Source organism: Neopsephotus bourkii, unplaced genomic scaffold (genome assembly GCF_033783945.1).
Source record: "Neopsephotus bourkii isolate Nb327-2 ecotype Australia unplaced genomic scaffold, CSIRO-AGI_Nbou_v1 NB_595, whole genome shotgun sequence".
Lineage (NCBI taxonomy): Eukaryota > Metazoa > Chordata > Aves > Psittaciformes > Psittacidae > Neopsephotus > Neopsephotus bourkii.
The window spans coordinates 1,811,099-1,954,942 of NW_026901096.1; the positions used below are offsets into that span (position 1 = coordinate 1,811,099).

Here is a 143,844-nt window from a genome sequence, read left to right on the forward strand (position 1 = left end):
AGATTTCTGCAGAAATACATGTTTGTAACAAGATTTAGATATCTGCAGCCCTTCAGGGACAACTAGATATCACTTGATTTTCTTTTAACTTATTTACATTCCCTCTAAAACAATCTGACAGGAATGTTAACTCAGGTCTGTGGTGCTGGCTCTTAGCTTTTCAGTGGGCTGATGTTTTGACTTTATTGAGCAGAGGATGCTGTGCATACACATGCAGTGCTTGTCTAGCAGAGTTATGGTGATTAGATGTGTAGAACTATGCAGAGCTATAAAGGAAAAACCCTTGCGTGGTAAAAGCTTACCTCACCAGAAAGCCTTGTACAGAAATACTCTTTGTCATAAAAAAACCCCCCCCCCAAAAAAAAAAAAAAATCCCAAAAAACCAGCTTTAACTACTCTAGTAATGCTGTGTGGACTGCACACGGCAGATGCAGGGACAGGCCTTCTGAGAGCTAGTTAGGACCACTGGAGGTGGTCCTCAGAGACAAAGTTTGATTGCTCAGGGTCATATTCAGCAATCTTCCTTGGTTGCAACATTTCCCTTGGTTTTTTCTCAGGATAGCCATAGTGGGAATTCAAGCTGCAGGACTGAGGCTCACTGCAAACAAGCTGTGCTCATAGAAATTCACAGTGAGCTCTAAGACCTTTCTATACAACAGGTCAACCTATATGTGATACATTTAAATCAGACCATTTTTCTTAAAGAAAGACAGCTATGTTTACTTTATTACAATAGATTTTTCTCCTTGCCACACTGGTCAAATAAAATAAGGCAGCCATTAAACTGAAAAATGACAAGAAGCTTATTCAGCTTCCATAACATTTAGTATGTATTATACTTGTCTTACTGATAATCCCAAGGTGACTTGCAAAGTGACAGGCAGTCTGGCCTTCTGTACAACCCTATACAATTTAGTCATCCCAGAGATTCATGAAGGCTGAACTTCTAAGTTTAGCACAAAAGAGAAGCAAACTGCAGTAATGTTAATCACCTGGATTCTGTGGTCTGAGGTATGATCTCCTCCCCATGGAGGCATCATGTTGTTTCCTGAAGAACTTACTGGTTTAGTTTAAATGGTTTTGTGTATTTTGTTCTTTTAATTCAGGATGTTCTAGTGCATCTGTCACAAAGACGCTGAATATTTTATTAGCTGCTGAAAATGCTGTTTCTGTGCTGTCAAGCCTGGTTAGATACTTCATGTTAGAAGGTTTAAGACTTGCTGCATTTACAAGTAGGCTGGTCAAGCTGAAGAAAACAGAGAAATGGACTCAGGGGCACCTCCAAGCCAGTTGTTCCTTGTTCCCCCACTTTTTACTAGTTCTAAGGCTTCTGAAGGAAAAGATGTCTACAGTAAAAGCTTCTGTCTGCTACCTTCTGGTAATTACAGGCCACTAAGATTAAATACCTGTTAACACAAATGAAAAATGCTCCTTCAGGTGAAGCTTGCTTTACTGTAAACTGCGTTCCAAGAACACTCAATCATTTCTGAGTTTTGAAGTCAGAAAATACTTGTAAAGCCAGAATCTATGTGTGTTATGCACCTCCTACTCATCTGACAGGGCAGGAACCAGGCAAGATCCCTGGAATGTGGAATACAAGAATATTCCTCACATTTACATTTATAGCATTAATTCTCTTGCAGTCTGTTCTGTACAAGTGTTCTTCAAACACTGTATTTCCTTTCTCTGGTAACCAATTGTGGGGTTTGTATCAGCCAGCTTCCCTGCTGGCACCCATGAGGTCTCACGGACTCATGTACGGAACAATCCCTGCTGTACCAGTGTGCTGACCTTGGAAATCTTAAAGTCCCTTCTAATCCTGTCCCTGCAATTACCTGTACATTTTTAAATATAGACTCAATAACTTGTGTCATTAACCTCTCCAGATAAAGTATCTTCCCATTATTCCTCTTTTTATGTAGCCATGAGTCATGAGAGGGGTTTTTTACCAGTAACATCATGGAAGTTCATCCTGCAATGGAGAAATAGCACCCAGATCTTCTTTCAGAGACTCCATTCAAGTAGTGTCTTCACTGAGATAAAGTGAGTAAGTTCACAGAGTAAAGCTCTGTGTGAACTTATTAAAACTCTTAACAGATTTTGTCTGAAGGCATTTATCAAATACCCTGTATTGTTCTGGTTTCATCATTATTTATCACTCTACTAATACTTATCTTGGTGCAGGTTTTATCAGCACAACCTTATGTGGTTTTCCAGAACACACATAAAAATGTTGAATTGCTTCTGATGTACAATCATTTCCTGTAGAAACTTGCTGGGAATTTACTGAGTCAGTAAAGATCTGCATTAAAAGCTTCTTACTTGGCAATATACATACTTTAACACATCCTTCTTGGTGCTATAGAAATATTAAGCACAGCCATTCACCTTACTGTTGCATGACACTGAAGAAAAATAAAACCCCCTACCTCTATGCTGTTCCTTCTATTAGCCACACACCCCCACTTACTAATTTTCTCTGCCAATTTACATGACATAAAACTATCCTTCTATTATTTCTGGTGTTGAGGATTTTACCTGGAGTTAATGTCATGATAACTGCTCAACAGAGTCCCAAAGTGTCATGTTTGCTTTTTTTCGTCATATTGGTGGAACTCAAAAGCAATTTAAGAGAAATACTTATTCCCGTGGGAAGGCTGATCAGCAAAGCAGCTCCCCTTTGCTTTGGGAGTTATCTAGGAACAGACTTGAACCTGCTTACTCAGCAATCTGCCTTTTATGGACGGAAATGAGAAGATGTTGGTTCTTTTGTAGCCATTCTGATTAAAACTTGCATTCATGTATCTCTGTTCCTCCATTTCTGAAACAACTTGAGAGTGAAAATGGCTGCCTGTCCTCACTACAGCGCTAGCAATTTCATACTCTTAAAAAGCAGGACTTAATCGTACTGAAAAGTGCTACTTCTGAAGCAATGGGTGTGGATCCAACTGCTGGAAAACTATTTCAGTGGTACATTAACTTCAGCTACTACCTACACCAAAAAAATTCACAGCTCACTTAACCAGTGAATCCTAGCTCTTCAAAGCTTTTGGACAGATCTATGCCCACCAACAACACAGCCCAAGCTCTAGTACCCTCCTGCAACATGCCATCGTTGAAAAGGATAGAAATAACCAGCTTTATGACCAGCTGTTTCTAAAGCTTTTTAACTGAGATGCTGATTTTTCATACTAAATAGCCATATATATATATTGTGCTGCTGAACCCAAGCTTCCCAAGTCTCTGTCGAGTGCAAGCAGGTTATCCAGCTTTAACAGCGCTTGTATCAGCATTCACTAGCCCTCCCCTCCCCCGGTGATTATTTCCTTGGCCTACAGCAGATGCAACCAGGCTGATACCCGCTTTCACATGCACGCTTGTGACTTGCAAACAGTTTATTTTTCAAATCCCGATGCCTGCCTTGGTTTTCACAGCAGCACTATTTAGGCTGTGAAGTCCTGGAGGCTGATGTTTGAGCTTAGAGGCAGTAGAGAAAAAGCAGCTCGGGCACCAAACCGGACCTTCTCCCTGAAGACCTGCGTGGGATCCAGCCAGCATCCCCAGCGCCGGGAGACGGGCAGCGCCTCAGGACCCTGAGAAGGTGCTAGAAGGAGGCTGATCGCGCTCTTCCCAGGGCTGCTCTCAGCATGCACACCTCTGCCGCCCTCCTGCCCATGGCACCTCCCGGCCATTCCCGCACCCCAGGCCCGGCCCTACCACCCATCTCCGCCCCTCCAAGCTTGCTCCGACCACCCGCGCCCCGCACCGGCTAACGCGGACCCCTCTCATTGGCTATCTCAGTGCGCGAGCGCCGGGGCCGCCAATGGGCGGCAGCCACGGCGGGAAGACGCGCGGCGCGTGGGCGGTGGGACGGGGCGGGCAGGTTCTGGTAGCGGTGGCCCAAGGAGCGGGAGGCAGCCATGGGGGCGCGTGCGGCGGGCTGCTTGTGGTGGGGTAGGAGCCGCGCGCGGCGGGGCCGCTGAGGGGACGGGACGGGACGGGACGGGACGGGACGGGGCGGGGCGGGGGGAGGCCGGAGGGGCGGCGGGTCGCGGCTTCCCTGTCCCGCCTGCTCGGGGCCCGGCGGGGGTGCGGGCCCGTCGCGGCCGGAGGGGGCTGGGCGGCCATTGGTCACGGATGCGGAACCGCCGTGAGTCCGTTTCCCGCTCGTGGAGGAGCGGGGGCTCTGGGCCGTGCGGGTCGCTCTTCGCGGTGGCCGGCAGCGGAGCGGATGACGGCCATTGCCGATTCCGGCCTCTGCACTCCCCGGGGGTGTAGGTTATCAGTGGGCTGCTGAAGCGCCGGGAGATAGTTGAAAGGTTTCGGCAGCAAAAACAGACAAACAAAAGGTGCTTATCTCTCGCCCTAATAGAACTAGACAAGCTTTAGTTTCCATTGAGCGGTGATGTTTACTTGCTTGGCTGCCCTGACGTGGGAGCTAGTGCTGTAAGAGCAGCAAGAAAGCAATGAGTGAAGACAAAAGGAGGAGCCCGTGCGGAATTGTGCTGCTTCTTCCCCTCCCCCTGCTGCTGGGTCTTCTGTGCCAAATAAATCGGTAAACCTGTGAAGCAGTCCCATTCGAGCTCCTCTGCTGAGGAAGGAGTGGATATTTTAAGGGGGAAGTTAACAGAATCATCATCCACGTCCCATAGCAAAAGCTTTTTTCTCTCTCTTCTCCTCCTCCCCTCCCCCCATCTGCATTTTCCTGGCGTAGATGCTTGTAGGAAAATTACCCTTTTATTTCCTAAAGATTAATTAAACCTTTAATATTGCACGGTAGAAAGGAAGATTATGCCACCAGTTCATGAATGGCAAAATAAAAAGTGGTGATATGTGACTTGGTGAATTTCACTTTGTGCTTTCTTTTGTGAGTTCTTTTTAGCAGGTATTTTTAGGTAAGCTAGGACTTCTCTATTTGAAGTGGCAGAAATGTCTGAGGGAAGTCTGTTCAGCTTCTGAATGGATTTTGCTAGAGGTCTCCTTAGGTGATGCTGAAATACGCTGATTTAAATATAATGTTCTCATTCCACCTAAAGAAGGGTTTCTTGTTTGAGAGTGACTGTAACATTCAAGTAGCTTTTTCCATCCTTCTTTTCTTACTCTGCCCCAGTGGCAGCTGCTACTGTAGGTCACCGTAACATGCTGTGACAGCCACAGATTGCCTTGGAAGTCAGTTGATCAGTTCTGATGAAGTGCTGTTTGTACGTAGGCATGCTGAATGAAGACAGCCAGTCTAATGTATAAATGTGGTAATGTAAACCAACTAGGATCACACCAGAAGAAAAAGGTTGGGTTCTAGGGCTAAAAGAAGCATTTAGAAGAGGGAGTAGTGCAGTGGATAGGGTGGTGGGCTGCAGCATGTCAATTCAGTCCAGATCTGTAGTTGGATAACCTGGAAGATGTCAGCTTCTCTCACCTGCAGGATAGAAACTGGCTTTTCTTGAGCAGGACTGATAAAGCATAGGTGATGCTGTGCAATCTGTGTACCATGTGCTGTGAAGTGTCTGCATCATTGAATTGCATCTTCCTCTCACATTCAGTCTTGAGAGAGAATGTGCAGCTTCCTATGCAATTTAGTAACCACTCACAGCAAAGCTAACTACTTTATTATGTAGATCTAATTTAGATGTCTGAACTCTTACTCCCCCCAGTCTTTGGTGGGTTAAGGAAAGTTTTCTGCTGTGTGGATTTTGTTACAGAGATGGTTGTCGTATTTCAATCTCTCTGACTTGGTAGAAGGAAGGATTATGAGGTTTTATATGCCAAGTCTGAAGATAGAAGATCCAGAAGTATGAAGTCTTTCTTCAGAGAAAGCAATTTCCTTGTACCTTTCAATTTTTTAGGGTTCTAAAAGTGCTTGAGTTATTAACCAGAGATTTCGCTGTTGTTCTCCAGTCTGTTGCTAGAGAGATAACTCAGTGGTAGACTAAGATCCTTCCTGATGAGCAAGAATGAAGGATCTCCTTGCACTAGCATCAAGTCAGTCTTCAAATCAGTGTGACTATACTAAAACTAGTTGGGACAGTCCTGAGTTATGTGGTCCTATGAAAGATATGTTTGCCTGCTGTGCAAGAGGTGTGGGCTTAAGAGGTTCTATGAGAAAGAACTGAAAGAAATTGAAGCTAATTGTGGGGATCCCTGTGGAAGTTCTGCTGGTCTCGTAGGGTTAGAGTAGCAGCTTTGACAAACTGTTCTTCAGAGAGTTATACTGGGAGTGGCATAACCCTGGCTAGCTTTAGGTGCAGTTAATGTGTTGCGTGATCCTGTGGAATCCTGATTTAAGTGAGGAGGAGAGGCATATATCTTGCCTTAAATTCCTCTTTTTTTTTTTTTTTTCCCTGGCCCTTGAATCCATTGAGTCTGTTGTGTCCCCTCATTTTTTTTTTATTTTTTTTTCCCTCCCCTGCTGATTTGTAAGGAATGGGGAGATGATTTAGCTGTGGCAACAGGAAAATCATAAATGTTCTGCAGGAATGCTGATTTATTTGCTTTTTGTTCTAGGCACAGTGAGCTGCACGCTATTCCTTGTGGTTAACAGTTTATACTCAGCCAGTGATGATGTGATAGAGCTGACACCAACTAACTTCAACAAGGAGGTCATTCAGAGTGAGAACCTCTGGCTCGTGGAGTTCTATGCCCCATGGTAAGAATTACAGCTACATACTTGCCTGTTCTTATCATGGAGGAGCAGCATAGGAATCTGCTACTGATCAGTGCAGGGTTTCAGTCAGTTGCTGGCAGTACAGTTATCACTTTGATGGCCTCATGCCTAGCAAAATAACTCCAGTTGGAGTTCCTATTTTAAATTCCCTCATGAGGAAAAAAGGCAGGAATTGGTTTCAAGTCGGTAAATAGGGTCTAATAACAAAACCTTCTATGCCATTTTACTACTTCAATTTTTACTGAAGTCAGTGTTAAAAATGACTAATCAAAGTGCAATAGGCAACCAGCAACCTGGCTGGGGTTAAACCACAACAAGGCCCCTCACTTCTGTCTCACACATGCTGATGTGAAAGCACAGAGCTTGAATTCACACTTAGAATTTCCAATTTCCTTTGGAAAATCCTGGGTTTATGCATCTGAATTTAGCACTTCTGTCTCTGTCCTGCTCATGTCCAAAGCATGGAGTCTCTTCCATGTAAATTCTGATGATGTATAGTCTACCTTTGCACAAGTCCTCTGTGCTATTGCCATCCAAAGCTCCACATTCTGGAGAAAGGGGCCTTTCATTGAAGCTGGACTTAGAGGCTTGGGGGAAGCTTGTTGTGACACCTGTAGTGTTGCAGCTTTACAGGCAAAAGAAAGCTTTATTGAACAATAGCAGTCAAGTGTGGAACAGGTATAAATAAAATGGTAGCTCCTCTTTCCCTTACAGACTTGTGATACTGTGACTGTACTCTAGTTGCCAGTCAGCTGTTGCTCTTGTCTGCCAGACACCTCCAGGAAATGTGCCACAAATTCTTGCTGGTGAAGAAGTTACCTCTAGAATATTTTTTTCAGGTCTCATCACCATTTTAGTTTGCAACAAGCAGACTAGTGTGCAAATCTGGATTTTGGTGCTCATGTTTGCCTCTGTGCTAGGAAAGCCAGCTACCTTTTGAGATGTGTGTGCATATGTGCGTTTGCATGCACTTGTATAATACATGTGGAGTACATGTGTTTTCTTCAGAAGTCTGATGATGCGATGTTGTGGCATAGCCTTTTCCCCTCTTCCTGAGAAGATCTTAACTCTCCTAAGTTTGCTGTGAGTGATTGTTTGGTAATTGCAAACCTAACAAGACCATTCTGTATTTTGTGAAATAATTATCAGGTCTGAATGACAATTACTCTGTTTTGTTTCCTAAAAGGTGTGGTCATTGTCAAAGACTAACCCCTGAGTGGAAGAAAGCAGCAACAGCATTAAAGGTAAGTTGTTCAGCCTTTCAAATGTGCTTGTGGCAGGGGATTGAGGAGAGTTTGGCTGTTGGTCTTCTGCCTTGGGGCTTGGTCCCCAAAACTGTATCACTTTAGTCACACTTGTCCAGCCAGGAAAGTGGCCGGTCAGAAGCACTTAAACAGACAGTATTTTTTGTGGGTGTTTTCCTTTTTTTAAAAAAAAAGCCATTGAATTATAGAGGAAGCAGGTAAATTCTGTCCTTGTGAATTCCCTTCACTGTTTTCCAGGGCTGCTTTTAACAGCCAGGGCTGCTTTTAACAGAAGGCATTAGAATCTGGTCATCCCCCCAGATAGCATGTTCCTCGTTTCTTCCTCACTGTTCTGTTGCCTGCCTCTGAAGTACAGGAAAAGCATGTAAAAACAGTGTTCTAAGCTGTTAGTGATGAATATTTCTTTAATTACTGAAAACTTGGTCAGGTAGTGATTTGTTGAACTCTTGCCTATGTTTAATATATTCCCCTTCTTCTAATCACAAGCTAAAAAAATGCCAAACAATTTAAAATCTTGTTTGTCAGGACGAAGAAAGAATGGACATACGGTATTCTGTAGGTTAATGCTTCTGGGGGGGGATTGCACCTCTCTTCTGGTGACTGTTTTTGTACCCTCCTAATAACACACTCTGCACCCCCCCCCAGCATTCACAGAGTATAAAATGTGTTAAATCATTGTAGATGTCTTGTCTTAGTATTTGTTTTTACTTCCACAGGGTGTAGTGAAAGTAGGTGCAGTAGATGCAGACAAACATCAGTCCTTGGGTGGACAGTATGGAGTCAGAGGGTTTCCAACTATCAAGATATTTGGAGCCAACAAAAACAAAGCAGAGGATTATCAGGGTAAATGTGATGCTTATTTGTGTGTTGCATGTCTGAAAACTTTCCGGGATATAGTAATTATGGTAGCTGCCAATGCTGTCTTGTGTGGTGTTTCCTTCCTGTCTAGTGTTTGTAGCAACTGGTACACGGGTGGGTGGGACTAACTTGACCAAACTGTGCATGTCTCATAGTGTGGGCTAACAGTCCCACCTGCAGTTGATGGAGATTGCTAAGCAGTTCTAAAGAATTATTCCTTTCTTCCTGTTTGCTGGGAGCTTGCCACAGTTACCCCACATCAGATAAGGGTGGCAGTTAAAAATTGGAGTGAAGTAACCATATTGTTTGTGTTTGTCAGTGATGTTCCACCAGTAGTACCATATCACTCATAGTCCAGTCCTGCTTTTTGTGAAAAATCCATAGAATGAGAGAGTATTAAGTTTGTTAATGAAGTTGAGGGCCTACCTTAACCTGGCCTTTGATGCTTCAATCGCTCATTTTGCTGCTTTGCAGGTGGCAGGACAAGTGATGCTATTGTTGATGCTGCTTTAAGCGCTCTTCGGTCCCTGGTGAAAGACCGTCTTAGTGGCAGAAGTGGAGGATATAGTTCTGGGAAACAGGTATTTGAGAGAATGTGTATGTCCAACTGGAGACTGTACAGAAGAGCCTGTGTTCATTTCACAGAATAGTTGAAGTTGGAAGGAACCTCTGGAGGCTGTCTAGTCCAGCCCTCCTGCCCAATGCAGGGCCAGCTTGAGCAGATTGCTCAGGGCTGTGTCCCACCAAGTTGTTAGTATCTCCAAAGACTGAGACTCCATGTGGATTGCACTTTTCAGGCAACCTATTCCAGTGTTTAACCACACTCAGAGTAGAAAAGTTTTCTCTTGTATTTAAACTAGATTCTTGTGTTTCAACTTACGCCCTTTTTGTCCTGTGACTGGGTATTGCAGAGAAGAACCTGCCTTTCTTTTATTTACTCCCTTTCACTCAGGTATTTATATACATGGATAGGATCTATGTTAAGTTTTCTTTCTTTCCAGCTGAGCAGTCCCATCTTTCTCAACTTATCATACGTCAGATGCTCAAAGCCCTTAACCAGCTTTGACCCCTGGCTGGACTTACTCCAGTGTGTGTATACTTCTTATACTGGTTATGCTGGGGAGCCCAGAAGTACACCCAGGACTCTTGCGTGTCTCACACAGTGCTGAGCAGAGGAAAAGATCTCCCCAACTCTGCTGGCAACCCCAAGTGTAGCTTGGGGGGCTGTTGCCTTTGCCACAGGGGTCCAGTGCTGGCTCTTATTCAGCTCATCCACCAAGACCCTCGGGTCTCTGTGAAAAGCTACTTTACAGTTAGTCCCCAGTATGAGGTGATTCTTCCCCAGGTGTGTCTCCCTTTGAACTAACCCTGTTAGCCCTTTTCTTCAGCTGGCTGAGGTATCATTTGCCTAGTTCTAGGCTAAGCTGAATGGATGAGGCTTTTCTGAATTTGATTGTGTTCTGAAGTTGGCTTGCTGGATTTCTCCCTAAAGGCAAATTGAAAAGCTTCTGGCTCCTGCTAATGTTTCTAAATCCTGGAGCAAATGCGCTCCAACGTCCTCAGGCTGGGCAGGCAGAAGACTTGGGTGATCTGTGCCCTGTACTGTGTATTGCTCTTACATGTGTTTGTTTTGCCTGGAAACCACAACACAGTGGTGGGGGAGGGGGTTGGAGAGCACTTTGTTCTTGGGCAGCTCAGAGCATGAAGAACCGGGAAAGTGTTCCCTCCTCTTGTTAATCAGTTTGACCTGATTTTAAGAGAAGGATTGCTTACTGTTTCTTGAAAGTGCTGTGGGAGCAGACTGTGTGTATTGTCAGTTCTAAAAATGGAGAAGTTGTGTAACCTATACTGCCTGCTTTGTGTCTCATTCAAATAAAGACCATTTGGTATGACATGACGCACTTATGTGAGGGTCTGTTTGTTTCTTACAGAGCCGAGAGAGCGGAGGTGGTGATAAGAGGGATGTGATTGAGCTGACCGATGACAGCTTCGATAAGAACGTCATAAACAGTGATGATGTGTGGATGGTGGAGTTTTATGCTCCATGGTGTGGGCACTGCAAAAAGTAAATGAGCTTTTTCTTCAACAGTTGAGTTCACATTAATGCTTTGTTTTGTGTGATATCCTTAATTCCCTAAAGGAGAACTTGCATCTCTGGTATGTCAGAAGTGGGGGTTTCTGTAAGATGTTTTAACAAGCATGCGTGGGCTTTGACTGCTCAGGGCACCTTGATGCTGCTCTGGCTGCATCCTGCCTTAGCAGTAAAATGCCCAGTTACCAGTGGAAATAAGATCCAGAAGTTATGTGGGACCTGAGTCTCATTTGGAATAACCCTCCTAGCTGTCACTGTCTGCAGAGGCTTTATTTTTTTTCTGCGTGGTGTATGCTACACGAAACGTGGTGTACTTTGCTAGCTTTCTTAAAGCTTAGAGAACTTTTATCCTTCGTTTTTCAGCCTGGAGCCAGAATGGGCAGCCGCTGCCACTGAGGTGAAGGAACAAACAAAGGGAAAAGTAAAGCTGGCTGCAGTAGATGCAACTGTTAATCAGATGCTGGCAAGCAGATATGGGGTAAGTGTGTTCTGCAGTGGTTACAATTTCTTTCACATCTCTAGTAAGTCAGATTTCCCTGGAATGCATACTGAGCCGTTTCTTAATCTGGTACCATTTAAATGTTTGTGCTAAAAATACTGTTGTGTCACACACTATTTTCCCACAATATTCTTTCCTGAATGTCAGTAAGAATATAAACGAATGGGATGAGATAAATGAATAAATCTGGATGTTGCTGATGAAAATGGCTCTGTATGTCCGTGAAATCTTGTATAGTTTCATCATCTGAAGTGAAAGGTCTCTCAGACTATATGCTGGCTGGGTATCTCCAGAACTTGCACATCTACCTGTACATCTTGGAGCCAGATATTGGAGATCACTGACAATGTTAGCTGCCCCCATCAGCGATGCTGTGAGTCCAAAAGGACCTGATACTTTTTAATTTTTAGTACAGTACAGGATGTTCACAGTATGCTGCTTAGTTTTCCTGTGCACATGACTGGCAGTCAGTGGGAGCACTGAACAAATTTTAGTGGGAATGTAGCAGGGGGAGCTTAAGGTCTACTTGTTGCCATATAGGCACAGTGCTGTCCCCTCCTACCCAAGAAAATGGGGAAACTACTGTCTAATAAAAATGAAGAGTTAAAATAGCCCTCATGGCACTTAAACCTGCAGTGCTTGGTACATCTGAATTGATATGAAACCATTACTGATTCATCAGACCTAAGACTTGAAACAGTGTATCAGTGTATGTTAACCTTGTTTTGAATTATTGCACAACTAGGAAACAATTGTTCAGTTGTAACAGGCTGGGAGACTTGATTCACATAGGTGTTGAATCTCTTCCCTTTTTCTTCACCTGAAATGTGTTGGAGTATCACATAACTTCCACCATAAATTTTCAGATTTATGTGATTCTGATGGTTTCAACTTTTCTTGCAGATTCGTGGATTTCCTACCATTAAAATTTTCCAGAAAGGAGAAGATCCTGTTGATTATGATGGTGGGAGAACCAGATCTGACATCGTTTCTCGTGCTCTGGATCTGTTTTCTGATAATGCACCACCACCTGAGCTCCTGGAGGTACCTCTACATCACTTTCTCAAATTGCTTTTCCATCATATCCTTTGCTGCAGTTTTTACAGGACTATGTTATTGTAAATAGCCTAAACATGTTGCCTGTGCACTCTTTTGCAGCAGACAGTCAAGGATGACAAGTCTGATCATTCAGCTGTTACTTATTTTTCACTGAATTTCTGAACTGAAAGATTATCAGAATTGATAGAGTGAAGACACTAATGGGATGGTATCAGGGTGTCTGAATCCTATTGAGGAATGAGTGAAAAGGTTGGGTTCTGTGCCCCATCTTTTTTTTTTTTACAACAGGAGGGCATGGTTTTGTCATTGGCAAGCCATCCATTAGGAGATGCATAAGAACTGAGCTTGCTTGTTGTCCAGAAAACTCCACTAGTTTCAGCTTGATGTTGGTGGATTTGAAATGGTGATCAGTTGTCCCCAAAGTGGGGTGTATCCAAGACAATCTATTGGGGTGCAGGAAGAAAAAGAAAAGATTTGTACTATTAATATTTTTAACGATGGTGATTGTTTCATCTTTGTTACCCTTTTAAAATGTCAATTTTCTGCATGGCTTATAATGTACATAATGTTAGTACAATAGTACATGCACGTAATTGATGGACATGTATTGGGGCTGTATGCTTAGATTTTTTTTTACTGGCAAAGGTGCACAATCAAAGTTTGGAGGTGTAGATAAATGGGTTGATTCCTTTTTAAGGTAGGTCACGCAAAACTGGTAATTGCCGTTAATGTTGATTAAATGTTCTCATCCTCAGCAGATGCTGCACCCTGCTGGCTCTCCTTATACTAGCAGTATTATGAATGAAACCTGCAGGCATACGTGTAGGTCTGGATGTGCTTTTTCCAAGGACAGTGATTTTTAGCATCTGTGATCTTGCTGTTCTCTCTAAGCCTTATTTGGTAGTGCTTATTTTTGTGTTATGATGTCTTGGCAGAGGACTTTGTGAACTTCTTGTAATTAGTCTTGCATTGGGGGACCGGTGAGGAGTCTTGTAAGCATTCTGGCAAGTTGTTTCAATGCTTATTACCTTGTAGTATGGAGTTGATAGGCTACTGGAGGGAAGTGCAGTCACAGCTTGGGTAACCATGTCGTAATCTGATTGACTTTCTGCTGCTTTCTTCTAGATAATCAGTGAAGATGTTCTGAAGAATACCTGTGATGCTCATCAGCTCTGCATCATTTCTGTCCTGCCTCATATTCTTGACACAGGTAGACATACAAGCAAACAGATTTCTGTGTGAATTTGTCACTTAAAGCATGTAGTTGTGTTTAACTTGTTCAATCCTGTCTAACAGGAGCTTCAGGGAGGAATTCTTACCTGGATGTCATGTTAAAAATGGCTGAAAAATACAAAAAGAAAATGTGGGGGTAAGTCTCATTGTAGACAAGTTGTCTTTGAAAAGATGTGAGCATTTTTTAGATGTAACAGAATCTAATTTGTATGATAGCAGTCTACCTGCAGATAAGAGTTGTTCCTTGTTCAAGATAGTGTATCGTGGTATCTCACAAACTGTGCTGTGGGTGGGGATGAATAAACTCCTGGTTTATTCATACTCCTTGTTGGTTTTCTTTTCATCCTCTCAAATCTACAAATGATATCTAAGCAAGAACGAGATCAGATTAAGAATTTTTTACTTTTGTCCTGAATGCTACAATATTTTTAGGATAGCATTTATCCAGTTTCTTTTAGAGTCTTTTGCTGGTGGGTGAGTCTGCCAGTATGACTGAATCCTCAAAAAATAAAAGTAAATTGCAGTTTATTAACAAGTTTCACGCTCTCAATGAAGCAGGCTATCAGGCTTTGCCTTTTCTCCTCCTCTCAAGCAGAGGTTAGGATCCCTGGGTCTTCTCTAGGTGAGAGTTCTGACACAGACTGCTGTGAAAAGAGGGCAAAATGACTTGAAAGCCTGGGGAAAATGCTGAGACTAGTTGATTCCAGAGGTTCCTCAGGGGACTTGTTCTAAGCATTAGAGGAACTGAAACCTTACCAGCAAGGAACTAATACGGAGTGAAATAATGGTCTTGCAGATCTTGGCCAGAAATCCTCTGCAGTGGGATTTGGGCTGTAAATTTGTCATATTTGGATCTGTGAACCGTTTTAAGCCTTATTATATACTAAAGTATAGCAATTTGTTCAGATCGGTAATGTAGTTCTTTCCCTGGACTGTGTTTTGCTGTTGTTCTGGTCCAGTTTTTAGTGGCTGTGAGCATGGGGCTGGCCTCGAAGTGCTGTCAGGGAGGGGCTTTCTTCTGTTACATGATTCAAGACTGGGATCTTGCTGACTTAGTAACAGCTGACACTGTCAAGGGCAGTTCAGAGCCCAGCTTGAACTCTACAGAGTTGTGGGATATGTATGACTTACATGATTGTAGTGCTCATCCTAATTATTAATTTTCTGTTTTATAATTTCCTGAAGGTGGCTGTGGACAGAAGCGGGTGCTCAGTCAGATCTTGAGAGCTCTTTGGGGATTGGAGGCTTTGGGTACCCAGCAATGGCAGCTATTAATGCTCGGAAGATGAAATTTGCCCTTCTGAAAGGATCATTCAGTGAGCAAGGGATTAATGAGTTTCTCAGGTATGACATCTTTCAGTGACTTAAATCTTTCTCTTTTGTGACTCTTTAAAACAAAATCAGGCTCTCCTGGATCAGGTGAGACTTGCACAGTTAAGAGAATTAAGGCAATACGTATTCACAGGAGTCAGGGAGTTATTTCAGTGGGGATTTCAGCTAATAAAGCAGTCACTGTGTTTTTATGGTGGACAGAATTAAGAAGTTGGCCATTTAGACTTAAATATTTTAGCACAAATATTGAAAACAGTTTGAAAATAGAAGTGAGCTTTGATCTTGAAAAAATCTGGTTCTCTGGTAATCAAAAACATTGGCAGGAATTGGTAATCAATAATGTCTGATTCAAATGGTGGATTCTGATTTAGTAATTGTGAAGTTCCAAGTTTGGGTATCTAAATAGGTGCTGTTGAGGTTCTGTATGTTGCTATTAAGCTTTCTGGTTTGGTCTGGTCCTGTCTTCTCTCTCCCACCTTCCTCATTCCCCTGGCATGTGATAAACTAATTGAGGGACCTGAAGCAATCCATCCAAAAAGTCAGCTCAAGTTCAGTGAAACTGTCTCTTGTGTAGCTTGGCAAGAGCCAGTGCTGCAAAGAACTGAATGGGGAGAGGAAATGGAAATGACAGAAGGTGGCAGCAGCAATTAAATTGAGCAGCTAAGCTTAAACTATTACTTCAGCATGGTCAAAGTGAAGTGGGAATTCTGCTTCAGGGTAAATCACCAGCTGCCATAAGTTATATATGTACATATATAATGTAAGCATTTGAGAGCTTACATTAGCAGTATCCTTGCTCAGAGAATGGCAGAGGACAGTCAGAATTACAAAAGCAAATACAACAGTCTCTCCTCACCTTGCCATAAGAAGCACATTAATTGAACCCTTTTCCTGCTGGTTTAATAGATACATTGCTATATTCTCGTACCTGTGTAAGTGATCAGACTGTTTTCTTAATGCCAAAAAGGGAAAGGGACCATTCTTGGAACATCAAGTAAAAATTAGGATTTAGGCGCAAAGAAAGTAATACCGATCACTTTGTGCTAATGCATGCAAGAAACACCTGCCTTTTTCAGACATGGCAAATGTCTCTTAGTGTGTAAAATCCATCTTAGTGAAGCCTCTCCTGGTGAGAGTGGATGGTGCTTTCAGGACACAACAGCCAACTTAACAGCTTGTATTACATTAGGTGATTGGTTTGGTATTGTCTTACTGCAGAGCAGTTCTTGCTAGAATAATCTCTCACTTGAAACTTCAGCTCAGCTGTGCTGCCTAGAGAAAGCAGTACAATCACATTGGGGGTAGCTGGCTGTTAATTCAGCTTCCTGCGTGCAGCTTTTGTAATCTAATAGGCATTCTCATTCACCAAAAGTGAAGAAGTTGGCACTTAAGAAGTGCATAAAAATTGTAGGTCCCACCTAGGGAGGAATGCATGTTCAGTCTTATTTGCCTCTGAAAGAGTGCAAAGGGATTAGCTGTTTGGGATGTTAACATTTAGGCTTTTTGAGGAAGCCTAATTAGCAAGTGCAAGATGGAGTATCTTGAAGCTGGTTACCTCCTCCCCACTGTAACCTGTGGACACTTAGTCTCTGCTTACAAACGTCACTAAAAAGATGATTATAAAAGAGTTCCAGTAACAGTTGCAGGTGACTTCCAACACTAGAAGGCTCTTGGAGTTGCCTTAAGTGATAAACAACACACTGTTAAAGGGGCTGTGTGTGTCCACGGTTGTGAGACTGCTGAAATGTGAAATAATATAATTCACGTTGTTTGTCTCTTTGAATCCAATTGCAAATTTGCAGTGCTGCTTTAAAGGCTCTATAATTTTCTGCTTCTCAGATGGAAAAGTTTTTGCTTCCAGACAGTTTAGATTTGCTTCCAGAGATCGGATCTTGAAGTTGACTTCCTTTTATCTGAAACAGGCACTGTTCCAGGTGGATGGAACTGAAGAAACTTCTTCAACTTGTTTTGTTGTTTGTTGTTTTTTTTCCTCAGGGAACTATCTGTTGGTCGTGGCTCTACAGCACCAGTAGCTGGTGGAGCTTTCCCTAAAATTCATTCAGTTGAACCTTGGGATGGCAAAGATGGTGAGGTAAGGGGTGCTTAATTTCTAAAAGTGCTAATGATTTGCTAGGCTCAGAAGTGATTAGGTAAAATAACTAAGAACTGGCAATGTGAAAATTGTTCTTCAAAGATTGTGGTAAGTTGTATTGATGGTTTCCCATTATCTAAATCCTGCCACTAGACCAAACACCACATTCATCACCTGACGCTGTGGACAGATACTCCTGTCTAGCTGTTGGGATGTGGTCTGAAAGTTGAATCCCTTGAGCCTGAAATGTGTTACTACTTGTGCTGAATAACGGAGGTGATAGTGTATGCATTCAAAGTAATGAGTGTTTCAGAGCCTTTCATTCTGCAGTATGTTGACCTTATTGTTAGTCTTAATGTCAGACAGTTTGTAAGGGAAAGCCCATGTAATATATAGAACAGGGATTAAGTAGGTTCTTAAGGTTCAACATTGCTGTAAAAACTTAAGTTACTGCAATTCTTTTATCTATTTCAGATGGAATTAAAGTGCAGAATACAGTAGTATTAGTACATCTGTGTTTGCCTTTATCTGGAGTATTTTTATTAGTAGAAAACAACCTCCTAGTCTAAACTCTGATCACTTGTCCTGTGCTTAATACACTGTGAGTTTTTATGAATGACAGAGATGACAGGAGGGAGCTTTACTCTCGGTATGAAGTAAGCATCTTTCAGAATCAGCGATGTCCTGTGTTAAGTGCTTCTAAACCCATGCTCAAAACCTTCCCTTTTCCACAGCTTCCAGTTGAAGATGATATTGATCTCAGTGATGTGGATCTGGATGACTGGGATAAAGATGAGCTGTGAGATCTTCCGGAAACTTCTTTTCTTGGGCAAGCTTGTGCAGCAGTTTGCAACCTGGTTCACAATCAGATGGATATTCCAGTGGCCTTTTTATGGAGAACTAGCACATGCCACACTGTGCTATGTGATGCACTGCAGCAGTGAACTGTACGCATCTCAAGAAAACATTGCAGAAATTCTATGAATTGTCATAACCAGTAAACTTGATTGTATTCTGTGTAACAAATATTTTGAGGACAACATGGATATTTCTTTGGAACATCTTGGGGTTTGTTCTGTTGATAGTGTGCTGTTTGAGTGTTGCTGGAGGCTGTTAGTGTAACCAATTTTAAACGTGATGTTTTTTTTCATGGAGGTGGAACCTGGTCAGCTTCTGTTTCAATTAAAGAATAAAACAAAATATTTTTGACACACAGTGTTAGTCTTGTATAGAGTAACAGAGGTGCACATGATAAAAGCTATCCTATTTTGGATGACTCTTGAAAAATGAGCTATAGACTATAGAGGCTAGGGCAGAGGGGAGTCCTTAAACCACCCCTTGCTGTGAATGATCTTGACAGTTTGGCCGAAGGCCTGCTTAGATGGACAATCCTAGTTTAAATGCTCTTTAGTCTTCCTCTTCTTTCTCAGGGGCTTTCTCTTTGTGCCAGACTTGGTGAGGTCTTTAACACAATGGAAGCAGGGTGGCTGCTGCAGTGGGAGATGCAGGGAGCTGTTGGCCTTTCCTCAGGATTGGAGGTGAAGCTGATCTCCATTTTAGGGCATAAGCTAACATTTTAGGGCAAGGTGCTAACAAAACCACCATAGTGCTCTCTCCAGCAAGTTGGGTAATGGTAGTACTCTTCACTTCCCATCTGACATTGCTCTGATTTGAAATCACTATTTCCTTGGAAGGGGAATCGGGACTGAGCATGGCAATGGTTGCTGCTACTTTTTAAATACAAATACCATTATATTTTGTTGCTCTCCATGTCTTGTGTCTAGTGAAGTGACCCTCATATGATCAGTTCAGAATTATGGAATTGTTCCTGAGTAAGGAATGAAAGAACTGAAAGTTTACCCTCCTTTCAAGGAAATAATTTAATGTGGATATTTATTGTGTAGTGTCTGTAAGAGATGGCCCTGAAAGGAGAGCTCCCTCCTGATGAAAGGCAGTGTAAGACTCACCAGCGGCCAACAGTAATTTTCTGGATTCGGTGCAGGAAATGTGCTCAACTCTAAGCCATCCCAGCACATGAGTTCTAACTAAAAGGTCCTGGCAAAAACTAAACTGAGGAGTACTTGGGACTAGAAGTCATTCTACAGTAAGTTCCACACCAATTCTGAGGATCTTTTTTCTTAAGCTTTTATTTTTGAAAAAATTAAACTTTGAGGTTTGCTCTGATGCTTTTTAGGTTTTCTGTTTTTTTGTGGGTTTTTAAGTTTGCTTTCTTAGAAGATCAGCACTGTATACACCTGGTAGATCCATTAGCCACCACACTTTTTAAATTGCTTTATTTCAAGTCCAGTAGATATTCCATCTTTGTAACTTACCAAAAATAATAAATACTACTAGAGTACCTCCTGCCTCTGAAATATGTTTTTGTAAAACTATGAGATATTCATATTGAAGTCACTGTAGAAATTACTGCAAAAGGTGGGAAGATCTTATGCAATTATCCTGTTACAGCATCTATGTTTGAATTTCAGTAGCTAAAGATTGTTTTACAGCAACATTAGGGTTGAAAATTAATAGGTGAAGCTTGAGCCATTTTTCTTCAGCTGCTGTCAAGAAGACTGAGGTCCACTTTAAAGTAGACATAAGGATAGTATTCTTGGTTACTCAGTTGTAAACCAGGGATGTCCATGCCAGGCTGCAAAAGGAAGCAATGTGATTTAGCCGCGGAAACAAGCTTGCACAGTTCCAAGCTACAATGGTTTGCTTTTATGCCCCTTTCCACAGGTGGAATGGAGTTTTACATTTGCTGTGCTAAAAGTGGGGAATTTGACACTGAGAATCTGGCAGTTGTTTGGTGGTTTTCGGCTGCCTAATGAAGGTTAGCATTGAGAAGTCAGGCTTGGTTGACAGCTTTATGAGCATGTGTAGTAGCACTGTTGTGTGCTTCAGCTCCAGAGCAACCCAGTTCTTTCTCCTCCCCTTCCTGCACTGAATTCTGCACTTGCTGGTTTTAGACTGTTCTAATGCCCAGTGGTTTATCCTGAATTGACTGTACAGTCAAGTTATGGAAAGGGAGAAAGTGAGTGCTGCTGAAGGTTTAAACTGAGGTATTTGGTCAATGACAGCCTTTTTCAGGGGATAGAGGTGTCACAGCCCCAGCACTTGGTTCTGGATTAATTTTCTTGCTTTGTGTTGACCTGAACGTAATTAAGATCTATTTCAGTCCAGTGGCTATAAACATCAGATGCTTCAACAGAAAATGTAAGCACTCTATGCATTTCTGTTGTAATCTGAGCCTGTTACCCTAATCTAATCTGTAACCATCAGGGATTAGAGCTGCATCCAGCAGCACTGCAGGGTGTGTGGAGATACGTGCCCTAGCACCCGGGCAACCAAAATATTAATCTAGCTAAACTGGTGCAAGCTACAGCATGTGCACTTGAAGTCCAAATACATACGTCCATTATACTTGCTGCTGCAACTTCATCCAGGTGTTTAAAGACCACATTCAGGACATCCCTCAGCCGTTTTACAGACTTCCTGTTTGGCTGCAGCAGCATTGCTTGGAAATTCACAGGGAGGCCATACCTTGGAACACATCAACATACGTGATTATCTCTTGGGCAGAGGCACGCCTTTCTGCTCCTTCCCTTCTGCCTCCTTGGCCTCCTGGCATGCTAGCTGATGCTGCACTGCAGAAACAACCTCAGTGGTGGTGTGTTGCCTCTTTACTCAAAAGCATTTCCTTTTTGATGCCAAAACTCAACTAAACAGTGTCTTTCTGGTTTCCACTTCCTTGAAAGTGCCCCCACAAAACTGTTTTTCATCAACTTTGAATGTCACTTTTTTTGTGGTCATCTCTGTTGTCTCCTATGAGCCCCTGGCACAAGTTGTGTAAGGGATGTTCCCTCCCACAAAGACCTACCCCAGGAAGAGAGCTGTAAGTTTTGACTTCTACAGGAATCTGCCAGCACTGGGTGTTTCCCTACTTACCTCAGGACAGATTCAACAAAAACCCTCAAGGCTTTCACATGGATCCAGGCTACAAATGCTTCGCTGAAGTTCACTTTCAGCCAGCGCAGCAATGGGCCCTATGAGAACAGAAACAACAGCGTTGTGATCCCCTTGCTCTGTGAATCAACTTCATACCTAATCCCGCTTCAGCCATCATGGGCTGCTGAGAATATTATCAGGCAGCTTGTTAGTGGTTTCCAGCTTATCAGAACCTTGGGTGACCTCAGGAAAAGCATGCTATCTGTCCTATGCCTCAGTCATATGGGCTAAATGGAGCTCCCAGGAGTCTGCTGGAACCATAAAGCCATTTCTGAGTGAGGTGCTTAGGCATGCCAGTAGCAAAGGATGTCATTACGTGGCCCACCAAGTTGATGTGCTACTTACATACTGTTGTTTCTTATCAGAAGCTAATTTCATCAGCTCTTCCTTTTCACATTTCAGTTCCTTCTCATCAAAATAAAATTCTCGAACCATGAACCTATAATCAAATGACATTCGCTCTCACAAGCCATAGCCCAAGCAATATGCACACTCACCTAGAGAAGCAAGTACAGGGTGTTTCAAAGTTGCTAGCCATTTAACCAGTTAAAATGTGTGGAGGGTAGGAGTTGAAGTCACTCCAAGAAAGCAAGCTTCCTGCTGTCTTAGCATGAGAGCAGGAAGGACAATTCCAGGATCTGTAGTTTGGTACTTAAAGAACAGGGTCAGTGATTCTGCTGCCACAGTTCCTTCCCACCCTGCCTTTGCAGCAGCTTTAGGGCCACAGCAGCCCAACCAGTAAAGAAGTCCCAAACCCAGCAGTGGATTTGGTAAACTGCACACAGAACAAGCTTCCCCTTACCCTTACCACCTGTCTGCTGCAGCATGCCCTGCCTAGCAATCAGTGCTTCTTACCTGTTTTCCCTGGCTTTGGCCTTGAAGTCATCCATCACTTTTCTAAATAGGGTCACTGTGAAGAGTCCTCCCTCTGCATCCTCAGCAATCATTCTGCAGGAGGGAAATCACTGTTGTGGTTTGACACTGCAAATCCCCCGCGCCTCTTTACCTTCCTATTTCACAGTTCTTTTCATTTATGCTGCTGAACACCACCCTGCTTTTCAAGAATTGCTCTGAACAAAATAGGAAACAAAAACTTCCTTAGCACTGGCCACGCCACCTCCAATGTAAAACTCCGAGTTAAGTTCGTGAACCCATCACAGAACACACACATTCTGCCTGACTGATTTTTCTGTGCTTCCTGGTAACATTCGTCACTTCCCATGTATTTGCGTTTCTGAGACAGGCAGTAACAAACACCTTTCTTCTTTCTCTGTGCTTTGAGCTTCTTCCATTTCAGATAACAGCACTGTCACCTCTTGTTCCCTGGATTGGACCTCATGGTCTGTGTGAGCTGAGCAGTGGAATATTTAATTCCTAGGAAGGATTTTTTACTCCAGGTGAAAGGATAAGTTTATGCAAATGACAGTACACTGAATTACCCTGTTCTACAGCAGGAAGCAATTAAAGATGCAAAGATAGTGTTTGATCTTCATAAAAAGTACTTTCCATAAGGTTGTATGTGATTGCATGTGTCTGAATTATGCCTGGATTACTGTAACAAACTGTTTGGCAATTCTACACAAAAAGAAAAGGCCCTGGTTGAAAGTAGGAAGAACAAGATAACGGGAAAAGGGAACAATAAGCTAATTGTAAACAAAACATGGATGATTTTTTTTTCTTTCATCTGCACTTCACTTCAACAGAGTAATTTCTGATTCCAATTGAGAATGAGATTGGGTAAATCTCTGTGTTCAAATGGAGCCCATGCATTAGACAAATGATTCTTTCCAGGATCCAGCAATGTGAGGGGCTGAAATATGGCAGAGATTTCTGAAACCAACAGGGACTGTTACTTGGAATTTCACTTACTTGGTGGAGCGAGGTACTACCATATCAGAGAGGGATTCATACGTCTTCTGCCACTGTACATAGCTTGACCTTTGAGCAACACAAAACGAAGCACAGAAAACACCATATTATGGGAAGCAAAGGTATTGATAAATATAGTTAATCAAGCTAATGTCTTAGGATAGAAATGTTGGAGCTCTTCATGCTGGGTTATGTGATTAAGATACATTAAGCCTCTCCTGTCCTTTCCTCTCCTAGTCATGAACTAGAGAGATATTTCCTTCTGCGCTGCACCCCCATTGTCGCTTTGGCTCTTGCCATGAGGAAGAGCCCAAAGCAGGAAGCTGATGGTGGGAAGAATGTAGCTTTTGGCACATACCTCCAGGCTGCCACACAATGTCCTTTGCTCCAGGACCCCTGTACAAGCCTCATACCAGGAGACTGTTTGGGAACCCACTGTGTAACCATTAAAAACCTACATCCCGATTCTGTCCTGCTATGAGTTTGGAGACATCTTTGCCTCTTTCTTTTGTGCCACCACTACCCTTGGCAGAAACCATTATTTCCCCTTTGCTAACAGCTCTACCTATGCCCCAGCCAGAGTGCTGATGACCTGCCTCAACCTGATCCAGTATCACCTGGATCCGGTGCTTTGGCCTGAAACTCAACGCCACATTGAGCACATGTGAGTGCATTATTGCCTTACTTTGGTACCACAACGAGCAGCGTGATAAGATACTCGGAGTTCAGAACAAAGTCTTCTTTATGCACAATGTCTGCTAGGGTCCGAGTCAGCAGATTTCCCCTATGGTGAAGAAGACAAATAAAAAATAACACTAGCAGGAGCCCAGCAGCAGCATAGTGGAGGCACTGAGCTGTGGGTGTAGCTGCTAATAGCATATACCAGGGTTGTTGCAATAGTAATCCTGCTCAGTACGAGAGGAACCGCAGGTTCAGACCCCTGGTGCATGTGCTTGGCTGAGGAGCCACTGGCACGAGGCTACCATCTGTGGGCTTATGACTGAACGCCTGTAAGACAGAATCCTGCCTAGACACTTGATGTTGTACTGTTGCGTCACTGGTCGCTCGAGATTGGCCCAGGAGATGACAGTCTTGTTCAGAATGTGTCTGTGTGTTAAAGCCTCGTTAGTGAAGACAGGCCTTCCTCATAGGAGAAGGAAAACTCCTATCTTCAAACCCAGGCAGATGGAGCTCGTTTAGCCTTGTAAGGTCTCCCATCAAAGAGAAGGACACTCTAACCAAACCTACGACCTGTGGACTTTGCTGTCACTGTCCTAGCTCGCTAGGCCATGGCAGTTAAACCTCAGGTGTAAAGGGTGGCACCAGTTCTGCACACACTGCCCTCACCTAAAAAATCCACTGTGCAGGCTGGAAGGGCTCGCTCTCACTTGTCTGTATGGACAGGCGAGGGTCAAAGCAGCAGGTGACCAGGTGCATGTGAATCTGCAGATCCAACCTTGCACACGAGCGGACCAGTGCATGGGTCCCTCGAGATTGCTCAGGAGATGACAGCCCTGGTTGGACACTTCCTGATTGCCTAAGCACCCTTTTTTCCAACCAGATTTGCATATCCCACATGCCCTTGGTCATCGTGTTTGTAGTAAGCGTGGGTAAGACCCTTCACTCGCGAAGCCAAGCCATTAATCAACCATATCAGGGTTGAAGAAGGCCAGGAAGAAAGTGGCTAAAGGACATGTCTACACTTCTAAAATAGCCATTTAGTTATTTTTACTGCAACTAAAAAGAATAAAAAGGCAACTAATACTAATTACAGAACATTGGTGACTAGCACTAAGCTAGTTTATGCCCTTTAGGCGAAATGACACCATTCTGATACTATTGATTCTACATTAAGGGTGCAGTTGCTTGGGAAGTGCACATCTGAAGTTACCAGTCCACACTGTCACTGCTGCATCTCATAGGAGCCACCTTCTTTCCCTGTGTGACTTCAGTCAGAGTAAGCAATGGACCTAAGCCATCAAACCCTGGGAAACCTGCATTGCTGTGGACAAGCATGCAGAGATACCTCCCTCCAGGTGAAGGACAGAGGGAGCAGCAGTCTCATGCAAAGTGGGACCTACAGGAGGGGGTCTCTTCAGAGTCTAAGCCCACCTGATCACATGAAGTCCTACCAGTGCTGCACACCTAGGATGTGTCGGTGGCTGGGGCTGGCCAGGCATGGCTGGCAGGCACTCCTCCCCAGTGCCAGGGAGGGCAGCCATAAGGAGTGAAGGAAGCACCAAACCCACTAGGTTTGGGTTTGAGGTTTGTTGTGCCAGTCTAAATATTAATTAATTAATTAATTATACCAAGCTGGAAGCACAGGCCAGTGGTGCGTGCTGGTGGTGGTGAGGCATGGACACAGGAACTCAGCAGAGAGAGGAGAAGATGCAACTATAATATGGCTCTGCTGACCCTCATGGGCACTGCAGTCCTGTGTTGAGCAGGTCTCCATGAAGGACAGCAGCTCCTGCAGTGCCAGGAAGGTGAGGATCTGTGTCCAAGGAGCCTGAGTAGAAAGCAGTGGCAGATATGAGCATGTGTTGGGTGAGGGCTTGCTCAGCATCATCTAAATTGCTTTAAATTTACTACTTCCTGGAATTTACTATTCTCCCTAGTGATACCCTGAAAAAATAAAATCCAGGTATCAGCACTGCCATAGGTAAAGACCATAAACATTTGAAGACAGGAGAAAGAGCATTTGGGAAGCCCTGATATGGCACTACCTGGACCGACAGAATGAAGCTAAAATGTAACTGTGTGTGATGCTGGTGAGGGATAGGAACAAGCAAGACAGAGAACGGCTCCCACCAGCGCACACATGGTCCATTGCACAGAAGTCGCTGTGATCATGCACTGCTCTCAGTTCAGACGTGCAGCGTTCCAGATGCAAACACCATGTGCTGTACTTACACAGTTTTTTTCTCCAGGCTCTGCAAGTTTCCTTTAATGTTGTTGTATGCGGCTGATCGGGTCTTTAGGTCTGCTTCTATCTGTGTCACTTGCTAAAACAAAGTAAAGAGAGTGAGTCAATTCAGTGCCCAAGGTATTGTCCTTCCCCTCTCCTGCTCCCCCTGCACTTTAACACAAGGACATGGCTGTCAGCCCCCCATAAACCCGCTTCATTGTGGCCAAGGGGGAGCTGGTGTCAGAGGTCCCCTGTGGCAAAGCCCTCTGCAGAAAGCAGGGTTCAGTTAGCTGTTGCCCTGTGTGCTACAGCTGTACGTAAGGAGCAAGTTCACGGTTTTGTTTCTTACCTATATTGAACAACACATCACTCCTTTGTGAGCGAACTGACAGTGTAAATCATTCAACCAGCCTGCAGCACGTCTGATTTAATGCCAGACCAACAACCTCACAAAAGAGCTCCAAAATGGAAAATAACATGGCAGTAGATAAAAACAATAAAATGTTATAATGGAGGGGATTAAAATGCAGAAAGTGTGTCAATGTACTCTAGTAAATCTGATAAAGTGCCATATGCTTACAGATCAGACAGGTGTAAATGTATGTACCATTATTATTACAGTATAAATTACAATAATATCACTGCTTCAGTGCAGGCTTCTGAGCCTGCTCCTGCACAAACCAAAGGCAAAGCTCTCACTGACTGCCCTGAGAGGAGGGACCAGAAACTGCCAAAAGACATGCATGCCCATGCTGGTATCTTCTTAAAAACTGGAGTACAATTTACCTTTGCTAATGCTTCAGATATATTCTTCAGCGGCTGCTTTATGGGGTATTTGGCCATGTCCCACTCAAACCGTGTCAGGTAGCTAATTAGGTCAACTGAAAATGCAAAGAGATGCATGAAAGCAGATCGCTTACCAGATGGCAGATCAAAGTTTGGGTAGCAGTCCCCAGCTATAGCCTAAGCACAGCTTTGATTAACATTAGAGATGGGAGTGAACCAGAAGCCCACCTCTGAGTCCTCATATAAATTTGATCCAGATCAAATCTGCACAGATCATTCATCAAACCTAATAATCTTACCAAACATCCCTGAACTTAGAAGTTGAACCAGAAACCTTTTCTGCATCACACCTAACAGTAGAGAACAAGTGTTACTGTAGAATTGGCTGTGTCAGCAGGACACAGCAATGTGCAGCCATTCTTCTTCACAGGAGAAACAGCTTTATGTAACCTATATCTAGATTATGGCAATATGCCTGAATTTAATCCTGGCAAGGGCTATTAGAAAAATACTTTGTGCTCAAGACCAGCAGTAATACTCCAGGATGGTGAGAGTTGGATCAAAGGTATTAAGAGCGTAGCTGCTGCCACTTCTCTGTGATTCAGTCAAGCACTCACTAGAAATCAAACTCCGGTGCGGTAAGAAATTCCTCGTTAGTTTTGCACACAGAGCTCACCATCTCACACAAAGCTGTACAGTATTTCTCTAAATGGATAAATCCAGTCACAACATCCAACAGAAACTCACAGCAAGGCCCTGTGCATGCAGTCCCCCCAAACAAGGCACCCTCAGACCCTGGGAGCCATGGCTTCTTCCCGGAACTGAGGGGAAATGACACATAGGACACCCAGCTCCCAGAAGAGGATCAAGGTGTTTAATTTTGAACACCAAGCTTCCTTAACGTGAGAAAATATTAAGGCTTGGTACATTATGGTACCAAATAAGGAGTTCTCCTCTAGCAGCTCATGAAATCAGAGAGCTCGCTACCTGAGTCCTGAGAGTCTTTGGGATGGCAAACACACCCCTATGTAGTGTTCTTGGTCTGCTTTATGGGATGGGATATAGCCACACATCCTGCCACAACAAGCAGAGGGGCAGGTTACAGAGTCCAGAGTAAGACAGTAGGCAAAGAGGTCAGAGGAAATGTCACCTGCAGGGTGGGCTTCCTTCCAGACCAGGAGGGCAAACATGGAGAATGCTCTGGGAAATGGGTAATACAAGCTTAAGGCACCAAGTAAAAGGAGGGGCATGCTGAGGCTCAGTGCTCTTTGCTACCTTGTCTGGAGTTTAGTCCCACATCAAGGTTTGAGCAATTTCTTGTGGGATGGATTTCGAGGGTGTGGGGAAAACTTTATGAACCAAGATGCATGAGGAGTGTGAAAAGTTGTGTAACTGCCATACTGAAAGGCTGAGGGTACTACCTTGTCTCATGTGATACTGAATACCTTTGGCAGGAGAGCACTATCCTTTCCATGGGCTTCTCTCACCCCACAACAGAGTCAGTTTACCCTATTAGATTTCCAAAGCATGGAAAGTCATGCTAGGAGGAAACAGGCTTCTTAGAAGGGGATAAACTGCCTGGGAGGCAGAGACTACTGGTGCAATAGTGCTCTCCCCCTCTTCCTAAAACTGTAAGTGTGTAAACCTCAGCCACATCAAGGGGTAGGAAGGTGACAGGAATCATAAGGCAAAGATCCAGCCCTTCCTGTTAATGAGTGATTGGGAATAGGCAATTTCTCCTGCACAGGGAGGGTGTGAGAAGGGGGCATGACTGCAGCAGGCAGGAAGAGCTATCACAAAGCTCCTGTGCATGTGGTTCTCTGGCAGGGCTTACTCATGGTCTCTGGGCAAAAGGGAGAGAGGTAAAAAAATACTTGAGCCACAAAGTTCACAGAACATTTCCAGCACAGGGTACGTGACAGAAGGATTTCAACATGCTGTCTCTCTTCCAGGCTTTCTTGCTTAGGCTTTGCTGAACTGGATAAGACTGAAAACTGCAAAGAGCATGGTATTACAGGGCTGAGTGGAGGAACAGTGTATTCACAGGCTCTTTAAAGACAGACACTGACCTATTTATAGCTGAGGAGATATGCAAGTTCCTTGAAGACCTACACATGCCCTTTCTATCCTTGCATTCCTTGAATCTCAGCAGAATTTAAATGTTAGGCAGTTAAGCATGAGTTCTCAGCCTGCTTTACAAGTTTACTCCTGAGCAGTGTGCTGGCTCTAGTGCAGTTCAGTTCAGCAGGCTCATCTTGGGGATGGCACAAACCTCTGTGAATACACTGGCAGAGCTGAGCTTAAAATGCCACACAGTCCAAGCACTCTGATTCTGATGCCCCTGGAATGACACCAGTCACATATGGAACCTGTCAAGTCACTCCTAGAAGACTTCACATAGTTACCCATACAGGGGAGATGCTTTTTACCTGCCCCAGTGCCTCCACAGCTTCCCAGGAACCCCACAGCATGAATCTCTGATAAGTCTAATTTACTCAGCCAGCTCTAAGAGGCAATGTTAAACACTTTCCCTTCGAAACAATTATTCAAAATTGTTATGCTTCCCATTTTGCTTTGTTTTGAGCTCATTGTAAAGAATGGAGTTATTTTACCACTTACCAAATCTTAAAAATCCTTTGGGTTTAACATTACTATAAATAGAATTTGATCCAAATCTTTGAAGAAAAGCTTTACCTACATTTCACAATTTTTATTGTCATGAGCAAGAAAGCATTTCCTGCTGTGGTGATATACTAAAATTCCCTTTATCACACAAACACACATAAGAGAGACATCTCCACACAGCTGCTTCTGACAGTTGCCCACTGGAAAGTAGGGGATGTGTTCACTCAAAGTGCTGTATTTTCTAGTACTTGGAAATTTTCTTCACACAAATCTAACGAAACAATTGTTAGACACACAGCCACCATCTTCACCAGTCCCTGGACCAAACTGCTGTCAGGATTACATACAACTGAGCTAAAATCAGAAAACTTGTATAGGGTGACTTAAACCAAAGTTTGAGTTGGTCTGAACCAGGACCATGCAGCATGAAGTCATGTCTTACAGTTCTGTTTCTGATTTCATGACCTTGAGGAAGTCTTCAACTTTAGGGTCTTTTTGCTGACCAGAAAGGGGAGGAGGAAGAATTTGTACAGCAAAGTTGCTGTTGTTTATAAAGAATGACACTGGAGTATTTTAGAGGAGTCCCAATATAATGAAGTTGACTAAATTTTTTAAGATAATAGTAATAATAAATAATCTTGGAAAAGTTAATGGCTCAGTTTAGTATGAATTGTTTGAATGACCAAATCCAGATAGAATACAGAAATTAGTACCACAAATAATTTTCACATCCTTCTATTACAACACATGCAGAGTTAATAGTGAAAGAAATTGGTGTAGAAAGAGAAAACAAAGGAAATAAGCGAAACCTGTTGTTTCTCAAGTCATAGGGATATCGTGATCAAGCTACGAGGTTGTTACTTGAGAAATCCATCGTAACCTGATCACTGTATCTCTACAACCAGACCAAGACTTTTCTCTAGCACTAGTACACACAGATGCATGCTTGTAACAACACAGCAACCATCAATCCTCAACATACTTTTGAGACATTTCATTTTATCCTTTAGTCCTGAAACACAGTAAGTGGGATTATCATATTTGGCAAAGAGTTGCACATCAAATGTCAGTCTTATGTCATAAAAGGAGGACATTTCTAACAGAACTTCCTCCCCATCTTTTACCCATACAGGTCTGAAGTACAACAAAGTACACCACTGCAGACAGTCAAAGGGAGATTGAGTGTGCATTCTTAGTTCATGTAAAAGCATCATTCTACAGGCCTGTTATTAGCATCTGTAACAAATCCAATTTTGTGCTTTTCCAGGAGAGCTGGGGAGGAATTTGCTCTGAAACATACTCATTGTCTAATTAAGTGTGGGGAGGTCTAGCAACTGTCAGTTTCTCAAGGTTGTCCATGACACAGGTTCCCTTTATGGCCTTGAGTACCATACTAGATAACAAGCAGGGAAAATTACTTCATGGAGGTTATAAAAACACTCCATTGACTACTTAAAGATGATGTAGGGGGGCATACTGGAAGGTAATAGGCTCCCACAGCCCTTTGGCGTGTCGGAAGTGCCCTTGCTGTCACTGCCTGCTCTTCTCTGCCATGCTATTACAGCCAGCAAGGGCAGGACTACACTGGAGGGCATTTCCTCCTAAGAGGAGTAGCACCTGTATGTCCTGCCAGCCCCTAGCACAACCTTGTGAGCACAGCCCCGGCTCCATCTTTTGGAGCTGTTGCCCCGCACCCAGCTGTGATGGCAGAAATCCACGGTTAACAACATGACCTACCCCAGCACTGTAGGAGGGAAGGCAAATCGCTGCCAGACCACTGACAGATGTCATGCAGCCATACAAAATGAGATTTAGCTGCCTGTAAGAGATCAAGCCCATACAGGGCACAGGAAGCTGCTAGGTCATTTTAGAAGTGCAGAAAGATGTCTCCTGCTTTCCTCTTCACTCCTCAGCTCTGGTGTTAGGAATCAGTTCAGTACCAGGTGCCGAACACTGCCCTGGAAGCAAAGCTGGTGCTGGATAGAGCTTCTGCTACCTTTGAGAAAAACAGGAGCCGGCGAGATGTGTTCTTTAAAAATGTTGCTGGTGGTTGTACTTTCTAATGTGTGCATGTTTCAATGCCACATGTTCATTTTCTGAAGCAAACAAAAAACCCGTATTCACAGAACCTACCTCCGTTGGCCAGAAGATTTTCCTGCACTTTATCTTTTGAGTCCTCCATAACTTCTCCTATGTACTGGGCTATTTTCTTTATTACGCTGACGTATAAAAAGAGAAGATTCATTAGTGAAGAAACTATTATAAGAAAGGTTGCCCCAATGATTTGATAAACATAGAGATGTCCAAACAAAACACTTCTAAAGCAAAGCAGGTTAATTTGAAATTCAAATTAAGATAAACCATCTACAGCATATTGCAGAACCAAATGCCTTATTTCTAAATACACTGATCTCTGCAAACAAATAGTATCATTTCCACCATGTTCTAAATTTCCAGAATATCAAAGTTGAGTCTTCTGTACACTCATGATACTCAGCAGAAACCAGAAAGGAAGAAAACCATGTTTAAAGTGCCAAAGGTGATGGAGGAACAAGAGGCAACATACAGGCAGCATATAGGCTGAATATGTGTTCTGTGGGATGCTAAATAAACCCCTTGGGCTTGCTGAGATAAGGTTCTTACAAAGTAGTGTGGAAAATTACAGACAAGACACTCCTTTAAGGTGTGGGAGAATTAGATTCAAAACCTCCTTCTGCCCGATTCAGGGCAGTGATTTGAACAGAGCCCCTCACTGTCAGCAGTCTGCAGGGACGGTGCAGGGTCCACACTGAGCTTCCCCATCAGCTGTGGTCTTGCCAAGCACTTCTGCAATATTCAGCTTGCAGACACAGATGGTTTTTGGCTCCTTCACAATGTTCAGGAAGCCAAAGGAACTTGGAACAAGAGAGGACTCCAGCCAAGTTGGTAAGACCGGTATAGCAGGAGGATAAAGACATTACAGAGAAAGTAGCCAAAAGGAAAGGGTACAACCCAGCAGCTTTTCCCAGGGAGCTGAACTGCTTTCATTACTGTGGAGTGCAGCTAGTGGCTAACCTGATAGCTGGGAGACAATTAGCTATGATCTCTCTCCACAGGTATAGATAGTGGGACAGGTATGTGCTCTTATGCACCTGACAGTCACAGCTGCCCAGGCTAGATCCCTGCAGCAGGGCACAGCCAGAATGTGTGTATACACTGGGGCAGAAAAACATTCTCCAGTCCTGGCTTAATTTCTGTGCCTTGCCTTGCATCCCGTGAAATGCAAGTGGGATTCACTCATCCAATACATTCCCCACACAAAGACAGAACACACACCCTGTGCACCACTGATGTCTGAGGCAAGTGAGAGGAATCAGACCTCTGTAGAAGCCCCATTGCCTCCTGTGACATCCACCAGCAAGCAGCTTTCGCATTCAACCCTTAAATCTCTGCCCTTAAATGAGACCTTGAGCAAATATCATCCTCAAATAATGCATTATAAAGGAAAAGGGTTTCAGCTAAACTGTCTTGAGAAGTAGTAACAAAAACCTGTAAAGAGAATAACTCCATTTAGCCTATTATTATGGCTTGGAAGACTTTCATAGTTTGCTTTTCAATTGCTGTAATGCCATTACTTTAAAAAATGAAAAATAAGGAAAAAAAATAGGTCTAACACTCTTTAAAGGTTAACTGTGGGTTAAAAGTTGCCACCAGCTAGGCCTTCAAAACACTGCAGGGAGCAGAAGCCCTGCAATCTGATGCTGCTGCAGAATGTTCCACCAACCAAGCACCCAGGAGAACCCCCGGGGTAAGGGTGACTGAGGGGACTGTCAGCTTCAGAGAGCTCCACATTGCCACAGGGTGACATGGAAAAACACTCTGCTTCCCTGCGTAAATAAATAATAAAAGTATGCGGAAACAATAGAACCTGCAAACTCCTGCCCCTTCTCTGCTGTCCTGGCAGGAGGCAGCGCTGACAGGTTTGCACTGCCTGGCTTTATGGGCAGCTGTGTTTATCCAGCAACAGTTTAGCAGGTAGCTCTTTCAGAGGAGCAGTAACATAAATGCTCCAGTCATTTGAATAGGCTTGTAGCCCTCTGGATGCCATCCGAGTAATTGGCATTTTAACCCCTGAATCACTGTTTAGGCTCATAGCCTTGGGCATTTATTTAACACAAAATGCTTTTTATGTCCTTGTGGGACATGGCATAGTGTGGGTTATTCTCTGTTATTACTCTAATGCATTTTTCTTATTTTTCCACATATTCTTCTTACTTTTAAAACCTTTTGATTCTTCTTGGTTACCCAGCTTAATAGGCAAACAAGAAAAATAGGAAAAGTCTTCAAATCAGCAGGTTAATTGCAGGGGCCTCACTGACCCCTTTGCATGTGGCTATAGTAGGAGTCGTTACTGGCATTAAAGGGACAACTTGTGGAGTAAAGTGGCATTGAGCTGTACCATGTTGTCAAGACAAGACATAGGTAACTAAAGGAGCCAGACAGCCTAGGGAGCTCATACTGACATTTCACTCAAAACTACCCCTTGTGATCTTACGCAGATCCTACAGTCAGCCTTTCAGAAGTCTTAATTCTTCAGAAAGCTGGGGATTAGTTAAGCCCTTCTGAAAATCAGTTCTGTGTGATTTTTGGCAGTCCTCAAACCCAGATCATACAGTTGCTTGCCCACCTGCTGCCCTGACTAGAGACATGTTCCATCAGAACAGATAGCAGGTACTGGCACTCTGGCACTGTCTCTCCCCAAATTTGCCCCCATTCTTGCTTCATGAAGAATATCTGCAGTATGAACCAGAGGCCTGAACATGCTTATAAAGAATTTGTGGCAGGTTTTTTGGCAGGATCACAATGGAAAAGGGGTTTGGGGTTGGTATTTTTGATGAATTAAATTGCTCTGTCCTGCTACAAATCCTGGAAAATGGTTTAGTTTTAGGTAGCCCTCTGAGGGGCTCCCGTGGTTTAAACCACGACAGAAGCATGGAGTTGAACTTGATGATCCTTATGAGTCCCTTCTAATTCAAGGTATCAGTCATATTCTTAAAACTTCAATGTTATATGCAACCCAGAAGGATCAAATGTGATCATCCTAATACAGCCCTGCTATAACACCAGTAAAGTAAAAAATCCTTTGGAGAAATGTATTCTAGCAGACTTACCCAAACTGCCTAGCACAGACGTAAGCGGTTTCTATCAGTATGTGTTTGCAACTGCCAGAGAAAATCTATGAAAGTATTGAGCATATATAGACAAGCAAATCCTTATATTTCATGTCTGTGGAAAAAGGCAAAAAGCCCCAGAACTAACATGCCTCTGTTATCAAGACCCAGAACCCCCAGCAGCTTATACTTCCATTGCCTCAGCAACAAAGTCTACTTTGTGCCATGAAGTATCTTACAAGCTGATGTTTTCTCATCTTGCTGTACTATTCTTTGAACACCCAAGTCAGTTTGGCCCAAAAGGCAAACTGGGCAATGAGCCACAATGAGATCACGTGAGTCTTTGCATAAATAAGTTTGACATAATGAGAGTCAACATTCTGGTTTTCAAGAAGTTTAACAACCTAAGAGGGAAGAGGTCCAGATTTCATTCAGAACAGCTTACTCTTTAGAACTCCTGTATTTGGTTGAAAAGGGCAGAAGGCTCAACAAAACTAGTCTTGGAAAATGAGATCAGGGAAGGCTTCATATTCTCTAAATGCTGTTTTATTAATTTAAGTTTATGGATGGGGTGTTCTTAAAAAAGAAATAAATAAAAGAACCCTTATAAGAAGTTTCCTTTTGAGAAACAGCTTTCCTCACACTGCCAATCAAACAGATTGCTCTGCAGACAAAACTATCACAGACTTAATTCAGCTACATTTTAAGGAATTATCATTCTTTCTGATGACTCCATGACAACCAACAAAAGGGTTAAACAAAGTCGATCCACTTTAGTCCAGTTGTAGTTCAGGTTGAACTGAGTCAGACTGAGGTGAACACAAGGACATACTGTCCCATAAAAACAATGTCTGTTTCTCATTTGTAGGTAGTAAATAAGATCTATTTTACCTTTCAGCAAAGCTATCAAGTTTTCCCAACTCATCTGACAGACCAACAAGCGCATCCAGTGTCCCCACCTGTGCAAAAGATAAGAAGTAGGTGAAAGATGCAGAAGTCTGCCTAAGGCTTCTGTTAGCAGTCTCAGGGACACTGACTTGTGCTTGTCCTTGTGAATCCAACAGTTGGGCAGAACCTTATTTACTTGGTCGAAAATAGTAGCAATTCCTTTACCGAGACCTAGGGTGTAAAAAACCTTTTCCAGTAAAGGAAAAAAAGTATGTGTAGTTTCTGGAGCATACATCAGTGTCTTCCTTCCTGTTTTCATTTCTGTATCATCGAATTGCATACTCTACTCCTCAACCTGATAAAACAGTGACTAGAAATGCACACCATATACATACAAACAAATCAGATGTACTAAGAGAAATGAGGAAAGGAGCACTTATTCAAAAGGGGGTCTCTGTCTGCATTCTTTGCTACTGCCAAATAGCAAGACTCCCATAAAACCTTTTCCTCCAATATCAACATCTGCTTTTTGTATGACTCTGTTACAGTCATAGTCCCATGCTTATGGTATTGCAGTATATTGCTAAACCTTTCTCTTGCAATGTTGCCAGCTCAACACCATGCAGGGTCAAGCTGAAGGAGAAGAGACAAATTTTACATAGAACAATTAGCAGAATATTATGGGCTTTAACATTAACAGACTCTCACCAATCTGGGTAAGGTGCATAGGTGGTAAAAATCATATTAACCTCAGGGGCACATGCAAAAAGCAACATTCCCAGACTGAAACATTCATGTAACAATTCAGTCAGTAATTACTTGAGCACAGGCTCCCCTTTTACTTGCATCCTTATGTAATTGGAATAGCTGAAGCTATAACTGTTAACTATCTTTTTGGATTAAAGCCAGATTTTGGATGCACTAAGTGTAGCTTTGCTAAGCGATTGGTGATGATAAATCCCCAAGGAACTAAGTTCCTGTGTAACTCCATTGACTTTAATGCAGTATATTTAGATTTTTCATAGCCAAAAGTGAAATAAAAATAAGGTTCAGATCTTATAAAATAGGATTAAATAATGCAAAGATATTAATAATGCATTAATACTCTTCCTATTTATATGCTGATATGAAGCTGGATAATGTAGCTGAACAAACACACACATCCATTTCCCAAGGAGTAATGTGCATGATAGCACTGTTTTCTGTCAGTAGTCTTACTGGCGTGGTTCTAGGTACTTGGCTACTCCCTTAGCAGTAGTGATCCAAGATGTACAATGCTGTATGACTTGCACAACCAGGGGCAAATGGCACCTTGAATACAAAAGATTACTTATTTGACTCATCTCACTTTCACTCCTCAGATGTATGTATATCTTTCCAACGTGAAGGTCACAATGACACTGACTTCTTTTCTTTCTGATCAATTTTCAGTTGACTAACTGCAACTCATTCCCCAAATACAATCTTCTTCTACTCTCTGCATATTACCCGAACTGATAAATCCCACATTTAATCCAAATTTATTTAGCCATGGTTAAAAATGCTGTATTGCCCATACACAAGCTGCTTCCCCATTTACCTTTAAGTCCGGAATATGGAATTTGCTGTTGCTGGACAGGTTGGATTTAGACGTCACCGTGTTCATCCTCTCCCATGCCTGCAGATTTGTTTTATCTCCCGGGGCAGAAATTAGCCAGAACTCCGACATGATCTAATATTTTCCCTTCACTCCTGGTTACTGTAAAAACACAAAACAGATAAGAGGTTAAAAAGAGCCCCCCACAAAACAGGCTCTTCCCTAAGAACAGAAAGGGTTAGGATGGATCTCTGATTATTTTTCCAGAAACAGCAGGAGAGTGAGTCAGTCCTGTGCCTCAGGCTGAGATGGAACATGACCTTCTCCAGAATGTCACGGAAAGAGTGCGGCTGTTCCTGCTTTCTCAGGGCTGTTACATCCAGTTTCTGAATGAAAAAACAAACTTTTCTCCTCCCCGTTTCCCTCCCAGCCTGTTCCGTTCGCCTCGCACTGTATGTCCAGTCCCCCCTGTGGAGTTTAGAGACTTCAGTCGACTAAACACCTCAAACATGATTGTTTCTGCTTGATAAATATTATCTCAAATTTTTGGACACTGGTACACAAAAGTGAAAGCAAGGTGTGCAAAGACCTCTGCCGAACACATAGGCTGCAAAAGATGCTGCTAGCAAGATGAAATACTGCTTTCCCATGTGTTTTAATTCCCAGGCTGGATAGGAAGGAGCGTCAGGAAGGCAGATCGCAGCGTACAGAGGCGGTAATCAGCACAAGGTAGGCAATACAGAGAATCCTCGGAGGACAACTACACCGGTGCTAACAGAGGAGATCAGGGCAGGACAGCGAGGCGCAGAGCCACACTGGAATCTCCCGCTGCTCTGGGACGCTCTCCCGCGACTTGGCACCCTCTGCTCTCAGGTGCGACGGACAGGAGCGAAGATGCGGCACCGGCCTCCCGCGCTCCCGGCTATGCGGAGCAGCGCCGAGGGGCGGGGGGAATGCTGCCGGGGGGTGCTCTGCCCGCCGCCTCACCTGCGCGCTGCCCGGCGCCGTCCCGCTGCTGCCAGCCCGGTGCCAGCGGCTCTCGGCGGGCCGGGGCGGGGCGGCATGGACATGCTCGGTGAGACGGGTTGGGGCGGGGCGGGGCGGAGAGTGAGGTGGGCAGCCGCTGGATCCCCGCTGAAGTGAGGTGAGGGGAGGGGGTGCAAGCTCCGTCTCAGCGCGGAGAGGGCAGAGGCACTGCGTGAGACCAGCCCCCAACAACCGGGAACGGCTCCGAACCCTGCTGCTTCTCATCTCTTGCAGCTTCCCACCTTTTTGCTGTCGTTTAAGCTCGCATAAAAACCCCCCAAAAGGCAGAGTCCATTGGTTTTATTAAACGCTGATCTCCTTTAGCAAGTCTGAAGGTTTTGGAGTAAAGAAACTTTTAGGAAACTCTCGTTTTGGGGACTTACCTGCTTTATTTAACACTCAAGCGGTGCAGGAATCTGTCTGCAAGGTAGTGATTCTTCCTCCCCCATGGATGCTTATTCCTTGGATAGAATATAGCTGTGGATTTTAGTCCTTACCAAGTCGTGAGTTTGCCTTCTGTTGCCTTTAAGCTTGGCTAAGATACTAGGAGTATTTCACAGGTCATGTGGAGTAAGTAATGTTCTCCAGAACGTGCAGGCAGTTCTCATTTTCCACCTGATTTAGCCACTATGCTGTCATACAGCAATACGGCAATCTCTTCACTACTGCTGTTTTATTTTTGTCCATGTTTCTGCATATCAAGCGGAAATGAAGCCCCACACGAAATTAAACAGAAGGATGCTCTTGCGTTTCCACAGGATCTGTCCTAAACTGAGAGAGTTTTGGAGTGCTGGTGCCAGGCACATCTGGTCATGCACCGAAGCAAAGCCCTTGACACTTCCAAGAACATTAAATGAATACCCCTAATGGGTTTAAACTTCTCCAGGACTAGAAAGAAGTAGCTGATGGAAGACATCCTGAATCATAGTCTTGGACTTGAACTGTTCCGTTTAAATCATGCTTTAGGTAGCTAATGTGCAGGTCACGGTCTTAGACTCTAAATTTATGGACTCTTTAGATTAGCCAAGGATTCATCATCCTTTGCTTTAACATTTTTAGTGAGATATAAAAAAGCAATACATGTGTGGAGGAGGAGAGTCTCTACTGAAAGCTCTCCAGAAAAAGATCTGTAGCTGAAATAACAATTCTATGGTGAGGTTTTTTTCCTGTCTTGTTTGTTTGTTTGTTCTTTTTCCTTTCTAGGCTAGCATTCAATGCTCATAACTGTGATTATTATAGTTCTTTTCAACCATAGTGTCCTCTAGGACACAAAAAAGGACTTTCCAGAAGTTATGCAAAATAACTAATATATAGATGTGTGACAGCATTCATATAAATAGCGATTATTGCCAAATCTTCCTTTTTTCTTGTTCCCTTAGACTGTCTGTTTTAATAATGAAAACAGAATTTACTGATATCTGGGTATGCACAAGATATATTTCTACCCACAGACTAGTGATCTGAGAGGTATAGTAAACCTCATCACCTAACAAGGTAGTTCTTTCCCATCTCAAGTGCTGTTCTCACTGGACAGCTGCAGTCTCAAGCCGCGGAAATGCATTGCATGATTAATTTTAGAAATCTTACATTGTCATAAGTATCATATGTAGAATTGTGTTAGCTGACACTATTGTTAACACATGAGAAATGTTACTTGCTGCAGTGGTGCTGGCTGTTGGAGATGCTCCTGTACACATGGATATTATAGTGAATAAGGTAAACTCCAAGCTGAAGAATTGTTGGATTTCTAGATTCTACAATATACACTATTTCCTTCCTAAACATTTATATTGCAGCAATGTCACTTTTCTTATTTTTTCATATGGACTCATTTGCTTTGATTACTCATATTAAAATGGAAAATATTATGCTACTTAATGTTTTAGTAGAAAATTATCAAGGAAGCATGATGTTAATGCTTGAACAATGCCTTATTGAATGTTTTCAATTATCACATTTTCTGGTTCTACTGTGACTTTTTAATCTTTCTTTCCCCCATGACACGTTTTTTTTTTTCAGGCTGGATGAATCAGCAGTGGAGGTTGAGGAGGGAAGCAGTATGCAGAACCACTTGCCGTGGGATATGGAGAGTGTGCTGCATGCTCTGGTGGTAACACAGATACAGCCGTTTGTGTATCCCCTGCCATTCCCCTTCCTGGTCCTGTGTGCAGTGCCATGTGATCTCAAAGTCGTCTAATTCCCTCGTGATCATCATGTGTTTTTCTGCCTCCTTTGATCTATCAAGGAAATGAACCTTAAGTGGCTTTGCCTCTCTCTTAGTGTGACATCTCTCAGATGCCACCCTAAGGAGCAAAACTCTGCCTCCAAACAGCCATTAAGAGTACTGAAATATCCTGCTTGAAGTTATCTCCCAAGGGAAATTTCTCAAACAGATAACCAAAATTAATTACCTAGAAAATTATGACATTGACACTAATGGGAAAGATTGTTTTAAGCTTGCAAAACAGCAACCACAGAGCTGTAGTTCTCTATAAAACAATTTATAAATCTATCACGTGCATTACCTGTTTAGTCTTCTAGGAACATGTGGGTTTTTGTTTTTTTTTTTCTTTCTGCTTACAATCTTTTAAGTCCTATTTCCCAGTCATGTGTTTTATTAACATTGTAGCAAGGTATTTAAAATTATAGTCTAAAATATTTTAATGAAGGAACTCTTAAATAACTTGATAATTGATAATATTATTTCAATGAAAACATTCTATGTAGTTTTAAGATTACTGAGCAAACTGCTTCTTTATCATAATTCCTTAGATGTGTATCTACTTCTTAGTTATGATGAAGAATATTGGAATATTGGTTCTTTGCTCTCTCTGTACTGTGAAGGGCAGCAGAGCCTTTCTGATGAATTGCTTTTATATACTGAATGTGAAATGCTGTTTCAATGTGAATGCACCTGACAACTAGTACTCATATGTATGTATGTACTGAAGGAGCACTGCCTAGCTGTCATTAAAATCCGTAAAGGCAACATTAATTTGCTTATCACCATGTTATTTCACAACATTGCACTACCACATCACCAGGTAATGCATACAGCAAATTCTGATACTAGAAAAAGAAATAAGCAAGCAAGATGATCTACTCTTGGCTGAAAAGGCCTTCTGTCATGCTTATTGCAGTCAGTATGCCTATCTGCTCCATGTATATTAATTTGAATGGAAAATCTAAATGTATATCGTTACTACATGCAACAAGGATTCATGGTCTGCTCCATGTATATTAATGTGAATGGAAAATCTAAATGTATATCGTTACTACATGCAACAAGGATTCATGGTTTAGCGTAACGTGTCCCTGCCCATGGCACAGGGGTTGGAACTTGATGATCTTAAGGTCCTTTCCATCCCTAACTATTCTATGATTCTACGATTACATACGAGAAGCAATATGCCTTTTCAAAGCTTCCCCTGCACAATTCGGGTCCCAGTGGTTGTCTAAGTAATGAGACAGTAGAACCCGCTAATCATCGATCTCCCCCCGAAGAAGACACCTAGTGGCTACCGCGCTACATTGCTCCTCAGAGTTCCTGCACTGCATTTACTAGGGATGAGATTGAGCTGCCTGAGCTTCTAGTGCCACTTGAGAGGTCCTTGCACACCTTGACTGGCCTTCAGTTCCTGCTGCAAAAGGGCACGGGTTGTCCATAGGCCTTGTGTCAGCCCCATCTAGGTGTCCTGATGCCTTATGGTATCTCAAATGCCACTAGACAATTTGCATTTAGGCAAGTGAAGCTTCAGCTCTGCACTGAGAGTTTAGACATACATCTACTATCCACACAGGCAACTATATTTAGGTGTGTTGATCTCTCATGAATCTCAGCTACAATGCCCTCTAATACAACCTAGAATAGTCTCCTTTCAATTTATGATACTGGCATCATCGTTGTTGCAATATATCATCCAGGGACTACTAAAGACCTACTTGAAACAGCTTCAGCTTGCATCTTGTACCACAGTTATCAAAGAATCACAGGATGGGTTGGGTTGGAAGATACCTTAAAGCTCATCCAGTTCCAAACCCCCTGCCATGGGCAGGGACACCTTCCACTAGACAAGGTTGTTCAAGGCCTGTTCAACCTGGGGGCAGCCACAGCTTCTCTGGGCAACCTGTTCCATAGTCTCACAGTGAAATTCATTTTCCTAATATATAACCTAAATCTACTTTCTTTCAGCATGAGACTTTAGCTGTGTTTTCATTGTTTCATGAGTTAATTTGATATATATTACTCCAATACTTGCTGTTGCTCTTTTAAGTTAGACTACGAACAGTCAGAATTTTGCATGCCTCTTCTTTAAACGGTGATGCTACAAAGCAATATAGAAGGGTCTTTTATTTTGCTGGCAAGGTTCAGATCAACCAAACCCTAGATTTATCACTTTCCTTAGGCAACGGGCATGGTTTGCTGTAGGGTGAGAAAATTAACCTTCTTCACCTCTTCCACCAACCCTGCAAAAGCAGCTTTTGCCTTGGTGATTTAACCACCCGGAGTGGCACCACAGCCTGCCTCACGGACAGACAGCGCTCTTCATCTTCAGGTGTTGCAGGATGGAGAACAAGGAGAGCCACAGGCACCTTTGGATCGCTAGAAATGAACGCTCGGGAAACTGGCGGCAGCTAAGTCCCCATGGATCCGTTTCCTTCCCTGCGAGAAGGATCAGCTTCAGTCCCGTGAGAAGGAGCCGGCCGAAACCCCATACTACCGCTGCCCTCCTCCCGGCGGAAGCAGCAGTGGGCCGGAAGCGAGCCGCCTTCCGCTTCCCCTCCGCCCCGGAAGAGGCGGGCAAAGCTGCGGCCATGCAGGTCTCCAGCCTGAACGAGGTGAAGATCTATAGCCTCAGCGCTGGCAGGAGCCTCCCGGAGGTGAGGGGCGGCGGGGCGAGGCGAGGGAGGGCTGCGGGTGGGCCCGGGGACGCGCTGCCGGCCAGGGCCAGGTGCTCCCTCAGCTGTGTGCCACAGTGGGAGCGGTTAGAAGCGCGTTGTACGCTTTGGGCCTGAGCTGTAGCCTGGGCCCGAGAGGCGCATGGAGCTGCCCCTGCTCCGTGTGCGCTTGTGGTGAGGGTGGAGGGTCGGAAACTGAAACCAGCTACAGGTATTTTTAAGCTACGAATGCAGACTGAATGCGTGCATCTGTAACTGTAGGTGTGTTATTCTGTAGATCTCTAAAACCCACGAGTTCCTAAGGTTTTTGTTGGATTTTTGTGTTTTTTTTTTTTTTTTTGGTGTGTGTTGTTGTTTTGTGGGGGTTTTTTTGTGGATTTTTTTTTTTTTTAATGTGGAATGGTTAAAAATACCAGTGGAAATTTTAAAATAACCAAGGAGATAAAAAAAAAGATCATTAATGGCCTGAATGTCTTGTACTTATAACTCGGATAAACCTTAAGGGATTCTCTGGTTTCTTTATGAAGAATGAGCTCAAGACTGATTTATGTATTTTCTTGCAGTGGCTCTCAGACAGGAAGAAAAGAGCTTTACAGAAGAAAGATGTGGGTAAGTTTTCCCATCATATGATCCTCTGTAATACTCAGTTACACATATAGTGTGCAAGTCCAGAGGGAGACACTTCAGTGACTGATACATGGAAGTTATGCACAGCCTATATTTTAAAAACTACAAAATTAAAACTATAAATAATTACTCCAACTTCTTGTATAGCTTTATGTGAACAGCATATTACCTGTACTGTTTTAAATTTCAGACATTAAGTGTTGGGGTTGTAGATTCTACAGAAACATGATGGATGAATTATGTGACGACTGTATAGAAGCATGAGGGATTACATATATAGCTTATAAACCATGAATTCCATGTATATATGTATGCTATAAACTCCATATATATACATATATATATATATACTCCAACGAGAAACTCCCCTGTTGTATTATGCTAATTCTAGAGTGCAGGAAGATCATAATTTTAACCTAAAATCATTATACAAAATAAAAATGGCTAGGAAGAGATGCATAAGAAACTCAACCAATCAGAAAATACAGGGAGTTAACAGGAGGATGGAATACATTATGCAACATCTTATTTGCATAAAATGCGTGATAAATATTTGCTATGACATTATATAGTAACTTGCTATGTAGTTACCTTAGACATCTTTTGCATTGAGGTAGCCCCCACATGGGGTTAACAGACTATTAATCTGCATATAACACGTTAATTATACTTAAAAGATCTTTATACTTTCTAAGATTCTTTCAACAATATTTGAAAGATAAATAAATAAATAAAGATATACTTTTAAGGATATTACCTATATCCAATTAACTCAACATTCTTCTATAAGAAGCTATTGACAGGTTTTTGTACTGATACAACCATGCTACCTAAACAACAACCTTTTTTTTTTTTATAGATATCCGTAGAAGAATTGAGCTTATTCAAGACTTTGAAATGCCCACGGTTAGCACAAAGATTAAGGTATCAAGAGATGGACAGTATATTATGGCTGTTGGTGAGTTAACAGTGTCTCTCTGTAGCAGAGGCCCAAAGTGCTAGAAAACCTTGATTGCAGAATGACTTAGTATTTCAGGTAGAATTGGTAAGAGTTCATTTTTGAAAGTAACATTGCACTGTTTTGGAAGCTTACTCTTAAGATGTGATAGACTGCTGTCTTGGTAGTGGTATTGTGAAACTCTGCTTTTTAGAATACAGATGTTGTTAGGAAGGGACATTTGAAGATCATCTAGTTCCAACCCCCCTGCCACTGGGCATTTATAATACAATTAAAACCTAAACTGTCTGTAACACAGTTAAAAACTAAATTCTTCATTATTCTTATTGTCTGTAAATTTGCTTTAAAATAGCTTCTGAACACCATTGTTGAGTATTGTTTTAAAATATGGAGGATGCTATATTTTGTAACTTCGTCAAAGCAGGATCCACACTTCAGTACTTCAGTAGGTAGTAATAACATAAGGAGATTTGGTCTTACAGACTTATGGAAGGTGTTATTCAGTTCTGTATGATGTATCTCTTAATCAGAAGAACTGACATACAAGAAGGGTGCTTTCAGGCACCAAAGACAAAAACAAGGCTGTAGAGTTATGTTACTAAGAGATACGTTTTTCCAGTCACAGGGACTTAGGTAAGATTGGAATACTTAAAGTTGAAATGTAGTAAAGTAATATAAGACATTATAGTAGAGAGAAAAAAAAAAGGAAAGAAAAATAAGCTTTAATGTTATATTTTTGTTAAAATTTTTAATTAAAGATCAAATTATTCTTCCAGGAACTTACAAGCCGAGAATTCGCTGTTTTGATGCCTATCAGTTGTCCCAGAAATTTGAAAGATGCTTAGATTCTGAAGGTGAGTATAAGCTGTAGCTGTTAGCATAAGATGTCTTTCATGTGTAATTCAGATAGTACTCAAATAGAAACTTCTGTCTCTGTGTTGAGGGCAAAATGTACATTGGGGGAACACAAGAATCTAGAGTAAAATATCACCTTGTCTTTACGTCTGTATCTTTCCCTTTTCCTCCTCCAAAGTTCTTTCCTCCCTTGGGGAGAAGAATGTAAGATTTACCTTGAGCTAGTAAGCATGGTGCCCAGAGCGTGAGTGAGGCTGAAGTTTTGTGCTCTGTTTGGGGTGAGGAATGTGACATGGGTATGATGGCTGGGTGGTGGCCAGATCTACCTTCTTTCCCCTTTGAAGCAGGAAGGTAGGAGAATGCACTATGGTTGCACCATTGCTCCTGAAATGAGCTCTCATGGCTTGCTTTCTGGAACCCAAGCTCAGTTACAGGGTAAAGAGCATTTCCTGGGAGTGGGTTGGTTGGTTTGTTTGTTTGTTTTCATGGAAGCAAGGTACTTGAGGATAGATGGTAGCATGGCCAAGAATCTAATTACACCTTGTTTGCTACTAATTTGAACAGAGAACAGCTGTGGTGAGGAAAGCCAGGAGCCATCTAGACAATGGGAAAAGGGGAATCTGCTGTCAGTTAGACTAGGGGAGGAGGTCAGAACTGCTGGGGCTCTGAGTTTTAGGGTGCGCAGATTTGAGGAATTGTGTTTGGCTTGTTTTGTTTTATTCTGTTTGAGGGCTGGGATGTTAGGAGACAGATGGCTGAAAACTGGGGTGGGGGGTGACCAAAGCAATGAAAGGGTGAGCCTAGAATGGCAGAAGTCCTAAATCATTATGGAAAAATGAAACTGGTCTGTGATGTGTGTGAAAGTGGTGTGAAAAATAAAAATTGAGAACCACTGAGTTAGGTAAGACAAAGGGGAGTGTTTTTTTTACCCTGTGCCTCAGGGCTACAAGGAGTCAGGTAGGGTGAAGGCATGGTGCTACAACATAGGGGAGGAGTAGTGGTGGGGCAGGGGTTCAGAGAGGTTGGGGAGAGGAAGGTATGGCAAGAGTGAGACCCACTTCGAAAGAGTAGGAGTCATAATAGTAAATGATTGCTGGTAATTAGAGCTTAAAGTATTTTATTATTTTTTTTGAACTGGCATCTTACTAGACTGTGAAAGTATGTTTAATTTGTAAGGTAGCATAGAGTCACTTCAGGTAACTTTAAATGAGCTACCTCATTTAAATGGAACCAGTTTAGCTGAAGGAGCTACTCCCTAATGTTTCCAACCCAGCTCATTTGAAACTAGGCAAAGCTCAATACATTGCAGTGTTCAGCATTGTAGCTTTCAAATTTGTGTTTTGTTTTTTTTTTTTTAATATTGAAACTCTTTGGAAGTACTAACCCTGTAGAAGGATTGCATGTGCAAGTTTGCGTGTAGTATGTTCAAGCTTATGTCATTTTTTTTGTCACCTTTGATGGGTTACTAAAGATCCGTGGACCACACACTTACTGAAAACCAGACCTTCCCTGAGCAAATAAATACGCAGCTGAGCATTGTGTTGAGGAGCGTGTCAGGTATAAAAGAACGATAAAGAGATTACAAGATGCTTCATATGTTTCTAAAGTTTTAGAAAACTACTTGTTATTTTGCAAATAGAGTTATATAATTAAAGATTTTATCACAATGCCTCAGTTATGCATTGACACCTGTGGGGAATACTTACATGACTAAAAGTTAGCGTGAGTGTAAATGTTTTGAGGACTTATGCCAATGTTTGCAAGTAAGTTTGCTTACTTAGTTGACTTAAAATTCTCTTGCTCTCTCCTTTAGTGGTTACATTTGAGATTTTATCAGATGATTACTCAAAGGTATGTTGAATGCTTTCAATGTATAAATGAAAAAATGGTTTAATATGTATATTAAAATGCATTTTCATATATAGTAAAGGCAGTCAATCAACACAACTTTTGGAACAGAAAGTTGTTTTTTTTTTAAAAAGCAAAACTTTTTTTTGTGCATTCAAAATGTTGTTTTCTTTGTCTCTTTTTATTATAATTTGTCTTACCACTCTTAAGGTCTTTTGTCTGCAGTAGAGAAAAACGTCAAATGATGTTTTTTCTTACAAACAAAATAATGACGAAAATGGAACTAGTTATTCTTTCTAGGATGACATTTAGTCATAATCCATTATGACAAGTGATACACCAGTGCACCATTTTTGAGAGGTGGGATAGCTGCAGGTTAGTTAATAGCCTAATTTCTCAGTGTTGTTGTAGCCAACAAAAATTACAGAGGCAAAAATTGTGGAGAGAAGTAAAGTTGTTTTGTGTTTTTTTTTTAATCCTTTTTTTTTTTTTTTGGTAGGGTTTTTTGTTTTTGGGGTTTTTTTTTTTTTTTAGAAGAGACCTTAGCACTTCTGGTACAGGTTTGTTTTAATAAGTATTTCTTATTTGATCAGAGACAGTATCATCTAGCCTTCTAGCTTTAGTCTTTTCAAAATTTTCCCCATATTTCCAAAGATTTGCATGAATTCAAGTAGCAGAAGGCAGTGACTGATACAGTACAGTTGCCTCTTGCTTGTTTGTCTGTAGAGGAGTGTGTCTGGTTGTACAAACCAGTTATTTGGGAGAGTGAGGAACACACTGTGTTTGTAAATATGGTTCTGAGTGGTTATAAACAGTAGCTGTTATGTGTTTTTTCAGCTGAAATTGGTACTGTATTTCAGAATGAAGCCCTCCTTTCACAACTTAATACAACCCAATTTTTTATTTCATTTTTCTAAAACTTAGCAAATCATTAGAAAGGAAACTAATTTCAGGTAGCTGTCATAATGTTTTGAACATGCCAGAAAGAAGGAATATTATTTGAGAAATTACACTTGAAGTATTTAGAATCATGAAAATGCTGACATGAGGGGGACCTTCAGACATCTGAGCAGGACTGTCAAAACCTGCAAACATGGCAGTTCCACAGTTTACTGAATAAATTGTTACAATACTGCACTGCATCTTAGTAAATAATTTTCTCTTCCTGTTCAACCTGCCCAGGAAAATCTGAAATTTTTTACTGTTGCTACTGCGAAGAGTTTGACTCTTGTCATTTTTGTAACTGTGCTTCAGTTCTAGCTGCTGTTAGGTTGCCCTGCAGGGTGCTCTTTGCCTAGCTAAACAAGCTGAAATTCTTCCGACCTTTCTGTATGTTTGCGTTTTGCCCCTTGTCTGTCTTGGTAGCCCTCTTGATGCTCTCAACATCCATCTTGAGTTAGGGTCCCAGCACTAGACACACTGCCTCATTCTTTAGTAGCCCAGGGAACTTAGCTTCTCTCCAGTCTGCTCCCCCTGTCCTCATAAAATTGCCTCTTGAGGCTTATTTTCATTTTCACAGTGAGAGCGCATTGTTGGCTTTCATTCATGCTGGTATCCATAAGGCCAGTTGAACTGTGAAGAGCTTTGCTTGTGGTAAATTTCCAGTTAAAAGCATAAATCATTAGGCAGATAAAAGCATAAAGGCATTAGGCACACAAAGGATTGATTAGGATGTATATGAAAAACACTCTTATGTAACACTGACTGTGCAGCTGCATCTGTAATCTTGTACAAAATTGTAGTTACGCTTTTAAAAAATGATATTCCACTTGGTATTGAACCAGGATGAGCGAGTCCACAAATACAGGTTGAAACATTAGGGGTTTTAACATTTCCGATACCAGTATTTTGGTAAACATTTTCTGATATCAATATCAGAAGAAGCAGGGGGACTTGATAAATAAGCATGAACTTCTAGCCCAGATCAGTACTTTCTCTGTGTCTTTCAAGGGAAGAATGTACAAATACATCAATAAAGATGACATTCAGAATAACTTTTGTACTTCTCCTTTCCTGAGCTTCTCATCCTTATTTTTAGTTAGTATTGCTAACAATATACTCCAGCAGTAGGAAACTTAAAATCTTCAGTATCTACTACTTCTAGAAGATTCATGCACTATATATATATTAAACTAAATTACAGCTTTTCTAAATCTAAGCTAAATAGGGATGAGGCTCAGAGTCAAGAGTTATCCTGTAATTATCTATATAATTTAATTGTTTGCATGTTTTGTGGCATGAGTTTGGGCCAGGCCAACTGTTCCTCTGTCACATAGTGCCTGAGCATGGTTTGAGATACAGCATGCGTGTAATGGAGGTTGTGGGCAATGTTGTCTCTGGAGTAGGAAGAGCTCTTTCATACGGATATGAGTTGTGCTATGTTAACTTCCCATCAGGACTATAGAGGCAAGTTCTGGCCTATTTTATTTACTAGCATAGATCTAGCCTTCTAAAAATGCTTTCCTGTGGGGTGTTCCAGGACTGAGGTGTTTGCCTGTGTTTCACAAAGAAAATATATGCTTACTCAGATGGCAGACAAAAAAAATATACAAAGGTCTTTGGTTTCATTTATTGGAAAGCTGGTGTGCATCAGGATGTACGTACAATTTTTGTTCTTAATGAGCATACTGATGTCTGCACAGTATTATACCTGAAAGAAATCAGTAAATCTGGTGCCTGAAGGAAGTACAGATGTTAATTTTGGTGCAGCACAACACCAAGATAACTAATACTTCTCTGGTTCCAGAGTTGCTTTTAGGGTGTCTGTCACATACATTCTCGTGGGTATTCATTTAATATTTGTTACTAAAGCTCTTTGCTGTAGCTGGTGAGAATGATGGACTAGTTGATTATAATTTTAATAGAAATGGTTTAAAGAAGTTGTGATTAACCTGTGTGAGCTTGAAAGAAATCACTGAAGTCTGGGCTGTAAAATGAGGAGATTATAATCTGCTTCTGTATGCTTCAGTGTTTTCTATTTTATTTTCAGGTTGTCTTCCTTCAGTGTGGCAGATTTGTGGAGTTTCATTCACAGCAGGGCCATTACTACAAGACAAGAATACCAAAATTTGGTAGAGATTTCTCTTACCACTATCCATCATGTGACTTGTATTTTGTAGGAGCAAGGTATTGATTAAATGAATTATTTTATTTCACTACTGTTAGCAATATTTTCCAAGCATAAAATGAGCATTAAAATACCAGAAAAGTTAAAAATTTGAAGTGACATTTCCCTTCAAATTAATAGTGGAGACTGTTTGTGAAGAATGGTTAATGTGGGAAGACTAAGATTAATTTGGTTTCCTGTACTGTTTTAAGACTTTCTGATTCTTAAACCCGGTACATCATGTATTTGCAAATTTGTCATAGAAACTGCAATTCTGTGTACTGTTTTAAAAAGCGATTGGCATCTAAGCAAGGAAAATTAAATATCTTTTCTATCCTGGTTGATGTTTTGTGAGTCAAATCACATGAAATAATTAATTGACTTTGTGAGAAGACAGGAATAAAATGAGGTCTGTAGGATTTCAAGCAAAGTAAATAGCAATTCAAGATGTAACAAATCATAGGAAAAGAAAAGCTCTTAAAGGAATTCATGCATCTTTTCCCTGCAAAAGGAATAATTGGTAGGATATTGCAGTGTAATAAATATATTTGGTAAACATGCACATTTTTCTCTGTTTTTAACACTGAAGGATAGATTTGTCTTATGTTTTTATGAAGTCTGTAAATTATGTATTTGGTAAAATTAGGCTGTTAGAACTTTTATAACTATTCCTAACTTATGACAGTATTTTTCAGTATTCATAAGAGAAAGGAGTAATCCTGGATTTTTCCTTTGTAGCTCTGAAGTATACAGGCTAAATCTGGAACAAGGAAGGTTTCTGAACTCCCTGCAAACTGATGCTTCGTAAGTTATCTGGGCTGCATGACGCCTATCTGTCATTTCCACCAGGTGGAAGCAAACTACTAGCATGCTTGCCATCATTGCTGTATATGAATACTACCCAAATGTGTTGAAGAGTTGAAAAGGAACGTATGCCGAGCCTGAGCCTTGTTTTATGTTCTGTAATTATTTGTTCTAGTTTTTATGTTTTAATTTAGTTTTCTTTTGTGGATATTTTAAAATTGCTTAATATAGACTTGTAATAGGTATTATATAACTTGATCTTAAGAGCGTTTCATTAAAACTGTGCCATTATTGCTCAATTTAGCCATCTTATAGAGATCTACCCACAGGGTATGTACTTTCCCAGACATGTCTTTGTCCTTCTGCTCTTGGAGTAGCCCAAAGAGAATTTTTATATCTCCGGCATTTGTCTCATTCTTTTGAAAACAGTACTAGAGCAGGAGCCCGGCTTCTTTCATGTTGGGAGAGGCAGATGAGAACAACAGACTTGATGAGATAAAGTGGCTCGTTGGTGGGCAGCAGCTGGTGTTCAGTGGGTGGGATAGCTTAATGGATGAAGCAAGATTTGGGAAGGCACGTTACAGAGACAAAAAGGGGTATCCTGCAGCAAGAGAGCTAAGTGTGTAGTGTAAAATCTGATTTGAGAGAGGTGAGACTTGAAGTTGTGAAAAGTTTGTGAAGTGGGGAAGGTGGGTGGGTTATAGAATTGGAGGTGGAGGCCTTTGAATGGAAGAAGCCAGAAAGCGCCGTGATGAGTGGTGTAAAGAGAAATACTGTACTTCGGAAGAGTTGCTGGAAAAATACAGGGCTCTTGGTGCCCTGTTGAGAAATAGGATGCTTGGATGAGGGAAAGGAAGACAGGCCATTCGTCAGAATGTGGTGGAGGTGTAAGCTTCCAAACATGAGTAATTGGGAAGACCATTTGACATAACTGGGTTGTTTAAGAATGCAGTGGAGCAGAGCAATATGGCAAGGCTTGATGGTGGGTATGGGCAGAGAAATGCAGAGTCATTCAGGTTGGAGAGAACCACAGAGCTCAGTCTCCTGCTCAAGGCACGGTCATGCTGAATTCAGATGAATTTTCCCAGGGGATATGAAAACTCCAAGGATGGAAGTTCCACAGCCTCTGTGGGCAACCTGTTCCAGTCCTTAATTATCCGTATAGCATAAAAACATTATCCTTACATCCAGTTGGAACCTTATCTATTTCAAGTAATCAGCAGTGTCTCTGATGGCTCTAGATTCTTGGTAAGCCCCTCCTAGTGTAAGAAACTGCTATTAGGTGGCCATCTGTCCCTGCCTCTCTCTCCCTGCAGCTTTTACTTTTCCAGGCTGAGCAATTGTGTACCTGATTACAGAAATCTTTTTGGTTGTTCATGTGTTAAATTAGCCTGAGGTCATTAAACTTGCTTCTTTTTCTGTTTCAGAGAGAGTAATGTTTGTGACATAAATCCTGTACATTTCCTGTTTGCTATGGGGACGGCTGAGGTAAATGTTAGCATTCCTTTTAATGAAAGGGCAATAATGTTTGCTTTTTTTATATTCGTTTGCATGAGGATAAGAAGTCATGACGGGAACCTAATTAATTAATGTGATCTCATTGCTGTGTTAAGCATAGATCTGTTAAACAAGGTGACTTTTTAGAGCATAGGGCAGATAATAGTTTCTGAGGTGGTTTGGTTGCTGAGATGTTCAAGAATTTTGCCAATGGGAGAGAAAATGTTATCTTGCCTTACAGTGTAGCCATCTGTAGAAATTAGCTAGCATGTGTACCCTATTAATCATCAGAGATTTAGTGTTAATTATACTGATTCAGATCACATTTTTGAAAATCAAAAGTGAAATGTGTGGAGCTTGTATGCTACTGTTAGAACAACTCATGTTAACCAAGGAAATTTGATTAATTGTAGGTTAAATAATACATATTTTAAACATTTTCAGGATATCAGACATCAGTTGCATAAGCTTAGAATGTATTTTCTAAATTCTTTAGGGTAAAGTGGAATGCTGGGACCCTAGAACTAGAAATCGAGTTGGGCTGTTGGACTGTGCTTTAAGCAGTGTGACAGCAGATACCGAGTGAGTAAAGGCCACCTTTTCGAAGTGACATCTTTTGGGTTGTTTTTTTTTTTTTTTTCCAGAAGTTTTGCTTTTAGAAACAAATCCCCCTTTGCATTAAAATGGCATGCCCATGGTCCTCTCTGCTCACTGCTAGTATGAATAAAGGGTTTCCTTAGTCATAAAGGAGTCTTTTAGTCATTGACCTTAGTAGTGGCTATTATTATATACAACCAGAAGTTGTAAATGTAAACAATGCAGCTTTTTGAAGTAGTGTTTCTGAGTGATATCTGTAAATTAATTTACATTAAGTGTCTCAGTTGTTTTTAACATTTAAAGATTATTTGCAGCCTTTATTAAAAGAATGTCTAACTCTAAGCATTGTGCTTTGCAGGATAGAAGGTTTACCATCCATTTCAGCACTGAAATTTGATGGAGCTTTGAATATGGCTGTTGGAACATCTACTGGGCAGGTAGACTTTACTTCATCTACAACAATTCTAAGGAGATCCTGGTTTTGCAATTGCCAGCCCAGGTCTATCACATGTTGAGTGCATTTATTGTAATGGAAATACCTATGACAATACAAATAAATACAAGTATTTGCAAGAGCATAAATCACATAGAGTAGCAATAGCCATTCTTAAACTACAGATTAATTTTGTGAAACGATCTTGCCCTTTAGAAGTAGGGACCATGTAATATCATCACAACTTACATACTACACAACTTCATATTCTGTAGTTTTTTAATGAAGTATCTGGTGAATTTGCCACTTTTTGAGACTCTTAATCAGTATCAGTTCAGCAGATCTGCTTTCCCTTACCTTGATGGTGGCTAAAAAGGTAGAAGTCTTTCTGTAAGGGATCATTTAGATTCATTTATTCATTGTTGCCATGGTATTTTTAAAGTGAAGTATGGGGATTTTTTTCTACTTTGGTCAGTCTTTTCACGGGTTTAGAAAACTGTAGCTTGTTGAAGAGCAGGTATATATGGTGTTTCACTGAGTGAAAGTGATAGTCACTGAATGTGGAAGGGGGTAAGAAAATTCAAACCTTGTAAGAACAGCACAAGAATCTGAAAGTGAAATATTAATAATTAAGAATACATAGAGCCTTGAAAACTCTTATTTTGTTTTCAGTAGATATTTAAAATACTTTCAAAAGATGGTGAGCTCTTAATTTTTCTAGACTGAAGCACATTGAGGTTAAGATATATTGCCAGAATAAACTAGGCACTCTTAATAAGTAAATTCTGTTTTCAGAATTTAAAACTACTTATGTAAATCCTGTCCTTGCTTTTAAGTAAAAAACCCTCAAGTTTAGTTAAATTTTTAGTGTGCATGACTTTCTCTTGATCTTACAATATTGTAAGCTTAATCTGTCTCATTCTTCAAGGTTTTATTATATGATCTCCGGTCTAGTAATCCGTTAATAGTCAAAGATCACCACTATGGCCTGCCTATTAAGTCAGTTCAGTTTCAGCATCAGTTGGATTTAATTATCTCGGCAGATTCTCGAATCATAAAAATGTGGAACAAAGATACGGTGAGTGTTTTTATGTTGGTGCATTCAGTTTTCTCAGTCTTTACTTGTTGGTTGGTTGGTTTTTTTGTTTGTGTTTTTTTTTCATGCAGCTTAAATAATAAAGCTGAAATTGAGTGTAGGAAGTTGTGTTTTTAACATGTCCTAATTTCCATAGCGTTTTGTCCACTCTTAACTGAATAAAGCAACATCTGGGAAGTTATTCAACAGCCTGTCAGGGATAAAGGTATAGTCAGGTATTTTTTTAGCTGTTTGTACATGTCTGCCTAAGTTGCTTCTTTCATAGAAGGATTTAAACAGAAAAAATAGTATCTTAGCAATTGCCCTGGTTTGTGTATTTCTCAGTCTGCTTGAACACATCCACTTACGGTTTTCGTCAGAGAGAAACACGGTTATTCCAATTCCCTTGCGCAAAGAATTGCCTACTTCAAAGGTAGATCAGTTTATGACCCATTTAAAATTGGGTGCTGCTTATTTGCACAGAAGCCTATTTGGATATTGAAGCCTGGATCCAAATAACAACATGTATTATGCTGTACTGATGTATTATATTGCAGCAATGTCTGTATCCCTGCTTTTCGTACCTCTAAGTGAAATTGAAACTTTTAGCTTTCATAACACTTTATTTCATTGTATTATGCTGTTATTTTCCTTATCTTTCTCTTCCAATGAAGGCTGCACAAAATAAGTTACCCCATAGATTCACTGTGATACTACTTGGTTTGTTCAGTTTGAGGGGCTATGTTTAGTCATGTATTCCTTCTCAAAAATATGCTCCATCTATGCTTTTCTGGCTTTACACTGAAACACATGAAGAGCAGTTGTAGTTCAGGGACTCTTTTTTCTGAATATTTCAGGCAGTCATTTCTCTGTTGTGCTTCTTCATGGACTTTCAGCAGCCTCTTTTATTTTTTCTGTGATCACAAGTAGTTTTTTGTAAGCTCCTATGCAGTTATTTTTTATTGTTTAAAAGAGCAAATAAAATATTGGTTATTATTTAAAACATCTGCAGTGGCCTCTATTTTTCCTAGGTATATACATCTCCCTCATTGAGAATGAAACACTGTAAGGTTTGTCAGGTGGCCTCTGCAGTGGGAAAAGGGAGGTTTTCTTACTGCTGGAAGGCAAAGATAGCTTTGGACTCTTTCCTAGTGTATGTTCCAGCTGGCTCCACCTCTCCCAGATGTTGGTTCTTGACTATCTCTGGCTGGGAACCAACTGCAGAGGCAGACTGTGGGGTGGAGAGCGTATGGCTTTGATACCAGAATAGCCCCATGCTGAGACGTGCCTTGGGGTGGGGAGCATGAGGCTTTTGTCTGCTAAGACCGGGGTGGAGGAGGACTCTTATTAATCATCCGAGAGAGACCAGAGGTGGGTGGGGTAACAGCATGTAACTGGGAGGGAAAGGAAGGGCCCAGAAAGGTAGGTGGGATTGCTGCAGGGAAAGAAAAAAGAGGAATAAGATCAAAATTTGCTCTGTTTCTGTCCCTCATTTAGAACTGTGTAGGCATGTACTCTCATGCTTCAGATTCTGTGGCCCAGTTCTTAGAGACTCTTCCTTTACTGGCTGTCTTGTGTGTTGGCTTATAAGAGCACCTGTATTATGTCTGGGTTTTTCAGTCTCTGTTCCAATTTTTACTATTGGGGGGGGGAATGTTGTTTCCTGGTTGTACCTCTTTCTTAAATAACCTTTATAACTTCAGTTCTGGTCTAAGCTAAATGACACTGGGTGCTTTTACTACTTTTATATTTAGACTGCTTTAATACTGAGTTTATAAAGAGCTGTGCTATGTTTCATGTAACATAAGCAAGGTGGAAGAACCAAGCTCCAGACTCAAATTCTACTCCCAATCCATCATTTCAAAAAATAAAATGATTTAAAGATACCACATTGAGTTGAACAAGATGGGAGTTACACTGACGATGTGCCAGGAGCTTGTGGACTTCACTCCCCTTTTGCACAAAATAAAGTAAATCTGACACATACATTTTCAACACAAAAGTGTGAGCTGAGTGTAAAACAGAGGTGCCACTGTATGTTGGTGTGTCTTCAGCAACTGGTAGGCTAGACTTCCTTGTAAGAGATCGGATCGGAGACAGAATTTAATGTTGAGTTCCTTGTGTTACATTCAGACACTTTAATAATATCCTAGTGTTCTGCAAAATCTGTTCCATCTTTATTCCCTTGTATTTCTTAGCTTCTATAATGGCCATTCTTAATGTTAAGATTTAATGAATCGTGTTGTTTGGAGTGCTTCATAATATATTTTCTTCCTACAATTTCAGGGGAAGATATTTACTTCAATGGAGCCAGAATACGATATCAATGATGTCTGCCTTTATCCAAATTCAGGTATGTTAGCTGTATTAATGTCTTTATTAAGTTCAAAAGGGAAAGCCTGTGTTAATCCAAGCTGCCGTCTTTTTTTCTGTTTAGGTGATACAAATTAGTTCTACTTTCCTCCTAGAGCTAGGAATAAATGGTTACTTGTCAGTTAGTGGCATTTTTTCTGTATCTGTATTAGATTGGAGCCTCTTCACAGTTAGAAGCTGCTGTGCTGTCAATTAAATGCTTGACCTCTTTTGCTCTTTCAAATATCTGAAGTGTTTCATTTCATAAGAATAGGAATTCTGGCTTTTTGTCTTGGCTAAGTCCCAGATGAATTAGAGCTTGCTTTCTAAAACTAGGAAAAACCTCTTTACAGCAAGGTTACAATTTTTTAGAAGTGTTTACAGCTATTTGGTCTTCCCTTGTTTTAGATATAGCCCTTGCTGTGCCCTCCCTTAGACTGAATACTTTGGTTTTAAGCGTAGATTCCTAAGTGCACAGATTTGTATGCTTTTCATGACTGTTTTCAAACTTATGGTGTCTCAACATTATGTTTAGAGGTCAAAACTGAGGGTCGCTTTTAACCGGTTTCCAGATCCCACCACATGAATAAAAATATTTTACAAAATGGTGTTTGTATGTGCATGTGTGCTTTGGTTGTACCTTAGATTGCACCTGACCTTAATTTTCCTTGGTTGATCTCATATGCTTAGCTCTTAACTACTATGTGGCACCTGCTTCCTTTTTCAGCAAGAGTATTGGAAAAGATTAAATAAAAATTAGGGCCACAAGGACGGCATAGGGTGAAAAGCTCTTGATCCAGAGAATGCGTGTGTTGCAAACTGCTGTTATCCAAAATTTAGAGGTAGCAGCGAAGACAATGTGACTTGGACTTTGATTAATGTTAGCAGCTGAATTTCAAGATTGCAGATAAGCGAATTTGAGGTTTCTAGCAAGTTAAAACTTAACTTGTCTTTTCTGCCAACTTCAGTGAAGAATATGGCCTTTCTTCTCATTTTCTGTAAGATTGAGCACTTAAGTCTTGATCCCTGCTGAGGTAGTGGGCATTTTTGACCATATGCAGCCGCAAAACCGTAATGGTCTGCAGGACCTTGCTGATGAAAATGCAAAGTCATTTCCATGGTGCTCAGGTTTATCCCCCCTCTGATGATGTTCCACTACTTATGAATTGGGCTAGGTTTTTCTGAGCCCTCAAAAAGACACTGATACTGTTTTTATTTGTGTGCCATGTATTTGTTTTTCTCAGATCAAAGTGCCAGAAATAATGTAAGCAAAGAATTGAAGCCTGCCAAAACTGGGACTTTATGGCATGGGCTGAGCATGCATCTTGCGTGCTGTGTTTCTGTGTATGTGTTGGTTGGGGTATATTTGAGAATAAATGCGTGGTAACACTGTGGACTGTGCAACATGGGTGTAGACAAACCTGATCTTCTCCCATCCGTAATTGCTACAGAGAGAGAGGTCATTGAAGTAAACGATCTTTAGCATTTCATCCAGGTATCACCTTTGAGCTTATTGATCTGGTCCAAAAGAGAGCCCAGGCATGAATTAACATCCGTGCAGCATTGATAACAAATTGCTCATGACAGGGAGTGAAACAGAAGTAAGGTATTTGACAGTGTTGAATCTTCATATAATTTAGTTTGGAAGGGACCTCTGGGGGTCATATATTTCCTGCTCAAAGCAGGGCTGAAGTTGAAGTTATATATAACTTCAAAGTCTGATCAGGTTGCTTGGGTCATAACCAGTCAAGTTTGAATATGTACAAGGATGGATGTTACTCAGCTATGGATGTTCTGTAGCCTCTCTGATATGTAGGCATACCTCAAGTGCTGTTGCAGAAATTATTTTCGTGGAGGAAGAATCTTGTAGCACAAAGAATTTAATACACTCCCTAAGAATTGCATACCTCTCTAATGTTACCTATTGGACATAAGTTTTTCACGTGTCGGTGATCTAGATTGTGCGTACCAGTCTTGGGTCTTCTCCTTAAGTCAATTATGCTTTTTTTACTCTTTTGTTCTTTGAGCGTGTCTGTAGGGCAGCAGGTTGATGTCTTTTGGTAAGAACTGTTGGGTTGTATTTTATAGTCATACAGAGACAGAAGGGAAAAACTAGGGCATGTTGCAATGGAAATTAAGAGATTTAAGGTAAAATAGGTGGTGCATTGCATATTTGTCATAAATACTGTTGCTCCAGAATTTAGGATGCCTAGGTCCACCACATGCTTATTCAGAATTTAAAGAATAATAACAGTTGAATATCTGAAAATAGGAAAATACTTCCAGTAATATGAGGTTGTAGTTATGGAAAACTGGATAGATAATATTTGTGTGCTAGTACAGCTGTGGCTCAGTGCTCTTCCTGGTGCCGCAGCATTCTCAGAGCAGTGCTGAATGTTTGTGAAGCCAGCATAGCGCAGGAAACACAAAAGATGTTTGCCTAGCTTGTGTTTTAACACTTGGTGTGAAACTGCTGCTTAGACAGTCCATACTCTAATCTCACCCTTATAAAATGGTTTTAACACTTCATTGCGACTCTCAAAAAAAATAATGGAAAGGTGGAATTACATTGTAACGTAAAATGCTCTGAAATAGTGACTATGTCAGTGGAAGACAGAAAAAACTACAGATGTCATCTGTTTCTCTAAATTGGAGAGGTATGGATTTGAGGGATGGACTGTTCGGTGGATGAGGAAATGGTTGGATGGTTGCATCCAGGGGGTTATGGCAACAGCTCAATGTCCAGATGGAAATGGATGACAGGTGGTGTCCCCTGAGTTGTCCATACGGGGACCAGTACTAGTCAGTATCTTTATCAGTGACATAGACAGTGGGATCGAGTGTACCCTCGGCAAGTTTGCAAGTAACACCAAGCTAATGGTGTGGTTTGACACACCTGAGGGATAGGAAGCCACTCAGTGGACAGGCTCAAGAAGTGAGCCCATGCAAACCTCATGAGGTTCAACAAGACCGAGTGCAGGGTCTTGCACCTGGGTCAGAGCAAAGCCTGGTATCAATATAGGCTGGGGAATGAAGGGATTGATAGTACCCTTGAGGAGAAGGACCTGGGGGTGCTGATGGATGACAAGCTGGGCATGACCCAGCACTGTGTATACTTATAGCCCAGAAACCCAGTATGCTGGGCTGCATCAAATTGTTCTTTTTTAGTAGCTTTGTATGAGTTTTAATTGTTGTTTTTATTTAATTTAGTTATTTTACCAACCAGCTTGAGTATTGCTGTCTTTCATGGGAAGCAACCCCTTGTGTATCTTTGACCGAACTGCACGGTGACAGACTTTAGTGTGGAAGTCCTAAACTAGTTGTGGATCTCTTTTCTCTGATCACACATGCACAGAATGGGGATATGGGAAAACAGGTTTACACTTAGGAGTAGTGTTGACTCAGCTTCAGTAAAGTTTTAGACTGTAATTGAAATTCAGCAGCCTCTTCAGAGTATAGAAATCTGTGCCTTGTTTGTTTTAATTACTGGAAAACAAGTTCTTAAGTTAAAACTGTGTTTTCTAAAACTGCTTCTCCCCTTTACTATCGCTTCATATTCTTGTTCTGGTTCCTTTAAATTGAAGATACTGTATTGCAGAGAACTTTCTGAAGATGGTCTTATTAAAACATCTCTGAAAAAAGAGTTCTCATTTATTTCCCTTTTAAAGTGATCAAACTAGGCTGCTGTGTAGTTTGTTAGGGTGTGGCCTCCCCATAAAAATTGCTTAAAACTAATGAGCTGAAACAATGTGTGGAGTAGACTTCTCCATTCACAGAGTTGTTCCTTATTTTTTTTATTCCTTCATTTTGCCTGTGGTATACACCCATGTCCTGCTACAAAGACTGGTTTTGCCTCCTTTAATTATTGGTGGAAGACTCTCAAAGAGGAGGCTTTCCCTTTACTGTCATCTTTGAAGCACCTGCAGAATTAATTTCTGTCCTTTTATTTCTGGTGATTCATAGTAAGTCAGTGGAGAAATGTCTTGTCTCCTGAAACAGTAGTGAGCATGCTGATATGTTACGGGAGCATGTAACCTAAATACTAGGCTATAGTACATTGTGTGTGTGTCTGTATAAATATCTGTATACTATAAATTCTTGCTTTTCCCTTAAATGGCCTGCAGACCTTCCATGTATGATTTTTAGCCTCAGTGTGCTGACTAAGCTTTCACAAATGCCCTGCTTTGCTGGGAAAGCAAGCCCCCTTTTTTCTGACATTTTGAGTCCAGCTGCATTGTGTATTTTTAATAAAAGGATTAGGTAGGAAGGATTACTCCACCCATGTTAATTGCGTTCCTCTACTTGGGTGTAAATTATATTTCTACCCTCTGGGTGTGTAGTAATTGACCCAATTATTCATAGTCTCAGTGGCATATGTTAGAGTACTTTTAGATCAGAGTGTTATCTAACTTGATTGTTCTTTTCTTCTTCATATTCCATTTGTTGCATTACCTGGTGATCAGCTATGTTTGAAATAAAAAGTTTAGATCAGTGTAAGAGTGTATGCCAGATGTCCTTATTCCCTTATGCGAAAGGAAATTGAGGGTATTTCTCATTTTGAGCTCATAAGAAGTCTTGTGGTAGTTGGAGATTTTCCATGGGTTTTAACATTTCTCCAGTAGTATTTTGTATTTACAGTATTTACAGCCCTTGTTTGTGGTGTTTCTTAGGTGTATTTATAGATATTTCAGATTTCACTTTTGCCTCTGTTGGCTAATACCACTGCATTTGAAGCCACAATATCCTTTCTCTCATTTTGTGTTGGGAAGCTGCTCTTGTGTTGGTTTCCCAAGATAAAATATGAACAGAGGTATTATAAACCATGTTAAGATTTATGGATTTGTTTAGATTGTAGGTGTGGGTTTAAAAAAAAACAATAAACAAACCCCAAAACCAAATCCCCTTATATTCATAATACAAGTTTATGCCTAAGGTAGGGTTTTGAGTGCAGTACTAACTGGATTTGTTCTAAACAGTATTACGGGATGAACTGTTTAAATTTGGTGTGAAAATTCACAGCCCGCAGTTCTCAGGCCTTAGCGTTGCTTGAAATGGTGCTGAGCAGTTAAGATAAAGCACAAAAGGGGATGAATGTGTAGGAAAGGAAGCTTGTTAATTATACTGCTTTCAGACCTTTTTTACCTTAGCATTTAATACAACATAGACTGATTATAGATCTGAATTAGTTGTTCCATTGCAGGGCAAGAATGTTCCCTGTATGACCTACAGGTAGTGTGATTTCACCCTACTTCCCTAACCTAGGAAGAGTTCTTTCCTTAAAAATACTCAGGTTGCCATTCTGGTATTTTTTACTCTTTTGGTTTTGGTGCCATCAATTTTTCAATTTTTCCGATTTCTTTTTCTTTTCCTGGAAAAATATTTTAAGTCTAACGTACAAATCTGCAGAAAAATGTGAATTAGAAGCCTCAAGTTTTGTATGTGTGTGTATATAATGTGTGTGTATATATGTGTGTGTATGTATATATATATATATATGTAAAAAAGTAGTTTTACTCTTTTGTGACCAATTTTTTTAAATGTGGAAATCTCTTTTTAGGAATGCTAATGACTGCCAATGAAGCCCCTAAAATGAATATCTATTATATACCAGTAAGTAAGACAAACTGTTGTTGATACTGCTTTTTTAAAACTTAGTAGTTTGGTGCCATTGAAGTATTCATGTTGGAAAATTACTTATGCAAATTCATATCTACATTCTCTGACTTTTCATGATAAAGTAAATTTAAGCCTACCGTATTTTATTAATGTAGCATATGTAATTACTAAAAAACCAACCTGTAAGTTGCCTTATGCTACCAGTTCCAAAACTGGCTAGTGACAGAAGGAGATTCAAATGGAGCTTTGCCAGGAAAAGTAGGTTTTTGATAGCTGATCAGAAAAAATTCCTGAGTTGGGACCATATAGCTTACTTTCAAGACGATTTTGCTTTGGTGTGAAATATTTCATTACTGCCTTTTAATACGCAATGTATAGTGACATAGTCATGGCAGTAGATACTCTGTTCTGACAAAGAAATGTTAACTGTGTGGCTTCAAGTACAGCTCTTGTCTGTAGCTTCTGCTCAGTGCCCTGCTTGAATTGCAGCTTTTCCCTCGAGAAACTCTTCACTTGAAAGGCTTAACTGTAGGCTAGCTATATTGTATTTCTGCGGATTGGTTTCAGGAGACTTAAGAGGAAGCTGCCTGGGGTTAGGGAATGTTACAGAAAATCACCTGTGCATTTCACTCTTGTTTTGTTTTCAGTTCTGCAGTGCATTCACTGGGGTTTTTATTTTTGGCCTGGTAGGAGATAAATAGTAGGATATATATGTGAATATATACACAGAGTATCTGACCAGACTTTAAAAATACGTACACTTGAGTAATTTTGTTCACATCCTAGATAAACAATAAAATTGGTTAATTTTGAAATATATATTGTAATTAGTTTTTAAATCAGCTGAGAAGTCTTCCTTCAAATTATAAATTTTAAATTAATTTCTTTAGTTTACTTCTGAGTTATCCCTGTGTGCCTTGTATGATCTTGATTATATTTTAATATGGAGATTCATCAGTTTATATCTTTGTGGAGTAGACACTATATACCTGTTGTATGTACGTGTCTAAACACAACAGTGTATTGCTTTAAACAGTTCTATGGTCTGGTTATACTTTCTTGTATTACTAGATTTTTGCACTTAAAGGTAAAAATTTATGTATGAGTTCTTTGTGTGTCATTTATGTCAGGTTGTTCTTTGGATGTAAATTATTTATGTCTCTAATTCACCTCTAACCAACTTAAATTTTATTAACTGGAGTTATTTGATGCTTTGGATAACAAGGGGTGGGGGGACAACAAAGGTTTTTGTATTAAGACAAAGTTTTAGCTGTAGTTAGAAGCTGATCCCTTTGTTTCTGTTCACTTTGTCCTTTGTAAGGTTTTGAAGAGTATCTCTACAAGCATCCTTTTACCTGTCTTTTTAACTAATGGATTGAGGAAGATAAACTCCCATATTTTCAAAGTCTGTTTAGTTTTTTACACTTGAATGGACTAGTTACTCAATTTAAGCAATCAATTTAAGCAATTCAGATGGAAAAAACATTCCGTCACTAAGGGTAAGGTTCAGCTTCTCTCTTAAAAATGTGCATTGAGGTTTTTTTATGCAGGTGTGTATGATGAATGGACTTTACACCAAAAGTACATTGCAGGCACATATGCAGTGTTGCTGCTTAGCCAAAAAATTATTTAGTTGTCTTGACTGTCACCAGCAATGAATGTTAGAACTTGTTCTAGCCAGTATTATTCTGAGTATTCTTCCACATACTGTAAATCAAAATGAAGGATGCTTTTTTTTTTCACTCTTTCAAAAATCTTGCTCTCATAAAATCCCCTGTGAATACTGAATTCACCTTCCTGAAGTCAGATAAATAATTTTACCCAAGAAAAATAAGCAATGTGTGTTAGATCTTAAATCATACTTAACAGATACTGTTGCAAAACTAAGTACTGACTAATACTATCTAGTATTTTTGCAGCATGCAGGCTATTCCAATGAGAAATAACACACATCTTTCCTTAAACCTTCTTCCTGTTTCTCTGTTCTCTGATTATTGTTACCTCAGTCTCCCTTTTTACAGGTTTTGCATTCCCAGTAACACGAGTGTACAAATGGACTCAAATTATGAATGTTAAAGCGTAAAACCAATTATTAGTTCTATTTTTAGAATAGTATTGTGTATAAGAAAACTTACAATTTGATTCTAAGGCTGCTACCCAGATGAAGTTTGCTTTTTGCATCAGCTGAACTTTTCCAGTTCATGTCAATGGCTTTGAGATTGAAGGATGCTGAAGATACCGTAAATACAATAAGTATTCAGCAATCTGTAGTTAATTTCAAAACATGGGATGCTTATTATAGACAACCGAAAAAGTTAAAGGTATTGAGAAGTTACTCTAAAACAGGACAGAAGTCTCAGTCTCATAAATGGCTTTTTTACCTTGTCTTCGTTTTCATGGCCAAAACAGAATGGGCTGGGATAGTGTTGTGTAATTGAAGGGTTTCTTACTGCATTTCCTAAAAGTCAAATCTGTAGCTCACTAAATCTGGTTTTGGTTTTTTAATCTCCTTTTTAAATGAAGGCAGTATAAAATGGCGAAGTTGTGTCAGCCTTAAGCTGCTCCAGGGCATTTGTTATTAAGGAAGACTTGATGTTATTAACATGTTCATGTTACAGTTCTGTATGTTGATCTTTTGGGCTAGTTATTTGAGATCAGAGTTGCACACCTGTCCTTTGGTTTCTGTGTCAGTAGATTACTAAGACATGGGTTTTTTCCATCCTTGGAACACTGAGTAAATTTCCTTGCATGGGCAAAGATGAGTTTAGTTGCATGTGTCTTTGGAGCAAAACTTTAAAGAACTAGTGATTTGTTTTATTATCTGATCTCTTTTCATAATTTCATTTTCTGTCTTTTTGTAACAACTAGGACTCATTGTTTTCCCAATGACTAGCTTAATTTTCTGTTTGTTTACTTTGAGATAGATGTGAATACTACTTGTAATATATTCTCCATTTTTGAGATGTTGACAAGAACTTAAGTTATAGTTCTTGAATTCCACAACAGAATAAATGCCTTGGGGAAATGGTACTACCAGAAAGGACAGTTATATTTCAGAGCTCTTGGAAGTACTTTTGTGTAAATAGAATCCATTTGATTGCCCTAGCCCCTCATTGCCCTATAGTGCTAGTAATTACTCTCTTTTTGTAAGTCTTCACTGGAACAGCTACAGGGAATTACCATGATTATGGTCAAGGAAAATACTTAAAACCTGAAATGTATGGTGATGTGCACTAGCCCTCTAATTTACAACATAAGAAATAAAATCTTCAAAAGAAGATATGCACAGAAGTCGGAGTCCTGCAGAGCAGGCATGCGTATGTACACGATGGGTGCAGACATACCCATCATCCTCTGTCCTTGATTGAAGTTGGCCAGACAGTGTAGGACTGTGCCCAGTCTAATATACCCTGCTTCTCAGCAGGTTTTATTAGTGTAGGCACAGTGCTGTGCTAACACAGCTACATGGCTTGTGAACGAGAGCTGGCTCGTGTCCGGCCAGCTTGGAGTACGGTCTGACTGAGCTCATGTCTGACTGAATTATCTGTGTACATGTGCCCATTCTCTCCATTGTTAATGCCAAAGCTAAATTTCCATTGTAAAACAAAAAAATGACTGTGGCTTGAACTTCAGGATTATAAAAAAATTGACAGCAGGTATCATAATATTGTCTGCAAATGAAATGGAATGCATCAGCTTTTCCTGCAGAATTTTCAGTAAGATAGGTATGACAGTGGAGACTAGGAATGTCTGAGAGAACTATGTGTTTCTTAAAAAAAAAACCAGAAAAAAACCAACAAAAAAACAAACCCCAATGAGTTATTTATTTTGCAAAGCTGTTAGTAGAGGGAAAAGAAGGTGATTTTTGGTTTGCTAGAAAGGTCAGGCAGGTTTGCTTTTAAATGGCAAGATGCCTTATGCAGGTACACAGTTCAGAGAGTGAGTATAGCCAAATTGAATCTGACCATTAAAATGAGATGTTTGTTTTACATAGGTAACATCTTCAGTGGCTTAGCTTAGAGTCTTTGTTTTTGTTTTATTTTGTTGGGCTTTAATGAGGGCAAGTGCCTCTGACTGGAATTGGGCTGTTTGCCAATAGCTTAATAGTTAACTTGCAGTTTATGCAAACATTTGGAACCTATTTCTTGCCAGCTGGCTTCCTGGTATATCGCTTTGATGTGTGCCTCAGGAAGGTTGAAATGAAAGTTGTGTGTGCCTTGGGATACTTCTCAGACTACTGACTCAGAAACATAAGTTGAGTCAATAGTGCAACCAGGTCCTGGCCAAAGAAGTGAAGAAAGGAAGAAGATCCACTGACAGATACATGATGGTCCACTGGCCTGGGATCTAAGATGAGCCAGGTTCTCTTAAGTTTAATTGAGGCTATCAGCTTCCCTGACACATAATGTTCTCTTTTCAGGTTGTACAGAAAACAACCTACATGTTAGCTCATGGTGGAAAGCAAGGGTTATTTATTCTGGGTGTTTACTACTGCTTACATGAACATGTCTGATCTTAGCACAGAAATTTCAGATCAGTCGCGTCTCCTTTATTGGGCTTGAAACTTTGGGCTACATATACATACTGAAACTGAAACTTGTTCTACTCATTAGGCTGTTAAAAGAAGAGAGCAATTAAGTGTGTAATTAATTGAGTGTAATATTCTGTGTCCTGGATATTTTTTTTTACTTTCCTGCAGTCTTGGCAGAAAATTCCCCGTTAAGGCTAGAAGCAATGTACTTTTGGTGTAGAGAAGATATTAAGCTCTTTAAGAAAAAATAAATCCTGAAGCGTCTCTGGCTTTTTTTCAGGTGGTTTTGGAAAACCATTTGATATCTTAGCACGCTCCTAGTGCAGGATTGTTGGAGTTATAAACTGGAAATATTTCAAGGACAAGTATTTCTTGCCTACTCAATGACTCAGTTTCTCCAAGAATATCTTTGAAAAGGGACTGGTTTCTAATACAATACCCACTTTGGATGTGTAGATCTCTTTAATGCAGGAAATATTTACGAATTTTGCCCTCTTCAAATTCGGTGACTTTTCAACTAAACCTGATATTCCTGGTACTATTTTCCTTTCATGCATGACATCTTAAGTTATTTCATTTCTCCATTTTTTAGGTCCTCTACTTGCCTGGTTTAATTATTCTTTATCACCATCTTGTTGCTATGAATATGCTTCAAAAATGCTTATTATTAAAAAAAAAATATCCTTAGATTTAGAAAAAAAAGCTATAGAAGAATTTAGAAGCTAGTTCTTCCTTTGTAGCTAATGCTGAAATAGCATGATCACAGATTGAGACACCAGATTCTAGCTTTTATGTCTTCATTTAATGCACTGGGTATTTGCTAAAAGAAATCCAGAGAGGGAACTTGCACTGAAGGAAATGGCAATGAAGGCAGTTTTTAAGACCTTAGTTCATCCCCTTGTTTGTTTGTTGTTTTTTTTCTTGATACTAGTTTTGAACAGTCCTGGACTGTAAATTAAGGATGAACATGCTTTGGTTCAATTGTAGGCTTCTGGGTTAGCTGCCTCTAAACCTACTTGTGACTGAATCGGCCAAAGAGTTGTGTTCAGTTCACACACAGACAGATAAAACATTTATCTGCAATCAGCTGGTAATTTCTGTCAGTCTGGTAGCAGCATTCTCACAAGGGTTTATGTTCATCGGGCATCTATCCTTACAGACTATCATTTTTTCACTTTAAAAGATGTGGGATGTTTCTCACATGTGGCACACGCCACACTTACCTCTATGGTCATAGATAGCCTTTCAGAATAATTTAATTGCTCTAAGACTTACCTTCTCATACTCCAATTATTTTTGGATCTACTAATTGTCTTCTCTCTTGGGTTTTTATATGGAGGGGGTGCAATTAGAGAAAAACACCTACTCACACCTTGTACTTCATGCCCTTAAGACTGATATTCTGTACAGTCAGGTGTCTTTCAAATAGTTTATGGGTGCTGTTAGAGTTAGAGCAAGATCTTCTGAACTGATTTTTGGCTTCTGCATGGTAAAAGCTATGAAGCAAATGATGCAACTTCTTTAAGATTTGTGTCTGGGATTTTGGCATTAATAGATCAGAGTAGGCTAGAGTGTGAAAATTTTGATTTATTTTAGGATATTTTCATGTTTTCTGATTGGCAGAATTAGGTCATTCTGGGTTAATGCTGTCTAAGTTGTCTTGGAGATCCTATGGTGAGGCTGTATTTATTTAGAGTTCATCTCCTTCCATGCAGCCATGGAACTGAATTAACTGAATTGTGCTAAGAGATTCTTTGATTTTTTAATTTTTTTTTTATTTTTTCCCCTTTCCTGAAACAACATGTAGTGTAGAAAAATGTTTCATTCCCTGGGAAAAAAATGTAAAATAGAAGTACAGTAGCTGTGAGGTGGAATAGGAATTGTTGATCTTAATGGTCATTTGTGCATTTTAAGAACTGTGAAATGAGTGGAAAGTAGGATTGTTATGAAGTAGCATATTACAGTTGTGCTTTGGGGCTGCCAAGTATTAAGAGAAAAAACTTTCCGTTAATAAAAGGAAATTTGAATGCATCTTTGGCCTTTAAACTAATTCTGATTTTTGTTATATCAATATTCTAGAACTGTGTTTTCCATCCAGAACAGTCTAAACGTTTACGCAGAATATTGTGCAAACAATATAAAAAGAATGTCTGGTGAATGATACATTACCTATCTCATAGTATTTACAAGCATAGGAAAAATGTTGTTTATCTTCACAAACAGAAATGTGAGCTTCCTACTTTTGACCTAAACACTTTCAAACTGAAAAATAACATGCTGGGCTTACTCCCAACAAAGGATATCCTCCATTTCCCATGCAGTGGCTGCAGGACACTGTACCATTTATCACACATACGTAGAAGGAAAATACCAACATTTGATAATCAGGAAACAATTTCTGATCTTCCTGTAAAATTCGTTTTAGATGTTTTTTGTTGCTGATGATGTAGTAGTTCAGTATAATGTTTAGATTATGAAGGTGTATGATCCCTGCTTACTGCTGTAGATGATAGTATGATAGGAAGCACTTTATTAATTTTTTTAATAGATACATCAACATGCTGACTGATAAGTCAATACTTCCTTATAGTTTACATCATATTCTTCATAGGGCAAAGGAGAAAACTCTTAAAAGCTGAAGTTTTATTGAATTCTAAGAGGTCATTGTTCTGCTGTGCTACTTGATAGATGTCTTTTAGTGCTGTGACTTTCTTAAGCAATTGGTAGTATGGGACCCTCTGCTCATGAGTTTGTATTTTGAGGGAGGATTATTTTCCCCTTTTTAAGTTGAAGAAAATGTAATCATTGAGTATCTGAAAGATTATTTTTTTTTTTTTTAATTACCTAAGTTGCATTTGTTCCTTCCTTTGGGCCACGTATTGTTCGCTTGGTTTCTGAAAATTTAGATGCAGTTGCTCAGCATCTGTCAGTGAAGAAAGAAGCAGTCACAGATAATGAAAGATGTAATTACTGAAAAGAAGTTTTTTGCTATACTATGGTCTATCAGCATGTAATAACAGTTTGTGTCTCTTTTAGCTTTTGTATCAGAAAAGATATAAAGTACATGAGAATTTTCTCTGTGATAATTTCAGGTAAGCATTTCATTATATTTGAAAGTGGAGGCAAGTGACTATGGCCTAACTGTATTGTCATCTTCTGAACTGCATTCAGTAGCAAACCAAACCTGTTGTGTGTTATGACTATTTCATACAAAACCAGTAACAAACTTGTGAGGATTTAAGATCTCTATCACACAAATCTGAGAGGTAAATAAAACGATCAAATATATGGAAGGTTTCGAATACATATTTGAAAGATGTTATTTCATAAATTCTGTAAAATTTCTTCTCTCTGCCACTATGCTCTGGTTATACTGAGGTTATCTTCGTTATCTGACTGGAGGAGTCACAGGTTCCCAACAGGTAGTTTCCTTTCCTTGTGTTGTCTGGCAGTAGTTGTATAAACTCACAAAGCAATCTTCCTCTCAGGTTTGCAAAGAGAAATAAAGCTGCTATGGTAGAGAGTTGTTACAAATCTCACGCCTTCCAAGATTTCCAGTACAGTTGGATTTGCTGTTGCCTTTATATCTGTCGCATCCCCCATATTTCCCTAAAATGCAGGACATGCTCTGAAGTCCACAACAGTTAAGTTCTGTTTTCATGACTGTAAAGATATTTATGCTGTAATGTTCCTTGGCATCTGGCTTGTACTGGGAGAGTTCTTCCCTGTTGGTCCCAGACACTTAAAAACACAAGAGGCAAGTCATGCATAGTGCGACAGTTGGGAATCTCCTGTCCCATCAGAGAAATGGAGGAGGGAGCATTCCAGAATTTTGCATATCTGTCTTGTTCTTGGTAGTTCATACTTGTTAATTTAGATTGCAGTTTGAGGCTGTTACTAGAATCTAGGGACCCTGGGTTTGGAGAAGGCTGAGGTTCTGAATGACTTCTTTGCCTCAGTCTTCATTGGGAAAGGCTCTGACCACACAACCCAAGTCTTGCAATGCAGACACAGGGAATGTGAGAATGAAGACATTGGGGACACTGTAGGAGAGGATCTGGTTTGAGACCATCTTAAGAACCTGAACGTGCACAAGTCCGTGGCTCCTGATGAAATCCATCCATGGCTCCTGATGAAATCCATCCTTGGGTCCTGAAGGAGCTGGCAAATGGAGTTGCTAAGCCACTGTCCGTCATACTTGAAAAATGGCAGTCAGGTGAAGTTCCCGAAGACTGGAAAAAGGGAAATATAACCCCCATTTTCAAGAAGGTGTAAATGGATGACCCGGGGAATTACAGACCAGTCAGTCTCACCTCTGTGCCTGGCAAAATCTTGGAGCAGATTCTCCTGGAAGGCATGCTAAGGCACATGAAAAACAACAAGCTGCTTGGTGACAGCCGGCATGGCTTCACTAAGGGGAAATCACAGTATCACAGTATGCTAGAGATTGGAAGGGACCTCAAAAGATCATCTAGTCCAATCCCCCTGCCGAAGCAGGAACACCTAGATAAGGTTACCCAGGAACATGTCCAGGTGGGTTTTGAATGTCTCCAGAGAAGGAGACTCCACAACCTCCCTGAGCAGCCTGTTCCAGTGTTCTGTCACCCTCACCGAGAAGAAGTTTCTTCTCAAGTTTAAGTGGAACCTCTTGTGTTCCAGTTTGTACTCATTACCCCTTGTCCTATCATTGTTTGCCACTGAGAAGAGTCTGGCTCCATCCTCGTGACACTCCCCCTTTATATATTTATATACGCTAATAAGGTCACCCCTCAATCTCCTCCAAACTATAGAGACCCAGCTCCCTCACTCTTTCCTCATAAGAGAGATGCTCCACTCCCTTAATCATCTTAGTTGCCCTGCGCTGGACTCTCTCCAGCAGGTCCCTGTCCTTCTTGAGCTCTTAGTATTGAAAGAAATGCTGTTGTATTTTAAGAAACAGATTTGTGCGCGTATTGAAACAGGTAGAAGCTGTGTAGAAGTTCTCTACTTCTACAAAGTAGAAAAAGGCTAAGGCATTTATGAAGTCTCCCACTTTCCATTGCCTTATCTGTCTCCCCTGCAATCCCAGTTGTTAAGAGCAGAGGGAGAACTTCATGAGAGATACGTATTCTTTAGAAAGTATTGTGATAGGGAAAGGTTAGGGTTTTTTTTTGTTAAACTTCATATAAAATATGGAGGTTGTGTTTGCTGAGGGTTTGTGCTGGTTCAGTGATATTGAGTCACTGAACAGTAAATTGGCTTTGTTAAAGGTCTAATGAATACCAGAACCTATGCAAGCAAATTTGTAAGAACATGTAGTCAGATGTGATATGGGGTGGGATGGGTGGATGGCCAAAGTGTGGTTACTGCCTTTTATTGTTAGTAAGGCATTAGATCAGCAGATCATACCTGACCTGCACCTTTTATTTTCATGGATAAAGAAATATCTATCAGCAGATGTTCACAGATAAATATGTCACGTGAAGCGAGTCTCAGCTGAATTTATTGCACAGTATTCAAGTAACTTACCTACGTGCCTCTATTACAGCAGATATGTTATAGAAGCTGCTATGTCAGAATAGGCTTTCAGGAACTTCTAATTCATGTCCAGGTTTATATTTACAGGAAAGTGCTTGAAGCAGATTATGATTGAAGCATGCTTTGAGAAGCCACTCTCTTCTTACCTCTTGAGCTTCATTTTGATGAGTTGACTTAATGTGAAAATAGCAGCTCCTACTTCCAGTTTCTGTCTGTTTTTCTGAGCTCGAATTGTCTCAGCTCCAGTTATCTAAGGATCTGAAATGTGTAGGGAGTCTGATAAATTAAAAGATACATAGCAATAGAGACAAGTGTTTATCTTTTATGTATGTTAGCATGTCAGAACATGATAGGGAAAACAGCGTAAGCATCAGACTCCTTACTCTTAATGCCATGACTGGTAAGTTACAGATGACATGAAAGGTGTCCCATTTTCTTCCTGTCTTTGTGAGGAAGAGAACTATTCTGCTAACCTTATTTACAATTCTAAGGAGTAACTTTCATTGCTAGACAGTTATTTGCTGTTCCTGTCTTGGAGGGCATTTTTCCCAACATAATGAGCAGTAGCAACAGCACCATTTCCTTCTTTGAAAGATGATGGTTTTATCAAGACGAAATAGTGAGAGCAGACCTGTGACTAGTTAACTGAGCATAATACCTGTCAGACCAGAGTATGAGATTAAAAAAACCCAGAAAGCACACTATAAAGCCAAACTGTTTAGGATTTGAAAAAGAAGTCCTATCTGATAACTACCAGGGCTGGAAGTACTTGCTATCTGATAACTACCAGGGCTGAAAGATTTAGTATCTCATTCCTAGAAGATGTGTGCAAGTTCTTGCAGCAGTTTTTGTTTAACACTGGGAAGATCTTAAAAGCAACATTTCTTTCAACATGCTTTCTGAAGAGTAAAACCTCTGCATTGTTGATTTGGCACCTACCATAGCATAGTGAAAGGTAGGAAAACCAACCTCTTCGATTAATGAATCTGCCAAAAATGTCTGGATGTGCTGGAGTTAGGATGAGAGAGCCAGTTCATTGTATAATTCAGTAAAATTTATAGTATATGGGCTTAAAACCAAATGCAGTGCTGTTGTCAGTAGTATGCTGAAAAGGAAAAATGTGCTATTCAGTCTCTCCTGGCTGTAGCTGTACTTGATGGCCATAAAAGCATGAAATGTACACCATATCACGTAGAGTGAATGAAAGCATGAAGTTATAAAAAATGAAAATGAGGGATGTACTTGGAGTTTATTCCCAAAACCCATTTAATTTAGGGAATTAAAAGAATTGCATTCAGTACGTTAAATGGAATTACTCATGAGATTAACAGGATGCAATTGGAGTTGATTGTAGAGTGCTCATGGGAAGAAAGTAGATTAAAAAAGAATGGCAGAATAAAATTCAAAATCACAAATTGTTGGGAGCATGTTGGTTGCTAAGGGAAATGCTGTATATGGAAACATGGTGGATAAAAACATAAGGTAATGTGATCCCAAGGCTCCTTTCCGACACAGGCTGATCTCCCGGGCTCTCTGAAGAGGTATGACTGAAGCCCAAAAGCATAAAAACAGGAATGGAGACCAACAGCTTTTCATGTCTATAAATTAGAAATAATCCATCTGGTTTTTTTTGAGAGTTACCAACTGCAGTTGGATTAATTCTTGACTGTTAATAAGGTGCTCTTTCTTCTCTTGCTTTTTCAATGCGTATAGATGGAAACTTCTCAGAGTTACTACGTTTTAAGAATTAGACAGATCTCAGTATTAGAGAACAAAACATTGAAAACAGTACTATTAAAATGAATAGTAATTAATTACTCATGTAATTGCATTAATTAAACTTGGCTATGCAATTAGGGAGCTAATTACCTTTAAAACGCAATTGCACATTTCAATCGCTGCCCACACCCCGGGGATCACCTGGTTTTTTGTCTTCTCCCTCATTAGATCTTCTGTAATCTCCTTTCTCCTGTGCTGATTGAAGCTGAGAACATGCATCTGTAGATGTGCATATGCTTTCTCCAGCAAATGTGTCCTGTTAAAAATGCTTTTTTGTTGTACTGTTTGATTAAAAAACAAATAAGCAAAAACCCACAAACAAAATGTACACACTGCAGTCTGCATTCATGTTATTGCATGGAATTGTACGAGATGTCTCCATTGAGTCATTATTCCTAATCTGTATTAATATAATGGCCTTCTATGACTGTTTCATTGTCTTTAGTATAGTTATACATACTGTGTACAGTTAGTATCTTTTTCTCCTATTTTTTACAGCTAATAGCTATTGGCTATACATTTCATCCAATTTCCAGAATCTTTGTTTTCAAGGTAGCTTTTTTCCCTGAGAGATTTTGACCCTTCTTGTGTGACAGTTTGTCATCAGCAGATTTTATAGGTGTTTTCCTACTATTTATGGCAGCCCTTACTGTAAATATTTAATAGGATAGTCCTTGGAGCTTCACTTGTAACTTGCTTTCTGTGCAGCAACACAGCTTTTGACATAAAATCTTTCTCATTAGCTAGTTTCTGTCTTGCCTTACAGTTGTTAAAGTTCTTATCTTAGTAATTTTACACAATATACTGTATCTAGAACTCTGTTGAAGGCCTTGAAATACACTATTTTTGTTGTAATCAGTGTTACCCAAATAGTATAGCAGGGAATGATTTAGCTAGTACATTTCTGCTACCTGGTAAGGGTATCACAGTTTAAATCCATACAAGGTGCCACAACAAACAATTTGATTTTTATTTTTTTTTTAAAGAAGGTGTAACTTCTAAAATGCATTTTAAAAGAGCAATGATGCAGCCTGTGTTTTCATACTTACTTGTTATTAGGTGTGTTACTGTGCTATGGCATGATGTGGCATTACAGTACTAAGTTTTGTGAATCTGAAGTTTCTGTGAAACTGCTCATTACTCTGTTGTACAACCATGGCAGTTAATGCTTCTGCTTTCCAAGGCCTTCTGGAAGTGTTCTGTTGAATGATGTCCATGGACATTAAGTTATTCTTCTAGAGGCAATTCAGGCAGTGTAAACTTAGCAAATTCTAGTTAATTGTTTTCAAATCTAATTTATGCTGTGAGCATTTTGTATATTTTTGATTGCTAAAATGCATCAGTGAAGGTTGGGAGGAGTTTCTGCTGGTTGAGTCTTCATGTGTTTTGACACCTTATTTACAGCTGAAAAGTTAAACTTATTTAAACTGAAGAGTTAATCACTGCCTTGTATGAAATCTTCCAGGAACTTACTATTTGACATCCTGGAAAATAGATTTTGGAACCTCTTTCGACTCCCTGAAAAGATCAGCTCTTCAGTTCACTCATGTAGGATTTGCTGCAGAAACCTTCAACAAGATACTTACTGATCACCCGTAGGTGTATTCAAAGTCACTTCATTTAAATCTCATGATGCCTGACTCTGAAAGTCTCTACACACCTTGGGCATCTTTCGAGTTGTTGAATATGTTTAATACTCATTGGGATTGGGCCAGTTTTTCTGTGGCTCTTAGGGCTTTGTGGAGCTGGCTGTCATGTTGAGTTTATTTAAAAGCATACAAGTGCTCTCTGCTGTTCCAGATCGAAGATAAGGAACATCTGTTGTGGGTTGGGAATAATACCTACTCTTCCCTGGTGTTGATTAATTTCAGGGGAATTACAGACTGATGACAGCATGGTATTTTCTACAGAAGTGCTCAGGAATTAGGCAGAGGTGTACCATGTAAAAATTGTGGTTCTACAAGACTGTTAAATATCTTGTAAAATAGAATACAAGGGCCTGTGGTTTTTGAACTTATAATATTAAAAAAAGTATTTTTCTGTCAGTATTTGTATCTTTTCTTGAACAGTTTGGCGTTGCATTTTTCTGTGCTCAGTTCCATGCTAGATACTCATCATATTTTGTTTGCTGTGTCTGAAGTTAAAAGAAAGCATTCTAATATGTACTAAAAAAACCCTGGCATTAGATGGCACAATACTAATAATTATGAAGTCCACATCTTGTGGTTGGTGTAAGACACAAAAGGCAATGGCGAGGTACCTGTGTGGAGGAGAGGGCTGTGCTCCCTGACTGCTGCTCATCTGCTGCCTGGCGTCACCCAGCCATTGCTGATTCTTGCAGGGTGGTGGTGGAATAACTGCATTTTGGTCACCTTGTGGGTGCTATTTCTGGTGGGTTAAGGAGGAGAGTGCTTGGAGGGGGGCAATGGCATGTCACCCTGCTCGCTGCTAGCAGAGCCCAGCCTGCAGGTGAGGCTCTTCTCCGGATAAGGCAAAAATATTTTCAGATTATCCTCTTAGGTTTCACTGGCAATTGGCAGAAATTGCCTCCAAGAGCTGGGTTTCCTACTGAAAATAGAAAAATAATGAAAATAGCAAAAATACTTGTTCAGTCATTGGTGGTGATGATGTCTGGTTTTCCTGTCCTAAGAAATATGTGAGTAAAAACCAAGTGTAGTTGTGCACTTATTTCATAATGATTTTCCCATTAGCTGTGTGCAACTTTTCTAAAGCTTGCAGAGAAACTTCTTTGATATATCATAAATATTGTGAAAATTAGGTCTGTCAGTTCAGTTGCATGTGATTACCTACCTTGGTAACATTTCCATATCCTTGCTGTGAATTCCAGTGCATTTTTGTCCCCTAGATGTGGTAGGAATTGTACATTCCCAGTCTAAATTGACAACTATGTTAATTAGCCTACAGTTTGGTGGCTTTTTTGGTGGGGGCTGCATACCAGGCTGAGGCTGTGGCAGGATCTCTGGGGAGTCCCAGTTGTGCGGTATGGAAACCCATATGGACTGCAGGGGGACATCACTGAACTGCTTCGTCATTGGTGACACAATGTAGAGCAGCCCTCTGAACTGTTCTGCATGTGTCTGGGTACAGGAGTGGCAGAGCCTGACATTTCAGAGTGGTGCCATCCTGGTGTGTCTGTTGGTTGACAGGGGATAAGAGAGGAACATTAGACTTTGCAGTTAAAATTCAGTAGCAGTCAAATTCTGTGAAGAGTTACTATTGGTGATCTTAAAAGTCTTTCCAACATAGATGATTTTATGATTGCAACAGAAGGATGGGTTTTGTTTATATTTTTTTGTCATGGTTGGTATTATTTGCCTTCTCTATTCTTAAATTTCTTTCTGAACTTTATTAAAAATGTTCCATTTTAATATTTGAAGCAAAACTCCTCAGGTGTCCTAGAATAGGTAGGCTGGAGGTTTCAGTAGGGTGGGAGAGAGAAATAAGGCAATAAAGCATACACAGACATCTCGGTGGGGTTTTCCTTTTTGTCAGTTTGCATGCGAAATTTGAATAATGGTTGGACTTTCAATGTTTTCCTGGTATCCTGCCACTGCTTTTTTTCCATTAATTATCTCATTTCCCTCTCCTAGTTTTCTATGTTCTGATCATCCTACTCACTCGGCAGATTATAATGAATAATTGGGTCTTTTGGCTTTGTGCCACGAAAGGTTTTACTCTTGGTACCAGTTTTGAGTACAGTGAGTGGAGCTGCAGCTGAAGAGCAGATAAACTGTTTTCCTTTTTTTGTGAGACTTCTGCTTTAGTTACTTGTGCAAAGATTTATACCAGTCAAGATCCCATTGGGGGATTACCCTAACTGGTTGGAGAGGCCTGAGTTTTAATGAATAATGTGAGCTTTGTAAAGTTTGAGCAGATCGTGTTGTAGACATGGAAGTGATGAAAAAGGTTCATTGAAGTGATAGAGATCTTTACATGATGTGTCAGAAAGGTGGAATGAAGGGGAACTTTGTATTTAATGGGAATGGATGTGAGTCAAGGATTCTTTAATCTCATTTCTAATAATCTTCAGCAGAGAAGTTGTACTTAAATTTGATTGCAAGAGAAGTTGTTTTGGGTTGGTTTTTGTTTTGTTTTGGGGTTTTTTTTGTTGTTGTTGTTTTGGGGTTTTTTTTCCTAGTTAATAAGCAACTTGTTTCATTGAAAACAAAACTATAGGTAAATTTTAGAGAAGATTTTTCCACCCCAATCATGCTTTGGTGATCTGGTAATGAAGCCCAGATAATGGGTTTCTTGAATGGCATAAAACCCAGTGGTACATATAATATACCTAAATTGCTTTCTTATATTAAAATAAAAATATGGCATTGAAATTTGACGAAGTTGGTTTTGAGGAATAACTGAAAAAATTAAAATCTGGGTGGAGACAAAAGCGTCTGCAATGTTGGCAAGAAATCAATGTTATATAGTGTTTAAGCTGAGTATTACTGGAGCAGACATGGGGATTTGGTTAATCATTGAGTAGGCAAAAGCTTTCCTCTTAGTGACATCTCAGGTCTTTCCTTGGAATCTCTTCCTAATTGGAGTAAAATATGCAGCGCTGTTTAAAAAAGTATTTTTTTTTTTTTTCATTTGGCATATTACAGTTCTTAGCTGGAGCTGAAATCTTAAATCATACTTGACACAGAGAGTGTAGTGGTCTGGAAACAGTCTGATCATGTGGAGTGTTCCTGTCCAGAGTATTAGTAGAATATTGTGGTTTAGAAATTTGTAACTTTTTGTGTATAGTTGCCTTACAAATAAGAGTGGGGTTTTTTTGTTAATGAGAAGCATTGTCTTATACTGTTACCACACTATCATGTTAAAACAAACTGTATGTATTTTATATATATAAAATTACTTCTACTTTTTTCCATAATCAAATAGGATCTTAAAATAGTTTTGTTGAATCACAACAGTTCTACTGGCCCTGTTGACTGCAGAGTTTTTAATATGAATATTTAGCAAAGAAATCAGAAGCCTCATTAAAAGCGTAGCTCTAGGAGTTTGCCACTTGGTGTTCTAAAATGTCAGCTGATTTGCTGTAGAGAGAAAAAAAGTGGTGTTTTTTCTATTTAGCTAACTCATCTACTGAAAAAAACAGTACTGGAACAGTTGAGTATGGATGCATGCAACAGGATAGAGAGGAATTTCAATCAGAACAGCAGGAGGGAAAAGTGGAGGGAGCTAATTTGTTAGCTTGAGAAGTTGGAGGAAACTTGTATGGAAAAGTAGATTGATAGTGCAATATAATATTGTTTGAACAAATCCTTTGCCTCATGGTGGAAATATGCAAGTTTTAAAATACTTCCTGTTTTGTGTTCATACAGTTTGGGTTTATCCTTGAGTAAAAATACATTAAGTATATCTGTAGTGTTTTAATTAAAATCAATAGGACAGAATAGGTTTTAACATGAACCCATTAGGTTCACTATTCAATCAAGATCCAGCAGTGCTGTATAGATTAGTTGCTATCTAGTCCCATTAGCTCATAATGTCTGGCTCTGAGCTTTTAATAATTAATCAATTAGACTGGTACAACTTGAAATTGTGGATAGTTGGTCTGAAATAAATGACCTAAATGAAAATAACAGTTACATAATCTATAGTACTCATTACTGGTACTGCAAGCAGTGGTTTTAATTGTATTCTTTACCTGCTGTTGCTCTTCAGGTCTGCTTGATTTCAGAGGGGTTCCTTTGTTACTCCATTATAGCACAGTAGTTGGGACCCTAAATGTAGGGTTTTTTTGGTAAGAATATACAGCTCTAACTTTCCATAATGTCTACAGGTTTTAGGACCTGCCCCAAAATGGTGTTCCTTCTTGGACAACTTGACTGAAGAACTGGAAGAGAATCCAGAGAGCACAGTTTATGATGATTACAAATTCGTCACCAGAAAAGACCTTGAAAACTTAGGTAAAGCAGTTGAACGTCCTCTTTAGGTGGCTTCTTTGTTCAGTTTTTAGTTACTTTCACACACAAGTTTTGTAATTCTGATGTGATGTATGAGGACTGTTAGAGGTTCACTGGCAGAAGTTTCCTCTAGTCTTCTTGGTTAGTCATATCTCAGACTGATGAGTTCGTGTTCTTTGGTTCCAAACCACTGCATCGTTAGATATGTGTTGCAAATATCTAGATGATAATTGGCTTATTTAATGTATTTTGGAATCTGCTGTGTGTGCTTTCAGACACTAAATGAAAGGCATAGGAAGAGAAGTTGGTTTAGTTTTCAATGTATTTTCAAGGTGCTCAAATAGGATGTTGGAGCTCACAGCAAAGTCTGCCAAAGGCTACCCTATTTGTACGTAGTAATTTCCAGAAAATACAAGTCATTCTGGGGCTAAGTTCATGGAAATAGAATGCTGAGAATTACATAGCAGAGAAGGCAAGCATGCTTCCCCCAAGCCAGTTAGACATTTTTCTGTCCATTACATATTTCAATTGCAGTGTTTTGATACAGTTTAATTAATTTGCCTTTGGATATGGGAGTTGGGTTTGGCCTTGCAGGAGGCCATAAAAGGAGGAGGTCATACAAAGGACCTGCATCTTCAGTGTTACAATCATAGAGTAGGTGGTCTGAATGTAGCCCTCAGACCCCTATCCAAATTGTAACAGAATAAAGCAATGTAGTATTATCTACAGAGACTAGACTTGGAATACTTATTATGCTTTAAATTCACTATAACTTAGTCAAATTTATTTTGCCATAAATCTGAGCTTTCAAATGAAGAACCAGCCTGAGGGATACTTTATATTTCATATGTCAGGGTTTCTTTGTATAGTAATACTTCCATTAGCGGGAATACTCATATTTTGGAATATGGGAAAGATTGTTTCCTGGAAACAATTAAAATTTTAGCAAAAACTTTGCTTTCAGAGGCATACAGTGGTTTCTTTCAATTTTTTTGTTAGTTAGTTCTGGAAGAAGTTTGTTAATTCTTCATTTCTGAAGATTTGGGGGTTGTGGAGGATATTTTACTATTAAAACCTTATCTTTTTCTCAGTCTTGGAATTTGGTAATGATACAGGGAAAGAAAATAAGAGAACTCTTAAATATTCATTCTTACATAGGTTAGGGATTAGGGTGACACTTTTGTGACATGTTTTTTTCAAGATGTTGTTTCTTCGAGGGAAGTTACACAAGGCAGAACACTTTAATTAAAAACATCTCTATACCACACTAGCAGAGTGATTGTCAGACATCTATGGGGTTTCAAAAAAAAAAAAATCCTCTTGAATTTGCCTTTCTAAACTGTTACGGAATGGAGAGCATGTGAGCATTTTAAGAAGTGCACAGTAATATATGTTATGGCAAGAAAAATGGATTTTTGTGGCGCTGAAGCAGCTCGAATTTCTTGCCGACCAAACTGTGGGGTGCTATTTTTTTTCTGTTTTGGTTTGTCTTTTTGCGGTTTTACTTAGTTTTGATGTAATGGATGTGACTGTTAGATTGATGTGTTGACACTTCTCATTTGTCTTGAGTCAGGTAAGCGAAGTGCCTGGCTTGGAACAGGAGTTCTCTAAATATGAAAGCTCTTTGAAATCCTCTGTAATTTTTATTCCCTAGGCCTTGCTCATCTCATTGGATCATCATTGCTCAGAGCCTATATGCATGGCTTTTTCATGGACATAAGACTTTATCATAAGGTACAGAAGGCTGATCCTTGTCAGTAGTTAATCTTAGCAATAAAATCTGTGTGTTGGGGTTTTGTTTGGTTCGGTTTTTTGTTTGGGGTTTTTTGTAGATTTTGTGGTTGTTGGTTGGTTGGTTGCTTTTTTCTCCAAATAATGGACTCTGTCCTGTATTAAAGGTATTTTCTTTTTGCTTTCTCCCGCTTGTTTAAAGGCAAAAATGATGGCCAATCCTTTTGCCTATGAAGAATACAGAAGAGAGAAAATAAGGCAGAAGATAGAAGAAACACGTGCACAGAGAGTTCAACTAAAGGTAAATGCTGTAAACAGTGACTGTACTTCTGGGAAAACTACTCATAAAAAGTAATACACTCTTAAGAACATCTCAGAGATGTAATGATGTAGGATTTGATTCTGTATATCATCAGAGACAGAAAATCATTTAGAGAACCTTTTGAATGGAGCTATGTAGTTCCTGTGTGTGTGATACCCACAAGTGAAAAATATAGATACCAAGTGTAAAAGAGTATCTCTCATCACATTTGCCATTTAAGCAGATAACCCACTGGTGAAATTTGCAGTTTCTACTTCTGTCATTAAACTAAATGACTTAAGTCATTAAAACATAATACTCTGGAAAGAAGTACATAAAAATAGTATTGTTTTTACAGCTAGTAGCTTTCTAGATTGAATTTGCTCAACATACAAGAAGAAATAATGTATTTTAAGGTACTTTAAGCTCTTGATGGATTTCAGGGAAAAAATTATAAAGTAGTTCTGCTTAAATTTTCCCCAAGTGCTATTGCTTTAATAATGCCTAGAAATATCTCAACCAGTCATGGAGCTTTCCTGAAAGAGATATAAAAATGAGTAAGAATTCTCTCCTTGCCACACTTAGGAATGTAAAGCATGTGTAAAAGAATAATTTATTGATTAATTGCTTTTAGAAACTTCCGAAAGTCAATAAAGAGCTTGCACTCAAACTCATTGAAGAAGAAGGAGAAGAGCAACAGGTTACTAGAAAAAGGAAACAGAAGGTGAGCATTTGTTTTGGGGACTTCTGTAGCTGGGGGCACAGAAATAGTAATGCTTACAGTACTGAGGTTTTTTTATTGTTGGGTTTGTGGGGTTTTTTTTCTGCTGTTATCTGGCCAAAAAGATTCAAAATTCCATTGTCTCTGTTTCTCATATATAACTTATTCTAGTGGGTGGCTTCGAGGTGGATTTTGCAGTAGCTGCAGCACCAAAAAGGCCATGTAGTAACTTAAAGCTTAAAATTATGAATTGCTCACTGTGAAGGTAAGGGCCTTGTAGGACTCTGCTGAATGCAGAGTCAATACCAGAGTTGATTGAGAAAGACCTGTTTGTATTTGGCGGTATTTTGGTGCTGACCATGACAAAACAGATGTTATTGGAAGATAAAATTGCCTTTGTGTACCTGGTTAACAAATATGGCCAAAATTATTTGTTCTCGTGCACTTCCTGATATTGAAAATAATCCATTTTTATCCTAACTGAAGTCTGGAGTAAAAAAATGAGTTAATGTTTCATATCTAGTCGGGGGCGGAGCTTTCTATAGGTAGCATTTCATAGGTGTTCATTCCCACAGGAATATAGCATACATGTAAAGCAGGCATTAGCTTCATGTGGCATCTAATGAAATCCTGTGTGTTATAGCTCTTAGGAAGCATTAACTACTGAAGAAGTAGGTGATGGTAAAACCTTAAATGCAGACTAAGCCAGTTTTACAATGGAAATAGGAGTTCAATAACTGGGGACTGATGTGTCTAGGAGTACATACAGATGGTGTTACGAAGCAGATTAAAGTATGCTTAAAAATGCACATTCTGGTTATTTTTCTGAAATGCCATTCGAGACCTACGAAAAAAAATATTTTCGTCTAGATCTTCTCTCCCCACTGCCCCCCCTTCTTAGGTAACACTGAAAGTTTAATGCTGGGGTGGAATGGATGTGCTGGTATAAGTTTGGCAATGTTGAAAGATCAGCTTTTTATAGTAAAAAGCTGTGTATTCAGTGATTTTAAACTGATGACAAGAGGTATTTACATAAGCTGAAAGCATAGCTTGAACTGCTTTTGATTCAACAGTAGCATAGTTTATACTGAGTTCATTTTACTTAGATGTGAATAAAACTGCCTTTTCCATTCCGTATGCATGGACAGCAAAGAAAAAATATTCTAAGATGTATAGGAATATTCTTATTTTCAGTAAAACATTAGTAGCATTGCATGAAGACATGTTTACCCTGATAAGTTGTTGCACATGTTGTAGAATCTTCCCTGTCAGACAGAGTATTTGCCTTGGAGGTACTTCTGATTAGTCAATAGATAAAAACATGTCTCCAGACTAGCTGGCTGAATGTATGAGAAACATTAATTCAAAAATATTAGTAATTGCATACTTAAGGTGTCTGTAGTGTGCATTTAAAAAGAGTTGCTTACAGGTAGCTTTCAATGATATTTATGTAATAAAATATAATAAGCATAAATCTTTATTTTTATATGACCTGGAAGCATAAAGAAACTGGCATTTCAAACAGTGGTTTTGAGTTATGTTTAATTAAAAAGGTGTTACTTACTTTACCAATGTGTGTTTCAGAATATTATAACTCATTCATGCTTTGCTACTTTTCTAGAATCTACCTAGTCTTCTGAAAGATGATCGTTTTAAAGTCATGTTTGAGAATCCAGATTTCCAGGTGGATGAGCAGAGTGAAGAATTTAGGCTACTTAACCCACTTGTTTCTAAAATAAGTGAGAAAAGAAAGAAGAAACTAAAGATGTTGGAGGAACTGGAAGCACAAGAACAGGTAAAATATTTTCCATTTGAATCAGAAAAAAACAGCCATAGTATGATGTTTTTTCCCTTTGTTTCAAGTATTCAGATCTTTCACCTTAGAAAGAAGACAAAGACAATGCAAGAATATCTTAACAGCTGTGGTAATTAAATGTAATTTGTAATGTTATCCAAGTTTTTAGATGTGAACAGTATTGTGTCTACATGAATGTAGGTCTGAAAAATGTGAAATATGTATTTAGAAACAAATTTATAATCTACCTTCTACTTAGTTTGCTGTTCTTTACTTCAAATGTTAGTTCTCTTCAGCTGTATCTATGTAAAAGCTGTCACGTACTCTAATTGCAGGAATGGTTTGAAAAGAAAATTAGTTGATGATTTGTTATTTTATACTATTTTTGTCTGCAGGAAGAGGAGGAAGAACCAGAAGGAAAAGCAAGTGATGCAGAAAGTTCTGAGAGTTCAGATGATGAAAAAGGCTGGGTTGAAGAGGTCAGGAAACAGCGCAAGCTTCTACGCCAAGAGGAAAAAGTAAAGCGGCAGGAAAGGCTCAAGGAGGATCAGCAAACATTACTGAAACCTCAGTTTTTTGAGATTAAAGAAGGAGAGGAATTCAGAAGCTTCAAAGACTCTGCCAAAAAACAAAAATTAATGAAGTAAGACTAATGTTCCTATTTTAATAGCTGGGGGTGGAAGTTACTCAAGTATTTCTCTGCAGCGCAGGCCAGTGGCATTTTGGCTTGGAAGCGCTAGCTGGTAATGCCACATCTGGCCACTCAAGGGTATAACTTAAAGCATCACAGTTGTTGAAAGCTTTGTTTTGTAGTTAAACAAACACAATGTTTGAAATATGGCAGAGACACAGATGAGTAAGAGATTAATATTCTGAGCCGGATTTGGGGATCCATTACTCAGTGTTGGTAAACTGCTGCTCTCACAAATAACACTGTGAGACTTGGTTATATTTCTTCACCATGTCAGAATGAGGTTGACAGTGTGGATGTTTCTCATCTGACCCTCCAAAAAGATGTAGAATACTGCATCATTAGTCACTATTTTTGAGGGTAAGATAAAGGTGGTAAAAAAATTAAAATATTTTATCTGAGTATTTTTATGACATCCAGAAACTTCCAAAAAACGATGCTGGCCTTATATTGTCAGGCCTTACTATTTCTGGTTTCCTTTTTGCGATACAAAAAAATCGGATTTGGTTTTGTTGTTTTGTTTTTTAATTTGGGGTTCCTTGAATTGATGTTCAACTAAAGTAACTGGGTACTGTATACAGTACGTCATACTAAAGGACTTGGCTTTGAGTATATCAAACTAAAGCACTTTGAAGTGCTTAATGGCTGAAAATTTCACTGATATTTTTTGTAGTCCTTTGGAAGATGAGGTTTAATAGCCTTTTATTATTTGAAGTGTAGACACTAATACTGAAAATTTGAAACACAATAGCTTCAAAGATCTTGCAGAGTTCTGGATACAGAGCAGAACTAATGTTGGAAACAAGTGCTGGGCTAGGTGGATCTTGTAATAGCCATTACATTTTTGCTTACAATGAAATTATACAGTCAAAGGAAGTAAATAATATATATATAATGGGGCTGTTTCTTCATGTCACTAATGACTGACTCTACAACCTAGTTGTTTTGTGATGGAAGTTTTCTGGAGTTACATGAAGAAATATTTGATAAAAATTCAGCCTGTCCCTTAAATGTGCAAGATTTTAATTGGAATTTTAATGTAAAACGATCTTTAAGGATTACTGAGACAGTGTTTCTACAGTAATCTAGTAGTCTGTTTTCCATGCTGTACCTATAAGACCTCTTTAAATAGAAGTAGTAGTTTTTATAAATTGGGGTTTATATCAGATCTGCAGATCTAATTCCCCCCTTTTCCTTAGCTGTTTTTTATCAGCAAGTGTTTTAACACAGAGGTTTTTCTTTGTTCTTCATATTGAATATATCCATTCACTCTGAACTTTAACATTCTTAGATTTCTCCATCAACTTCCGTGTGATTATTTTTCTTTTCCAGAAAATGAAGCAAATTTTTACTTTTGTCAGGTTTTCTTCTTTGTCAGGAGAAAATCTACACTGGAGACACTGTCAGAGTATTGTGGGTTAAGGATGTTTTTTACATGGTACTTAGATTTATAGTCACATTAGCAAGTGACTTGAAAGGAACAGGATACTGGTCAAATGACACTGTATTCTCATTGCCATTGAAATACTTCACTAAAAGGCAGTATGGCTGCAGCCTACTTACATGCTGAATTTTTTACACATATTCAGCTGCTGACCTGAAAAGAAAATTCTCAAGGATACTCAATTTGAAATACTAGGATTTCATTTTGTTCAAAACATGGAAGGCTTAAATGTGAACAGGGATACTGAAAGTTAAGTAAATGAGCCAAGACAAATGTAAGGTAGAGAAACATTTGGAAAAAAAGTAGTACAGTGTAACACAGGACAAAGTAAATTCTTTCATCTGGTGTACTGAGGGAGAAAAATCATTGCTTCAGCTTGTGAAAAATGGAAGCAAATGCCACATACCTCTCCAGTGTAAGGAGGAATATCAATGATATAAACCATGGGAAGACTTCTAGAAGACTGCTTTTAGGAGAATGTGTCATAAGATTTGATGCTAATTCTTCGCAGAATATTTTGCAAGGTGTGATAGAATCATAGAATAGTTTGGGTTGGAAGGGACCTCTAAAGGTCATCTAGTCCCAGCCCCCTGCCGTGGGCAGGGACATCTTCAACTAGATCAGGTTGCTCAGAACATCCAGCCTGGCCTTGAATGTCTCCAGGGATGGAGCATCCACCACCTCTGGGCAACCTGTGCCAGCATTTTACCACCATCATTGTAAAAAATATCTTCCTCATGTCTGGAATCGTAGAATCATAATCAGGAGGCTCAGGTTACATACCCTCTCTGTGGTAAATGTACAGATGGAGTGTAATGTAAAATGCAAAAAAAAGGAAAAATTGAGAAAGGAGAGAAAATTGAGGGTGGAATAGGATGACCAAAAAATGGATATGACATCATCACATCCTTTCTGATTTTCTGAGTTGCTGTCATTGAATTGTCTTTTCATTGTTGTTTTTTGTTTCTTTCTTAAGTAGTTAGCTCTCTAGTCACTGATGCCGTTTATGTTCATCCAGACACTCCAGTATGGAGTTTGATATCTGTCAAATTCTTAGACAAAGTATACAAATTAACAGCTGGTATCTGTTTCTTATGTGTTATTCTGTATTCACAATGACTTAGTTTGCATGGTAAGCTAACTTGTTTGATTAAAAAACATTTTCACGTATTAGAATTTTATGAAGAAAATACTGAAGTATGTTTTCAGCTGGCCTTATTCACTGATAAATAGTCAGCATAAGAATAATTAATTCAAGTAACATACTGAAAATTGGACAGACTGTAGTGGCATGTACAATCTGGTGAGGCTGGCATGTTTGTCTTTGATTTGATTTATCCAAGTTACGGAATGATGGTCTGTGACCAATATAATTAAGTACCTTAATACCTTCACTATGCATTTAATGGCTAGGTGTTCTTTTTTTCTCTAATCGTATAATGTTCTACCTGAGGAAACAGTTTATGACTTATATAAAACTGGGTGTTTCTTTCGACATGTTCCTGACTCAGCATGGCTCTAAGCCCAACTTCTAAAGCACTGGTGCGTACTATAAATTTCTTCATAGGCCAACAGTCTACGCATTTCTTTGCGCAGGAAAGCTGCAAAATTTACTCATGGCTGTAAAAACTTCCTTGTCTCAAATCCATCTACATTTCATTTTCCCTTTTTGCACTCCAATGCTTGCACATAAAACCCTGCAGAACAGAACTTTGCTTTATTGACTTACTGCGTAAGTTCTTTGCAAAGTGACTTAAAAGGAATCCAGAAAAGGAAAAGGCGTTTGTCAGCGTGCTGAGAGCTCTTTTGATTTTCTTGATGTCCCATTAAAAGGTTTGTTATTGAAGCTAGAGCATGTCAAAATGAAAAGCTACAGTAGTCATGCTTTATAAAGTATGACAGTCACTGTGTATGTCTTCAGAGGTGGGCAAGAAAGCCAACAAAAGCATAGTTGACATTCATAGGTATTGGTAAAGTAAAACAGCAAGAAAAGTCTTGAAAAGCTGCTCTCTTTATAATGAGGGGGAAAAAAAAGAAGTGCCTGGGCAACTTTGTTGTTTGTTTTTTACTGCAGGGCAGGGGAAGTTGCTTTTAATAACAGTATTACTGCATCCCTTGAATCAGTTTGTTGAGAATGATTTAAACAAACAACTGACCCAGCTGTTGTGTTTGTGTATCAGTGTGTGCAGTTCACTATCATTTAAGGTCTACACATTTTCAGATAAATACAGCCATACCTGCATTTGTCCAGTAAAATAGGAACCCCACAGTGTTTGCTAATATCAGCTCATTTTAGTTTTTCTCCTGACTGAAGCATTATCTAGGCAGTCATGCTGAATAATTGCTGGGTAGTAGCCATATTTCTCCAGTTCACTTTCAAAGGGGAGGAAAATAGGACTTCACTTGAATGTAGAAATCCCACCACAATGTCAGTGACTGATCTTCTGCCATAGTTAGCTCTAAGGCTTAGCTTGTCTTCCTGATTCACACAGAGGAAACAAGTTTTTACATGTACTGAATGAAAAATGTACTATGGAAAAAAAAATACAATCAAAGTACCTAGTCATGAGAAATAAAGTAATTCTTGACATTAATTTTTTATTGTTAATCTGAAAAGTCTTTGTTACATAAAATGGTTCATTAACCAAAATTCAGTGGACTTCAGAGGCTTTGTGCATAGGCCACAGATCATGAGCCCTTCATCGATAGTAAATGTCATCAACTTTGATGGCTGCTAATTGTCTGTATTTTCATGTTGACTTATTTTCCACTTTAAAACTTGTACAAAAAATGTGGCTTAGCCCTTTCCAGAGAGATGTAATAGAGCATCAATAGTAACATCTCAAATTGCAGAAACTAATTTCATTTACAGTTAAGCGAATGTTTTCTAAGCATATTGCAGAGTGAGTTTGCCTGATCCTACAGACCATGTCATATTCTCAGGTGGCACTACGTACTCATAAGCACCCACATTATAGAAGGGAGGACAAGCCATGTCAGGACTCACAGGGGCCTTCTGGGATGCTGGCTGAAGCCAGCACCATCCCTGCCGGCCTGCCTCACCCTGTGCTGGAGGCTGTGCGGGAGCAAGGTGCATTTCCACTCTTCAGCTGTTCCAGTTTGCAGCCCAATGTAACTGAACTCGCAATGGTAATACTAAATATCAGCTTGCAACCTAGAGCAGCTGTGGCACGTCCATGTGTCTTGTCTTTGTAGGACATCCTCCAGTGGAGGACAGATGAAGGCGGTATCTGTTCAGGCTGCAACAGCTACTACCTCCTCCTCTGTAGAAATGCCACACTTCAATGCCCAAGGGAGAGGTTCTGTACCAGGTTGCTTACAGAAACTAATGGACAAGCACAGTGCACTTGAAGGCATATGTTTATGTGGATCTAATCTCTGGGGTCAGGGTCTGTCTTATCACATTCACTTGTTAGCAGTGTTCTTTTATTTAGAAAACTGTTTGCATTAGGCTATTGCAAGCACAGTGTCCAAGCAGTCATTTATGTTTGGACTCGTTTGTCTCCATCACTGAACTGATTTATTTGGTGATGATGTACTCGATATTATTTTCTTCCCTCAAAAGTGTTTCCAATTCAGAAATAATAAGATTTCAATAAAATTGTATGTATCTAGCCTTTTTTTCGAGGGGGTGTGCATGCAGATCTTACACTGCAGCTGAATATTCCTGACTTTTTCTGACATTTCATAGGAAATTATAGCAATGGAAGGGTGTGGTTTCTTTCTCAACTAGAGTTCTGTTGCTTTTTTAGCAGAAAAAAAACAATGAGTTTTACATAAATTTTGGAAGTGTTTCTACTGAAAGCAGTATCTGGAGGGAATGATTAGAACTTGTCTGTTTTCTGTTTACTGAATGTTTATTTTTTAGAGTTCTGGCATTTCAGAGAAATTGAGATTAGTTTTGACTGCATTGTCAGTTTTTATTATAATAAAAAGATGGCAAGAATAGGGACTAATGTTAATTACTCTCTGCAGGAAAACTCTTGGAGATCGTTTAAAGCTTGAAGAAAAACTTGGCACACTGAATGTGTCTGATACCACAGTAGGCAGCAAACAGGCAACATTCAAATTAAAGAAGGTAAGCTATATATGTAATTTTTTTAAGATAATACACAAGTAACTTTAGTTTTTGCATGAAAGAACAGGAACTTTAAAACCGTCAAACAAATGTCCCTCTTTGTTTCTTTATAAGCTGCCAACTCTTCTGCTACTTGCCAAGAGAATGAAAGCCTCCGGTAGTACTCTGTGTGTTTATATCCTTATAACTGAGGCAGCACTCATAAAAATCTTATGTTCCGGTGGAAAATAATGGCTCCCATCTTTTAATAGTTTATATGCAGACATACCATCTTGTGACCTTACCTGACTTCTGTGCCAGGACTGATCAGATCTTGATTGCAGGTCCAAATGCTGTGGATAACAGGCTTTCTCTCGGTTGATAATGTTGCTAGGCCTCAGCATGATAAAAAAGTTCCTAACTACCTTTGTCATTGAACTTGTGTAACAGATCACAAGAACGAGCTCTGGTCCTGTTCTACTTGCCAAATTCCATTGGAAGTGTGTAGTTGACTGCTGCCTGTCTGCTTTTCCTAAATGGTTTTGATTTCCCACCTTAAGGAATTTTGTAAATCACAAACAGGCAATTAATTTATAGTGTGGGCAGAGTTAATTGCATGTAGAACACTTAAGGATTTTTTGGTAGAAAATTGCCTTAGAACTGAGTAAGGGACACAATATAAAACCAGAAGACTCATATTAATTGATGTTAAGCTGATAAAATATACTTGAGTTAAAACTGGTTTTCTTCAGGTAAACCTCTATGCTGTAGTATGTTTCTCCTTATCAGTGGTCAAATATTATTCTCATCAGTAAAACTGCTGTCAAAGAATGGCTAAAAGTAGTTATTTGGTTTTTCGTTGGGTATGCCTGCAAAAAAAAATTAATTAAATAACCCGGATGTTTTGGACTACTTCTATTATTTTATGTTTACAGACTATTTTATGTTTTATGGATTATTTGATTATTTTATGTTTGCAGACATCGTTTTTCATATTCTTTTGATTCCTTTATTGCTGGAATTTAAAACATGTTGACTGTGGAATTCCTCTGCAGTGTTGTGTAGGATAACAGTTCAGGGGATTTTACTAACTGCTGTAACTGAGATGTTAGTGTCTTGCAGCTAATTAAATGGGCATTGCAAGCTTCGAAAACACAGCCTTTTTTATAATAGCTTTAACTTAGAAAGCACAATGCCACAAAGTTTCTTGCAGTTGGTGATGAACAATGAGCTGTCACCTTCTTACTAACAGTTTGTGAAGATCTGGGAGTAAGGTGGGAGAAGACAGATACAGTGGTGCTCCAGAATGCCATTTTTACCTGATACCATCAAGCTTTGAAGTCTTAAATTATTTTGCTGCTAATGTATATGGATTTTTTCTTTTAACTGATGTTGCTTTATTGAAATATGTACATTGCGCTCATTTGCACTAAAACACTTTTTAAAGTCTAATTAAAAGAAAAATAATGCGTCTACAGTGGAGATCTTTTCTCCTATCAACAGAATAGCAAAATAAGACAAGTCTTCTCTCAAATAAACAGACTCTGTGTATATATTCTTAAGTCTCAGGGAATGAAGCAGGGAGAGCTAGGAAGAGATAATGCTATGCAGTATGCTCTGATCTCACACTCCTTTTCAGAGCATGAAGAGATGAAGTTGGCAAGCCAAAAAAGGGTTTTTAGTGTTACTGTCATCATCAACTTCCACTTTGTGGTGCCATTTCCTTGAAGCACAGGTGTGTTTAGGAGTAGGTAGGAAGATTTAATAGGGGAGAGAATTGTGCTTTGATAGGGTTGGTATCACTCAACCTTGCAAGTCAGTGGAATTGGGACTGAACTTGGCTGCGGCAGCTGCAGCATGTTACCAGCCTCCTGAGTGCCCACCAACCACTGACAGACTCAACAATGAAAATGTCATTGGTATTTCCCAGTTTAGTTCTCAGGGGGTTTTAGTATGGTGTGGTATCCTGTTTTTGCATTTTCAGCTTGCTTTATCATAGCAAATATATATTTTAGAAACCCTGCTGTTTTGTTATACTTAAGCACTTACACTACTAAGGAGGTATAGAGAACATTAAAAAACCCCAACAAAATACACAAAAACAAACCACAAAGCTTCATATAAAATCACGATCATTTCATTTCAGTACACTAGCGGTAGGAGTCAACATTTAAATTAAGATTTCCCAAGACTGTTTTAGGTGAAGTCTGGAGGGAGAAACTAGTTACACATTTAAAATCTTGCAGTGAAACAGGAGTCAATGAATTCTCTAAAGTCTAGAGATCACTAGCTTTTATTACCAAGATACCATTATGGGTTTATTGCTTCAGATGATAAACTGGTTCATATCTTGCCTCAGCCAAAATGCTGCCTCTGCATGCATATATCTAGCTCAAGTTTAAATGGTGCTTTAGTGGGAGATTCAGGGAGAGATGGGCTGGTGCATGAGTACTGCTGCTGATAGAAATTAGGTGCAGTGGGGATGTAGCTACATATTCAGTAATTCTTCTGTCACACTGCGTTATCCTATGCTGCTAATGAAATTGCTCTAATTGCTGCCTGAGCTTGGCTAGTCAAGTCTGCTAGTTCCAGTTTATGCTTAGTTTGAAGACAAGCCTTAGTCTTCCAAAGAAAATAGTTTATGGCTGTAAGAGCCACTTCATCTATGTGGTGTGTAAATGAAACCCTTTCAGTGTGTTTTTGATGAAGAGGAAAAACATTAGTAGAACACGTGCCACAGGAGCAGAGATTTACAGTTATTTTCACGTGGCAGGTCATTCTAGAATTGCATACAGTATATCATTCTAAGAATGCTTTTTAGAAAACTTGTAGGTTTCAGCAAATTTAAGTAACTGGTTTGTCTTTTTAAAATCCATTTGTGCAAATATTAAATGTGGGAATGCTAGTTAACCAAAGGGGGTACCAAATAGCTTCAAATTGTGCTCTGCTTTCTTAAAGACATCAAACTATAAATTCTGAATAGCTCAAATTGTGTTTTACTTTCTTAAGGGCACTAAATGTTAAAATCTGGACTGTAATTTTTACAGTCTACTGTTAAACACTGGTTTTCATCTGAAATGCATTATTTTGTTCACTGTTTTTTGCTGCTTTGTCTTAAATATTTGCTCTGAGTTACTTGGAATGATAATGCCTAGGGACACCTGGAATTAAGTTTTAAGACAAGATAACATGGAACCACTTACAGTAACATATCCAAGTTTCCCTAATGGAATTCTGACTTGATATCTAGATACTTGAACAATGAGATGATACGTAGGTTTATAAGAACCTGAGTCTATTTTTGTTTTAATATTTCAGTCAGAGCAGCAAAGGAAACAGCAGGAAGCTGAGAAACGACATCGTCAAGAGAGGAAAGCCCTTAGGCGCCCTGCTAGTCATCTCAAGAGCAAACGAGGAAGAGGACGACCGTTTCATTGATTTATGCTATCTTTTTAAGAAACTTAGGTTTTTATTTGAAATGGGGACTTTTTCAAACTGAGACACTGTACAAATGTATTTGTATTTTGTTTCATTGACGAACATAAAAGCCAGAACTTGTGAAACCCTGTGTTAATTATTGGAAAGTTTATAAAGGTAAAAGCATTGACAGAGCACACTACAGGTATGGTTTGTTATAAACTCCAGTGTGAACTGTATTTGTGCAGAAATCATCAGCAACTGCTTATTTTGTAACCCTGGATGTTTTCTATATAAGAATTTTATGTTTACAACAAGGCTGCCTGGTTTTTATTTAACTTGAGAGCTGTGGGGTTTTGTTTTCTGAAATCCTTGTGTGTGATCAAGGGTAAGTTGCTTTGTTTAAAAACTTTACAAGGGCACAACATTTTTCTTTTATGGTTCTAAAAGGATGACACACAATTGTGTTTTTCAAAAACTGACTTTGGCTTTATTTTCTTGGGTTGCCTTAGTAGCCAGGAAGAGGTACAAATAGTTGTCAAGAGGGCAATTGGGAAGGCCTGATTCAGATTCTTCTAAGGCACTCTATAAGGAAGCCTGTCTTGACACACCGATGTACAAAGGGGAATCTTGAAAACATAGTTTTGTTAAGTTAAACTGCATAAATACTGCCTTTGCTCAGAATCCTTAGGACCAGGTTTAATACATTTTGATAAGCCAGCCGTGTTTCATCGTAGACCAAGTGGTGTATGTTGACATAATAAACATATTAAGGCCGCAGCAGTAGCCTGTCCTTCAAAAAGTTTAATAACTTGAGAAGCTAGAAACTATATTAAGGAAATGGTGGATCTTTTCTGTGTCTTCTTTTGATTCCCCAAATCATACTTGTTGCTAACCAGGGTACGGCATCTCTTCCTGACTTTTACCTTGCAAACACATCATTTACATAAGTAGTTCATTAGTTAAGAAAATAAATGATTTTTTACCTTTGCTCCTAAAGGAGTTTTGTTTATTGCTGTTTAAAAGGCTTTATAAATTGTATTTTTTGCCAAATCCAAGAAACTGTGAACTTTGGATCTAGCAATAATCAGTGAATCTCTGCATTGCTGTAAGTCTTTTTAAGAGATTTGGAGTTTGTTAAGTGTTTTGCTTTATAAACCAGAGAGGCTGTTATGTGGTCAGGTCTCCTGGACAGTATTTGGCATGAAATTTTTGCAATTACTTCAGTAAAAACCTTAGTTTCTAATAGCCAGATGCCTTTTTTTTGGTGTGTTAGAGAATAATAAGTCACGTGGTTAATTTTTTTTCCTCTTCTCCCTTATTTAATTTTACCTGCTTTAGTTCCTTCCATCTGTTTTTAATGATATGGTTTCCTTCAAGTTAAAAATGCCTTTTGCACGTGGTATTTTCATCTTTAAAACATAAATTGTAACCAACACCTCTCTGTCCTTGCATTCAACTAAATGATGAGTCTCATTACCTATTTTTTACCTCTAACTGTCAAACTCCTGCAGTGACCATAAGCTTCTCATGCTTTCCGTTTAAGACAGGACTATCCAGTATTCCTGTGTCAGTCTCACCCATACTGTGTATCAAGTACCATAATTACTTCTCTCTAGCCACTGAGAAAATGCAATGCAGTTGTGAGTGCTCCAGGGTATGTCCCTCTTCTTGGAATCTTGTCTTTTGATAACATTCAAGCCTTTTAAAATCCATGCACAGTGACAAGTTAAAATTTGTACTGGTGCAACATCTTTCCCCTGGAGCATTGTGTTATCTCTTAAAAATCATCTGCATGGAATGCAGGTGTGTTCACTTCATATGCGTGGCTATATTGAGTGTGGAAAGATTAATGGTGGAAACTTGACACCATTCTGGTTGATACAGGGAGAACTGAGGATGAGGTGGAGAGAATTGGCACTAGAAGAACAGGAATTGGGAGGAGTTTGTTCTTTCTCAGGGTAGGCCTAAATCCCGTTATGTTTGATCAAGAATTAGAGGTGCATTTATGGTGTAAAGCATCCTTATTTCAGCAGTGATTCTCTTGGCTGTCAAGAGCAGTACAAAAAGACACAGTTGATCTGCATGGTAGCAGTGAACTAAGTTTAAAATGGTCAACTTTCAGTTTAGGAGTGTACTTCTGTTTTGAGATTCTTCTTACTGACACTGGCTTAGGTCAGTGTTTTGCTTTTCATGCACTTACGGAGTACTTCATTATGATAATACTGATCATGTATTTGGGTTGGAGCCTGTATAGTTAAAGCAATATACGTGGTACTGTTCGAGAGAAGGCACATGCAAACTGTCTTTAGCACACCATTTATTTCACATAAAAGAATTTGGGATACACTTTAAACAGTGTTTAAATATGCATCACCTATGAGATGCCTGGAAATGTAGGGCTGTGACTATGATTTGCATATTATAGGCAGCAAATGTGGAAACTGGAAGACAGATTTGATGTATTTTTCATACCTTATGTAGTGTGAAGATAAACCCTACTGCATTGGGTTTCCAAAGCACTGCAGGGTTTGCCTGTGAGTTTGATGTATTTTTATGTGCAACATATATAAATTTTATATATATATAATCTTGCTAGAATCAGGCTAATTAGAGATAGAAATACAAGTAGAAGGTACTTAGTCATTATGCAGAAGAATCCTGGAAAACTGGAAGGTGCAGGTAGTATTCGTGAATGAGAGCATTAGGAGTTGGCCCAAGAATCTGCATATCTGTGAATGGTAAACATAACTTGACTGGACTGGGTTGTAAATTTGTCTGCTTGTCTTTGCCCAGGAACACCTACCTGCCTGACGGACAGTTCTTCATTCAACAGTTTCTTCACTCTGGATTGCTGAGGGTTTGTGTGAGACTGTGGTGAAGTAGGGCATTTATGTAAGGTGGAGAAGAGGCAAAGCTGTCTCCATCATAGCTATAGCTGAATTCATGCTCTTTAGATAACCAGTGAGTGATGCAGAATTGAAGAACCAGAGAGAATTAAGCAGGAGCAGGTCTGCAGTGCCAAAAGTGTTTTCCTGCTGTGGATACATTCCTGAAGGAGGCACACATTAATACGGGCAGATTGGATACCCAGCATGTCTCTAGGACAGAAAGCTAATCTGTAATTTTAAAACTCATAAATCAATTGAACAAATTTTTAATCTCATGCTCCTTTTTCCCATGAACCACCAGCTGATTAGAATCAGTTGCATGTGGAAAATCTATTTCCTAGCCTTGATCTCGCTATTAAATGTCTGAAAGGGGGTGGTGGTGTTTGTATATTGCTCGCTTTGGGCAGGAGAAGTGATCGGAGTTTGTACTTTGCTAGCAGTGAGGCATGGCTCTCCAGGGTGTCCAGCACTAGAACTCTGGAATACAGGTGAGCTATACTTGGTGGCGTGTCCCCAGCTGCCTGGCACACATTCAAGCCCAAGAGCTTTCTGCTGAAATAGGGATGAAAATTCCTTGCAAGCCTTGCTTCTGAGGTATCAGGGAGCAGCAGGATTGGGCAGCTCTGGGGAAGGCAGGGAGCTCAGGGTGGCAAGGCTGGCACAGGCAATGACATCCCTGACAGAAGGTGCAGTTCTGTAGTTAGCAAACAAGAGCAGCAGTGGGGGGTGACGGCAACGAGGTTCAGCCGATGGACCAGACAGACAAATTCATAGTCATGGGGCACATCCAAAGTCAAGAGAGAAGATCAGGATCATGAGGTACTTGGGCAGGCATGGACAGACCTTCATCATAGTTCAGGTGAGGACCAAGGGTGATGGTTTCCCTGGCAAAATAGGGGCAAGGATCTGATGGGGCTGTTGAGAGCTCTTTCTCACACAGCTCCTCTCATAGCAGTCTGATCCCCAGTTGTTTGGCCTTGCTGTTTCCAGAGCTGGCCTTCTGCACAGCCAGCCAAAGCCTTAGCAAGGTGGGGGAGAGGTAGCAGAGCCCAACAGCCCACATAAGGACCTTTCATGAAGCATGTTTGGATTCTTGAGATTGGCAAAGCAGGGTAATGTCCTTGAACAGCTACCTGGGAGAAGATCAGAAATTTCATACAAGCTGACATACTAATGCAATGTCATTGCAACTGATTAACTTGCCTGCAATCAAAGCAGGCGTTTGTTAGCTGTTAGCCTGGTTACATGAACCTTTTTTTCTCTCAGCAGTGCTTCATTTTCTGGACTGCAGGAATTGGCATTGACCCAGTATTGCCATTCCTAGAAGCTGAACAACTGCTGGGATCCTTTTTGAAGTTTAAGGTTCATACTCTTATTTTAGAGTGATCAGATGCTGTCGCCTCATGAAACCCTGCTTATTTCATACATAGGAGAATTTAGTGGTGAGAATCAGTTTTAAAAAACTCCCTATAAATAAACTTACACACACAGTTTTTAAATGTGAGTGCAGAGATAAAACCTGGATCTGATGCATCACCTATATGTACTTCAGCACTTTTCCCGCTCCACAAGTAAGAGGGTTTACTTCAGATAGGCTGTTAATCACTGAACAAACATCAAACCAAAGCTATCTGTGGTGTGTTCTTTCCAAAGTGCTGTTGCCAAGCCAAGAAGCATGCTGTGTTCCTGTGGCCAGTGTAACTGTCTGAAATGGAAAGCATCCATTAGTTACACAAAACAAAGAAAGAATGTACTGTACCACACTACTGGTTTTTAATATCTGAGCAAAATGGTGAAATAGGATTTAAAATATTGCCCTGCATAAATAGCAAGTGTGTGTAAAATGTATATACACATTTTTATACTCATGGGGTTCGTTTATGTGTTTAGCTTAAGGTAGGTATGATTGAGATTACCAGCTGCAGGAAGGATTGTGAGGGAGGGTGTAACAGTTCTCACATTACTCCATCTTGCACTATTAATGGCCTTGTATGCTCGTGTTCTCTGTGCTTCCAGATGAGAAAACGAGTAGTAGAATTGAATCCCAGGAAGAAAGGACAGGCTGCCTTTCAGACAGAAGCAACAGCTTACCTGGGGAGGTTGTGCAATGTCCACTGAAAGACTTGCGATGTCAGACTAAACATCTGCAGGAAGCCCCCTGGCTACAGTGGAGCCTGCCGTAAGGACAATGAGGAGGAATGGATTAATGAACTTCAGAGGATCTCTCCATCCCAAAGACTGCAGATGTTGTAAGGCATAAGGAAGATGCACTCAGCATTAATTGACCAGAGTAATTTTCTCCCTTTGTCCCATCCTTTAATTGAATCATTCACTAGTTTTATCTTTTTATCTCTTTCATGAAGATTAAATACTTTCATTGGCTTGTTTCCATAGCTAATATATTTTGTCTGATCTTGGGAAGTATGGGGTTTTTAAGCTGAATGAAAGCACATAAATCTATTAATAAACTTGAGCTCTTGATCATTATCTCTGTGTTTCAAAGCCCATTTTACTCAACAACTAAACTCTTTGTGAAGAACATGAAGTAATTCTGTCACCAAAATGAACAATTTATGGTACAGCCTGCAGAAAATAATCAGATTTAGCAGAGCTTGTAGTTTACACAACCGGAGGAAAAAGAATTCTTGCATTTAAAGACTGTAGAGGGATAATTGTAAACCTTCCAACATGGTCCATAAGTTATTCTGCCTGTAAAACTGGGTATTGCTAACTTCCACACCCATTCTTCCACCTATAATTTAGGCATTCTCTCTCTGACTCTGCTTGTGTTAACTGCATTTTAATATCACTTCCTTCCTCTGTTTTTTGACTTGGCCTAGGTCCTTGATCCACATGGTGCCTGGTGGCAAATCTCTGTTTATAATGTTACGTTATCCTCTGTTTGTACTGTTAAGTGCTATTTCTGTATGAAATACTTGTGAGCATCCTGTGGACCAGACTAGTTTGAACACTCGCACATGAGCAGAGGTAAAATAAGTTGATTTCTCTACAAGTGCATGAAGACTGCAATGACAAAGGCATCCACACTAGTGTAAATTCAGAAATGTATCTGGCTGTTGTTGACAGTGTTTTTCAGTATCTCACTGTTCTTTGTTTAACGTGTTAGACAGTGGTGCATGTGCAAGGAGTGAAGTTCGACCCTGAGCATGTTCAGGAAGGAGTCATTTTTCTCTTTCTGTTTGAAAGGAATAATTGCAGAGATAAGTGCTTGCCCTGGGTTGGACTGGAATAGTTAATCTTCTGCTTAGTAGCTGGTGCAGTACTGTGTTTTGGATGTAGTCTGAGAACAATGTTGCTAACACACCGATGTTTTAGTTGTTGCTCAGTAGCACCTACCCTGATCAAGGACTTTTCAGTCTGGTGCTCTGCCAGTGGGGGGGGGCACAAGAAACCAGGAGGAATTAGAGACAGAATGCCTGACTCAAACTAACCAAAGGGGTATTCCATACCACAGCATGTCATGCCCAGTATGTAAACTGGGAGGAGTTACCCAGAAGGGACCGATCGCTGCTTGGGTCATGCTGGTGTTGGTTAGTGGGTGGTGAGCAATTGTATTTGACATCACTTGACTGTCTTGGGGTTGTATTCTTTCTTTCAACTATTATTAATATAGTTTACTTTATTTCAATTATTAAACTGTTCTTTCCTCAACCCACAGGTTTTACCTTCCCCCCCCCCCCCAGTTCTTTCCACCCCACCAGCGTCGTGGAGAAGTGAGTGAGTGGCTGCATGGTACTTAGTTGCCAGCTGGGTTTAAACCACAACAGTGCTGCATTTCCTGTGACAGTTACATTCTATTAGATCTTAAGTAAAATAGTTCTACAGCAAGATGAAGTATGAGTTTAAAACACTGTTGTTGCCAGTGTCATCATGCTTTACAAGCGACATTTGGGTCAGCTTACCTATGAAGGCAAGTCTTTGTGCATTTAATTCTACATTGAGTGGAGCAAATGTGAAAACCCCATTTCCTTATTAAAGAGAAAACGAGGCAGTTGAAGTGGGAAATACCAGCCCAGCCCTAATCAAAATTTATGCTTCTAATTCCTGGAACCACCCTTCCCTTCCCTACAGCAGTTTCTGCCAAAGCTACTTTGCTTATTATATCTTGTTTTAACATCTGACTATTTCTTGTGAGGTGCCTATCTCTACAGTTTTTTTCTATTAATATCAGGATCTATAGTAAAATTTGTAGAGATACAGCACAGATTTGAGCACTAAAATGGTAATAGTAGATAGGTTGTGTATAGGCATATCTTGAACAGAATGGATTTGTTTGAACTCGGAGGTATGGAGAGCTGTGACATCAAAGTGCACGGTGGGGGTTCGAAGAGCTGGCACATGCTCCTGTGCATGTCATTGGTGATGGGGGGAGGGGGGGTGGTGGTGTTTTAACCCCCCCAAATTCCACTGGTACTGCTTTGTGTGCATCTGTACCACTGTGCTAGCTCTGCTTCAGTGAGGGTCTGGGTGGGGTGGTCGTGGTTTTGTAGTTTTTCTAGATTTTTACTACTGCATTAGTACAATTGCAATGTACAATTACATACATGTGCAATTACATTATGTACAGTTACACAAAAGGTTCAATATTAAGCAACCTGGTCCAGTGCAAGGTGTCCCTGCCCATGGCAGGGGGGTTGGAACTAGATGATCTTATGGTCCTTTCCAGACCAAACAATTCTATGATTCAAATTATCTAGCATCCGATTTCAGTGATGAGTATTATGTCCATTCCATCTACCAACATTTCTGTAAATATATTTTCCCATGTATTTCAACCTTTATAATACTGCAAGTAGGTATCTTAAGTGGAGTGCATACAGTAGGGGTCATAAAAGCCTACATGCTTACCTGTAAGGATTTAATCATCTTGTGCAAATGAGAACTTAGTGAAAAGTAATTGTCTTGTCTATTAGGGTTTTGCTGATTTCCTTGTAAACTGAATCAAAAAGGAAGTTTGCAACACTCCCTAGCTACTGTGTTTTAATCCTTTCCCAGATGTAAACGGGAGATTGCCCAACGGGACTGTGACACTCTTACACTGAAAATATGAGGCAATGTTTTAAACGGCACTGCATAGCCAATAACTATCCTCTATCTAAGATATTATAGACAGGTTACAACAAATCACTTTTGCACAATGCCATGGTAACTACTTTGCTTCAATTTAAATATTACTTGGAGCAGAGCACAGATGATCATGCTCCAGTGCTTGGGATGGGACCTGATGCTCTTCAGTTTACGAGTATAGACACGGGCAAGAACATGATGTGTAACATCTCATGTGTGTGTAGCTGGTGACTAGTGTCACTAACTTAACTGTAGTTTAGCCAGTTAAGGGAAGAAAGACATTTAGAAGTATTGATACGCTTAAAGTTGTTTTGGGAGAATTCAAAGCCGATGATCCCTTATTTCTGTTGTCAGCCTCAAGCCATGAGAAGTTCAAGGCCAGGTTAGACAGACCTTGGGTGACATGGTCTAGTGTGAGGCGTCCGTGCCCATGGCAGGGGGGCTGGTGCTAGATGATCTTAAGGTCCTTTCCAACCCTAAACATTCTGTGATTCTAAGTTCCAGTCAAAACTGGAAGAAGATGGAAGCTTCTCCAGAGCAGGCATGAGGTACAAAGCTATTTCAGGTGTTTAGGAAATGTTTAACCTCCCTGGTATAGTGTCAATGAAAGCTGATTTCAGTGGTGGCATTTTGGATAGATGTGAGTGCAGGGCTGATAGCATGTGGTGGATATTGAATGTGACCAAAGCAAGTGAGATTTTACACCCAAGTGGAGAGAACACTGTGCCTCAGGATACTGGTGGATGAAATAACCAAGCAGTCAAGGTAGGCAGCTCCTCCTCTCCAGTGTTCTGCCAGAGAACCTCTCTTTAATTTCCCTTGTTATATGATGTGTACATGATGTCTACTGAAGCAATTTCTAGAGAATAATGCCCACAGTGGATATCCTTCTTGGGCACCAGTGATACCTCCAGAAAAGTAATTGACCTTTTGTGTAAGTTAAGACTTACTATTTCCTCTTATCCCTGGGGATCTGGGGAAGCAGAGCTCTTTCCTTCAGAGGCTCCATATGAAATTAGAGAAATTTCTCATGGAAAAAGATAATTTGGAAGAAGATAAGTGTCTAGTAAGGCAGTCAGTAAAGCAGCTGGGAAAGAAGGGAGAAAAGTGAGGTGGAAAATCGCTTGAGATCTGGCCAAATGTTTCTTTTAAAACACTTTTCAAGAGAGAAAATAGCTTATCAATGTAGATGTCAGATTTTCAAGAGCTGAAACACAGCTGAAACTACTGTGTTCTGGTTTGGGGTTTTATGGTTTTTAATCTTACCATGCACAAAGGAGGTTGTGAACCCATGGGAAGCCCACACTGGAGCAGCCTTCTGGCAGGATCCAGAGCTCCATGGGGAGAAGAGCCCACACTGGAGCAGGCAAAAAGTGTGAGAAGTCTTCCCCTGAGGAGGAAGGAGCGACAAGAGGTAACATGTGATGAACTGACCGCAACCCCCATTGCCCATCGCCCTGTGCCATTGAAGGGGAAGAGATAGGGAATTCTGGAGTAAAGTTAAGCCTTTAAGACCACAGCTCAAAAACCTTCAGGACAAGGCTGTCCTAAAAGCTTGGAGATAGACATGCTTGCAGCCTTTCCTCTACAGTCCATTCTCTGAGCAATCTTCTTGCTCTTTCTTGAAAGCCTTCAGTATGTCAGTGTGTTTTGAGGCCAATGCATCTAGAAATATCTCTGGTGCTTCAGAAAGGTACCACACCCTCCCTAGCAGGGCCTCCTCACCAAGCTGAAGAGCAATAGAACCAAAACTATGCTTACTAGATTTTATTTTCTTCCATAAATATTAAGGGTCTCTGGAAGTAAGGAAAAGCTGGCCACTGGGTTCAGAGAGAGGAAGAATAAGGCAGAAGGACATTAATAAACAAGGGGCAGTAATGATTCTGAGGCATTTCAGTGTTGGTCTCTCAGAGCATCTGATGCAAGTGCTTCAAAATAAAACGAGAAATCTGAAGGCTATTCTGTTTTCTTTGAGCACCCTTTTGCATGTGGATTTCAAGCATTAAAAGAACGGAATTCTGCCATATCAATGGGTGTTCTAACCAGAGAAGCAATGATGCTGTCAGAGCTAACTATGGTGACTATGCTCCGAATCTCAACAACAGATCTGTAGCTCAGGTTGGCTATCATGTGATTGTTGAGAAAGACTTACTTTTCTCTCAATTAAAAGTTCTTACTTTGGTACACAACTGCAGCAGCCCAAAGGCAGAGAGTTAATCTGAACAACTGGTAGTTAATTTGTATTGGCTCTCATGGATACTGCTTACATTAATTATAGAGAACCCATTGCACAGGATGAACTATTACTGAATCATTTCTTAGATTTATGGAGCATAAGCCAGCTTTCATCCCACATGTAAGGCTTTGAACTGTTTCTGAATAATTTCTCAATTCTTTCTCTTTGGGCTTTTATTCCACCTGCAGGTCTCGTCTTTTCCACCTACACAGCTTCCAAAACAACAGGGTCAATCCTGCCGCTTTGACGCAAGCCACACTCTCACTGACATCAACAGATTTTTGCCTGCGTTGAGATGACGACCAGTGTTTACTGTGACAAACGCAAGGTACTGCCAGGCTTATGGGCTGCATGTTGGTCTGGCTTGTTCTGGTGGGTGGAGTTGAGGGGAAGGTGTATATTGGGTTGGGGTAAGGGAAAATAGCTGTTTAGGAGTGGGGAATTTAGTAGCTCTAACATTTGCTGCCCTAATGCCTAAAGCTGGCCATGCAGAGCAGCTCATGATGCCCATGATCATGCAAAAGTCTGTCAGGGTGCCCTCCTCAGGGTGCCACATCTGCTGTGTGCTGTGCATAGACCTGGCTCCTGGGTGCCAAATGATTTCCCAAAGTGGAAGGCGCATATAGGAAAACAATGGAAACTCTGTAAAATTTCTGCTGTTCCCTTGGTTTGCAGTGAATCCCAATGTGTGTGCTGCGCTGGATCCCAAAATTAGAAGGGATGAGACACAGATTATGTCTCAGAGAAGCAAGGTGAAAGTTTCTGAATCCACCGTGTGGTTCTGTCAGAGCACTGTCTTAACTGGCATGGGAAGGAGCTGAAGTGTTGTTCTGCGCTGACTGACATGACCTTTTACATCTTTGCTTTGATTTTCTGACATATGGTACATCACACACCCAGAAGGTGGTTAAATGCAAATGGGTTCTGCCTTAACAGAGGGCAGGGGGGAAAAGGTACATTCCCTTCACCTTAAAAGTGACTTAATTAGAGACAGTGTTTGTCAAAGCATCTCTGTCCCCAGTTGTGTTGCTAATGATTTAAACCAGACACTTTTCTCTGAGAAGATACAATCTCAAAGGAAAAATTAGAGGAGCTTTAAAAAATATTCATAATTAAACAAAACAAATGGCTGATTTTTGCTTTTCTTCTTCCATTTTACTTCTGATGAGCTAAGGGAGAGAAGCGGAGTTGACTTTTGTGTGGTTTGTGCCCTTGAAACTCTATGGATCTGGCTTACAAAATGTATGCAACCACAGTCAGGAGCAGTTCTTAAAGGCCATGTTTGTTTGAGTGTTGTATGTAGAAAGGATTTGAAGTTTCCCCTTGAGAATGAGTATCTGTAGATCACTGCACATTTTCTTATGTGGTTAAAGGATTAGAAAATGGCAATGGGATTGCAAACTGTCAGAGTGCATGGGGAGAAGACAAAACCCCTATGAACATGTGAAGCTTCAGGTGAGTTGGTACTTCTCTTGTGAAACTTTTCTTTGAGCAGTGCATAGTTATGGTATAGCTCATACCTACTTGGAGAGGTGATGCTTGTTTCTACAGCAGTGGTGTCTAATAGTCACCCAGCGATCAGCACTGTTTAGCTTGGGGACAGGCTTAGCTGATACAGCTTCTGTGTCCTTGGTACCTCAGTTTATGTGTATTCCTTCAGCTTCCCCTTGAAACTTGCAGATTTTAGCATCCACACAATGTACTGCCACTGCATGGGGAGACACTTCCAGTGCTATGCCTGGCTTCATGGCTTCACTTGAGTTTCGTTCCAGTTGCTGTCTTAGAGGAAACAGTGAGACAGCTGTTCCCTTTTTATCTTCTTTGTGACATTCTTGATTTTGTAGAACTTCCTTTGTGACCCTTTTACGTTGCTTCTTTTCCAGACTAAATTCCTAAACTATCCAGCCACTCCTCATACAGAAGCTGCTCCATGTTTGGGATATCCATAAACATGCAAACAGTTCAGAGCACTTGCGTTTCTGAAATGCTGTTAATAATATAGTTTGCCTTTTATGTGAAAGCTAGGCTTGGTTTCTGTCAGCTGGAGAGATCGTCCCGTGTGTAGTAAGTTGTTAGGAAAGAAAGGGTGACAATAAATCAGTAGTTTCCCTGCCAGGAGGAGAGTAGCGGTGGGGTTTTCCAGGGACATGTGTGGAGCCCTGTGCTGTTTCATGTATTTACAAGTGATTTGAAAAGATGAATCATCACCCAGGAAGTAAATAATAAGGAAGGCTGCAAAAGGCTGCAGGAGAATTCGGTAAACCTAGGTGGAAAACAAAGTGACAGCCGTCACTTTGTCCCATGCTGTGAAATGGTGGTGGCTTGTCAGCTGTGCAAACTCATGGAGGCAAGGCAGGAAAATCCAGTCAGCTGCAGGGACACAACAGTGAGCCCTCAGCTCCTAACTGGTATTCAGGAAAGGCATTGTCACGGGAGAAAGTTCTCTGAAAACACTGATTCAGTGTTCAGCAGTAGTCAAATGCCACTGGAAATGAGACGAAAGGAAGAGAAAACAAAACAATAACTGTCTGTGGTACACATAAACCCTGAGAGCTCCTGTACCTTGGGTGTTCTATTTCTCATCACCTCGCTTTAAGAAAGGGTGTGGTATAACCATGCACTGTAGAGAAACAGCATTTTCATAAGTGATATGAAGAGCTTCCTTGCAAATGGAGGTTAAATAGTGTGGGACTTTTCAGCTTGGAAGAAAAGACACCTGAGCAGCCATATAAAATAGAAGCTCATAAAATAATTGGAATGGTATGTGGAGGAACGTTACAAAACTATTACTAACTATTCTTCAGAATGTCAGATCCAGGTGCCATCAAGTGAAATTATCAGGTAGCAGGTTTAAGACAAACATATGGAGTATTTATGTATATGATGTATTTATGTATATGATGTATAGGTACATTATGAAGCTAGTTATCTTAAGCTATTATGAAGGCCAAATGCAGGTACCAGTCCTAGAAGGGGTGCGATAATGTTCACAAATGATGAATCTGCTGAGATTTACTGTACCTGAGAACCTGGGTGCCATTTCAGCTCAAGAAATCCTTAAATCAGTGATTGCCTGAAGCTGGAAGCACGTGTTGAGAAAAAGATCCTTCTGTACTTGTCCTGTTCCTTATCCCTTCCTGACGTATCTGCAGTGGAGCAGGTAACTTTGGTCTGCCTGTATTTGTATGTTGTTGTGAGCATGCTGAAGGCTGTGAGATTTCCATCACAGGAGCTTAAGAGCAGCTTAACTAAAGATCTCTCTGACAGGGGGCAGATAAAGCTTATCCTGCTTCAGGAGGGAAGGGACCCTCTGAACATCATTTTGATCCCATTTCCTGCAATTCTATCAAGACAGTGAATAAAAGTGCCTACTTTTCCACTTCCCACCTCTGGGCTTTCATCAGGACACAACAGAAAGTGGTCCTGGGTGCTAAAAGCAGAGGAAATCTGAAACAAGGGCAGAGCTTGCAGCCGTCATGTAATCTTCCCGCCGCTGCAATCACTGTGGAGGCTGAGGGTGAGTTACACCAGAGCAGACATGCCAGGATGTGACTCAAAGGCCAGGCTAAGCCATAAGCCAGGTCTGTAGGCGCTGGAGCCAACATCATGTCAGTCTGCTGTGTTACTGGCAGCCTGCCCATGGAGGAGTGCAAGTGGCAGAACAAGGTTGTTTCCAGCCCTGGGAGAAAGGAATTGCAACCACTGAGCCTGTAGGTATGAGCGGTTGTTATAAGATCCCAGCAGAAGCGGTGAACATCCAGATGAAGCAGTTTCACAACACATCTGGCCCTTGAGGTTTCCCTGGGAAAAAGGACAGATCAGGAATGAGTTTACAGGACAGATAGCAATCTCACCCTTACATACTGCTCTTAGCTGCTCATTTTGGTATGATTGTGGTTTTGGACTGTAAGCTAACCTGCAGGACCCTGTTGCCAGATGCAGGCTAATGTTCATGGTAGGGAAGGCAATTGCAGCAGATGCTGATTCTCATGCATTTCAGAATGCACATTCAAGGCAATGCCATAGGGAAGTTACCACTGACTGTCTGCCTCCTGCTCTCTCTCACCCAACAAAACAAACCCTTGTAGATAGCACTGAAAATGAACAGCAATAGACTTGAAGAGCTAACAGACTGGGGAAAAAAAAACAACAAGAAAAAGATCAGGAGTTCTATACTTGCAGTTACAGGGATTAATTGAGCTCCCAAGAACAGCACAAACTGGCATTTGGAAATCACCGCATACAAGAAAAGGTACAAGCAAACAGTGAATTAGTACATATTCCCATATGTCCTCTTTTAAAATGACCAAAGATTTATGTGAGCTACAGCCTTTATTTTAACACCGACTTGCTTTGAGGTCTTCTGTTACTAACAGTCTGCCAGGAAGATAGCTGATCTTGTAACTTTCAGTCCAGCTCGTCAGCCCTCGGTCCAGGAGACTGGAACTGCATCTAACCACAAATACCCAAATATGCCTCTGGATATTTTCCAGAGGCAAATACCCAAATTTTCCTCTGGTAATCCCTCCTCAGAGGCAAAACAGCTTCCAGGCTCTGACTAGCTATTGTGAAGAGACCTGAAGATTCCTTCCATGGCCATATCATGCATGTTATGAAGTTGAGCAGTCAGAAGTGTTTGATGGCTCCTGCCCAAGTCAGCCTCATAGTGTCTACTACATGTGAAGTATGAGTAACATCAAGTCTTTGAACCACAGGAAAACCATTTCAGTGTAGTTCTATAAAGGTATATTCTACAAATAATACTCGCAAACAGAAACCTGCAGTCCATAAATGCATTCCACCTCCACAAGCCCTCTCCTTTTCATATGGGGCAAGATCTTTTGAAACTAGAGCAACAAATGAAAATACTTCTAGTTTGTTTTTAACTGTTGCTGACAACCTCTGGCAACAATGCATTTTGCTCAGCAAGCAGAACAAATATCCTTTATAGCCTATGGTTTAAACATTCTGTTGTGGAGATTTGCTGCACCGAAATTCCAGGACAGTTTCATCAGGTAAGGTTGGGATAACTCCACTCAGAATGGTGAATGGAAGTGATTAAAAGACACCACGCAGAGGGAGGTCTCCGTCCACACGCTTGCTTTCATATAACAGAAGCCTCTGAAGCCAGTTCTCTGCCATGTCTCTTCTTCCTGTCTGTGCTGACACTTTCATGATAGGTTTGCCACCTGCAGCTGGGAACTCGGCCATTGGCTTTCACTGCAGATAGAGCAGGCCAAAACTGAGATTTCCATTTTCTTGAAATTAATTAAAATCAAACATTTTCAATTTCTAGCCTACCTGGAATAATTTTTAGTCAGTTTTCTGTTCAACACTGCAAGTCCCCCCTCTGTTCCCTTCCCCGCTTAAATTTGCCTGTTCCTAATCCTAGGATTTACTTGAGCAACTACAGAGGATCCTGAAATGGCTTCTCTTCCAACTGTTTTGTCTCCAGCTGGAGACAATTACCGATTTGTCCAATTCTCACCACATACATCATTAAGATCAAAGGCAGACCTCAAAACATTGGCAACTAATTTCAGTGTTGTAGTTCTAATAAAATAAAAGTGGGCCACTATTAGGCAACATCTCTTTTGTATGTGGTAACTTCATTGAATTCTGAGGTTTTCTTCATTCACAGATAGAATTAATCATAATTGCAGTGATCTATGGATTACTGCTGCTTTTAAATTTGCAGCGGGGTGGCAGATGGGAGTAATTTGGGTATGTCCCTGGCAGGAGCACGGAGAGAGGCAGAATAGTGTTAATAATTTGTTTTTTTCTTATTCTAATAAAATTCTGCATTCAGTGCTAGAGAATTTTATGCAAGGGTCTCCTTTTACCACAAGGCTTGGTAGCAGATGTTGATTTGTTCTGTATCAGTGCAAATAAGAGGAAAAGAAAGTGTCAGAGTTCAGTCTTCTGGACAGTAGACTCAGATGAGCCAGGGAAGAGTTGCCAGATTTCAGAATTGAGGAGTGATGAACATGGAAGGTGGAAAGAATGAAGGGGATGGGAAATAACACATCAATAGAGGAGACAAAGGCAACTGTAAATCACTTGCCCTCACTGAACTGGAAGATAAGAATAACTGCTTTCTAAAAAAGTATCTCAATGTTTAGACCCTGCTTCCCAGAGGAAACATCTCCCCTTTCAGCTCCCAGCTCTGGCAAAGAAACTCGATGGCCTTTGAATCTGGACTGAGCAACTGTCTATAAGGCACAATCCTGTGATCAGCCCTGAGGCCTTTACCCTGACCCTCTGCTAAGGTTAGAGCTCTGATGAAGGTCTGAAACAGGGGCTGCACCCTAGCCCTGCCTCTGCCCACTCCAGGAGCTCAGCCAGGACAGGGGCACAGGAGATGCCAGCACATGGCCCAACCCTAACCCTGGTCCTGCCAGCCTGTCCTAGGACACTCCACCTCCTGCTTATACCCCTTGTAACTGAAAACAAGCGTGAAAGGAGGCAGGGACTGGATTTACTGTGAGGCTGTGCTGTGGGGATACAGAATTCCAAAGCATAGGCTGCAGAGAGGATCTGGAAAGCAAAAGGTGAGTATTGATTCACTCTATGGTGCAGGTCATTTAAGCTTGAAATATGCCACCAGTTAGGAAAGCAGACAGGCAAATCACAGAATCACAGACTGGTTTGGGTTGGAAGGGACCTTAAAGATCATCTAGTTCCAAAATCAGTGGTGATGAGAGGACTATGTTTGGAACCACCTTGTTTGACTTGTATCCCAGTGCTCATGTCAGGGCTGGAGTAGGACCACTTGCCAGCAGGATTCATAGTCTAAGAGGGTATCCCTGGGGTGCTGGATAGGGCTACCCAGGAGTAACAGGTGTTAAAGATGAAAGACACAAACATGGGAGCCTAGGGTATATCCTCCCATCTCTTCTGAGATGTGAACTGGACTGCCGAACAGAAGATGATTATTGGCTATGAATTCTTCTCCTCTTCTGTAATGAATGTGGCTCCTGATTTTTGGGCTGTCAGTGACTTCTGTTGCAGGTAACCCCTCCTGAGTGGGACTTTCCAGGAGCTGTGTGCTGGAAGTCTTGGCTTGGCAGGGTGATTCTGTCACTGAATTGCTTTGCAGCATCACCCTCCTCATGCTGGTCCAAGCAATGGAAGAGGCGATGTTGTGGCAGTGCAGTATGGGTGCCTTCAACTGGACTCAGTGCCTGTGTGCTGAACAGGCTAATTCCCTGTGCCACGAGCTGGGTAGCTGGGGTGGAGTTGCAAACTCCATCTGTCTGGATGCACTGCATGATAACAGGAGTGTCTTAAACCACTGCAGCAAAATTTGTTAAGAGCTGTTCTGCCAGAGCCCAGAGTTAAAAGGGGCCTTTTCCCACGTCATCGTGCCAGAAGAGATGATCACGAACAACAGGCTGTGTAAAGGTGAAATAATCTGCAGACTAATGCTCTAAAAAGTATGGGCTTGGATTTCTCCCCTGCTTCATGCCTGCAACATTATACTGCAGCTGTGTTGTGTACGGTGCATGGTACATCATTGCAACTCCAGAGGGCCTCTCAAAGGCTAATCTGAAAGCTGATTTATGGCAACCCACCTCAGCTTGTCACTTCTGACACTTTGCTAGGTTTCCTGACTTTCTGCCTGGTTTATTTTGGAAGCAGAAGGGGAAGACAGGATCTGTTGGATAGGCCAGATCTTCAGCTGATCACTGGAGCTTTGCCAGTTCTTGCCACATGGGGATTGGGCACTGGCTTTGTCAGATGAAATCAAGCCTAGCCGCATTTTAGTGACATCTGGCTAGACGTTCTTTGCTTTCTAAGAGATTTCCTGTTACTCATCCCACATATTTTGGTCTTGGATCTGATATTATCAGACTATAGCTTTTGCTCTAGCTACAGCAAGGTATTTACATGCAGACAATCACAGTGGATAAACCTCTTTTAAAGAGATAATCGTAACCTCTTTTATCAGCACACTGTAGTAATCTGCTGTAAACAGGCTGCAGGAAACCTTTTACTAGGTCAGTGTTACCACTGATATTTTCTCTTTTGTCTAGTGTCAGCCATGGTAGCAGGAGGTGTTTCAGAGACATCAGGGAATTGAATGATCATGTGTACATACAGGAGCTGATAATATGCATCTTGCATGCATGCATTATTTGTCCCTGCCCATGGCAGGGGGGTTGGAACTTGATCTTAAGGTCCTTTCCAACCCTAACTATTCTATGATTCTACGATAACAAATCTGAGAACAGCATGCAAAGACAAGTAGGAAGAGTGCAAAGACATTTTCACTGTGATTTGGCACATGGCAAATTCCAGTGACTCCTGCCTTGGGGCATTCCCTACTAAACCAGCATTTGCAATGTGCGTTTGTTTGCTCTTCATTCTTGTCGCACGTGCTACACATACATTATTGTAAATGTACTTGTATGAGTGAATTACTGGAATAGGAGGGAATGTGAGCTGCACACTCACCTCCAGCAACATCCTTGTCTGGGTTTGTGCAGTTGCTGTAGGATCAGTAAAAACATTTCAAAAGGAAAAATGATTCATCCAGGGGGCTCTAGCAAGAGGTCAGCTCTGTTCAGGCCCCCGCCTGAAAATGAAGGGGATGTCTGACCAGAGGAACGCCCTTGGTGTATCTGCCTGTAGCCCCTGCTCCAGCCATTCTCACCATGCAGGCATGAGCACTTCTGCATGCATTGTTTAAAGCAGATTGCTTCTAAGTACGTGCTATGGGGTTCAGCATGTTAACTACTTCACTGGAGGGATTCCAGGTAAAGCGAAGATAACCAACAAGGTTTGGGAAATTGGTGGGGCTCATCTAAGTTCATAGAATCACAGAATCAGACAGGTTGGAAAAGACCTTTAAGATCATCAAGCCCAACCATTACCCCAGGACTGCCAAGTCCACCACTACACCATGTCACTGAGGGCCTCATCTACATGGTTTCTGAACACTTCCAGGGACAGTGATTCCACCAGTGCTCTGGGCAGCCTGTTCCAATGCCTGAGCACCCTCTGTGTGAAGAAATTGTCCCCAGTATCCAATCTAAGCCTGCTCTGGAGCAGCTTGAGGCGGTTACCTCTTGTCCTATCATTTCTTACTTGGGAGAAGAGATCAACCCCCACCTCACTACAACCTCCTTTCAGGCAGTTGTAGAGAGCAATAAGATCCCCCCTGGGCCTTCTTTTCTTCAGGATAAACAGCCCCAGTTCCTCAGCCATTCCCCATCACACCTGTGCTCCAGACCCTTCACCAGCTTTGTTGCCCTTCTCTGGACCTGCTCCGGCACCTCAATGTCTCTCCTGTAGTGAGGGGCCCAGAGCAGAACACAGTGTTCAAAATACTCACCAGTGCCGAGTATAGGGGGATTATTACTTCCCTAGTCCTGCTGGCCACACTATTTCTCATTTCAAGCAAGGGTGCTGTAACCCAAGGTTGGGGCTGTCTGGAGTACAAAGAAGTACGACTGGAACACAGAGCGCTTCAGGCACCCCGGCATTTGCCTTTGAAGAGAGGACCGTGTATCCTCTGCCGCTTGCTCTCTTTCCCGATTTGCAGGTCAGCTTTAGCAGGCCTGCACGCACTTGAGAAAAACCAGCAAGCCGCGTCCAGTCCCATGGGTCTTACTCATGGGACTAGTCCTTACTCATCAGATCAGCCCCCGCAAGGCCGATGAGACTGCTTGTATGATTGAGCCCTTTGGCAGAAGGGCCTGTTCGTTCAGATGGGATCTGTTTGTTTTGCACGCTGTAAAACTGCAGCCGTCACTGGAAGGCGGCAGGAGTCTTACCCGTGCGAGCTCAAATGCACAATGGGTGACAGGCTCACCCGGGACAGTGCGGGAGTCCAGGATAGTCCTGGCATCCCAGCAGCGGCCTCCAGGAAGCCACCATGAATGTGTATCCAGGCACAGGATTGTCTCCTCATCTCATCCTGGGACCCCCAGAACTTCCCCCTTCCCAAGGCTGTGGCAGCAGGTAGGGCCCTCATGTCTTTTTAGCTGCTGTAGGATTTATGCCCTTTAAATCAATTGATGAAGGTTGGAGTGGATGTGGAGTCTTCCCATTCGTGCGATATATTGCAAAGGACATTCCTTTGTGTCCGTATTTTTCCCCACACAAGCACAAATGTTGTCACACTCAACTACAGAGCAGCAGGGAGCCAGGAAAGGGGCAAGCTCTGATCCTGAGCCTAACTCTGATAATCACAAACATCCTGCATGTCTGTTTCAACATGACATCTTTATCAACAGTGTCCTTGCCTGTGGCTGCTGATGTTGGCTATATTTTCACTGCAGAGGTGGATGTATGGGGTTTGCCCAGCTCAGAATAACAATGGTGCTTCCTGCTCTGTGGAGCAGGCAGTGGTGAGGCACAGCAGCACTGCAAACCTCCTTTTTTATCTCAGCTTCCTGCTAAAGCTGAGAGCCTGGAAGGAAGGATGGTCTTACAATTAGGACACTGGACTGGTAGGGCTGAACTGCAGTTGTAGTTTCTACCTACACTTTCCCATGTGATTTTGAAGGTCATTTAAACTCTGCTTCATTTTGTTGCATTTTAGGAACAGGAACAATTCCCTATTTCAGAGGAAAAAAGGTCATGAAAATGTGTGGCTTAATGTGAGAACATGGTCGTGAGAACCTAACAAGTACAAGAGGAAAAGCCCATAGGCTGTGGCACTCAGGGATGCTGTTTGATGGTGGTAAAAGTATCACAGTGGCAGGAGTCTTGTCTCCTATAGACAAAACGTTCAGCTTTTTGTAGCTAGAGAGATCTTTGAAGCATGCAGCCTAGAACCAAGGAGAGACTTTACCCTGCTGTGTATAACTTTTAATGGTCTGTGTGTAGGTAAATTTGCCCATGAAGACAAGTCCTTCCTTATGGTTAGCACAAGGCTTCCATGACAGTGCATTCCTACATTGCCATCGCTGACAGATGGGTTCAGCACTCATGAGTCTGTTTAAAATTACTAATTTTGTCCACTTCTGAAATGGCTCCTCCTGTTTCCAAAGGTAACACATGCTGTTGCAGTTAATAGTTAACATTAGATAGCTGTTCTGTTTTAGCTGTTGGCAGTTCTGCTTTGGCTTTGCTTAAACCCATGTTTTCAAAGGCTCTTCTACATCCACAAACGGCAACAGTCTGGTGATCAACCAGGGAATTTTTTTGCATGAGCTCTGAACCATCTCCCACAGGCAGTTTAGCACTGGTTTAACTAGCGCATTTTATAGCCTGTTAATTAATATTGGCAAATTGGTCAGGTTGCTGAAATCAATTTGAATATAGTTTTCCTTAAGCCATTTTCTAAACCAGTCTTCAAAGCACATCACTACACTGGTGCAGAGCTCTGAGCATTTTGGGTTTTTTGCACTGTGTTAGACCAGCTTGTACTTGTACAACAGTGACAGTTCAAATCAGAAGACAATATACTTCTTTGATACTTCAAAAAGGAGTTTGGTGGAATATCAGAACTTGTCCTTGCTACTTAAGAATGTGCCAAATATAATTGGAGAAGATGGGTTTTTAAAAAGACAGGAAGTAAAACAAAAAAATATTCACCCTTCTTCATATGCTATAAAGCAGCAGAAGTACCACCTAAGTTAAAATACTTTCACACCACCATTAAATCTATTTATCTATTAAAGGTCCAATATCTCATTTTGGTCAGTTCACTTTGGTTATTTTTCTTTATGATCACTTTTTCACTTCCAGCTCACAGGACTAAGCTTGCTTTATTTTTTTCATGGTACATTTCCCCTTCCTGTTCTTGCCTCCTCATACTCACCCAAGAGATCTGTGATGGTCTGAAGGCAAAACAGCTCCTTCTGTGTCCGAAGATAGCTTCTGGGCTGGATGGGTAATGTGATAAGGACCCTTTCACTCTCTGGGTTACTAATTTGGCTATGAATTGGATGGGTCATGACTGAGATAGCTTGTTCTTTGGAAGCTTTCTAGTGTCTGTTTGACATGATTTATTCATGTTGACAGCAATCCAATCTCATTTGTCATAAATCACCACCACAACTGAGCTTACCATGCTCTCAGCTTGATCCCCACCAAGATGCTGTGAGCCTTTGGATGCATCTGTCCTGTCTGGATTTTCTCCTCATGGTGGGTTGCCTATGCTCTTTTTACAGAAAAATTGACACGGTGCTTTTCATCAGCTGGGAAAGACAAGTCAGTGCCCCAGCAGTACGGGCAGAAGCAAACTTCCCCTTTGCTGTCAGCTGTGCCATTTGGAGATGTTATTGCCTCTTCAGGATGCAGATGACTGTCCCTTTGCTGGAGGTGACCATTTCCAGAGCTCTGGTGCTGTACAAGCCCATATAGGCAACTTCTGGTCAGCTTCAGTCAGCTGCATGTGTTTGAACCATCCACACGGGTACCTTAAAATCATCTAGCTGATTTTGACTACAGCAGGTTGGGGACTCCTGCCGTAGAGGGTCCCTCCTGCTAGTAGAGCCCAGGTGTGGCCACTGTGAGTAAGAAGGTGCCATTGTTCCCCTGGCAATGAAAATGCCTTTTGCTGGCAGAATAACCCTGAAAGTCTTGTTCACAGCCTGTGTGTGAACACTCAGAGCTGGACTCAGCATCTTTTCTGAAGATGGAGGAGGTTCACATCTTGTGGTGGTGTCTGTGGAGTCCTGTTGACCTGCTGCTGCTGTGCCCAGCATGATTTGGACCTGAACCAACTTGGACCTTGAGGCAATGTTCAGTCCATGGGCTTGGACCCAGTCCACTAAGTGGTTCAGTTGTGGTCACCCTGCTGCAGAAATCTAAGCTGGACAGATGTGGTCTGGTGGGCCATTGATCTCTAGATCAAAGGCTGAGTGTGGTATTGCTCTGCACCTCACTGTTTGTCCAGTGTCTGCACCCCAGTTTTTCTAAATCCTGAAGATGTCATTGTTATACAAATGTATGATCTGAAATAAAAGTGGTCATTTAATACCCAGGGAGATATCTCTAAGGGTTTTCACCACCCCAGAGGTCACCCTGTCATTCCATTACACTTAAAGGACACAGGAAAATTACTTGATTAGACAGTATGACTGGAGCGATGTGGTCTCTAGGCATACTTACAGGTAGCTTCACTGGAGTCCCCGCTCTTGGTGCACCAAAAGGCAGCAAGACCAGAGGAGCTGAAACATGAATAGGAGCTGAAAGCTTGGAGTTCTTTTCTGGCATGGCAGGTTTGCTCTGTGGCTTCCGCCAAATTTCTCTAAGCTTCAGTCTCTTGGCATTGAAAATGGAGAAAACGCTCCCATGGTGCCTGCAAAACTCATTGGGGAGCCATCAGCAGAGTTCTTTAGATCAGCAGATGGGAGGATTTTCATTATTTGCATTGTAGACCTCCCTTTTTGTCCAATCAAATTTGTTTCTTCTCCTGGGTGTCTTGTTGGAACTGCCACTGGCATCCTAGTTCTGGGCATGCACTACACATTTTACCTGCTCTCTGAACATTGATCAAAGCTTCTGGGAGGAGAAGCCAGCAACATACTAAATACATGTCAGTTCAGTTGTTTTCACATGCAGAGCTTTGCTTTTCCTTCTAAAGTTCATTGTCTCCAAGCCAAGTAATTGAAGGAGTCGAGGCCCTATTTAACCTTTTGGGAAGAGCTGATGCTTCGACATCCACAAAGAAGTTCTTTGTTTGAGGAACTAAAGGATCTTTGCAAGGTTAGGCTCTGGTGTTACAGCCCAGCACATGGTCAGTAGCTGTAATGAGCAAGGTACGTGGTTGGGGCTGGGATGTGAGAGTCCTAGGGCTTCACTGATTCCTCTGCTCAAGGGAATCTGGAACTGCATCTCCCACCTCTGAGGACATTGCCCTGGCCACCAGATATGAAGTAGTGTACTCCTGAGGGAGGTGGAGAAAGGCACTGCAAGCACTCTGAGAAGTGTGTGATCCTTGTGTTGGATCTTCTGCTTTCTCTAAGGTAACTCAGATAATGACTGATCCACAGGAGAGAAAACAGTTTTCTAGCCCTTGAGTAACTGATTTCAGGTACTGGTACCTGCTCCTGTGAACAGGTGGGACTGCTGGTTACCCACACCAGGGTACCTTAGAGTTTGTTTTGTGATGGCAGACCCTCAGTTTGGAGCCTTTTGCTGAATGAGACAAGGAGTGGATTTGAGCCAGGAATGTTCTAAACCCTGGGTTAAAGAGAATAGTGGCCTTCCCTACTTTTGGACCTTGTCTGTCTGTTGAATGTGGTTAAAATACAGGGTAGAACAAATCAGCTTTTTCCAGGAAATAGTCTTCCTGAGATCCCAGTCACGACCACAGGCAGTCTGCCTGAGTAAGGTGGGCTCTGTCACAGGAGTCAGGCAATAAGAGTTCTACTCCACAACTGTCCAGCATCCAGTTGATCTATATGTTGTGTTGCATTCTGCTGTGAAAATGCCTATACTGAGTAAACCTGTAATGCCTTCATTATTCATTCTATATTCATACAGCAGTCATTTTACCTCTATTTTAATTTCTTTTTTTCCTCTCAGTTGTCACTGGTGCTATTGTTATGCTTCTGCCTGTGTTGGAAGTGAATTTGGACTAACACACTAAAAAACTGTTGTTATCTAATAACAGTCGTATTCAGCAACTCTGTGTTCAAAGTGATGTAGTTAATAGGAGGAAATTTAAATTTCACCATTTTTCTTTAATTTTCTTTATTTCCTTTGTCTCCCTTGGAATTCTTACCTTGTCATGTGCAGCTGCAGACTTGCCCTCTTTCAACTCAAGTCACCCTCCAACTGATCACTATCATTCCGCAACCTGGAAAACCATAGATCTGCCTTGCTGCAAGCTGAAGCAGGCACCATATGAGGCATTTCTTCAGTGTCGTGCCTGGTATTAGCAAGGTACTCTACAAGCTACTTTGGCATCTTCACCCCTATAAGTCATAGAATCATAGAATAGTTAGGGTTGGAAAGGACCTTAAGTTCATCTAGTTCCAACCCCCTGCCATGGGCAGGGACACCTCACATTAAACCATGCCATCCAAGGCTCTGTCCAACCTGGCCTTGAACACCTCCAGGGATGGAGCATTCACAGCCTCCCTGGGCAGCCCATTCCAGTGCCTCACCACCCTCACAGTAAAGAATTTCTTCTTAATATCCAATCTAAACTTCCCCTGTTTAAGTTTTAACCCATTACCCCTTGTCCTGTCACTACAGTCCCTAATGAAGAGTCCCTCCCCAGCATCCCTATATGCCCTCTTCAGATACTGGAAGGCTGCTATGAGGTCTCCACGCAGTCTTCTCTTCTCCAGGCTGAACAGCCCCAACCTTCTCAGCCTGTCTTCATATGGGAGGTGCTCCAGTCCCCTGATCATCCTCGTGGCCCTCCTCTGGACTTGTTCCAACAGTTCCATGTCCTTTTTATGTTGAGGACACCAGAACTGTACACAATACTCCAGGTGAGGTCTCACAAGAGCAGAGTAGAGGGGCAGGATCACCTCCTTTGACCTGCTGGTCATGCTCCTTTTGATGCAGCCCAGTGATGCAGTCTGCCTAGTATAATGAGGATCATGGGTTATTTGAGGGCTATCAGCTAGAGTACTAAAGACCTGTCTTTTATCCACATCCTTCTGTAAACAATTCCACATGTTTGCTGTCCATATGGACATTGCAAAAACAGAGGAATCTTGCAAAAGCACTTAATTACCTTATGTTACATAAGAAAACATTTGACTTGCTAAATTCTTCAAAAATCACATTTTGTATTCAATTTAAAATTGACAACGCAGCATCCAGGTCTCACAGAGCGTATGAATACATTGATTGTAGTTAATTGATAACATGCTCCTTTTTATTTCAGAACATGGCTGGAAAGCCAAGTGTATCCTTAGCACCTATGGAGGAAGTAACAATTAACTGGGTTTATTATTTATGTTATGTTTGGCATGTTTGAGCTGTGGAGAGGCACTAATATATATCCTCCCACTTTTAGTGGGAGTTTAGTTTATGTTGCATACAGAGGGGTGTTTCTTGCTGTCCAAACCCTGGCATAAGCCATACAACCCTATGAACAGCTGGGCTAGTGCTTTGCAGTCCACTTAACTCATCCCCTGATGATGCCTTGGTAATGAGCCCAGTGTAATGTGAGGCACCACCTCATGACCCTGAACCTATAAACTCAGAATGCTTAAAGGACTCTGGACCAGAACTGCATAAATGTTTTTCAAGGACAGGCTTCCTTGAATATCTATTACTGGAAGTGAAATGATTCAATGAGCTGAAAGGAGTGCAGGATGGATGCTGCTGTATTGCTGTATTTCTTGAGGCATTTCTCCTCTGCCTCATGCTCTGCTTGTGGCTGGTGCAGTTCTACCAGCACACAGGCAGCTCTGGACACTATCTCCAGGTCCCCTCAGCCTGGATCACCGTTTTCCAGCAGGTTCTTGAAGCTGGGTATGGAGTCTTCTGCAGTTTGTTGTTTTTTTTTTTGTGGCCCTAAGTCTGTTTCTTACCTGCTCTTTATCAGAAGATATATCAAAAGATATATAAGAAGGTCTTTATGCAACTTATGATCATGAAATTCAGGTGGTTCTGCCCAATGAACAGTACACAGCAAGCCATATGCCTGGAGTATACTTACCCATAGAGACGCTGGACAGATGTTCTAGTGTCCCAGTCTGGGAGCAGGCACACAAATGTTTCTTCTTGGGGAACACATGTATTTTGGCCACATGGTGGTTGCGCACCCAACTGTGTGAAGAAGATGGAGCTAGGCAACTGTCTTTTTTGTCTCTACAAGCAGTTACAGAAATCTTCTTAGCTAAAATAAAATTTTGGTCAAAGAGAAAAAAAAATCCTCCTCCTACCTCATCCAAAAAGGTGCTGGAATGTGAAGCAAAAGCATACTTTTGCCTTCCAGGTACTAAGCAGGGCTTTGTGGTTGACCACTGCCAATTGCTGGTGCACAAAGCCAGGACTCTTGAGGCTTAAGAGCGTATGGTGCTGGGAAATCTCTGCTCCACCAACCACCTACTGTTTGGCCTTGGGGTAGTCATGTCATCTCTCTCTGCATCTCTGCTTCCTTCTCAGGATATGCCTTGTCTATATACACTGGATTTTCTGGGGAAAGGTCCAGCCCATGACATTTATTAATACAGTGCTTGGCATGCTGGAGCATGACTCCACTGAGGTCTTCAGATGCTACTGAAGTGCAAAATAATTGGAAAAGTATGTTAAGGCTCCTTTTACATAACGCTGTCATCTAGACAGTTGATGCTTGTTGGCTTCTAGGTAGAGTTTGGCTTAGACCTCAACACTGTGTCTTGCTTAGGAGAGATTTGCTTGCTGTATGCTATACTGTCATGGTTACAACCACTGCAGAAACCCTCTGTATGTGGAAGAGTAGCCAAGCATTTGTTCTCCAGGGCCCCTAGACTGGAACTTGTCCTTGCTTGTCCCAGAAGAGCATTCAGAGGAAAATACCTTCACAAGCATTTTAGAAAGTGGTCTCTGATTTTGGGGACCCACAAGGAGACACCTTGGTGTGGCCCGAAGTTCTGAACAGGCACAAACCAAAGTGCTTGGTAGATCAGAAAAGCCTCCACTAGGCACATGAGCCTGGAATCTGAGTGATCTGAGTGTGAGTGAATATCAGCACTCCCTTTGAGACTATTGAACAGCCCATTGACAAGTTCTGGAACATCTACAAAGTGCAAGCTTTCAGCTCTTGTGCCACATTGTTTGTGGAACTTTCACCCTCCTCAGCAAGCTGTAGTCTTTTGCATGGTGCCATTTGGCTGTGGAGTCCCCTTGTGTGTCCTGGAAGAGGGGATGCAGGACAGCTGTGGCTCAAGGCAGCACTAAACTTGCAAACTATCAGTAAGCTCAACTTTGAATTTCCACCTTCACTCTGCCTGGCAGTTTGCCCCTTTGGTGCAGATGATGTAGCCCTGAAGAACATGCTCTGCCACACCACACAAACAGGCAAGCAATGCAAACTGTGGCAATGAGATGATAATCCCCTATGAAAGAGCACAAATTAGAGAGGAAATGCTCGTTTTCAGTAACTAGCTTTCAAATAAAACAACCATGACAGGACAGCTTAAAAGGGCTTTTAATTAGTCAAATTTACTTTCTCTGTTTAGTGCCTTATGATTGCTAAGCTTTTTATTGCTTTACATTTCTGTGCCAGGTTGTATGGTAACCCACTAGCCTACATCAGGCTCTAGTAGCAGCAAAATCTGTTGTACCAAAAGCAGCTGACAACTTCCTGAAACTCACCTTAGGTTTTATGAAACACAAGTGCAGTAACTTCTGGCAAAGGGATGGTCAGGTGTAGTTTTAACAAGGGGCAAAACTTCGTTTGAGGAAGACAACACTGGAAGAACATTATGTTAAAACCCAGGCCTACACAACAGCTGACATTACTGCAAGCACCTGTCAGAAATACAATGAATTAGGGAGATTTATGCCTTAGGTTTGGGTGGTATTGGGGTAACCACCCAATTGGTATTAGGCAAGCAAATTGCTTGAGGGTAGGAAGCGGTGCCCTGGAGATCATGTATCTTGAAACAACGGAGTTCCCTGAGACCAGGTAAAACAATGGAGAAAGGGTTGATTCTAACTTGCCTGATAAATTACTCCACTGAGCTGATCCTGTGTTGCTAAGGGGAATGACTAATTTGTTCTGCATTATGCAAGTTAAGAAGGGATCACTTCCCATGCTGTGCTGTTGCTGTGACTCCCAGGGCTGGAGTACAGTGGCTGAGAGCCTGCATTGGCTCTGCACAGTTCAGATTTCACTGAGGTGAGGTAACCTCCTCACAGCTTACTCCTGCTGAGCATTTTTGATTAGATTGTTTCCTCCTGGTGTCACAAAGCTGGAGCAAATCCAAAAGAGGTGTGGGATGGATTAGACATGGACAGAGAGTACATGGTCAGGTGTCTGGACGCCGGGTTCACCACAGAGTTATGAAGGCAGCCTGATGCAGATATCCAGCCCCACATATGGCCCATAGTGAGGGGTCAGTATCGCTGGAGAGAGATGCAGAAAGCCATTAGGCTATGCTGGAGGCTTTCCAAAGCCAACCAAAATGAAATGCTGTGCATGGGGCTGTCTGAGCAGCTGCATCTCTCCTGAGGATGGGCATCTACACACACTCCACTGCCCAGGGCTTGGTGCCAGCACTTTATCTCCAGGATTGCCATAAGACAGGAGTGGAAAAGCCCTTTTAGATAGATGGGGTTTGGGCCCTTGTATTTGGAGTTGCAGTGCTGGACCTTTCTTCTCTGCTGTTTCCCTTGCTCTCAGGAGGCTGCAAGAAAAGCATTCTTCACCCACTTTAGCTCTGGGACTAAGCATTGGATTTCCTACTCACCACAACCTTTTTGTGGAAAAAGGCCAAACTGCCTCAGGCTAGTAAAAGCTCCAGCCCTGGGTTTGGATTTCACATGTTCAGGAATGTGTGGAAGAGCCATAATGGGCATTGTAAAGACTGTAGGCAGAGAACTGATGCATACTGAGGTACCACGAAAAATGCACAGTTACACAGGACGTATATATATGGGGGTGTGTATATGTATGTCCATGTACAGTTCCATGTCCGGTTTCCCTTTGGGTAGTCACTGACCTACGGTAGTGTTTCCTGACCTATGAAGTGTTTCTTCTTGGAGAGACTGCAGTGATGTGGCTGGTCCTCTGCTATGATACCGTGCCCTTCCCCTGCTGAGACTTGAGGCTCCTTTTGAGGTCTCCCAAAGCTGCTTGGGAACTACAGTTTTCAAGAAGCAGAGCTAATCCTGTTGCTGTGTTCTTCTGTGTTGGAATTACTTGCTAATCCCTGTTCTTCTGTAGCAACAACAGGGAAATAAAACATTTGATTTAGCATGGAGATACGTTTCAGTCCAAAGTGAAGGGCAGGGTTTAACTTTCAAAGGTATCCTTGGTCTAGGAGACATGGGTGACACAGCCTTGGCAGTGCCAGGGATGCTTAATCACTGAGATTGGATACAATCAGCCTGAGTTCATGAGCTATACACGGAGAGATCCCCTAGGCAATCACAGGGAGTCCATTAGGTCACAACATACAGTGTTGGACCCATTTATAGGTACCACTCTCAGGCATGAATGTTCTGTTGTTCTGTCCAAAGCCTGTTTTCTGTTCAGTGGTCTCATAAAAAAGGTACAGTAGACAAAATATTCTGGACAGAAATCTGCTGAGCAGGAGAAATCTTTAGTTGGAAAGTACCCTTTCTGCAGTCTCATCCAACCCAAAACACTGGCTTACAAGTTTGAAATTGTATCACTTTTTAATTAACTACTGACTGATGTTACCTTTCAAATCATTGCTGGAGTCACAGGATGCTAATGATTAACTATCTTGATCCCTATCCCATAATCCTAATGTTCTGCCAGTAGGCTATCAAACTATGTCCAGAGTAGAGCAAGCGCTTGGCAACATTTCATCCTTCAGTGATTCAAGAAAAACCCCAAATCAGTCTTTAGTTTATGTTCCCATTTTAATCTATAAACAGTATCTACAGCTGCTGAAGAAAGGTGTTCAGCATTTCCTGGGTTTCACAAGCTGTGAGGAACAGTCATGATGAACTCTTTTTCTGAACTACAAGTGTTTGGTAGTTTCATAACAGGCTTTGGACACGAAGATCAAATGCTTCACCAGGGAGTGACAGTCGGAGTCAGTGCAGTAAAAAGACTTTACTCACAGTCATGTATGGGCAGTTGCAAAGGCGCACTCCTGGCTACAAAGACATAGTCTTTGGGGAATTCCGTATAGTGGACACAACCGGGAAATCCTTTGCCATAGTCCACCTCCTTCGGTGATAGATTGCTTATTATTTTGTCTAGAACTGTGTCCAGCTTCTTGAGCTTGTTTTCTTGTGTTGTATTTGAACCCATTCTATAGAGTCTATAGAAGTCTATAGAGTATTTTAACGAAAAACTGAGCTGTATTTCTCAAACCCGCATTTCTCACAGTACTGTCACTGCGCTGCGTCTGGCCAGAGGGCAGTCAAGAGCCAGCAAGTGACCTGAAGACAGTCCCTCCTCTGACAGCCACGTTTTAGTGGTATCCTATTGAGCAAAACAAAACCAGACAGGGGTAAGCAAGTCCTTCCTAGCAGGAGCCCTGACACCTATAGCCAGACATGCTGGGAGCTGGAGCAAACTGGACATGGAAATCTGTCTGCAGGACAAGAAAAATGAACCAATTGCCTGAATTTAGCTCATTTTATCAGCAAATGTGAACCCAGGTCTTTCTGAAAAGGGAGCCTCTTTGAGATGCCACAAATGGTAATCAAGAAAAAGAGGCTGCTCCAGCAGCTAGTAGTCTGTTGGAGAACTTGTGCTAATCCCATTACATTGTATGTGTATTTCATTCCTACCCCACTCCATGCACTTCTCTGGCACTATTTCCTCCTGGAGATTTCTGACCTGAGGGCAAAGCCAAAGCATGAGATCTCTCTACCATGGCAGTTTTCATTTGGTGGTTAAAGGAATGGTCCTGCAATGATGCCACATCCTTCCCTCCTCTTTCTTGCCCTGGTTTTCAGGGCCCTTCGGGCTCTCCCCACATCTCTTGGGAGGGTGGGGAAAGTTAAACAACGCTGAGGAGTGGAACTCAGTGATTTTCACCATGCTGAAAACCGAAAACTTTCATGCTGAGAATAGTGTGAAAGAAAGGTTTTTGCACTATGTCATTGCACTTGCTCTCCACAATATAAAAAATAGCGAGAAAATACCTATTTCTCCTTGGAGCTCCCTGTATTTTATTGCCATTAACACACTGAGGCTGGCACTAGGAATCACACCCCAGCACTTAATGAGGTATTTAAGTGTATTTAACATGGATTTCATTACTAAAGCAGCATTTCTGCTGTTGCTGCTCTGGTGTTTCCCAGGCACCGTTATCTGATCTTCTAATTATCACAGTTTTATTCTTGTGTGGGTAATTAACAGGATGTATCAGGGTTTTCTGTGTGAAATGCTGTACCCAGTTTTTAACTTCAGAGCTTATTTAAAACCAGTTCAACAAACTGCTGTAGCAGTAACTGCAAGTCCTGGTTTTGGTGGTGGCTGAGGCAATGACAGGCAGGATCTTTGGGGTCCTTCAGGAGGTGTAAATTTGCCACATCACTGCCCAGCTCTGCCCTGGGAGAGAATATGACTCTGCAGAAGCAGAAAATGCATCAGAAATGTAATATTAGGGAAGGGGGCATCTGCCTACAGTGCAAGACAGACTCTGAGAAGGATAGCAAAGTGCATCATGCCAAATGGCAGCAAGTGCAGGAGGGACCAAATGGGATCATACAAACAGAGAAAACTGCATACCAAAGCAAAAATGGCAAGCCCTATGCTCTGCCTGATGTGTGATATGGGCTTGAACTGTGCTACTTGGTATGGAGCGTCCCTTGTACAGCAATTGCAGGAACATCAAGAGCAAGGATCTTTGCTCTTCATCACCATCCCGTGGTTTTCCTGCCCTCCTTCATTTGCTCACTGCCTTCTCAAAGGAGTCACCCGTGTAGGGTGATAGTTCCAGTGGCGTTTTGCCTGCTCCCGACAAAACAGCCTTGGGAAACCTGGTTTTCTGTATGAAGAACAAGGCAGTTACAGAGGGGAAGACAGACTGGGCAGCACAGCAGTGCCCTGCTTCCTGGCACTTCTCTCCCTGCAGTTTTGGAGTCTCATCACCAGTCATCTAACACCAAGCTCTGCAAACCTTCATCAGTGTCTCCTGATTTCTCTTCTCCATCCTCCCATGTGCTTTGTCTTTGTGCTTCTCATTTCTCATGGCAGGGAGGTGCAAAGCCTCTTCCAAAGACAAAGCTGGGCTATAGCAATGCCTTGTGAGCAGGAGGAAACTACCAAATGTGCCTACTCACTAATCAGACATCTTCCAGAGGAGTTTTCCAAGCCTAATTCTCCAACTGCATGGAATGGAAAGTGTGCTAAGGAACAGTGAGCTTGCAAACCGTGCTCACAGAGCATGAACTCAACATGGAGCTGTGTCCACCCAGCCTGTGTCAGGTTGTGACACTCCTCTGCCGAGTGTTTCCCCACACAGGCTGTGTGGCAGTGAACTGGAAAGCAGATGTTTCTCTCCTGAAAAAGCTGCAGCTGAATCCTGGGTTGTGTTTACGTTCCCAGCAGATATGCAATGTGGAAATGTCTTGAAATAGGAAATAGTGTCCCGGCTGAATGAGTAAAAGGCATGAGACTTAAAAAAAGTCACTATCATCATTTCCGAGAGACTTGCCAGATTCCTCGTTTCTCTGCTTGATTTGCACATCCTGCAGATGTGTCTGCTCAAATTTCCCTTCTGGTATTTTCCTCTTACACAGTGTGTCAAGCACAGATGCACATTCACCTGAATGGAGAGCTAGTTCAGATAAGTGAAATACCTACTGTCAGTGTGAGGAAGGGATGCGACCAGGTGCACACACACGTACCCACAGACAGCATGGTGGTGGATAAGCACACCACGAGTTGTTTATATTTTTCTAGGCAACCACAAATGGTTCTCTGCTGGGAACAGCAGAGTTTTGGCAAGTGAGAAACAATATATGACTAGTCCTGATGAGTGCTGCTATGTGTTCCCTGTGGGAGGTTTAAGAGCCACCTCCATTAATGCGTATATGAACATTTGTGTCTTATGTTGGAAAGTGGCCTTGTGAGATGTGGAGACTGTCCTGCAGAAGATTTCCAAGTTGATTTCCAAATCTTGTTTAAATGTAAAACATCCTTCCTCCTTGTCCTTCAGAGGTTATTTAGTTACAGGTACTGTTGGGAAACATTGCAAGGAAACTGAGACAGGCTAGGAAAGCAAGGGCTTTGCATAAATATAGACTGGATTTAAGATTATAGTTCAGAGTATTACTTCTTTGTAATACCCTAGACCCACAAGATCTCATCATGAGACACCATGACAGCAGATTCTATAAACTGCAACTTCTACCTCCCACCAGGCCAGACTTTGGTTCCAGCCAGATGCTGACTCCCATTTGCTGTCTCCTCTGGTTTAATCTGTGTTGAGATCAGAGCAGGGGAGAGCTAGGTGGCACCTCTAATAGACCATGACCTCATTTTGATACAACTAGAGTCATCTGCTCAGGCAGAAGGGACTTGTCAACAGGCTTGGGAGTATAGGACTTTGAATCAAGGCAACTAAACACCACCTTCTTCTTGCAGAAGCAGCATCCTCCAATCAGGCAGATGACACCAGAAGATCAATGCTCACAAACGAGTGCTTCCAGACTCCTGCTTCTTGCAGAGTTTGTGATTTTCTTATTTCCCTTCATCCTGTTTTACTTGGGGGGCCAGCAGTGCTGTGAGGAGCTGCAGAGGTACCGGGTGAACTCTGCGCTGGAGTGGGAGCTCCCTGCTTTGCAGGGGACAGCAAGGACCTGGCTGGAGTGATGAAAAAGGGGAAACTAACACAGCTCTTGCTTGGCATGGCACAACATCGTGTGCATAAGCACAATAATGAGATTATCATGAAGGACAGAGCTGCCCAGTGTGGCAGATCCAGATGGGAGCATCAGTGACTCTGTTACGGACCTGGTGGTAGGATGGGATTCCCCACATTTCTCTAAAAATGTTGCTGCAGGGCCTGTCTAAGGCAGGAGATGCGATCTGACAGACCCATGGGGTGATGTGATGTACTGAACCCCATCATGCCTACTACTGCTGGGCAAGGGGGAGCTTTGTCAAAACCTCCGTGGTTGTCATGACAAAGAAATCACCAAGAAGCACTGGGAAGATAGTATCAAAGGAAGGAGATAAATTAAGGAGATGCATTTAAATCTGACTCTTATGGGCTGGAAACATCAAAACTAATATCGCCCCAGGGAGCTGGAGTTTAAGTCCAGTGCCAGCCACAAGTGGAAATGAATTTTCAGGGTAGCTCTCTGCTCATCCTCAGGAAGCCGTGCACCTCGCTGCCATTAGTGCTCTGGGCTGCCGAGGAGCCTGAGCTGGGAGGAGCAATAGCACAAAGAGATTAAATGAAGAGATTACAGTCTTGTCTATACAAGAAAAGTTGTATCAGTTTATCTAGGTGGATTGAGTGATGTAGTAAAACTGAAGAAAACCCCAAGTGTAGGGGAGCTTCAGACCCGGCTGCAGTCGGTTTAACTAGCTGCAATGCAGAACTCCCTTGGCCCCTTTGAAGCTGTGAGGCCAGATGTTTATCTGGACATCTGAATACTCCTGAAAATGCCTTACCCTCAGTGCTGTGAAGTGGGGCAATACCCCACAGAGGTGAGGTGAGGACAGACGCACTGGAGACTGCAAGACACTGAGGTGCTGCAGTGGCTGAGGCATGCCAAGACAGGGCTTGGCACCAGCTTCCCCCCTCTCTCCCATTGTCAAGGACCCTGGGGTGCTCCAGGACATCTCCCTGCTCTCCCATCCAGGCGCAAGGACTGTGGGGTGAGTGGTGAAGCACGATATGGGCAGCTGTGATGGTGCACAGGGAATTTCCATGGCAAGTACTTTCATGCCATCTGGCTCAGGTGCTAGAGAGTGTTTTTTCTGCTGTGCCTGCAGAAGAAAATGCACTCAGAGCAATAGAGGATTGGGCCTTCCTTGGGATGTGGTCTGAGCTGACATTCAGTGAAGTTTCCTCACATCTGTGCTGACCTTGTTTCTCTCCCTGTGTGGCTAACCCACTGAAGGTGATGAGGTTTTTATTTTGCTTTTCAGGCTACCTAATTAATGAGTTAGTTAACCTCTCTCTTTCTGCCAAAAAGGCCAGTAATTTTTCCTTTAGAATCCTATACCAGCCACCACTTCGCACCAGCTGAGCTCTGCTCTGCTGTCACAATTACATTATCTAAATGCAGTGTGAAATCTACAGCAGACAAAGGGGAGAGCACAAGTCACTGAGGCCCACTGACATCTGCACATCGCTCTGGGGAAACAAATCATGGATTTTCTCAGCCTGTTGCAAAAATTAAAATTAAAAAAAAAAAAGGATTATTTTTGATAGGGGTTGATCCTGTCAGATGCTGAACACACATTTGCACGTATGGTGCTGAGTGCCTGCACCTTGACTGACGTTAGTGTGAAACTAGTATTGGTGAGAATGTCCATTGGTTGGTAAACCGCCGAGTGGCACTTGGCTCTGTACAGAGGCCAGCACCCTCTCCACTTGCATGCGCATACAGAACTTGCATAACTGCACAGTGAAAGCAAATGCTATTATTAGTTTATAAAGCAAGTTTTGTTGAATTTGGCAGAAAACGTGCATGTGTAAGTTCCCCCAAATTAATTAAAGCGTTTAGAGCGATGGTGGAGATAGCAGCACTGCTCATCTAATAGATAGTTTTAACAGGTTCATAAATGCTTTTATGTAATTAATTAATGCTTGGCTACCTCAGGTGAAATAATCTGGGCATGCATGTTCCCTTAAATCAGAGCAAAGGTAGAGGGGCAAATTCATGCCCTGTTTAAGCAGCTTCCATGATCGTTGGTCTGAAGCCCATTGCGGGCTCTAATTTATCTCTGGAGGACAAAATATGATCTGAAATGACTGTGTGAGCAGAAGAAAGAAAATGCATGAAATAATAAATAAGGCCATTGTTCTTGCCAGGACCAAGTGCCAGAATTTTCTTCTCACCCAGTTTAACTCCTCTCCTCTTGTAGTCACAGAGTGAAACCAGGCTCAGACTTGGCCAACAGGCACTTGTGCCAACCCCATCACTGGTGCGGTGGCACTGCAGTGGTGCTCAGCAGTGTGGATGAGAAGACACAGTGAGACACGAGCTGCTCAGTGTTGGTGGTTTCCTGCAAGTGAACACATGGGAAGTTTTGGTGCATGAGCCATCACATCAGTTTGGTGAATGAATTTAATAGGATATATCAGACATGCTCCAGCCATATAAGGACAGCTGGTAACATGAATGTGAATGTGCTCAGGAACACTGCAAGAAGATGGCTAGATGTAAATGCCATGGCTCAAATGTAGCTCCTTTGCCTCCTACCCAAATTCCTGAGCTTGGGATTTTAGATCTGGACTCAGTCCTCTGTCTGCCTTGTGCGTGGGTGCACAGGCACATGCAAAGCTTGAAAAGCCACAAGGAGACAAAGACGTCTCAGAGAAGAAAACCCACAGCTTAATCTGAAGATTTCCTGAAAGGACTGTGTAATTCTAGTGTGCCTGTGAATGTGGCTGAGGAAAATAACCCTTTTTTCTTCAGATCCCATATAAGTTGAGAGTGCTATTTGATGGTTGCTGTACCATATAAGTATACCCTTACTCATTTTTTGTTAATACTTACTATGTAATATTGTCTGTGCTTTAATAGGTAGAAAGCTGTATTTTAGTTCTCTACTGCAGCATCACAATAATTACTTGATAAATGCCTGCAAGAGAATTAATGACCAGGGTATAAAACCAACCTGGCTTCCAGGTGAAGGTGAGTGGAGAACCTCCCCTTCATTTTCCTCCGCTGGCAGGGCATATCTGATCTGAGTCACTGAGGAAATCAACTCAGAGATCTATCATCCTGTTTTCACCTCCATGCTTTTCAGAGCAGCATCGCACTTTAAAAAACTTCCTTATATAAAGCCCATCCAGGTACACAAAATGCAAAAGCTATGATGCTTTGACAAGAGGGAGATACTCAGCTGACTCAAACTCACTTCTGTCCTCCAAGCCTGCATGGAGACCAGCTAGGCCCAGCTCAGAAATGGATCCAGCTTTCTCTCAAATGCATTTCCAACCCAATGTAATCAGTCTCTGGGTATAGCCTAGTCTAGCTCAGTGCTCAGATGATGAAGCTGCTTCTTCATCTTCTGACCTTATGGGACCTGCAGTCCAGCTGCATGTGGCCCAGCTTTAACATATAAATATAAATAAACACATATACCTCTTCCCTGCCCTCCAAATGCCAGGGATATGGTATAGCCTGGTGGCCAGGACAGCGTCCTGTGTGTAAGAACAAAGCTCACACCCACAGAGGCTGGTGATACTGAAAGCCAGGACTCTGGAAGCAGGGGATCTGCTCTAGTCATAGGGATATTACCCAGAAGTAGACAAAACAGGTTAAGATGTGCTCTTTACTCATTTTAATGCTCATGCTATGGGTAGGCTTCCTTTGATCACACCTTCCAAATCAGACCCACTAAAAATTTTAGGGACATCTAGTTCCTAAACCTGAGTCCATATCCAAGCTTTTTTACATCTCTGTCCAGATCAGGACCTTTTTCAGCATCATCTTAAGAACTTCAACTCTAGTAGTAAATAGTCTCCAAGATTGAGTGCTGATGCAGGACAGCTTTAGGTGGCCTGCATTTTATCTTGAGTAGCTTGTTATGACAGTTAAGGAAACTACTGCAGGGAGGCTGACTGCACTTTCCCTGTACAGAAGTAGCTGGAACTCACCTAATTTCCATGCAGGTAGTCACCTAGGGATATGTCCTCCAATTAACTTTGGTATTGAATGGATGCTAAATGAGAAAGCCAGTACTGTTCCTTCCTGCATCACGTTTGGTATTTTCTTTTCCATGACTGTGATGTGTAATGGACGAGCTCCCACCCTGGAAAAAAAACTTGTAAACTAGATATCCTGCGCAGCTGTATCTGAGAGTATTTCCTATTTATTGTTTAAAGAAAATCTCTGGAGTAAATTGTGGAAGAAAAACACTGGAATAAATGTAGGTTAGCTTACTCCCTTGTAAAAGACACAACACTTCAAAGAGTGTGAAGCAGAGCACTCACATTCCTCCTGTTTCTGCTTTGCTTCCTTTGACCAAATCCTTTTCTTGGATTACATAGTTCCTCCTACATTGCACAGAAGATCTTATTTCTGCTCGCAAAGGTACAATTCTGGAGTAACTCCACCAGCTCCAAAAAAGTTGTTCCAGATCTAGGGCTCTGCAAGAGACAGCGTCAAGTACCCAGAATGGTGAATGCATTTGGGCATTGCTGTAGCACCTTGGAGATCTAAATCTGAATCAGGGCCCTGCAGTGTTCGGCACTGCTCCATCCTCTGATGGAAGGAGCACCCTGGTTGCACAGCATGTACCATGAAAACCAGATTTACAGCTTCAGTTACTCCATGGTTTTCTTGCCTGTCTCTTATAGTTGTTTGTTTTTCCTCTTCCTTGGTTTTCCTCATCCTATTTTCTGTCTTTTATTCTGTATTTGTTTCTACAGATAAGCATTTATGTCTGTGCACACATGGAGGTGCCCGCTTTCTGGCCTCTCATGTCTTATGAATGAAACACATTCTAGCCAAATTTTTATGCATGCTTTGTATGTATATTCATATAAACATATAAATAAGTATTTTCATGACACCATAATTTCAATGGAAAATGGATTTCTGAAATGTTCTGGCTGTACTTTACTTGCGTATCAGAACTTCAGTCAAGAAACGTCTCATTGGGAATAAACTGAATCCAGCCTTTTATCTGTGTAAACATGGTTTTAAGTGTCCAGTGTCCACCCCTGCTCACTGTGATAGGATGTTTGTCAATAAGCTCAAGCTTTGCTGGTGGCCTTCTCTTCAGTGGAGTCTAGCACTCCCTTCAGCAGGATTCAATTTAAGGAGAATGGATTTCCATCTCAGAGCTGAGAGGTTCAGTATGATAGAGAAATTTGGAGCAATAAAGGTCTGACTATGCTCAGTGGTTTCATACAGACAGGTAAGCCAGAATGACCCTCCTACAGCTATGGAGTAGGATTATTGATTTTTGATGTTTGGGTATCATTTATGCCACATCACAGTATCACAGTATCACAGTATGTTAGAGATTGGAAGGGACCTCAAAAGATCATCTAGTCCAATCCCCCTGCCGGAGCAGGAACACCTAGATAAGGTTACACAGGAACGTGTCCAGGCGGGTTTTGAATGTCTCCAGAGAAGGAGACTCCACAACCTCCCTGGGCAGCCTGTTCCAGTGTTCTGTCACCCTCACTGAGAAGAAGTTTCTTCTCAGGTTTAAGTGGAACCTCTTGTGCTCCAATTTGTACCCATTACCCCTTGTCCTCTCATTGTTTGCCACTGAGAAGAGCCTGGCTCCATCCTCGTGACACTCCCCCTTTATATATTTATATACACTAATAAGGTCACCCCTCAATCTCCTCCAAACTATAGAGACCCAGCTCCCTCAGTCTTTCCTCATAAGGGAGATGCTCCACGCCCTTAATCATCTTAGTTGCCCTGCGTTGGACTCTCTCCAGCAGGTCCCTGTCCTTTTTAAACTGAGGGGCAAATTACAAACTATATGGTCATGGCCAGGCTCAGTACGTGTCCTACTCAAAGCCCATCAGTCTGGTTACCTATCTGTGGAGAGATGCAAATTGCACATCTTTTTATAGAGATGCTGTCATTAAGGAGACTTTTTTAAAAAATATATACTCCTCAACCATGGTTTTGATCTTAATGTCTGACATGGAAAAAGTCACTCTCAGTGTTTCCATAATTGGTTAAGAGGAGAGTCTGCACCACTTTTGGACTGTCTTCTCTATGGCAGCAGTTGAATTTGGCCCGAAATTATGGTAATCTGCAATTAGTGGAGGAAGTTGATCTTCAGGTTTCTTATTCTTGGCTTTATAAATGGGCCTTAACAATGTCATTCAGAGAGCAATACCATCCATGGGCAAGGTGGCCTCTATACAAAAGGCTGTGTTTTAGCCTTATGGGGAAAAAACAAGGCAGTCCTGAACATGGGGAAGCAGCCATTTCCCTCTCTTTACTGAAAGCCTTCCAGAAGAGAGACAAACTGTGGCTGTGTCCTGGAGGAAGACTTTACTTTTGTTCTTTCTTGTTGTGTTCCTTCATATAAACATATCCAAGACTAAAAGTATTTGGCTGTTCTTCCCGTCTGGAAACATAACGGGAGTCATGATGATTAGGTAAGTTAGCTGTGGGGGTGATGCATCTCACTCTGTCTTAGCCACCTGGCAGTTAGGCGTCTTGGCTCCAAAAGTTTTCTTGGCTCCAAGAGCCAGGGGAGGAAAATAAGGCACCTTTGCTGGGCAGTTCAGCCCCTGCCTTAAGCACCTGTCTTAGGACGGGATGACTTACCCTCTGGAGCTGATTGCCTCTCTGCCTTACCTGCTGAGGGAATATATACAACTAGTTCAGATTAAATGTATGGCTTTTGGAAGGGTGAAGTTAGCTGTCTCTCTGTGTCTGGTGTCCTAGCCTGTGCTCCTGTTGCTATGAATGCTGCTGCTTCATGATCAAATTCAGGCTGCCTCAGTCATCATTTCTGTCCCCAAGAGACTGCTGAAATGAAATGTCCCATATAACAGGGTCATGCCTTGCAGGCAAATTTTCCACGCCTCTTGTTTTGCACAGACTAGTACATCTCTGTGGTATTTTTTAGAGTGAATGCTTTACTCAAGGAGTCTAAAAACCTGTCAGAGAAGGGCAAGGATTCACTCTGAGCTGTGTCCTAGCAGCTCCGCATCAAAACATCCCTATATGTAGTTTTATCAGCTGTTTCAGGGCTGTTGCTATATATCTCATATTGTTATGCTCGAGGACAAAGATACAGTGGCGCCTCCTGGGTGACTGTTTTTATGCTACTAAAAACAACTCCTTTTTTTGCTTCCCTTAAAACCAGCTCCAGTAGAAGTGTCTTTAAAAAATAGATGACTTGCTGTCTACTTCTGGTTAATGCTTGATTTATACTGTTGTTACTGGGCGTTGTAAAATAGGGCTGCTCCTATCACAACATTTCTGGATACATAAACAGTCAAGACCAGCCATTTGAAAGTCCCCAGCTCTGTAACCCAATATTATTTAGCTTTTGCTTTGATCTTGTGCCTGGATTTGTTTTTCCCCTGAAAGGCTGAAAGTTTTCACAATTCTAATAACGCATCAAAGCTGATACAGTGTGTAGTTCAGCCAACCTCCAGCATTAGCTCACTTTGTGAACTCAAATAAGTATCTTTCCTCCTTTTTTCAGGTTTAATTTCGTGTTTTCTTTGCAGTGATTCTGGGGAGTACTGTGCTGCTGGTGCTGGGGGAAGTGAGGGGGTAAGACTGCCAGGTAACGCCAGGCACAGCGCAGTCAGATGCTTCCTCCCAGAGGACTGCCAATGCCCTGAGCACCTCTAGACGTCTCGTGAGCACAGACTGCTGCTCCTGCCAAATTGCATGGTGGTTTTGGGGATGGAGACGAATATCCATTCAGTATTTACTTGATGCTATCAAACTCATTTGTCTTGTAACCAAAGTCAGAGTCCCTAGAGGTGAAATTCAGTGCACCAATTCACTGCTCGATCTACACATCTTTGAAAGGAACATCATTAACATGCCTTACACATGAACAAATATGGCTTTGTTCCATGTTACTTCATTAATGCATTATTTAGGCTATAGATTTGAAAGCCAGAAGGCACCTTTATGATCACCTAGTCTGATCTCATGAGTACCACAAGCTAGTAATCTAGGCAGTAACCTGTGGTTGATCTGTATCACGTATTTTAGAAAAATAGCCAGTTTCCCATGGCAGTTTGGACTGATCTCCCTAGATGTGCTGATTTCCAGCGAGTCATTTGCCAAAGGGAGAGCAGAGAACACAGTAGCAAAGCTAGTATTTGCTGGGCAGATCTGGAAGCGCAGATTCACCCTAGGAAGCCAGACAGGCCCAAATACAAACAAAGATGGAAACAGCACCATTCTGTAGATCTGAATTTAGATCTAACCTTTGGCTGAGGGCCTATTTCCCCTTTTAAGACGAAGTGGAAAGCAGTCTGCTTAAGGAAGAGAATTTGCTACGTGGATAGGATGGGTGAGCTCTGAAAAACTAGAACCTTTTGGGCTTGGTATGGAGAGAAAAATTTGTCCTAAAGGAAAAGAAATACCTAAGAAATGTTTTTAATTGTACGTTTTCTTTTTCGTTTGAGATGTGTGGTTTTGGTGTTGGGTACATGATCAGAAAAGACTGACCGATGGAAACATACTTGTTTGGTGAGGGACTGATGAAACATGCTGAAGCCCATGGACTTGCCGAAGTTTTTAAGCAAGCTTGCTTTGTGGGCTCCTGGAAGAGCAGGATTTTTTTGAAGCATACTGGGGAAGACTGACAGAGCCAGTGTCCGTATCTGGAAACAGCCTCCAGAATTCCAGAACTGTTAGGGTTGGAAGGGACCTCTGGAGAGCATCTAGTCCAATCCAGCTGCCAAGGCAGGGTCACCTAGAGCAGATTACACAGGAACGTGTCCAGGCAGGTTTGGAATGTCTCCAGAGAGCGAGACTCCATGACACCCCTAGGCAGCCTGTTCCAGTGCTCTGCTACCCTCAGCATAAAGAAGTTCTTCCTCACATTGAAATGAAACTTCTCGTGTTTTAGTTTATGGACATTGCTCCTCGTCCTGTCGCTGGGTGTCACTGAGAAGAGTCTGGCACCATCTCCTTGGCACCCACCTTTGAGATATTTATATGCATTAATGAGATCCCCTCTCAGTCTTCTGTCATGTAAACAGGCCAAGCTCCCATAGTCTCTCCTCATAAGAGAGATGCTCCAGACCAGGAGGTGGCTTGCTCCTGCAAGGCTCTGCAGGCTTTCCCCACATGATGTAAAAAAGGAGCTGATAACTGGCATGTCACCCTTGGACCTGGATGTAGGAGCATATAGTCTACCTGGTCCCAGCCCTGGCCCTGCAAGCTTGCCTGGGGGAAGAAAGAGATGAATAGAACGTGATACAAGCAGGCTTTTCCACGTTAAATGCTGGGTTAGGCACTGAGCACAAGCATCCTGTGAAGGGGTGCTCTGTTTAATCTATTTGTGAGCAATGCAGCAATAACATATTCCATCAGAATACCAGGCACACTGTTGCTGAAGGGCTGTGGAAAAGTAAGCGCAGGAACAAAAGGAAGAGACAGTCAGGGGGGCTGTGATGATTAAGTTCTCGAAAAATTATTGATTTATTGAATGAAGGTCAAAACTACTCAGCAAAAAGGCAGGAAATCTTAGCACAAAGAGGTTCAATGTGGAAACGAGTAACTTAAACGTCAAGCAGGAAAAAACAGCGCACACAAGTGTATATAAAGCATTTAGAAAAGCTGAATAAGGAAGGTCAAGGCTTTCAATGACACACATTGGTTGGTACAGCAAAGCAATGAGCAAACACATCTCAACAGGCGTGACTGGCAGCGTTGGCCCTTGGGTGATGGATAGCAGGCAAGAACAGAATGACGCATGAGGAATTAGTTCAAATGCCAAAGAAGGCTGGAGCTCCTGAGATAAACCTACGCAAAGAATAATTCCTTTGGGCAGAGGTCTGGCCTTGACCACTGGAGCTGGCTTGCATGGTATGACCAGCTTCCCTGCTAAGATGTTTTAGCTTCCATGCTACAATGGCCAAATCCTAACTACCTGGGTATCATCTCTCCCCCATGCAAACTCCCAGTCTGCACTCACATAGCACTTGGGAAAGCACTAGCTGGCCTGGGTCAAAATCATGACAGGGTCAATTATTCTAACCAGTTATTAGTATTGATGCAGGGGACAAAAGAATCCAGTGTAAGCCCTCTGCCTGCAGCATGCTCACTTTAGGTAGCACCAATGCTGCTTCTCTTCTGTGAAATTTATGAAGTGTTCCTCATTGCCCAGTGAGACTGTGTGGTTTGTAAACCAGGATGAACCCATGCATCACTCAAAAGCTGTCCAGGAGAACACCAGTGGTTAAAAATGGTAGAAGCTGCAGATGCCCACACCCTCTCATAGTCTCCTGTCTGCCACCCATCAGCTCTCAGTTTTCCAGACTATGGCTTTCCCAAAGTGAAAGTGTAGGTCAGCTGTGGAAAGGTGGCTCAAGAGGGTTGGATGGAAAGGCAACACCAGAGGGCTGGGGTTTATAGGGGACCATACAGGCTCTTGCAATGTTTCAGCATGTGAATCCTCACTCATTTCTCCTCTGCTTTGCAGTGGAGAGACAGATAGTGGCTGCTCCCCCGGGCAGTTCTCAAGACAGGAGCTCAAGGTTCCTACTGTCTCCCTGCAGCGTGTAGGCTTCTGCTTCACCCTATCCTGCCTTCCTCTGCTGTCTGGTTATGAGTACAGCTTACCTGGCCGCAAACATGCCTGTGTATATGCAATCATTCGTTTGTTTGTGTGCATTCAGGAAAAGACAATGCAGAAACCAGTGCTGGCACCACACGGCTGGTGCTGACTTCAGATAAAAGCTGTGTGCACTTATTTGTTTGTGTTTTTCATTATGCAAACAAAGTTGTACTGGTGAAGGCTGAGCTGAGTATGGAGCAGTTTGCCTGAAGACAAATAGGAGTTCCTCTAGAGGAAATCTTCAATGCTGTTTTCAGAGATAGTAAAGCATTTGCTAAGATGCTGCTTTGTTGAGAGCAAAGTGCTTCACAGGAGTGTAAGAGCTGCCTTTTGCTATCAGAGCTAAGAGCTGCCTAGCCATGGGTGAAGGCTCAGACGAAGAGTTTAGGGTCCAGAGCACACACATGGCACATCTCGGTTGCAAGCAGGCAGTGCTTTAGGGACTTGCTGTTGTGGAGCTTGAGACAATTGACCCAATAGGATGGGTAGATTGGTCCCCATGGATTTGTGTCAGCCACTAAGGAACTGCAAATTTAAATCCCTGCACTGAACCCCACTTTGGGCTCTGCAGAAGCCTGTGGTAATGAATTCCATAATGCAATTAGCCAATGGGTAATAACATGCTTTTGTTTGGTCTGAACCTGCTGCACAATGATTTCTCCAGACGGCCCTTAGTTCTCACCTTATAAAAACACTTGCTCAATACTTGCTCTTAATCCATCTCCTCTGCAGGATGATCCTTTCAGAAATCTCTGTTTCCCAGTGTCATTGATCCTTTGCTCATGGGAAAGGTTCCATACTTGTGTTCATGTTTGTCATCTTCCTGGGAAAGCTTCCTGATTCTTCTACACAACTTTTTCACCCCAGTTGACTATAGTTGCATGCATATCAAACACTGAGTTAATGTTTCAGAAAGCTATCAGCAATGACTCTAAATTACTCTGTGGTAATGCAGAGCCTCTTTTTGCCTGTGTATAGTTAAAGCTAACATTTCTATGTGTGCCATTCCCCCTCAGTTGGCACTGAATTTTGCTGGCCAAGATGTTGCCCAGTCTCTTGACACAGTGGAGTACTTTGGCTTTTCTTCATCAGCAGCTTTAGGTTGACCATCCTTAGTTCTTCCCTCTGAAAACTTTACCACTGCAATGTCCAAACTCCTTATTCCAGTTGTCTTGAGTTTGATGATTTCTCACTAAATCTCAGGCCAGTGCCTGAGGAAAACCTGCCTAAGACCTTGTGGGGTTTGTCCAGGCCTGCGGCAGGTGGAGCACCAGGGCTCCTGGTGCTGGTGGGAGCCTGTTCAGCAACCGGAGCCACTTCAGCTGCCCATGGGAAGTTGTCCTTGTTGGTGCCAGCCCCAACAGAATCTTCTCCACAGTGTGATGCTTGAAGCTGTTTGGAGAATGAGGTAGGGCACTCCCCTGCATCTGTGGCACCGCGCATCAGCCTCTGGTCTTCTGGCAGTGAGAGAATGCCTGATGTGACTGCTTAGCAGGACACGGACCAAGCTGATGAAATACATCTCATGGATGAGGGCACAGGGGGAAAGAAGCCATGGCAATGCTTTGCTGAAGAGTGAAATATGAGCCTGGATGAGCAGGGGAGAAGGTCAGGAGCCGAGCATATGGCTGTCCTTCAGAATGAGAAGTGTGACCAGTGCATTTTCTCCTTTAGCTCTGGGTGGTTGTCCATAACTGGGGTTTTTGCATCTGTAAGGTTTTTCTAATGTTCCTGTGTTGATAGCAGTACTGGGAAAGTACAGAAAGGACCACAGGGCTGATCAAAGCTATGGAATGGCTCCTGCCCAGGGGGTGGAATAGACTAAGAAGAGACACGACTGAATGATATGGTACAAGTCCACAAAATCATGACTAGCAGGAAGAAAGCACCTAGGGGATCACCGTGTCTTCCAGTAATAGAACTGGAGGATGCCAAATGAAACTCCCAGATGGCAAGGTCAGTGCAAAGGAAAGGAGGCAGTTGTGCTCCCAGGGAAGAGGTGAAGGTGTGGAACCCAATGCTGCCAGGGGTTGTAGGTGCCCAGTGTTTACACAAGCTCAAATTCATGGAAGAAATATCCATTGATAGTTATTAAATACAAAACCGCAACCTCTGCTCCAGGATATCCATGAAGGTTGGAAGAACATCCTGGAGCAGCAGCAATATTATAAGCCTGGCCTTTTATACATTTCCCTGGCATCTCTCTTCTGCCAGGAAGAGGAAAGATCCTGAGATAGATGGATCCTTGATCTGGCACACATGGGCATTCTTAGGAATGCAGGTGTGTTCTTCACGTGAAGACAAAAGAAGTCTTAGTTGGCATTTTGGGCAACTTGATCCCACTAATCTTACGAACTCAGTGAATCAAGGTTATGGTTAAGACAACTCCTTGGACACCAGTGCACAAACGGCATGTTGCCTTTGCTGATCCAGGCCCAAAATGGCTGCTGACTTGCCCACATATAACTCAAATCCAGCAAAGAGGAGTAACAGTTCTATCCAAAGGAAAGATGGTACAGCCAGAAAAACTAGTGGTTTGTCTAAGGTAGCAAGATGTGTTTGATGGTCCTGGACGTTACTGTCCTCTGTTAAGAGTTCAGGCCAATTTAGCTGTATGAGATCATTCAACTTAGCAAATCACTGTATGTCATGTTGTGTCAGTAGCCAAGTCATAGTCTTGTACTCCAAAAATCTGTGTCCAAATACGTGTGTATGAGAGGTACGGCAGCAGAGCTCTGTACTGAGTGATGCTGGGTGTAGCAGCACTTTTGTCATAACAGGGTTTTGTTTGGAAAGAAGTGCTGCACGAGATGACAACGTTCAGGGCTGCTGAGATACTTCATGTGTTTGAAACCAAGTGAGTGCAACATGTGCAAAAATCAAGGTCACCCAGAGATGTAGGCCACCCAGCCTGAGAGCTTGGCTCAGCCACTCAGGAATCATTTCCTAGCCTGCCAAAGCATGAACCATGGGTTAGCGTATACTCATGGTGTTCATCTGATAACGCTGCCTGATGATTAATCTCTATAATTAATCGTACATTAATAGAGTTCACTGCAGCATATTGAAACAGCAATGGAGATTCCCGCTTTAGAAAAACAAAGGAGTATTATGGCTCATAATAGAACAGGTAAAAAAAAAACCACAAAAAAAAATAAAAAAAGGCAACCAAAAAAAACCACCCCACCTTATTTTAAACTCATGTGACGCAACATGGTGAATCCATGTGTCACTTATTTTGTGATACCAGCCCATCGCCTTCCCTCCTCCCTTTTGCCACCTCACATGCAGGACTGGGTCATTACCAGTCTGCAACCTTAGACATGGAGAGATTGTGGTTATCTCAGTCAGTCTTCTGCTGGAAGTAGAAGACTGAATATCTGCACCAAGCCTCTACAACCCTGGGCAGGAGCCCTGCACCTCTATTGAGAGAAATGTATCATGGAGCTGCCATGGGGTGGGACACTGTCGTGGCTATGTGAAGATAAGGGAGCATGCTGAGCTCTCCCAGGGAGCTGTGAGGCTACTCTGAGGGTGTGTGTCTCACCTCTGCCATGGCTATGGTGTTCTCTGTGAGACCAAAGCCATAGATCTGTCTTTTCTTTCTCTTGAGCTCCGAGGTGGCAGGGAGTTCTGCACTCTGGGGTGTGATAGAACACCCTCTGGGAGGGCAAAAGCCTTCCTACGATGCACCTATTTACAAATCAAACAGTGAATGTTAGGCTGGGAGAAAGTGGAGTTTCTTCCTGAAGGTGACCAGCCTGTGCTGTCAGATACATACTAACAGCACTCTTGGACCAACAAGCTCTTGATAAAAAGGGATGGATCCAGTATGGACTAGGTGTATGAAGAAATCAGCTGTGGTACAATGGCTGGATGATAACCATTCCGGTATAACCATGGAAAAAATTATGGCAAAGAAGGGAGGAAGGGATGAAGGTAGGAGGGAAGGGAGGAAGGAAGGGAGGAAGGAAGCAAGGAAGGAAGGAAGGAAGGAAGGAAGGAAGGAAGGAAGGAAGGAGGGAGGGAAGGAGGGATTTGACCAGGTTGCTCAAAACTGTGTCCAACCTGGTCTTGTTTGCATATAGTCAAGCAATAGGTGTC

At 41.4% G+C, this 143,844-nt stretch overlaps 3 protein-coding genes across 7 annotated transcripts; 2 read left to right on the forward strand and 1 right to left on the reverse strand.

Annotated features, from left to right (window-relative positions):
- Positions 1 to 3,830: 3,830 nt before the first annotated feature.
- On the forward strand, positions 3,831 to 18,300 carry PDIA6 (protein disulfide isomerase family A member 6). Its single transcript, XM_061351720.1, has 13 exons — positions 3,831 to 3,954; positions 6,502 to 6,643; positions 7,848 to 7,905; positions 8,643 to 8,769; positions 9,259 to 9,365; positions 10,716 to 10,849; positions 11,240 to 11,354; positions 12,279 to 12,419; positions 13,560 to 13,644; positions 13,731 to 13,803; positions 14,853 to 15,011; positions 16,995 to 17,091; positions 17,826 to 18,300. The coding sequence occupies exons 1-13, from the start codon at positions 3,921 to 3,923 to the stop codon at positions 17,892 to 17,894; spliced, it is 1,341 nt and encodes a 446-aa protein (XP_061207704.1). The 5' UTR covers positions 3,831 to 3,920; the 3' UTR covers positions 17,895 to 18,300.
- A 1,068-nt stretch (positions 18,301 to 19,368) lies between these two features.
- ATP6V1C2 (ATPase H+ transporting V1 subunit C2) lies at positions 19,369 to 42,626 on the reverse strand. Of its 5 annotated transcripts, none has more exons than XM_061351726.1 (13): positions 42,524 to 42,626; positions 36,908 to 37,066; positions 35,332 to 35,399; positions 31,424 to 31,509; positions 26,666 to 26,760; positions 25,885 to 25,976; positions 23,657 to 23,755; positions 22,972 to 23,040; positions 21,958 to 22,050; positions 21,448 to 21,541; positions 21,043 to 21,140; positions 20,508 to 20,637; positions 19,369 to 19,744 (listed from the first exon to the last, which is right to left on the reverse strand). In XM_061351726.1, the coding sequence occupies exons 2-13, from the start codon at positions 37,034 to 37,036 to the stop codon at positions 19,649 to 19,651; spliced, it is 1,149 nt and encodes a 382-aa protein (XP_061207710.1). In that variant the 5' UTR covers positions 37,037 to 37,066; positions 42,524 to 42,626; the 3' UTR covers positions 19,369 to 19,648. The 5 variants fall into 5 exon arrangements, with proteins under 5 accessions (XP_061207710.1, XP_061207709.1, XP_061207708.1 ...); XM_061351725.1 differs by lacking the exon at positions 42,524 to 42,626 and adding an exon at positions 42,397 to 42,489; XM_061351724.1 differs by lacking the exon at positions 42,524 to 42,626 and adding an exon at positions 37,494 to 37,764.
- Positions 42,627 to 42,658: 32 nt separating this feature from the next.
- On the forward strand, positions 42,659 to 94,873 carry NOL10 (nucleolar protein 10). Its single transcript, XM_061351727.1, has 21 exons — positions 42,659 to 42,811; positions 43,393 to 43,438; positions 44,316 to 44,414; positions 45,191 to 45,268; positions 47,083 to 47,120; positions 50,107 to 50,243; positions 50,962 to 51,027; positions 52,455 to 52,515; positions 53,021 to 53,106; positions 53,480 to 53,558; positions 54,483 to 54,632; positions 56,916 to 56,982; positions 62,539 to 62,591; positions 80,234 to 80,360; positions 82,012 to 82,091; positions 82,291 to 82,389; positions 83,024 to 83,113; positions 84,732 to 84,905; positions 85,301 to 85,548; positions 91,037 to 91,139; positions 94,437 to 94,873. The coding sequence occupies exons 1-21, from the start codon at positions 42,746 to 42,748 to the stop codon at positions 94,554 to 94,556; spliced, it is 2,067 nt and encodes a 688-aa protein (XP_061207711.1). The 5' UTR covers positions 42,659 to 42,745; the 3' UTR covers positions 94,557 to 94,873.
- The last annotated feature ends 48,971 nt before the right edge of the window (positions 94,874 to 143,844 follow it).

Coding starts and splice junctions, on each gene's coding strand:
- ATP6V1C2 (XM_061351726.1), bottom strand. CDS start 37,036: ATGTCGGAGTTCTGGCTAATTTCTGCCCCGGGAGATAAAACAAATCTG. Junction 23,041..23,656: donor CTGCTCGTTGTGGTACCAAA/GTAAGGCAATAA, acceptor TGTTGCTCAAAG/GTCAAGCTATGTACAGTGGC. Junction 19,745..20,507: donor CAGCAGCAAGTATAATGGAC/GTATGTATTTGG, acceptor TTCCTTTTGCAG/CCTGGCATGGACATCCCTGG.
- NOL10 (XM_061351727.1), top strand. CDS start 42,746: ATGCAGGTCTCCAGCCTGAACGAGGTGAAGATCTATAGCCTCAGCGCT. Junction 83,114..84,731: donor CTAGAAAAAGGAAACAGAAG/GTGAGCATTTGT, acceptor CTACTTTTCTAG/AATCTACCTAGTCTTCTGAA. Junction 84,906..85,300: donor AACTGGAAGCACAAGAACAG/GTAAAATATTTT, acceptor TTTTGTCTGCAG/GAAGAGGAGGAAGAACCAGA.
- PDIA6 (XM_061351720.1), top strand. CDS start 3,921: ATGGGGGCGCGTGCGGCGGGCTGCTTGTGGTGGG. Junction 11,355..12,278: donor TGCTGGCAAGCAGATATGGG/GTAAGTGTGTTC, acceptor CTTTTCTTGCAG/ATTCGTGGATTTCCTACCAT. Junction 12,420..13,559: donor CACCACCTGAGCTCCTGGAG/GTACCTCTACAT, acceptor GCTTTCTTCTAG/ATAATCAGTGAAGATGTTCT.